A 144,179-nucleotide genomic window follows, 5' to 3' on the forward strand; every position below is an offset into this window, starting at 1 on the left:
TCACTTTTGAATCCCCTCTCCATCCCCCTTACTCCCTCAAATTGTTCCCCTCACACTGTGTATCACTTTTCTCACACAGCCAGCTCGCTGTTTGTACAAGTCTTTGCAGCGTACGCGGCCAAGCCTGGCCAGGAGGCCAGGGCTGCTGCAGCGTGGCCAAGCCCCAGGAGGATTGCCAAGGATCAGTCTTTTTCAGGATGTTACTCAGAGAAGCAGACATACCATGCGGGAGAGTTTGTTATCTAAATAAACAAGATGATACAGAAAGGTCAGCAGGAAAAGACCACTGTGTCATCACGCTTCAAAGTTTGCACAATTAGTAGCATTAATTTTTGGGGGTCATTATTGCAGTTGGGAGGGGTCTGAGTGGACAAGGAGACATTACAAAAAGGCAAAGGTAAATGCAGGAGGAGCACGTAGTAGACAGGCCATATGTGGAAGCTGCTGATACAAACCCTCAGAAGGAGCACTTTGAAGGAAAAAAAAATGAGTCAGTCCACTGACTGCTCCCTGCCCTGTAGCACCCTACTCATTGAGACAGCTTCTGCCATCAGTACCCAGCCACCACCACCGTACTGCCTGTCCCAAAGAGCCCAGGCAAGATGCTGCAGAAATACTTCTCTCTCTGCCCTCCGAGGGCAAGTGGGAAAAGTCTGGAGAAGACCGTGTTATTTTTTCAGTCCAAACATACTGCTTCAGCTACTTTGGAGTTCAGGCTGGAACAGGAGGCAAGTTGGTACCAGCCTCCATAATGAGGAGGAGGACAGCATCTGTTTCCCATCAAAGGTCGAGAAGAGCATGTTACCTTCTGGAATAAACGTACTTGCTGTCGGTGGGATAACAGCTCCCAGGGCTGTTTGCCTGAAGCTAAGCTGGGAAGTTGCACATGCTGTTCATGGTGGAAAATGGAGCACAAGAGGGAAAAAAAGGAAAAGAAAATGAGGCTATAACCCAAGCACGGTAGAAGAACAAACAATGACCTTCATAAATACAGGCTAAGCATTACATAAGAGAATTTTTCTTTTCAGGTGCTTCACTTTGCATACATTTGATAAAACAAAACAGATAGGAAAAACTACTCATCTCAAAGCACTTTGTTACTAAACACACACACTTGTACTATTAAAAGGGGGTGTGTGTGTGTACAATATACAGCCAAAGAGAAGAGCATGCTGATTCTAATACTACACATGAAGATTTAATTTTACAGCCTGCCAGGAAGAAACCAAAAAATTTGAAGAGAGTGAAATTACTCTGCAGAGGATCTGCAGCTCTCCTTAAGTACAGAGGAGAAGGGTGGCCAAGCACTAAGAAGCTCTTAGGACAACAACAGCCAAGCAAGGTTAGCCTAAACGAATTTGAACTGTACATATTTAGCCATCTTTGTAAACCTTACATACAAAATAACTACACAAAGCAGCTTGATAATTGTCATTAGCAGGAACTGCTCAGTATCTCACTGGGGTCAAACAAGCCTGCTGTTCCAAAAAAAATTTTGCTTTCACACTTGCTTAACTGGTGTCTTACCAACTTTAGTATTTAATTCATTAAATATCTATTTCCAGAGTCTTTCTTAAGATCCACCTCCTCCACAAGCCTTATATCCCTCAGCCTGTTACACCAGCGTCAGAGCTGCTAAACACCTGATGGCCTCCGCACTTCTTGAATTCTACTCTGTTCAAGCAACAGGTTTAAGTTATTTTTCTGAAATGTGGCAGCTCTTGAAAAAGGTGGCTTTTAAAACATTTCCTCACATTATGATTAATTCCAAATTGGCCTTAACTGTTGGAGATCAGTTCAGAACTATATAATTTATTTCATTATATTTACTTTATCTAAAAAGTATTCTGGTAACTTTTTTCTCCTCTTTCTGATATAGATCTGGTATTTTAACTCTACCATTACTTCACTATGATTTAACATCTGGAAAAAAACCAAAACACTTTAGAACTGTATGTACAATTGTTCATTAATGGACAATTAATTGCTGCCTAAAAATCTTGCAAATTAAGCAACGTGCAATGCAATACAGTAACACATTTCCTTTACAAATCCTCATGTTCTCCAAAACCAGTTTCCTGTTCCTAGGATAAACAATATTACTACTAATTTTATTCACCAGGACTTACGTCAATCTCAAAACACAATCCTTGTAAATGCAACTGGAGACTTTTCAAGTGGTGTCTAACTTTCTTGCCTGTTATTTTCTCTTCTTTCTCAAGAGGTTCCTTTTCATTGTGATCAAAGCTTTAATGTGTGAATGGGTTTTCCTAGTTTCCTCTCCCAAAACCTTTCAAACATACTATATAAGAATGAATTTTGGTCCCTGATATGTTCAGGGGCCTACAATTACTGTTGCTGTCTCTGTGATGAGCCTGTGAGTTTGGTGCAACCTCTGCAGCTGGAAAAGGAATGTGCCACTGACTGGACCTGCCAGTTATTTGTGCTCTGCTTTCTCCTAAGCCTGGACTGCACTGCATGACACAGGGGACTGCATCCCAGGTCGCTTTTGAGCTAATACTAGCCAAACTACAGTTGGACTACCACTGTGCTGAGGAAGTATTTCCCCTCTCCCAGACTTCTGTTCCTCTAAATCCTTGAAAGTTCCTTCTTCCTGATAACTATGCAAAAGCAAACTTCTGCCTTCTGAGTCTACCTTTGCTACAGCCCAGCACAAACACCCCTCATGTTGCCTCAACAGCCACTTTGACTCCAAGTTTCTGAAGAACAGCCCACTTTGTAATTCTGAAGTCTCCTAATTATGGTTTGGACATCATAAACATCACTTTAGCTGCAGTCAGCACCAAGAAAGTGGTCCCTCATCCTTTCTCCAGATTGGCTGCTTCCACAAGCATCTTCCACCTGTAGAGTCTATTCTGCTTCTCCAGTTTTACTGAAAAGTTGGAGGGATTTGATTTGTTTTGTAAATCACTTGAGCTGTGTTATGGGAATAGATGCACCTCATAAATTCAGGCCTTCTGATTTCGTTCTTGTTGATGAATGTTGCTGCCTTTGTTGAATGATGGAGCAGTTTTCTTCACACTTTTCATTTTGGAGCTCATGCTCAGCCACTAAGCAGCTGAGGCAAATATTGTCTGATGGACTCAGACATTCATTTAAGGAACATATTCCATGTTCTTTGGCAAGAAATAAGAATCATAGAGACATGCTGAAAGCTTTTCTTTTCAGGACTGACTTGAAGAGGAAAGCTGGAATATTTAGGATTTACCAAGGTCACGGCTGGTTGAGAATAATCTTTCATGTTCCTCTGGTTGAAGAGATTGAGCCATGTGTAAGGAGTGTAGTATATCCAGATAGGGACTAAATTTAAAGTCTTTTCACTGACATAGTGGCCTGTGGAATGGATGCAACCTTAGAAGCTTCCCTATAACTTCCGAGATACAATTTAAAGATATGGAAAGGGGTAATAGATGGGAGTATAGCACAGCATGGAGCAGCGTGGTCCATCATAGATAGCCCATGTAAAACCTCTCTGCTTAAGACACAGGAATGAAGAAAAAGGATTTTGCCCACTGAGAGTAGTTATTACAAGTCATGTATGAGGAGTGCTGTTTGTAGCATCACAGGAAGAACCTGAAGATACAGTGAAGCCCTGAACTCATGAAGAGAGTTTTGCCATGCTTCTGCATGGTCTATCACAATCCAAATAAGAAGCCAATGGAGAAGCTGATATGTTCACGTGCAAACTATTTTATGATTATGTGGTTTTCACCATTTGAGGGCAGGAACTGATATAGCCTAACAAGAGAGCTTAACAGTTACTACACAATGTAAGACTCAATTAGGAGATCTGCAAAATACTGTGTGAGTAAAGATGTGTGAAGATCACAGACTGTGTTGAACTGAAAGACAGACAAACAAAATGATAGCGGGTAGAAATAAACCAGGTAAAAGATGCAGATCGAAAGAGATAAGGACAGCAGCCTGAAAAGAAGGATAATGAGGGCATTGAAAGGCAATGCTAAATTTAGCAAGAGACCTAACTTTCAAACCATGAACAGATGATCAAAGTTACTTTGTCTTCTGCAGATTTTCACTCAAAGTACAACACAGAAGACTTTTGATTCTCACAGACAGCATACAGTCTTAAAATGTATCTCAAAACATGCTATAGCACACTGTGCCTAAGATCTTCCTGCACAGAAACACACTGCTAACTCTTGATCTAAATAAGGTCTGACGTTTCCAAGGGTATTTTCAATGTAGAACAAATCTGGCTTAGAAGCATGTCAGAATTTTTCTTCTTTTCTTATAGCTTTTTTTTAAAAAGAAAGATTTACTGTTATTACAAATCCTGATGTTGCAACTCCTGTGATCACTACAAAAAATGTTTTCCATCTGCGTTCCTCTTCACGAAATCCATGCCTGACCTCCTCACACAAGCTACCCCACTGCTGCTCACACCGCTTCAGTGCATAAAGGATCCTAACTGCTGAGACCCATTGCTCTGACCCGCAGCGCTTAGCAGCTGACTCACTCTGTTGAGAACCAACTGCAAGAGTAGCATCCCATTTTTCAGCACCAAAATTACTGCCAAAGGAAAAAAAAAAAAAAAAATCAACCTCTACAGAAATCATCGTTATTTGGTTCTATATTACTATCACAAAAGAAATTGAAGTTTTAATAAAACAGTGATTACCGAAAGACATGACACTTTGTAAATATATTGTACAGGAAATGATTACAGAAATAAGCTTCTAGTATTCTGTGTCAATAGAGATAATACACACATACAAACTAAGAGACAGAAAGACAATATGCAGTACAAAAATTTTATTGACATGAGTTTGGGATGACTGTTTTACATATAAAGGTGAAGCGTTAGGAAAGAGTTAGGTAATCCTTTTCTCTTCCAGGCTTGATTTGAGAAAAACGCTACTTTGGAAATTATAGGCATGACCATGTTACTGTCCATAGCTCCCCAAACCATCTCCTGGGAGCCCATCGGAAGGCATCTAAGTCTGATCTGAAGAAAACTCCACACTTTCCTCTGCCTACCAGGTGAGGTAGCGAGACAACGAGCATTTCCGCATTCTTACACTTCACAAGCATATAACTGTAGCTACTGTCAGGAAAGCCTAGGAAAATACTCCCTTTGTAGAAACTCTCCCTCATGGGAACATGATCTACCTCTGTAGTGAGGGGGAAATGATAAAGACTTAATTTTAACTGCAACTCAAGTATCATTTCACAGCAATTACATCTTAAAGCCACAACAGAAATTGATAATTACATAGTAACTCATGTTATCGCTACTACATTATCTCTGATAATACTGTAGTTAAGCTTGTGCTCAAATTCCTTTTCAGTAAAATCTGTTTCTGTAAAACACTATTATTTCTTGGATACTCTTAAAACACTAATGAAGTATATAAAAGTTTTTACAGTATACAAGAAAAAACTAAGTTAATAAATGATCACATTTTCTTCAATTCTATCAAAGAATAAGAGTCTGAGAAAAATAACTTTTATTGCATTTTAATTTCTCAATCTCTTTCCTTTTTTAAAAGGTAAAAGTTATAACGGAAATTCATGACATTTTAGATGAAGAGAAGCTTGGGAGAAACAAAATCACAATTCAGCAGGCAGATGATGGAGAAATCAAAGTATTTAATATGGCTTGTAGCTGAAAGTAATTGATCTGCATTTCCAATCATTGTAGTTATTGCCACATTCCATTAATTGTTCATTAAGTGAAGATAAAAACATGTCTTTAAAATGCATGTACAATAGCTTTAAGCCATTGCTGTACATATTGTGCAACTCATCTGAATGCAGTTTAACACGTGAACTTAATAGAATATATTTATGTACAGTATATACACAAACAGAATCCTGTGGTAATACCCCTGAAGATTATCATTTAAACGAGTAATTTTCATAATAAAAGAAGAAAAAAAAATCTATGAAGGTGGCAAAACTGCCCATTTCTGAAGTTCAAATCAATATAATTTCTAGCTGATTTACATAGAAATAAAACTGTGGTCCTGTACAAACTTTACATTACAGGGAAACAGTTTATTTTAAAAAAATATTTACATATTTGAGTACTTGGTTCTTTGCAATAGAGATTATATGAACACAGAAAATTGTATGGTAGGCAGGTTTATTTATTAGGTTTTTCTATTTGTTCTTTTTTGTGCAAATTCCAAATCTCTCTTTTTGTGTTATTATCTGCCTCTATTTGCCTTGTATTACTGCTGCTGCTTTTTTTAGTATTCTGAGAAGGCTGGGTGACTTTACTTCTAGGAACAGGAAGAAAAGATTTAACTCTTGAAACACCCAACTCTGTCTTTGATCTACTGTTGCTGCTTTCCACAGTTCGACTGCTGCTGAGAGGACGCATTCCATCCTATGAATAAAAAAAAGCATTTTCTGTATTAATAATTATTGCCGTTTGACCTGAAAAACAATCAACCAACCCTACTAGCCCCAGAGAACCTTTGTTATTTACAGTCTTTTGCAGTTTAATATGACAGCTTCTTACTGCTTGGTGAACAAACTATGGCATTTTTTTGCTTTTTGACTGAAAGGCAAGCAATATCATCAAGATCTTACAACACCAAAATAAGTCAACAGGGTTTTCGCATTACCATTGAAAAAAACTTAAATTTGATTCTCAGATGTCTCAATTTCAGGAGTACCCAAATAAAAAATACATGTTCTTTCTTTCATTATTGTGGAAAAATGCAGCTGGAGCCACAGCTAAAAGGGAAAAATGGAAAATTAGGTAGTTATGAGCAAAGAATCCAGCTTTACAGCTTCAATAAAGATACTCACTTTTTTGTACCATCAAGGCCATAAATAAAACAACATAATCATGATGAAAATAATACTTCAATAACAGAAGTTGAAATACTAGTTACATTTTTATCCATAATCTTATAGATTGCTTTCTTATAAATTAGAGTTTAGCATCTCAAATTATTTATGCTAAGAAGCTACATTCTTAAAAACTGGTCTATACTATATTCACCCACCCAAATTTAGATACCTAAACTGCCAAAGTCAGGTATGTTGTCACTTTTTGTTCCTTTATAGTCAAGGAGAAAGAGGTTAGTTAAGCCATTTTATGATGGTCACTAACATATATCTTTCATGAGAGATGCTTACTTTTCCACTGACAGGAAAGAGAATTAGGACCCTCTGAACAGCAATATTAAAAAGTTGATTTTCACCATCAGCTATGCTCTTCATATAAAGGTTGGTGGCATGAAAACAGATTATTCACCACTGTTATTTCTTATTAAAACTTTTAAATCAATTTGTTTGTATAGTGGATTGAAGATTTTGCATCTCTTATCAGGTTTCTCTTTCTCCTTCACATACTTGAAAACAGTTTTTCTTCCAGGCAATTAAATAAAATACAATGATGGGTTTGCTGCCCTTTTAAGTAATTTGTCTTATTACTGTTGGTAAGATCTCTTCTGCTTATTGAGTTTTGCTTTTGTTACCTAAAGAATTCTACTTACTTTCAGAAAAGGATGCTTTTCTAATCCCAAACTCTTTTTTAAACACCAGTTCTTGCAGCTGCATAGGTTTATTATTGTTACAATTGCCCCTAAAAGTTTGACTTCTGCTTCCAAACTAAGACTGTGCTCTTCTAGATTTTTGATAAATTTTCTGTAGTAATGACTAAATTTAGAAACAAAGCTTGTCATTCTATTAGATCTCTTTCCCCTCTAGCAAAAGGTTGGGTTTTGTTTCCTTCATTTTGGCCAACATTTGCCCACAAAGATATGGGAAATCCATTTTTTTTTATTCTGTATGAAATCTTTTGACTAAGTTCTTCAAAAAACTCAAAGATAGCTAAGCTCGTCTATCTCTGAAGTCAATATGCTTTACATTGTTAGAAGGAATTTTAAAAGGAAAAAGTTCACTAGGAAAAATTTACAGTAGGAATGGGTAGGTCAGCTTACCAAATTATACAGGCATCACTACTACGTGAAGCTCTGATTTGCAATGTCTGAAATGAATGTGTTTTAGAGAAATATTTAAAAGCAGTATATCTAAATGTGAATCTGCAATGTTAAAATTGTTTCCATTAGCAGAGACTGTTCTCTGGATTTTAAGTAAAATTACAGAAAATATTCTAACAGTTTGCATATTTCGATATGAAAAAATAGGAAGGTAAGGGTGGTAAGTCATCTCATGCAGCTTTAGCTTTTTTAATGCTTAGGTGTGCAAGTTAAACTATTTTCAGGGCTACTTCATTGTACCTGCAGAAAATAGACAGTGTCTCTAGAAAACAGTTTATCACAGTCAGGTAAAAGCATCTGGACTGGACTCTAGAGGACCCCTATCAAGGGAATATAGATGACATTCTGCCCTGGCTAAGCTTAATTGAGCCGTGTGCTCAGAAGCTCTCTTGATGTTCAAAAACACAAGGAGCAAGGCAGAAAAGGGAAAAAAGTGTAACAAGAGAGAAAGCAATAATTTTTACTTTATTATCCAAAGAATGAAAACTAAGCAGGATATAATTACATCTTCATATTTAGTGGGGATGTTAGCACTCACAAACAATTATTTGAATTTCTCAAAAGAAGAAGATAGTGGACCTATTATATCTTGCAGTCGTATTCAGTTTATCTTTCCACTCTGAAACTGCTCTGAAGTTAGTAAAGTTTGTTTACATTTAGACTATTTTTTCCCCAAATCACCAAACTTATAACAGAGGGTTTCTTTTGATTTCTCATAAATAATATGGCAAGACAAGTGTATATTACAATAAATAGCTAGGTAGAAAAAAGAAACTGAATGCCCCTTTGAAAAAAAATGCTATTCTTCACAAACTCCAGTAATATCATGTCTTCTCAAAATTTCTACCACTGAGACCTTTGACACCAGAGCAGCTCAATTCTACTTAGATAACAACACATAGGAAAACAGTGGTTTGAAATCATATATATGTGGGTAATCACTACCAAAAAAATGGTAGAAAAAATAAACCAGGAGCCACCAATTTTACATCAAGAATTTTAAAAAGTTTTGCGTTCTTGCAACCTTACTGAATAACATTAATTGGGGGGGGAAAAATTAACCCGGGGCTTTTATTTCTCTCAATATCTGATGCAAATGACTTATAATGTCAAAGTAATGTCAACAATACTTGCCCTAGGGAGATGGCTTTATGTAAACATGAAAACTGAAGCAAATACATCCATTGTTTAATAAATCTTTAGTTTCCATTAGGACACATGGAAGAAACTTGGCATGGTGTGTCTAGCAAGTTTCCTAAGAATCATGACAGTTTATTCTTGTAATAAACAGGGCACTGGAACACTAATTCTTTGGATCCAATCAGGAATTCAGATTCTGGAGAAACTCAAGATACCTTCCCTATCCTACAACAAAACTTGTTTCACCTACCTTTTGTGCTGTTGTGTTACTTGGGTTAGTACCACTTGCTGAAAATACAGGATTGTTCTGAGAGTTATTGAACATCAATAACTCATCCTTAGAATCTGCAATCTAAAAACGATAAGAAAATGGGGATTTTTTTAGTTATTCAAAGCAGAGATTTTGTTTCAATTTGCCAAATTTTGTAGTCTTGATTTTATTTTCATTTAGTTTCTGTGCAATGCAATGCAGAAATATCCAAAGAATGATTAAAATATCTTTCCTTGAGTGTGTTTGTAGGAGATGGGAGATAAAGAGAGAGATTTCACACTGACTATTATCAGAGGAAGATTAAACATATATTTCCAGAGCAATACTACTCAGTGGAGCCTAAGGGCAGTTTCCCATTACATTTTATCCAGCCCCAAGAATATCACAGAAAAGAATGATCCTTTTCTCTTCCTACTGCCATGTTTCTTCCCTGCTATTTTCCATCAAACCTTGTGACCCTGCAATAGCAGATAGAGTCTGATCAGCCTTCCGTCCTCACTGAAAACTAGGAATTTTATCCTGGGGCAAGCTGATCCAGTTCAGCTCCGCAACTGCAAAAGTACTCAATCCCAATGTAACAGAGGCAGCAGGAACATGTTTGAACGAAAGGGCCAATTTGAGAGTAGAAGTACTTATTCTGATGGCAGCCTGAAATTACATTACACAAAGAAAACATGCAATAGCACCCTTACTTCTGTAAGCTCTACCAGGCAGCTAGGACTTAACAACAGAAATTCCAGCCATAGATGGTTCCACCCATGGTGAGGAAACTGAACAAAAGACAGTGACATCTATCTTCTTCCTTATCTAACCCATATTTCCTTGAATTGTCAACAACAAGCAATTACATTTTACATGTTATTAAACACAATTTTAAGTTGGTTACCATTTCTTTAAGCACATCCCATTCTTTGAAGGATAGATATGGTAAATCTCTGCTGATTAGCTTGCCAGCTTGGTGCCTATGACTCATGCAAGCACTGTAAATACTTCAAAAAAAACCCCATCCAAAACAAAACACCATAATAAAGGATTTCATTAAATAGGCTGAAAATCTTCCCAAACACAGTATTTCTTTTTTTAATACAAACTTGGTTGACTTCTAAGAATAAACAGAATACTTAATAAAGCAAAACTAATAGAACTGCTGTTCAGGGAGATCCTAGAGGATGTAATGCAGAGCCTAACTGGACAACAGCCTAAGACTGACTCTAGCTGTGTTTCAAAAGATATGGAACAGCTGCTCCGGTGTGAACGCAGCCTGCTGTCACACCCACCTACTGCAGCTGTGCTAGGAGGAAAGAAGGAAACGAATAAATAGCTACAGCTAGAGAGAGAGCTGGATGCTTTTGGTGTAGAAGGAAAAATGAGAGAGATCCATGGCCCCACGCTCTGCTCCAACAGGCCTCCCATAACCACCCACAACCCATTCCAACATAGAACTTAGCCCCAAACCTATGAGACTCGCGAGCATCCTTTACCCTCTTCTGCCACTGTTAAAGAAGAATGAGGCCAATCCATTCTTTCTTGCTTGGGCAGCAAAACTGCATTTCGCCTACACAGCAGAGGAGCTTTGAGACTGTTCTGTGATAGCTAATGGGTTTACATTAAAGAAACCAAATGTGCAATGCATATTAGGAAAAATTTTCTATGTCTTTAAGACTGCAAAACAGTTTCCCAGTGGAAGCAATGATAGCATGAAAGATAACACGGGGAATAATAACGCAGAGAAAACTATTGTTGCTAGCATTTATGAACTTATAAATTTCAGTCTCAACTGCAAAAATCTCTACAAGAAAAAATAGTGAAGGTGTAATTTAAAATAATGTATATTAAACCAGAATACTTATCCTCAAATGTATAATTTATTAGTTGACTTTGGCTTATTCCCAAATAATTTAATTACTTTATTCAGTTCAAGCAGTCCTTGTAAATTAAAAATTTATTTTAAACTTGTAGCAAACAACTGCATATGGTAATGACATAAACTATTTAAAAACCTTGTGTTTACCTTGCTTATATCAGGCTCAGATTTGCTGGAACACATACTTTGAAGTTCCTGCACAAGATCTAGTTCATCATCAGAACCAAGGGACAGCCTTTGCTCCAGATTTAACGTTCTCAATTGATCCTTCTCTGAAGATCTGGTTAAAAAAACCCAACACATGGAGAGAACAATTACAATTAAGCTATGAAACAGAATTTTAAAATAAGTATTATACACACCTGAAAAATAGTAATTTCTTTCCAAATGACCTTTACTACCAGAAATAGAAAGAAAATAACATCTAATTAAGTAGCAGCAATAGTTGTCAATATTGTTATATAATAATAGATCTTCATTCTATTCAAATTATTTCCATTCTGAAATTTTAACAAAGGATTCTTCTGCCTACTATCTTCAAAGATTCTCCACTTTTTAAGATGGAGCAATCAATTTTATTCCACTCTGTTTTGGACTTAATTCCAAACACTTAAACCCTGGCATACTGGAAGCATAAATAATCTGTACTCTCCGTGCCTGTGAATATAGTAGAACCAAGGTTTCAAATTGAGGTAAAGTCTCAAATGCAGTTCTCTCTGGCTAATTCGTACGCTTTCTTGGAGAAATTTGTATCATTTTGACGAAAGTGCATGTACTATACCATTTTGAATTGCCATTCAGTAAGCTAAAAGAGCCAGAGGAGTTTTTACAATATAATGCCAGGTGAGAAAAGCGTATGTTTGGCTTTCCATGGCAGAGTAAGTGTTACATAATATTCTTAAGTCATAGACTATTCTGTTACATAAAAAGACATGTAGTGCTGCAAGGCTTGAATTACAGAAATAGATTCTAAAACTATATTGAAGTACATAAATTTTATTTTCTCTCGGAAATTAAAATTAAAAAGGATTCTTTTCTTCAAATGTAGAACCAAAACATTACCAAATACAAACTCTTCATCTATTCATTATAATGTGCTGGTTTACAACACAATTTTATCATCTTTATTGTTTGCTAAGTGTTACAAATACCAGAAATTAAAACTTACTTTGTGGCAAGAGAAGCTCTTTTCCTACAGTTTGGTTGCAACACAGTCTTAGACTTTATACCTGCACAAAAGAGAGATTGACTTATTAGTGTGTTACCATGTGCATTGATTTCTTTATTCTAAAATCTGTGATAAACAGGGAAAAAGTGTTCCCATTTACTGGCTAATTATATCAATAGATTCTGTGAAATATCAGAATACATCCCTTGAAATTGTTCAGAGTAGCATTAGGAACTGCTAAAATGAGAAATGGGGCATGAGTTGCCCAAGCTTTTGTGGAAGACAAAACATGAGGTTTCTGTGCAAGGCACTTGAACCACCCTTACTGGTTCTCTCAAAGAGAAATCACTTGTCAACATGGAAATATTTATGTTTGCTTCATTTAACTAAAATCAAACAACTTACTCTTACTTGGAATCAGTAACAATATTTGATTCTCATAGTCAGAAATGGAAGGCCACTAAAATTAAATTCACCATTCCATTTTTCACTTATATTCAGATATGAACTGGACTCCAAGAACATTCTCAGGTACAAGATACAGTAGCAACCACCCTACTTCAGGTTATATTCATCTGATTTCTTAAATCCTCTTAGCAGGATTAGATAAATTCACAATTCAGACGGAGAACTAGCAATCAAAATCAGGACAGAGTTGCAGTTCAGAAAATGCAGACTTCTTTATGAAAAAGATCCAAAGGGTCTTTTCCAACCTGAATGATTCTATGATTCTAAGAGCTGAAGATATGAATAGCTCAATTTAACATTACAAAGTATCAGGCATCAAGTGTTTCAGTCTTTTATATATGAATTAATTGAGGCTAGAATCTTACTGTTTCTAAAGTGCATGTAAGCCTCTCTCTCTCTAAATACCTTCTTAACTCTTCTCTCTGAAGGAGCTACCTTCATTTTCTGAGAGCAAAATGAGTAATTTGATTTTGTCCTCTAGTTGTTTTCCTGTGCAATATTGTATTCCATTACGGTATTCCTAAGTTTTCCTTTTCGACAGATGTATGCTTTTAGAAGAATGATATGTTGCTTCTGCACATATTCAGATGTTATCCCTGTGTAGTAAATGGCTTGTTAGATGGCTTTTGACCTTGAGGTGAAAAGACATTTCAAAAGTGTCAACTACTAATATAACTTTCAGATTTATACACGCACATAGACCCAGTCATATAAAGCCTTCTTTGTAAAACAGCATTCTGAAAATGATGTGGAAGCTTCTTGAAAACTTTACAGTATCTGTGACTACACAGAATTTTTTGCATTTATTTTTTGCAATTAAAGTGATAATCAAACAAAAATCTTCAATTTAAACCCAAAGATCTCTTCCTTCCACTACAGGGCTTCTAGATTATTCTAATCAATTTAACTAAAAAGACTGAACAAGAGATGCATGATCTGAGGAAGCATGTATTCATTTATTTTTACTTCGATTCAAACAATGGTAATTATTGTAGTGAAGCTATAAAGTATATGTAAAAAACCCCAAAAAGTAGGTATACTGTAAATTAAGTGCAGAACTAAGGAGTACCAATCAAGTATTTAAGCCTTCTCTCATCCGGTATTGAGGAAAAGAATGATAGAGCATCATTCCGTGCAACATGACGTGAAACCACTGCTTAATCTTCCACCATCTGAGCCAAAGTTTACCTCATTATCAGACATTAGGAATGGCATTAGAACAAACAAACAAAAAGCCAAAAATTAATTAGGATACCTCACAGTTCGAAGAAATAATTTTGGGGAAAAAAAGTAAACAATTTTTTACTGGTAAACATAAACATGAGTGTCATTTAATTGAGGATTTTTAGTTCATGACATAGAAGAAAAGTTAGATTCATATCTATGCAGCTTAAATCCCCACACCTTCTTTCAGAATTGAAAATAGAAAGATTTACCTTCAGTATTTGTCTCCTGCTTATTCCATGACTGGGAGGATAAATGGCCTGACTTTTTGCGAGGACTTGTGCTCACTTTTCTCCAAGAAGCATTCTCACCTCTTTTCTTACCACAATTTTTGTAGCTTGAAACCACGGATAAAGGAAAATTTCCTCCCTTAAAATCTGCTATATAATTATCTAGCTCTGAAACAAAAGTAGAACAATGTTAAGAAGTGACTGTTGCAAAAGGTTCTTCTTTGACTACCTTATACAACTACTTAGTTTAGTGACTGTAAATGCTTTTAACCACACAGGTCCCATCATAATTACAGTTATGTTTTATGGAAGTTTTAAAAAAGGAATCAAACAATTAAAAGCCACCTTGTGGCAATGTACAACTACTTGCCTTTCAGACTGTTCACAGTTACCTGTTCTGGGTAGAGGACAGCCATGCAGAACAGCTTTATTTAACAAGATACTCAGAGCAGCTTTAACAACAGCCTGTTGACCTTGGCTAGGATTTTTTTTGGCTATTGCTTGTCCTGGTACAGATGGTCTTTTCACAGAGGCTCTGGAGAGTATTGCTTCTTGAACTCTGGGAGCTATCACAGCATTCCATAACTTGGACATCCACCTGTAGGCAGACAAACAATCCCTTAACTTCAGAGACAATTATCAAACCCCAAGATTTTATACTTTGGGTAGCACATCAGATTTTGCATTTTCAGGAAGCACATATATTTTGGACTTCCTATTGTACCCCATTTCAGAGAGGAACTGATTTTATTTAAGGTAGGGTTTATTTGTTTGTTTTACAATAAACTATTGAACCTAACTTTCTTCAGGTTGCTTTGGCAAACTATTTGCCATTTGATGCTATTCCTCCTTCAGTTAAGGACTATAAAACATCCTTTTCATTTTAAGCCTAAAAGAAAGAACGTCTCAGAAAGATGTGTGTTCATGTATATACAAGAAAAGCCCCTTTCACGTTTGCTAGTGCATGGAGAAATTTCCATGCTTGCAGGTGCTCATTCATAGTCTATTTGATGCCAGCATGGGAAAAAGGAGGTATTCAGTTATGATTGCACCCTTTCGAGTATTCTTTCATTTCCAAACTTGTCCAGTTTACAAGACCTTTCTATTCGTACAGCTGCCTGGCTCTCACTCTCCTTTTGTTTATTTGATCTATGGTGAACTGTGTTTCCCGGATGCTGTGGATTTTCCAGATTGTCTGGTTTAGAGACTGGGTCTGATTACAAAAATTTGAATCAAAGGGACTCTAAGAGAGAAATATTACGTTGATTTAGCACAGAAGTGAAAAATTTGCATTAGGAAATAAATAAATGCTATTTCTTACAGTTTATAGTTCTCAAGGGATAAAGGCTAGGAGTTTCAGGCTTAGGGCTCAGCTCACATTTACAAGAGACATTGAGATAATATTTTTTAGATCAAATCCAACTCTTTTTTTTTCTTTACACTATCTTATGGGAGGAAGATTGTAAGATTTGAGAGTCAGAGGGTTTATATTAAAGGTCTATAAGAAATGATAGACTATAATGCTGTGTTTCAGCTTTGCAGAAATCCATTCAGAAAAAGTGAAGGCTAAAATGTCTGTTTGACTTACAAGAACCATTTTGTTGGATACACTGATACACAGAAGCCATCTTATTATAAAAAAAATATGACTTTTTGGCTTTTTTTTTTTTTAAAGTTAGAATGCATGAATCATTTGATAGATGTATTTTTGGTTAGTTATGAAGCATAAGATTGAGTTTTGATGATATATAACCATGCTACAAAGTGCTGGTATAAGCTTGATAAAAGTTACATTACTTAGAAAAATAATTAGTACAGTTGTTAAAATAAGATATAAAAAATGCATATTGGAGATGTTCCTTGAAGCTTCCTTAGCATAACGCTGTAGATACCATTCCTCATACAGACTGTTCTGCTAGCTGAGTTAAGCTACCAAAATAAACAATTCCTTCCTTTTTAGTAATAAAGAAGTCTATCTCTCCATTTCTGCTTATGTAAGCTTTTGACATTTTGCAATTCTGCTAGTATAAATGGTCAGAAATGAATGCCGCAAAGATAAAATTAATTGAGCCCATTCTAATCTAACAGTTAACAATTGATGAACTCTACAATGCCCTCCTCTCTAAATTCCAACCTGGTATTTAAATTCAGTCTTACATTTGCGCTCATTTTGATCAAGTCCCCAGTTCTTTGACATAGCTGATACTTAGGAAAGGTATAGCACCCCCACATCCCTGAAAAAGAGCTGTAAAGTGAAACTCTTTCCTGTTGGAACATCATTTTTAATTCCCTAGATCAAAACCAAGAAAAAAACGTAGCTAAAATTTTCCTCATTTATTCACTCTACTCTCCAAAACTTGTGAAGCTACATGAAACAGCACACAGCAGGAAACAATTTCCTGTCACGCCTTCTCTCTCCCTTCCCAGCTGCCTCCTTCTACCACTTGCCTCCTGCTAACACTTAGCCCAGAACAAACCCAGTCTGTAGATAGCTGTCTGTCTTAATGAACTGACTCAGTGAAACTTTAATAAATGTAAAAAGCAGCAGAATAGCACAGAAGTGGTTAATTAGATTGAAATAACAGCAACCAGTGAGCTGCTAATTAAAACTAGTTATTGCTAGTTATATGACCACACTGTTGGTCATCATGCTGCTAAACTAAAAGCGTCCAGTAAATGCTTACTGGAGCTGTGCTTTTTAACTCTTTATTAGTGGACAAAAACTACATTAAAATGAGGAGTCAGATGGCATATCACTACTGTAAAAGACATTTTGGGGTTGTGCTCAAGATAAAGCATTGTGAATCCAGCCAAAGTTACATGTGGGAGAAATCCAAACTCAGAAATGAAGGGATCTAAAGAACAGTTTTTCTGTCCTCTACTAATGCCACTGCAATAAATAAATGCTTAAGGTTTCAGAGGATATGATTCAAGATGGAGACAGGTTATAGATGCATGGTATACTTTATTCTTTTTTTTATTTCACAGCACCCATAACATTTCAAGTCAATGTTACATTCACATTTAGACTTTGATAATTACTCTGGATATTAGATAGTCTGCTCTTTTAGAAAAAAAAGGAAAATGATCAAGCAAAATGTATCAAGATCTGCAAACAGAACAAAATATGAGAAAGCCAATACACACATTAAGCAAAGGACCCTGGAAGAAGGATCAGTAGAAACTAGTACAAGAGAGAAAAGTCAGAGAGGGAACAGAAGTGGCAATTCAGGAAATGCTGTGAAGCAGGGTGAAAAAAGTAATGTTGCATTTCCAGAAACCAATGTTATTATTTGAATTCTGAATAAGTTTGAATCTTAATTAGGGGCTCATTACCCATCTAATATAGCCAAGCAATATCTTAGCATAAAATTAATATATTTTAAAATTCTGTAACTATTTCTTGTATCACTTGCTAGCATTTGCAGAGAAGTTGGAATGTGAGCAGATGTTCATGCAATTGTAGGCAAGAAGAGACAAAATTTTCATCATTCTTCTTTTATGTTGCTGGACATCTAACCATATGTATAGCTAAATGTATTTACCTGCCTTATTTACTAAGCTAATACATCTATGAAATTGTAGGTATGTTTAAAAATGATACCAGGTATTAAAAAGAGAGAAATAATTTTCCAAATTTCCCTCATATACAGCTTCAAAAGGAAACTTTACCAACTTCTCAAGACCAGAATTCTTGAATCTTATTTTGGTCTGTTCACTAATGAACAGCTTTCTTGACAGTGCTGTCTTGAAACCTTTAAAGGGTTGAGCAATATTAGCCATTCCAGTACAAGTAATATTTGTGTCAGAAAATAACAGAAAGATCACAGCAAGACTGACTTTCAGCCAATGTTAGAGATGCAGTTTCCACTTGTGTCCTTCAGAATTGCCCTTCTAGTAATTAAATATCAAACAAAAGTTTAAAACTTTCAATAACTTCCACTAAAATACTTTCAAGGTTGCAAAGTCATATTGATTTTGGGAGAAACAGGACTACTAAATTTGTAATAAGCATCTAGCTGGCACTGAACAGTGTCAAACAAGAAACAGAAATCTTACTTCACTGTCACTTGGCCATGCCCTGGCACCACAGGACAAGAGAAGAAATGTTTTGGTCCCATAAGTGCTTCAGGTGCTCCTAGGCGTGACAAGCAAGAATTCAGCTGGTGCCAAACAGCAAGAATCCAGTCTATGATCTTGCACACAGGATCACATGGAGGAGGTACTTTGCCTCTGAACTGAAGAGAGAAAAGATGTTTGACATGACATAAGACCTCTGCTGCAAACACCTTCATTGAAACCCCAAGAAGGCTTGTTTGTTTGTTTTGTTTTTTTTTCCCCAGTATATTGCTATTACAAAAATCAGGAACAGTCAAAAGCTGGTCAAACCTTTCTATGGAGTATATTGCAGACTTGTTGTATTAAAACTTATTTCCCCAACTACACTTTAAAAGACATCTCTTTATCAATTAATTGACATGCCTCTACTTTCTTGTGGGAAACTGAGACACAAATTTGGCAACAGTGCTTTTTCTATGGTGTCTGAGATTAGGTTTACAAGAGATACTTACCATATCCTATGCAATGTATAAGATATAAATAAGGCATATAAAAGAACATACAATCACACTGAAAAGGAATGTCTCATCCAGGCATGTTCTCAGTGGATTTCCATATTGATTTTAGATTTAGTAGTGATGAAGGAAAGATGCCTTTCTCTAAGACTTACATTTTTTAGTATGCCTTGTTAAAGGCAAATTATTTGGTGCCAGAAAAATCATCTGTTTCCATCTGACTCCAAATTACAGTCTTCATCATCCTAATCCTAACATTATCCTCTGGAGCAGTTTGAAGTAAAGGAGCATTAAAAGATGCACTAGGGATAGTATTTGCCAGCACTGAAGCCAGAGCTTCTTGACAAGAGTCTACAGATGAACAATATAAAGTAAATGTAGAAAAACATTTAAACTGTTCCCATATATCTTAATAGTCCAAAATAAGGGGAAAATAGCTTTTCATATGAAAACATGAATATTAAGGCACAAACAAGGTATCAGAATACAGAGCTAGGATCTTTGAAATAGTCTATATTTCAAACAATAAATGTGCTTTTACTTTCCCTTAGATTTTTATAACAGATTAATCTTTCTTCTATTTTTAATTTTGGAATCCACTATTTTAAGCCCCACACCAACTGGCATTTGAGTTTGTGTATGACACATGTATGTATTAAAACAAAAGAAGCACTAGCACACTGGGCATTTTTATTCATTATTTAATTAGCGAAGATACAGGAAAATATGTGGCCTTTGTCTCCATATATGCTTTAGACAAAATAAACTTAATGAGATTACTACTCAAATTCTTTTCAACTTCTGACAGAGGTAGAAACCTATTACATTGTTAAACTCTAACCTATAAGACTAAGGATTGCCTTCAAGCCTAAACAAAATAGCTTGAAAATGGTATCTGTTATATGATGCTGCACGTTCTGGTAGCCAAAGCAGTTTGGCAGAGTAAGTTTGATCCAGTCTTTTTGAACAAATCAGAATACCACTGCTTCTGCAATTGTCTGCATTACTATATTTCTTGGCCTTGTGCTCAACTGAAGACAGTCCTTCTCTTTGATCTTGAATGATCTACGATCAAAGTGTTTCTGTCCTTTTATAAAGGGGCTTAGATCACTAGATGTTGTCCAGTGTAGGCTTGAGTATACAATATTTTTCCTCAAGAGGATGGAGGAGAATTCTGCCACATACTTTTATTGTACTGTCCTCTGGCCTATACCTCATTCTAGCACTATAGCATATCTGCAAGATACCAGCTTCAAACAACCCACCTACTTGCCTACAGACAATTGCTACCCTCCCCCTCCCCCTTTGCAAGGATTCTGGAAACCATTCATACCCTCAACCAGACAACCACTCATAATGGTTCCAGTTTACTATATCTGTAGGGACTCAACGATTTAAAGCACATGGGGAAAAAACAAAACATTGTTTCATGCAGAAAAAAGTACTTATAAATAACTATGCACCTGAAAAAAGTAACCTACAAAAAGTAATCTATTAAGAGTTTCACTGATACATTTCACATGATTCTTTTTTTATATTCTGTATTCCTGTTCTTGCTATTAAAGAACACCTAGGAATGTTTCTAAATTTCATTATTATCATAACTGAAATGTTCATTTACCACACATTTCCTCTTTAGGGTCTCTTTGAATAAATAAGCTTTTATAGATGAGAACTGTGGCACAGGGTACAGGACATGACATCCCTAAGGATACCCAAGATACATACAGCTGAACACTCAGAACCGACAGTAGGTCTCTTGTCCCAGACCAGGACTCTACTACTGACAGTTTTTTCTATTAGTAGAACAATCTCCCTTTTTAAGTCTGTTCAAAACTCTGCTGCCAAGATTATTTTCCTTTGCAGCTGTTTCGATTAAACTCCCCCTCCCACGTCTAACACTGCCTGTCTGCAATAGCTGCTATCACACTGGAATGGTTTTCTTCCAAATAACTTCCGAAATTCCACAATTCTGTGTTTGCCCACATCTTTCTTTTCATTTTCCAACCTCCATTTATTTATTCATGTTAAAACAGTCTTCCCATCTTTATTCTCTTTTGGACTTTTACTCCAGCTTCAGCAGGCCTATTGGCTCAAAACAACTTCCCTATTGATATATATTCATCCCTCTTTCCTCTTGGATTTGAAAATCATGAAAACTCTTTTTGCTGCTTAAAACTTAGACAATACACACAGGACATATAACTATCTTATTTTAGATATATAGAACAAATTCCTTGAGAAAGGGATTCTGTGTTTGCTGTACAGATTCTTACTATCATGCTCACAAAGAAGATTAAAAATTACTGAGGGATGTTTTCATACAGTCGATAAGCAAGTATCCACAGTATCATTATTTGCAGCCAACCTGTGTGCTTATGCTAACCAGCCATAAGACAGTTAAAGCCATAACCTTTCTATACGAGGCCAAGCACAACATTTACAGATACACAGCCCATATCTTCCCAGGAATGTTTTTTTTCCTGAAACAACTTAGTTATCTGCTCAGCTTTTAACATTACCATTGTACATAGACCTAGTGATGAACAAAATTGCTGAAGCCGATTCAAGTTCTTACCTTGTTTATAACTTTTCTTCTTAAAAACCTTTGAAGCAAGCCATGCATTGGTTCCCCATCCCACCTAAGTTGAACCCAGCGGAAATGCTGCTGAACCAGCAGGTCAGAGCCATGAAGATGACACTTCACAATTGTCCCCAGTAAAAAGCAGTTCTCATGAAAGTAAAAGGCACCAGAAACTCCATTTGCTAAAAATGAACCATAAAACATTTTACCGAAATACTCAAAGCTTTGGCATGATTTCATATAAAAGCAAGAAACAGTGGCATAATTAGAAAGAAAAAAAAAAGCACCAAAAATTAGCCATAAAACATAAAATATAAAACCTGAACAAATTACATTTTTTGCCTGTTCTCTGTTTATCATGTATTAGAATACAACTGTACTGTAGTAAAAACATTTCTCTATCCTAAATTCTTTAAATACCTCTTTGAATAGTGCAAGGATTTTCCGAACTCCGATTCTCAAGAGGTGCCAGAAAATCTCCTAGTAATTCAGATAAAGAAGCTCTCTCCAGATTTTCTAAAATCACAATGGTTGTCTTGTTTACGGGAGGCTGTTTAACTGGGACCAGACAAGCTGAAATATAAAAATCCCATTAATGTCTACTTATGAAAATTTATTTTTATTTACGTATACAGCTTTTACTGCTAGTAATGCAACAAAGGAATTTTTAAAAATTTTTTGCCTTTTAACTTGTTCATAGAAGCAGACTGTATAATATGTTCAAAACTGGAAACATAAAATCAAACAATGGAAAGAATATGATAATGTACAATAAGAAAAAAATGGAAAACTATTATTAAAATAAATTCCTGAAATGGCTATAATGGGATCTTCATAGATAAGAAGGATTTCAGCAGACTGAAAATAAATACAACAGAGAAGATAGCAAAGAGCTCTGAAAGCATTTCTTTCATTTACTGTACTACATCTTAAACTTTTAGCACGTACTCTTCACACCATGTAGTGAGAAAAGGATTCAGAATATTCCATGTTTGTAAGAAACTTAATCATTCTGTGAGACTGTTTATTTGTTTGCTACTATCCTCTCTTCAAAACCTCCTGCAATATCTTTAAGAATCACCCAAATAATCAGAGCTAGTTTGAAGCACAAAAAGTAGCACCTGAACCTAATAGGCATTAAAATAATATATATCCTTTTTTCACATTTCAGATATTTTCCTTCATTTTTCCTGATTTTAATATCTTATTGCCTAAAAAAGATACAGCCTTTGCAAGTGCTCCTGTAACACTAAATCCCAGATGCTTCTGTAATACAAATATTAAACAAAACACTTGTCTTGAGCTTTTGTTCATGAGCGCAGATGCTGTCAGAGGAGACTGTGCCTTGCATTTTTTCACAACTTTTTGAAGGTAGTACTAAAGATGGTCATTAAGGAAAATGAGTAATAGAGCAAAACTACAGCAACTGGCTGTAGCTGATGATTGCTATTTATTTGCAGTTTCCTGAATACTACTGCCCTGTTTTACTAAGAGGATATAACTGGATAGAAGGCCAGGTACCTCTTCTGTGTCTGATGGAACCATTTAGAGAGAGGAGTGGAGTGCTCTCCTAGGAGAGGAGATGCAGCAGAACAGTGGGGCAAGAAGCAGGCAGAAAAATGGGAGACTCAACCAGCAGCCCAGTGCTGAAATGCAAACAGACTACTAAGAAGTCTGTTGCTGACACAGAGTAATGCAGCCCAAAATAGAAGCTTTCCTAAGAGACAGTGGCTAGTAAACAAACCAGACTATGAATGATTTTCTCGCCTGCAGGTCAAACACCAGAGTCTAGCTGACTTGTAACTAAATGGTCTCTTCTCTCCCAGCAATGGCAAAATATGTGGGAATAACCACTGGCACAAGCTATCCTCCAAACTGTGACCAGGATTTCCTGGGAGAAAAAACTGACGTAGACTGGAGTTACACCAGGAAGCATGCTAACAAACAGAATGTAGCCTTGCACACCACTGTACAAGCCTCTGCTTTCGTTCACAAGCAGAGATGCTGTCAGAGGGGACTGTGCATTTGTGGCAACCAAGAAAGCCAATGAAAGCTACAGGATGAAAGCGTACTTGAAGAATAGGCCCCACACTGCCAACGCACAGCAGCAGAAGACAGCATTCAGTCTCACTCACTGAACTGTAGTTTTTCTATTAAAAAGTTACTAATTCTAGTTTGTTTGAATAAAATGTTTGCTTATGAGATTCAAATTTCTCTTGTTGTTTCTGGTCTGCCCATACTGAGAAGGAAAAAGGTAGGGGCTGATTGTCTCAAAGCTCTGGCTGCCTCAAAGTTTCATCACAGTAACACATGAGAATGCATCCAGAGGTGTTGCGTTGGTACAATTGAAATTGATACAATTTCAAATGCCTAAAGCCCAGCCTCTTTCAATATAGAAAGTGAAATGTGAAAATCAGCTCCTGAAGCACAACCCTATTCCAAGCAGTAATGACATTTATAATATTTATTTTTAATGTGAATGACCATATTGAATGAGAGGTAAAATTAAGATCCTAGAGCTGTATAAGAGACCATAGTAATAAAAAAGCCCAACATTTTTGGAGGAAAATGAGGTCTTACTACCAAGGTTAGATTCAAACTACATTGCTAGTTTTTGTCAACAAAAAAACCCAAAACTAAACACTCATTAAACAGAAATGGAAAAAATTAGAAGAAAGGAGCAAAAGGTTGAAAGCAGCTAAATATCCGAGAACTACTTGCAAAACAGTAAAACTGTATTTGAGGCAAAATTAATTTGAACAGTACCAAAGAAGAGGAAGCATCATATCACCCTTCAGGCTCTTATATTATTACTATATGTGTAATATATATTATATTAGATATTATTGCTATATTATTTCATATATTATTATTATATACAATATTATTACTGTACGGTTAATACTATGGCAAAATAAAATAAAACAGAGTTTTAATGCATGAGTATGGCCAAAATGCAGCACAACTTACCCATGAAAAAGCCCTCCACAGAAAATACTGCTTTTTCCTTCACTTTTAGCAATATTCTATTCCTTTTTTTTAATGTTCTCATTCCTACTTCTGACTGAACCGTGTGTCCTCCCCCTTCTTCTACTTCCATACTTAATTTGCCCATTTTCAGTCATTCATCTTTGGCTACTTTGTCCTTTTTTCACTCTTACCAATTATTCATCAGGAATGTACACAGGTACAGCCACTGACCACTCTGAGAATGCTTCATTGTGGAGCACCCAAGTAATAGGACTTTAATCTATGTTCACATCCATTAAGAGAAAACTGTTCATTTTAACAGAAATTCAACTTTGTCCTGTAGTAATGGGTCAGAATACACACACACACTAACATTTGCCTGCCTGGGTGACAAAATTTGGCTCAGATTCACACTAAAGTATCTAGCAAACAAGCATATATCAAAAGCAAGTGGTCTAACTTTTTAAGAACTCTTTCACTGCTTCCTTCATTCCCCGAAAGTTAGTAATTATAGCTTCCCTTCTCATATACTTCTTTTTTTTTCATAAAAACCACTTGAATAGCTAGAGTAAGGCAACAATAGACCTTCATTTCTGATTCAGTAGATCCAAACCATAACAATCAACTTTTAAAGGCTCACAATCAAAGGGAAAAAGGAATGAGATAGAAAAAAATATTAAGAACTATTAATTTTACTTAAATGGCAAACTTTTGACAGAACTCTCTATTAGACTGTCACACTTAGTTCTACCTCAGTTTAGACTCTTATCATTATTCCCCAAGCACCTAAAGAACTGTGGTTCTGTTAAAACATGCAAAATGTTTTAATGTATTTCTTTACTTTGTACCATTAAAACTTTTCCTACAAATTACCAAAATCAGTCCTGCTGAAATAACCTTACCACTACTGATGAACAGTTCTGCAAGCTGCTCCTTGGAGAAACCAGCATCCACTTCAACTTTAACGATTTCACATGTGGATCCTGCAGCCACTTGCTTTTGCTGTGTTGAAAATTTATAAATTTGGTGAAATAGTGCAAGCTCTAATTTATGAACTAATTTACTTTCTACATTTGTGTTAATACCTTCATGCAGGCCGCTATCTGATATGCTATATAGTCTTGCAAACTTCCTTCTGGACCATGGAAAATGACATTACGGTATTGTTCAACCTACAGACAGACAATAAATTATTCTTGAAAGTTCATAGACTTGGATTATTTTTTTTACCTAGATGAGACAGCACTTAACAGACAAAATTATTTCTTTTTCACAACTGTACTTGATAACCCTTACTATAAGAGTTTTAAAATAGGCAATATTTGCATGCAATGTCTTGGAAATTATTGATAAATTTATATCCTAATTTGTAAAACTACATGAAAAGGTATTTTTGTCATTATAACAATCATTAAAACTTCAAAAATTCATGTAGGAAGAATGAGTTTAGGAGTCACAAATACTTTCTTGATTTTGAATTAAAACAGGTAAACCAGAATGATGTTAAATTAATCAAAGAGTAGTTTAAGTCATTGTTAACTTAAGAACTTGGACTAAGGACTTTATTTCCAGTTGAAATGGGATCATTTTATCAATATGGTAGAATAAAAATTATTTCATCCATCTTAACTGTAAAATTACTTTATCTCTAAAAAGTCAGTAAGGGAATACACTCATACCATTGTGCAATATTGTTGAACACAGCAAGAAAACTATGGCACGTAACTGATCTAACAACATACAATACTATTCAAGGACGCAACAGAAATTATGTAGATTTTAAACTAATTCTGATTTGATTAGCAATGTTAAAACAAATGATCTATGAAAGTTAATTCATATTATCCAATTATCCTTACATTTTGAGGTATTACATAAATTATAAGAGTTACAGGAGATATATAAACTATATATAACAGTAAAATTCAAGTCTCGAATAACTGCTTACATTAATGTTACTCTAATTTACTTTCCCCTCAAAAGGCAGAATGAAATAACTTTGGAAAGAAATAAGATATCACAGAGCTTTTAATATATTTTCTTAAGTGATTCAGTTAATCAGATGGAAGCTGTTTAAAGAAGAAAGTTAATGTCTGCATGTGACGAAAGTTATTGGGGTAAGATTTAAGAGGAATTTTATTTTAAAATAACAGTTTTCATCCCATTTAATGTTTCAGAAGTCTTGACATTCTTTCACAGAGTAGAAGATCATTTTTTTTTAGTCACCACTATTACAGAAGTATTTTCACGTATAAATAGCACGCTGAGAGAAGCCAGCTTAGTACGTACCAGGCGGAGGTAATTCTGAAGTGTCTGAAGATGGATCATAGATGCATAAGTCACACTATTTAGGCAGCCCTCTTGAGGTCCTTTAAAAAGAGATACACAAATAACTTTTCTAAATCTCTTATGTTTATAAGCATGTATGATGGATACATATGCTTTTCATGCAGTATTCTACAGTGATCTCCTAAAATTACAGGCTATGCAAATTAAAATGGTGAAGGCATTTATCTAGCAACATCGATTCACAGGTGTCCATGACATAAGGAAAATGGATACTGCTATATAACTGAAAAAGGTAGTAGGGCTTTTATGTGTCAGCATATTTTCTAAATGCTGTAGACCCCTTCAAATCTAGTTAAACAATTATTTGCACATGATATTTCTGAGGATCAAGCAACACGAGAACAAAACCAGTAGCAAATGATTCTCAAATTATGTATTTCATATGGAGTGTCCTAACATTCAAAACTGGAAATTATGAATTGAAAATTACCAAACAAAAACACTGTGATATCCTCAGCTCTGTTGCTCTTCAAAAAGTCCCATGGTGGCTGGGAAAATATCTGACCTGTTGACCATGAGATGTTTCCTGTTAAAAACAAAAAAATAAGAGAGATAGATATTCCCTGTATCTATATGAAGTGTCCTGTGCTCAAGCATATTCACTTGCTTACAGAGATTGTGTGCATACACTGACAAATTTGACAAACAAACCAGTCCCATGTACCAAAGCATACTATTATTTGAGACATGCCTGAGGATACTAGTGTTTTCTGCCAGCTGAGACACAAGTTTAATAGCTAGTCTGTCTTTACATGTAAAATAAAGTAGAATAAGATAATTTGCCCAGTCTAATATAAATAGGGTTTTTTTGGGGTGGTGGAGGGGTGTAGGGGGGAAGGGGATTTAAGATGAAGCACATGAATTTTCAGAATCCTATACAACTGTTACTGCTACTACCACATTTTGGCCAATTTCTCATAATTTTAAAGATTTTTCTGTTTTACCTTGATAAGTGAAGTTACATAAGCCAGAAGTAGTCCTGTTCTACCTATGCTGATGATTTACAGTCTGGATTTACTGTACATTCTGATGTACTGTAAAAGACATAAGGTGGGCTTTGCTTTGAGTTATTTTGTTTCACCTGTAATACAGATCTCTCCTCTGAAGTACTAAACTGAGTAAAGGACTAATTAACATAGGGCCTCATGGTCCCCAAGATATTAAAGTGCTTAATGAATTGTACCATACACATAGCTAGAAGTGCTTTCATGCCAGCACTATTCAAAGTTTCATAGCTAGCACTGGTCTTTCTTAGTCTAAGCTTTAAAAGATCCAGAAATCTAAAGACATTTTTATCTTACTTACAAAGTTTCACTAAATCAAGAAAACCCCCAATTTTTGCTTTTCTTATTACACAATATTGATACCTAGTTTGACAGATAATATACTGCTTGCACTGAGGCCAATGTTGGATTCTGCAGCACTATTAAATGACAGGTCTTCTACGCTCCTCCATCCATCAGAAGCGATTGCTTGGAAATGGTTTGTCACTGCCTGAATCACTGCTTTTGAAAAATCATCCCATGATGTCTGTTTGCGGATATTTAAAGCACATATTGTGTTTTCTGTATCAAATTCCTCTGTACCACAATGGGCTGGTTCAATGCCACGGACTGAAATCCTTACAGGTACATTAAGAGCATCTGTTGAAAAACAGAAAACCAAGAATGAGAAAAACTGTAAAACTCAATTAAAAAAAAAAATCCTATTATTAAACAGCATTAACATCTAATATTTCAAAGGAAAGCTACAAAATAACTACTGCTACAGAAAAGCAAATGTTAAAGAGCAGCACAGATCACCACCACCAAATCAGAGCAGTGATGAAAAACAAATATCAAGGTATCTATATTTTTTTTACATACAAAAAAAATAGTATTATTATGCTTAAATAACAGGAAAATTTACTTCATCTTTTATTTCCTCTTTGCAGACTAATTTCTTATAAATTAAGACAGATGGTAGGTAGTGTCTTAACATTTCAGTTTATTGCAGTTGTGTACATTTTTATTATCAATGCAGAAGGGAATTTCTGGCACTAGTGTACAAGTGGTAAACAAAGTTAGCTGAGCCAAATGTCTTTAAATAAAAAGCTCAGAGCTAAGACAGAAAATTCACTTGGAAGTGTGAATTTGATATGCTATAGAATAAATTCAGAAAATATTAAAAAAAGAAAGGAAATGTACATGCACACTCTAGAAACAAAATTAATTTAATGAAGTTATTTTAAATCTTGCTCTTTGAAAAATGGAATACAACTCAGCAGAAGCAGCGGTCTATATGGATCATTTAGATGGCTAAAAGTGCAAATGAAACTATCTTCTAACTTCAAAGCCAAAACAATACCTTTCAGAAATTATCCCTGAAATTAAAAATAAGTGCACCGCAAAAAAAAGATATCAGCTTATTATGAAATCTTGCAACATGATCTTAGTTTTGCTTTTGAGTTCAGAAGCCAAATCTTCAGCCAGTACAAACCAATGAAGCTTTTCTGATGTCAGAAAAGCTCTGATTTAAACTCATTAGCCTACCACAGGGAAAAGATTACTCAAAAGGCTTCCTTCAGATGTGGGATTGTGAGAAATGTATCAAAGGCTTACCCTTCTGATGGCTGGACCTCAGGGAAATGAGCAATGACTGTAAGAAATACAGAAGGATCTCTACAAGGAAACAGGCCCCTAAGACAGAGGTACAGTGTATGTCTAAATTTCAGTGCATGTGACCTCTACGGCATAGCTGGCAATCCTGGCCCCCAGTCTTTCAGATCTGTTGGAGCGCATCCTCCTGTCCTACATGCATATAATTCCTTACAGTGGAAACTTTACTGGACTGTGAAAAGGTAGAGGATGGTACCTACACCGCTTAGCCAAAATGCAGTCTTGGCTTGTTAAGGCATATACCCAGATGAGTGTGGTGTTTCCAAGCTTCCACAGATCAGTGGGAGCAAAAAGGCTAATTATGATTGCAGTGATGTTAACTACAGGCTTAACAAATGACAGAGAAGAGAAATGGAGTCCAAAGGTTCTGACCTGATAAAAGCAGTTGGATTCATGATAAGCCTGACCACAGAAACAGGGTACTAGGACTGAGGAAAATAATACAAGCATCAATTTAACAGTCTACAGATTCAGCCATCGGAAAGTGGCTTCAGTCTGATAAAGAAGTAGACCACAGAGGAGTTTCTAAGACAAAGTGAGTTGTGTTCCCCTCTGCACCTACAGTAAATGGTAAGAACCTAGATATTATAATAGCCGAAGAAAAAAAATCAGAAGCACTACACAGAAAGCTTCCCTATTTTGTTGATAATCAGTGAACTTTACTATCCACAGCCCTACATCCCACAACACAAACACCAAAAAAGTGAATAAATACGAAGCATACAAATCTACAAAGTCAATACTTCTGACTATACAGACAAATAGAAAACACAGAACTTGTGAGTGGGTGGACTAAGTTCTAACTCAAGAAATACATAGGTCAGCCTGCTCTACTGAATTTTGAGAAAACTTACAGAGAAGGAAGAAGATGACAGGTTCCATCAGAAGAACAATCTTCTGACAGAAGTTATTTATGTTGGCAAAAAGAAGTTGTTTGATGTTGTCTCTAAGACTTCTTTTGAAGAACAAATAAACAATCCCCTCAACAATAAATAAGTGGCAAATAAAACTATGCTCTAAAGAGAGATTCAGGTGTGACCAGATAATTGTCTTAGCCTGAGGAAATTTGACAGCTATCCACCATATGATTTTCCTGTAAGAATTTGAAGAAAAGATAAGAAGAGGGTAATAGCTTTGGAAAAAGTAATTACTAATATTACATTCAGAAATTTTAAGAGAATGTGGATGTTTGCACATGTACAAGATATACCATATTTTCAAATGGTTTAAAAACAAAGACATAAGTCACTTAATAACCTCCAACAAAATTTTATCATATGCTTTTGCAAAATTTGGAGAATAGAAGCTTGCTAGGTTAAGAAAACTTCATTTAGCGGTGCCAAAAAAGTGACAACAACCCTTTTAATATTTCTCATTTTTGTCGCACAAGCTCCTTACTAAAAACATTTTTATATAGTGCTGATAGCATTTACTTACTTAAGTTTTCTAGGAGGTGTTTGCAATCATCAGTAGCAACATCATGCAATGTTCGATTACACTTATCTTTTCTCTCAGCCTCTAGGCCACCATGGCTACAAAGGATTTCTAGACAGTTCTGCAAAGGTAAGAACTGTATTATTTACTTGTCCATTTGCTGTATTAAAGAGTTCTACCAATATGCAATGAAATTCTTACACATGCATTTCCAAAGATAATCAGCTATGGAGTTTCTATATACAAGCATACAAATGATAGTCCTCACAGGGTTGAAAACCATGAGTAAAAATATTTTATACCAGAACTCAAAGTCTCAAATCAAGATTTTGAAAAAGCAGAACATATGCATCCAGGCTTCCACAGTCTCCAAGTATCAACCGCTGATCAGTTGAGTTGAGAAATTCTTAACATCTGACCACCAGTTTAGGTATTTACATAAGGAAATAGAAGCCCCACTATGCATCCTGTTTTGAACATCTTGGCCTCAATGTTCAAGCAACACTAAACAAGCAATTCTAAAGCTTAATACAGACTAATTAATGAATCTATTCAGATAGCAATCCATAAGACCAGTTTTCACTTTGCAATTCACAAAGTAGGAGTTTCAAAAACAATCATTTTAAAATCACCTTGCAAGCCTCTTTTTTGGCAGGTAAACCTGAATTTCTGCAAGCATAGTAACAATGCAGCAAAATAAAAATGCATTTCTATTAAAGACAGAGCACAAACATTTTGTGGATGCCAACATGATGTCCTCTTAAAATTCAAAGACTTAAAAAAAAGTCATACGCTCAACAAAAGCAAAAATTCATTACGATTCATTAGAAACAAGCCACTAGCAGATAAATTTGGAATGGTACACTAATACTGTAACATGAAAAAATACTAATTATATAGATCCTCCCAAACTATTGGGGGGGAAAAAAAGCCCCCACAAAACTACAATCAAATGTTGATCAGCGGTCAGAAGACTACGCCTTGATTTCTAATGATCATCCATTCAGCAACAATACAGGTGGCACTCATGAAAGCTCTGTAATCATCAGACATGCCTTTCAAGGACAGATATCCATATTAAAAAAAGACACCATCAGAAATTATACTAGTTAATACTGTACTGATAACCCCTGGGGTTAATCATAGCAGAGAAACCAAACCTTGAAAACACAGAGAAGCAGCTATTAAGTATTTCAATTCAGAAGAGTGGCTTGTTGCAGGTTTGGCTACTGTTACCTATTTTGTAGCTGTTCTAACAGAATTCTGTCAGTATATCTGATACTCTGACACCTTTCATAACATAATGGTCATGCAAGCTATATTTCCCTGTGAGATGAAATTTTACCAGACTGTGCTTCCAGCACTTGTAATAACTTCTAAAAATTCATTTAGCTCACTAACTTTGCCAGAAGAAAATTATCCAGGAAAAAAAAAGCATATTTTCTTGACAGGTAAGTTAACTCTGTCTCTCAAGCGGGTGCAACAAATGGCAAAGACAGCAGAAGGCAAAGGAATGAACTGTGAGACTGAAAGTGGGAAGTAAAGAGGGAAGAAATAAGTGGGAGAGAACAAAGAAATGAGGCTTATTTCCTTAGTAAATGAGAAGTTTTGTTGGCTCTGTTGCCTACGAAATAGCAGCTAAAATGCTCTAGCATAATTAATCTGTAAAGAATGGCACCTACCAATCTTGAAAGAAAAGGGTACAAGTGCCAGCACTGTTTATATGCAATTATCATGTAGTGTCATGAATGACACGTAGCACAGATAAAGGATTAGAGAATGAAGTCGAAGTGTTAACAATACTGAAAGATGGCTATTATGCTTTCCTTAGCTTAATATTCCAAACATCTCTTGAGTCAATAAATGCATATAATCAAATACAATTATATAAAGTCTGCAACATCAAAACCAGGACTCTGCCAGCTATATATTATCTTCATTACCTAAGAGAATACCCTCAACCCTCAATGGAGATCTCATTAAACAGTTGATGTGGAATGTGCTCAGAAACTCAAAACCATGAGTTATTCATGAAAGGTATATGTGAAGACTTCCAGTGTCAAAGCCTTCAGAGAGAACACCTAGCCAAAGCCTCTTTAGACAATAAATAAAACCTAGCTTCTAAAGTCCTGAGGATTATATTATTGTAGAAAGAAACGACATACTGCACACTATTTAGGTATTTTCAGACTATAACAAATACCTTAAACTCCATCTAAATTCAGATGAGTGGAAACTGAAATAAGAGTCTGTACCTGCCTAACAGACACTGGTAATAGAACACTGCTCTGTTTGTAATGCAAAATGCTGAGTAAGCAGTGGCTGGTCCCTAAAACTCCATAATTTAGTAAACTGAATCTTAAATCTGTGCCTATTTTGAATTTATCATAGTAAATTTATCAGGAAAAAAGCAACCATAATGATAGATATTGAATTAGGCATGTAATCACAAGCTGATTTTCCAAGTCTTGGACCATATTTTCCTAAAATTCACTCTCTTCTATGCTTAGCATCCTCTATTTTCTCGCTGCGTAAAAGTTTCACAGTAAGATTTGACTGACAGCTGTCATAAAAAAAAAAATCCTTTAAACAGTCAGTGTTAGAATTGTAAAGCTTCTGGTGTCAAATCATTCAAGTAATGTTCAATTTCCAGAAATCTTCCTGTTTATCATCAGTAAGACCTGTCAGGTCATTCTCCATGTCACCAGTTATCCCAACCCCCAAAAAACTTATTCATTGTCTATTAAAAAGGCTGCACAAAGTAACAAATTAAACAACATATTACTGCACAAATATGATTCTTAATAAATTTCTTTTCCTCCCCTCCTTCCCACAGGAAAAATTGTTCATAGTTAAATCACCCCTAACTGTAACTGGAAGCTATGTCCATCTAATATCTATAAGTACATGACACCCAATGTATTGGCATTTAGGGTGGGATTCACCTCACCTTAACTTTGAAAATCTGAATCTCAAGTAATCATTTTTTCTCTTTTTATTGTTGTCCCAAAACAGGCATTTATATATGACAATTCACCCCATTTGACACCTAGCTTTTGGGGTAAATTGTCCACTGGAAGTATCTCTGTCTCTGTTAAATCAACTGTGTCAATAAAATAGATAACAAACTTAGATTTGACATCTAAGTTTTAGTTCTTCAAAGATAAAAAAGGAGGATTTATCTTGCCTAAATTCTAGCAGGTTACTGTAACTTGTTCACATTGACTCACCTTAAAGCCTTTTGATGCTGCTATGTGGGCAGCAGTCCAACCCTCTTTGTCAGCATGGTTGATGAGATCTGCAGTAATAACAGGCTTTACTCTACTGTTGTAGTTGTCTTCTCTCTTCTCCAAATCAAAGTAGTCTAAATCAGGCTCTGCATCAGTCAAAGAGTTCCCATTGTTTGGCTCTTCATAGTACATAAGGAGCTTGAGACTGTCAACATTACCAGAATCCACTGCTGCATGAATTGGTGACCAGCCATCCTAAAAAAGCAAAAGCAAAAAGCACACTCACACCAAACACATAGCAAAATGTTTGCAGAACTTATATCAGCAATGAATCTGAATGGAAGGCTCTGTTTGGAAATTAAAAAGATAAGCATGAGTGACATAATAATCCTTTGGGAAGACTTTGATTGTATGTGTTTAGGGTGGAAGAAAGAGGGAAGAAAATGTAGCAGAAAGAAAATTTTACAGCTTTCTCCAAGGACAGTCCAACAGACAGAGAATTCAAAATTTTTAGAAGAGTGTAAGTGACATATGACTTACATGCTTTTAATAAACTGTTTCCTTATCAAACTAACACGATTCTAATGATCAATAATTTGTTTCATATTGCATTAGTCAATTTATCAGTCAGATATTTTAATGGTTTTGACATCATAACTTTCTGTCATTTCAAGTCAAATAAATTTACTTTCCAAATCCAAAATAAATGAATCAAAAAAATTCAGTGTAATAGAGGAGCAGAATGTACTGTGAAGCTAATACTCTTTGTGCTGTGTTTCTGGACAGCCTGCATCCCACATTTATTGTCATGCTTATGACAAAGTCTTAAGAAAAACTTCAAGAAAGCATCTGAAAAGGGCAATGCCTAGACATTAATTTTGAGACAGTTCTCCCTTTCTCCTGTAGATAGAAATTGTTTTTGCCATATTCTCCCATTTGTGATATACGAGACTGTACAATACTGGCTAACAAATGTGGGTGTGAGGGTCCCCTCAAGGACAGTAATAAAGCACTCTAACATAAAAGGTGGGAGCAAAATCCCTATCTCCCTTTCTCCACCTTAAAAACAAGTCAAAACAGAAAAGTTCTGTTTCACACATCCAGTGCTGAAGAAAAGTCTGCAGCATACTGCAAGGAGAATCTGAAATATGTAAAATGATATGAAAGTCACATAATTTAGGAGATTTTAGACAATACATGGCTTAAAAAAACCCAGAAAGTATGATGAAAAGAACAAAACATTAATTTCAAATTACATGGTTTATTCCAGCTTTAAAGAAATCTTTAAATAAATATTTTAATGTAAATGTTTCCTAACTGTTTGCAGTTATTCAGTACTATACAAGGTACTTTAACTTTATAAACTGGTTTAACTTACACTGGTTTTTACTGTTCGATCTGCTCCACCTTCCAACAATAGCTTAATACAATCGTTATTTCCATTTTTACAGGCCAGGTACAAAGGTGTCTGTCCTCTGTCAGCAGCATGGTTAATATCAGCCTGATACATAATTAATAATTCTGCACACCTACAGCAAACAATAAGGTAGTAAAATTATCATATATTTGACATCCAAAACCTCTTTATAACTTAGAACATTTAAATATTTTTTTATAAAGTACTGATTTTATAGATACAGATCTACCTATGATTTTATCCATCAGATATACACAAGTATAAGGTATAATTTTATACATAGGTATAAAGACATAAAATCAGGTTACTTTAAACCTGCAAATCTTAAACAACTGTAGCTTCATTTAAAAACTGTGAATGTAAAATGTTTAATTTCACAAGGCTAATAAAAACTTGATGACAGCTGCTTAAGAAAAACCTTCAGCTAAGCAAAAAAGTAACATTTCTGACTACTGATATTTAAAATAGGTTTTGAGACTAGCTATACCAGTATTCTTCCCGGTTCTTGTGCCAGGGTTGGCTCCCTTTCCCTTCCCAAATCCAGCTTTTCAATAACACTCAAGACTTTAGAAAAATCTCAATGCCAGTCTATTTCCTCTGCAGTTCAAACAAGGGCTGTAAACAAAGATAATTCCCCATCTCTCTGTCTCAATATTTATCAATCCATAGAAGGACACCAACAATAAAGCCTCAAAGCAATTAATGCAATGCCAAATAACTACTGGTTAGGAGACCATACTATAACAAAGAGAATGACAAAATATTTAAAACAATGTAAGGTATATATAAGAATATAAGAAATTACAGATTATAAAAATCACAAGTATTTTAAGAAAAAAATCTCTTTTTGGTTGTTTTTATTTAGTCAGAAAAATCAAGTTCAAGATAAAATGAACAATTTTAGAAAAGGGTAAAACAGATAACGAATTACTTAGCTGAGCTTTCTGAAAATGCTCAAAGGAACAGAAAAAATACAAATAAAAGTACTGCTCTACCTTATTAAATGTTGAACATGTATTCTAACTATAGTCATAAAAGTCATCTTAAGATGAGCTTGTAACAAGACACCTCCATAAAGTAACTCAGATGGAGTTTTAAGTCTGCTATGTTAAAAATACCTGGTTTGTTATCTTGCATTGTATTTGGTGATTCTGAAAATGCTACATTGACTTTCCACCTCAAGGTCAGGTAAGGTCAGCCTGGCCTGGACCACATAGCAAATGATTTTGAAAGTTTCTCCTAAAAGCATTTTCTGAATTGGTGGTATTACTGAACAGCCTCAAATATCGGGTTTTTTTTCTGAGTATGTAACTAAGGCTGGAACAACAGTATTGTTTCATTTCAGGAATAAGGTTAATGAATATGTCACAGTGGACTGGCTAGCAAATCTATCATAGACAAGTACTGTGTAATTGATAGTAGTTTAGTGCTGTCATTAACCCTAGATTCTTAGTGCTGCAGTACAACTAACACAGCCTACACAACATAACACTTGAAAGGGGACAGACTGTATTATTGCCCCAAATTCTTTCTATTACAGAATTTTTCTGAGCCAGAACTTTGAAGCAATCAACAAATCCAACAGCCTGAAGCACTCATAGTCTGTCAGATATTTTTGGCTGGCCTCATTATTATTCCATGCTCACTTCTACAGTTTGGTTCATGTTTAGTATCTAAAAAAAGTGAAAGCAAAAAAAGTCTTTGGAGATAACACACTACATAAGTAACTCTAAGGGAAAAAGAATATAAAGTCTGCAATATCATAACACAGCAGACAAGATATAGCAAAGTGTTGTGAGGGTAAGTCAGAGAAATAAATAACTTCCTATTTAAACAAAGTCTAAGATATTTATTTTAGTGAGAGAATATGAAGAGTGTATTTTTTGTTTGTCTTGTCAAGGCACATGTAATTTTTACAGATTTTACATAAAACACTGAAACATTTAACTAGATATGTATTTCTGCACTCAAAACACCTAGTGGAAATCTTCTGCCTCTGGATTAAGACTTCCAGTAAAAGATGCCCATTAGTTGATAAGCTTGAAATCCTCTAAGAAGTGGCAAGAATCTCTGATAATCCTTATATACTCATGAAAGACCATGAGAAGAACAGAAATCCCACTCTTCCTCATTGTTGGGTCAGGGCCTATCACAGTATAATAACACTCAAAGACTCTGACCCTTATATGTTACTGTAAAATCTGTAAAAATAGTAAAAAGGAATATTAAAAGAATCAAAAACTGAAAGATAAGCAAAACCAAAGATACATAAAACAAAGGTAAAGTCTGTAGTAAAGATTCCTCATCATGTTGTTTAAGTCTTTTTGCATTTGTAAAATAATTTTATCTGGATAAGGATGCTCTGGAAGAGGTTATCTAATGGTTCCTTCAATCTTTCAGTTCTATTTCCTATGATTCTGTGATACACAGTAAAGCTGCAGAGCAGAATTACAACCTCAGCCTTCAGCTCCTCTGATGAAGGGAGGAAAAAAACCCCAATCATCTGGATGAATTGTTGTGTACCGGTTCTCAGCATAAAAAGATGACAGAATTTTCCAATCATGCTGTCATAAACCACCAATCTTTATAAAATTAGGAGCTTCAAAAAATAATAGGAAATTATTGTAACTACAATTTGAAGAATGTTCTTAGAAATATTCTTTGACTCATACATAATTTTCTGTTTTTCAAAGTTACTCATACAAAAAAACCCTTAAACCTTAAAAACCCCTTGTTGTTTAAAGTATTTGATTCTATATGACTCAGGAGAATACTCTGATAAATGTTCTTTTGTCTCTGAATATGAAATTCATAGTTCTCTGCTTCAAAAAAATCAGTGCAAAAATAATTTATTTTCTCCTTCCGCTGTTCATCCTGTATTATGGCGGATAACTTGAAGAAAATTAAGAAATTGAAAGGTATGATGCCCATGTGGTTGCTAAGAATACATGTTCAGCAACCTTAAGAGCTGCAATTGGAAACAAAACAAATGGAAAATATTAAAACCAGAATGACACATGAATATGAGTTTCAGTAGATGCTTTCAATAAATGATAGTTAAATGCAACTATACCTAAGAATGCAACAGTAATGTAATGAAAAAACTATATAATATAGCATAAAGAGAATATAAAATTGAGTAATACCTGATGGGCAAAAATCTTAAGACTTCACTTACTTGACATGTCCCTGAGCAACTGCTGAACACAAAGGTGTAAAGCCATTTTTGTCAGCAGCATCAACTTGTGCTTCTGCAGTCAGCAGCAATCTCACACAATCTATAAATTGAGCAAAAACATAGACTGATGCAACAAAAACAAGTGGTTAAAACTACCAGAAGTTAAAACCTGCTCAAGGGGCAATGGCAGCCAGTCTTTCTGACTATACATCACACACCTTAGCAAACTGAAGTAGAAGCTCAGGAAGCAGTCTGCAGGAAAGAGTTGAGAATTGACTCCCTGGGGGCACCACCACTATTTTGCAAAAGGCGCTTGGCTTGTGTTCTACTGGGATCCAAACAGGGGCCCACTGCTGGCAACTCCCACAGTGTTAGGTAATTTACCTCCAAAGTGGGGAATCTGAATTATCCAGCAGCCCCTAAAGGCAGCACAGTCCCACTGGCAGTCATGTGACACATCCCAAATATGACAGCCACAGAGGAGATGCTCACAAGCCATATGTAACTCAAACAACACGCTGGCCAATCTTGTTTTAGGGCACTTTGACTTGGGATTGCAATGACAAATAAAATAAACTGACAAACTCAAACATCTCCAAACCGTTTCCATTCATATATTTCCAAAATTACATGCTAAAAATAGTATCAGCCTGATTCCACCATCCTACAGCTAAATTAAGATAATTAATTACATAGCAATTAGACTGCTTTTCATCCACAAATTGGATGCAATTAAGTTTGAAGAAAATACTTAATCTGCTTTATATTCTTGAAATTGGTTCTAGACCAAAATAAAACAAGTCTTTTGTAGTTGAAACTACTACTTTGAAAATAAGCTCAGCTAGAACACCAATTATAAACTTCTGACCTGATTTCTGAGCAAGCTTAATGTACTCTGTTCCAGCCCTGGGTAAGACCCTGAAGCCAAGCTTTGCTAGTGAAGCTTATCTCTAGATATCAGAAACATATTTTTAGAATGACTTAGAAATCTGACTAATCTAAACCATTCCTGAATGTATTTACTCCTGTTACAATTCTTTCAAATATTAATATAGATGTTGTGGAGTTGATTGAATAAATAATTTACCATAAAGAAAGAAGATATTAAACCACTGTAAATTATTATATTGTAACTTAAGATTCTCAAATTTTTAAGTAAGTAATCTGATCTGAAATGACTTTTCTTTTTTTAAAGTTGGTTCTCAGGATAAACTACTAGGACTTCATCTATAATAATTTTTTTAAGTCATAAAGAAGCTCTCAGTTAACTAACTTACCTAGTATTTCCATTTGTAAGATAATACCAATTAAAATCAAATTATATTTTCAATCACTTCGTAACAGAAAAAATACTCTGCTAACAACATTTTTTTTTACCCTTTTTCCATTGTCAATCCCAGTCTTATATTAAACAATTAACTTGAAAATACAGATTCCTGCTTGACATCCAAAAATACTTTAAAAGTTTATGAAGGATGTTGAAAAAATTTTCTTCTAGCAATTTCAAGTATTTGGCTAGAATACTCCTATGTTTCTTCATAAAGCATATGGTAGCCATGCAAAAGCCATGAAGAATGCACAGAACAAGACTACCTTTCTAGAAAGGTATGGTTAACTCACAATTATTGATTGGCAGATCATTCAGGTGGTAGTTTATCTATGGGAAAATACTGTTTCTGATGAAGATCACTGAAAAGAGCTGCTTATTCTCAGGGATAGGTGCAAGCATGAGGAAACACAGCTACTTTCATAAGGCATAACAAGTGAGCTCGTAAGCTCTACATGACCTGTTCTGGTGGCATATCAAGTAAAACAGGAATAATCCTCAAGAAGCCTAGGTCCTCTGGATGGACTTTTGATTGGGATTTGGAGAAGTGTAATTTGGGTCAGTCCAGGCTCATTAACTCCAGTTCACCGCTGTATGCCACAGAAGTAATCAGCAGTGGAGAGGACTGGGTGGAAGGGCAGGCACAAGACAGACATTGATGTTGTCACTCAGTTAAAGGATTTGGTCAAAGCAAAAGCAAAACATGGAAGTGTATTAGCACAAACACCTGGAGACTTTACTGCTCTCCACCACAGCTGGGTAGTTAGTTCTTCCAGAGTGTTGGCAAACACCATGCAGATACATCCAGTGGCTTGGCAGAGCTGACTCCACGTAGCTGTACGTCTCTGCACCTCACTCCTTTCTACTTCCCACATCATTCCAGTTTTTCCTATCAATCAGGGTGCCACAGCCTCCAAATACTCAGGATAGAAGAGAATCAATTATACCATAAATGCATATAATTAGCACATAGCTGAGTCCAAAGGATATTATTGTTATTCTCTTCACATCTCTCAGCTTCAGGAACTCTTGTTATTCCATTCTCTCTTTCTTAACCACCTCGTGTGTGGCAGAAAATGGCCAGGATTGGCAACACAATACAGATATACAGATATGCAGATATATTAGCTAAGTGAACTACTGTACATGTTATTAAGTGCATAATAGACTGAAGCAGCTCCTTCTTTGTTAATGGATCAAACCAAGACAGCCTGACAAAACAGGCTGTCTCAATCTAGTGGTTAGATCATAAAATTAACAGTTCCTCGTGTTCATTCAAACACAAAGAAAGTATTTAATGTATATTTTTAGGGTGAAGTTCTCTCTCTCAGACCTACAGAATTGGGGACGGGGTGTGCAGGAAACAAACAAGCCGCTATGAGCTTCACATGCTGGAAAAACCCTCAGCTGCAGCTCTCAAAAGGCAACTGTTTACGAACAGGAAGTCTACACATAGGACAGATTAGGAAAGAATATTTGAGTCCTCTCTTTTCTTGTGTAACTCAATTGTCTCTACAGAGTGGGCTGAGAGCATATTATAGCTGCTGCCACCATGCTGGTTACAATGTGCTCTACCATTCGCTGGTTATCTGCACATCTCAAATACTGTATTTCTTCACTGAAAATATGTGGAGGTTATACACTGTCCGCTCTTCCCAGACTCTCTGCAACATGGTGTTGTTTCTCAAGGGAAGTACTCACTATGCTCTTAACAAGTCTAGAGCTACTCTTTTCTTCTGACCAACTGTTTCCAAGGAGAAATCAGACAATCTGATTAGTTGACTTAAGAAGAAACAAGGGCTCCTGGATGTTTTTGAATCTATTTAGTCACTAACTCCAGGTTGAAAGTATTCTCAATAAATTAAATCATGGTGTGGTCTCAAGGGTCTTGTCCAACCTAAATAATTCTATGATTCTAAGGAAAAAAACCAGCCAAAAGACAGCAACTTACCATTGACAATCCTACTCAATGCAATGAAGAAATTTATACAATAAATTATTTTATCCTTCCTAAAATTACATCAGTGTCATTTCTTTCTACCTGGTTAGTTAAAAAAAAGCTATTAAAATGCACTTTTTAAAATAAGAGATTTATTTCTGTACTTCCTTTCCTAAGCCTATATATTTTTACATAAATTTATTTTTAAATCTCCACTTTGAAGAGCTGCAACTATCCATGCACTTGGGAACAAACTGCAAGTAACAAAGAAAGAATTATATATTAAAGTTTAGCACAAAAACCTTTCTGCAAAAATATTATAAACCTACTACTCTCAATTTGCATATCATGTATTAAGGGGACATCAATACTGCTGCTGTGTGATTCTCTCATTCAGAATTCATACAATCCATTTAGTTGCTAAAATACAATGATTTGTACAACGTAGTGATTTTCACATCCTGTCAACTATACATAGAAGAGCAACACTAAAACCTTTGTAATATATTTTTTATCTTAAAAAGAGGAGATACTACACAATTACAGGATGCATATGCATGTGTGTGTTTTTATTATTGTCTTCTGTCAAGGGCCTCTCTTATTTGAAATGTTGACAATATAACAAGAAACCAAACTGCCTTTGCTGTCAGTAAGAGCTGCTCAGTAATTGTAACTGAAAATCAGGACATTTGCTTTGAAACATTTTAGGAATACAAGATGAATAAAGAAGAATTGGGTCAATTATGGTCTCCCACAAACACCAGCAATGATAAATGGATGTAAGCCTAGAATAACCCACAGAACATCCATTCAGTGAGGGGGGGGAATAAATCCACACAATATAATAAACTTGGACTCAATACTGAAGATAAAAAGTTGCAAAAAAAAAAAAAAAGTGCCAAAGGCAGAAAATAAAACAAAGGACTTTTCTCATATTTTAAGGGTCTTGGCAACCACAAAGAATCTGTCAGATGAAAAGGCCCAGATGTTCCTACGAAGTAAACCATAGCACCTAGCAAGCAAAGATAAAATATACCATTCCAAACAAAGGGAAAATTCCCCCTATCCCTATGCCTAGTAGCAAAATTAACCCTGAACATGTCAGAAAAATGTATACTATCTGCCTAGCTATGGATGCTGGATCCAAACTTTACTTTGATATTTAAAATACCTGAGAAAAATAATGGCAAAGTCTCTCTAAACACTATTTTGAACACGAGAGTGGGGTTTTCTAATTGTGTCACTAACAAATACGTTGTTAAATAAAATCACAAAGTACTCTTGAAAGCAGTGGCTTTATAGGCACCATGTTTCACCTTCTACTGTGAAATAAAATCTTGACTTTACTAAAGTTTAATGGAATTTTTGTCATTGGTATTGGTGGATTTCATCTTTAGTGTCCAAAACAGCATAATGATATTATTTGCAATATATAAATCTAGGAGATTTTTACATAAGTAGAAAAAACTACAGTAATGTGTACTGGAATTTTAAAAAAAGCTGCTGTTTGAGACCCTTAATGTTAACAGTCTGAAAATTATCACTTTGAGTTTGTATCCATGAAATTCATAACTGTTACTAAGATATTTGCCTCATTTCATAAATATATTCATAAAATATGAAGACTGACTGTTGAAGGGTTCAGAAATGTTACCTCCTCAAGACTGAGGGTTGGGGTAGTGGGAAAAAGAAAAATATTAACTATCTCAGTAGAGCCTAGAGAACAAACTAGAGTTCAAAAATAAAGACAGTTCATTTTATTTCCCAAGTAACACACTACTCTGAAACCATCTTCCATCATTTTCATCATTGCTGCAGAAGATCAAAACACTGGGGATGACCTGTTCTTTTCTGCTTATTCCCTGTAGAGGAAAAGTTTGTTCTTTCAAGTTGCCTTTGCTACAAAAGATATTTAATTTGTCACGGAACATGGGGTGACGATATCTGGTGGCTTTTTAAAGGAAGGGAGTGGAGAATTAGAATGGATGTTCCTGCAGAATTACCACAAGCAAGAATGTTTTCTGTGTTCCAAAATTCTGCCTCCAGAAGCATTGCTTATATATATGCTATACTATGATTTTTGTTATATAATTTATACATCTCAGTTTCAATTTCACATTTTTAAAAAACATGCATTTGACCTAATTTATTACTAAAACTTATGTAATAAGCTTTCACTATTGCACATGAATACCATACAACACTTCGTATCACTTACCTGTATGTCCGTTCGTAGCAGCAGAATACAAGGCAGAATAGCCATCTTCACAAGAGTAATTAATGTCCAGTCCTTCTTCATTAAGCAGCATTGATAATAAAGTGACATTTCCCTGGGCAGCAGCTTGGTGAAGAAGGGTGGGCCTGCCACCCAGGGGGACAGGACCACCACTTGTTAACAAAGAGGTTAGGGAGGAAGACCAGCCTGTGAGTTAAAGCAACAGACGTTAGATGGAAGACACATAAATAAAGCTCTGCATTTTCTGTGCTCTTTTAAAAATTAAAAAGGATCTTCAAAATGACAGGAATTTTTAGTTTAGCACAGGATTTGTGAATCTTTGTCTATACATCAGAAGATATTCTGAAGAATAAAAACTGTACAGGGGTGACAGCTGTTAATGCAAATGAACAGGATTTCATTACAAAAGGTTAACATGAAACTTGTTATGAACTGTAGTAGCAGCTGGATGTCTCAAAAAAATTTATATTATTAAAATTCAGAACCTACCAAAAGTTTTATACAAATTTTAATTTAATTGCTGATATGCTGGGAAGGTTTTTTTAAAGTATGTAAACAAAGGCTTCCAAAACAAAATACTTATTTTCATAAGAAATTTCATCCTCCTTTACAGTCTTAGTGTAAATTTTGGTATTTATATCTCACCTGCAGTTACACAGATAAATCGCACAGAGAGCCCTTAATAACTGTAAGCGCTTTTTAATAAGTTTGCAAAAAAATGCAGAAATCATTTACACAAATAATACAGAAATAAAAATACTGAACTGTACCTTAAGGTAATGTTCCTTTTACTGAGCAATACTTAATATATTATAAAATGCTCCAGTGTCAATGAATTACCGGTTATATAAAATTTATGAGTGAAAGGTTTCAAGTCACCCCATTAAAAATTAGTATTCAATTCAAAGCTTTGAAAGCTTAGGAGTTATCTTGGTTAAATGTTCTGTTCATTACTTATCAGCTTTAGTAGGGAGTTTGTTAAGGATATGAAGTTTGCTGCACAAGGCATAGAAAACTTTGTGCATTCTTCCTTGATCAAGGACTGCAAGAGAAAATAGGAGAAAGATTTTTTTATCTTATTTTCACTATTACCTTTAGAAAATCCACTTTATATTTGTCTCTTGAATAAATAACTTCGTATTCTGTGGCCACACACAAGCTATTATAAGAGGTTGAAATCTGACAATACAAAGCAAGTTTACTGTGGTTCTGCAACACCCAAGACTGAAGAGGAGCTGCAGGGCATTACCTCCAGCTCCATCGAGCTGATCAAGTGCTGATCTGACATGCAACACCTAGAACTAGAAAAGGCATGTGGCAGTAGCTCTACCATGTTGGGATGATCTGCTCTGCATTTTGGAAAAACAAAATTAAATATGGAAGTTCACAATAGAATTCTACAGAAGCAACAGATTTGGAAACCTTGCAAGATCTAGGTAAAATTTTAACTAAGGTCCAGACTTACACAAGAATCCACCATCTGAAGAACACATAATTTGATCCCAGTCCAAAACAACAAAAATAAATGCTTGGAGTTTTTTCATATTTGTTTCTAAAGTAAGATAAATTTGTAACTTCAAATCAAGTTTACTAGTTTAGTATGCAAAAGAATCTTATTTGAAGTATTTTCACAATGTTAGCTTATTATTCACTATATTCACTATTATTGACTATAAGCAGCCATCACTACAGCTATGAAGTTACCTTATAAATCCAACTTTAAACCGATGATAAACTGTAAAGTTAATTCCATCCATCTTCATATAACTTCAATTCTGAAGCTACCTTCTCACTATTAATACTCTTACTAATATTTGTTTCTCCAGTATTTTTAATCAGAGGATTTTGAGGGTTTTCTGAAGTTTGCAAAAAAAAAAAAAAAGCAATATACAAAGTAAACTGCATCCTTTAAGTGGTTTAAAAATACATTTATTTCCACTTCCAATATTTGAGAACAGTTAACTCTTATAAAATCCCCAAAGGTCTAAAGAATAACTTTTGTTCTTCATTACCATTGTAGAAGTGTTTTTATTTTTCCAACCTTTTGTTATTCTTTGAAACTAACTGTGCTGAAGCTGTTCCTATATATATATTAATGTTTTTAAAATGGTACTTGTGCAGTTTTAGTGTCTTGCCATGGTAGTTAACTGGTAGTGTACATTGCTTGGGTGTCACTCCAGATGCTAACATTCTTCATCCAAGTTATACTGGAATTAATTGGGGGAGTCTGGGGAGCCTGACACTAAACTTTAAGTATGAAGTTCACTTTGCCAAGCAGTTTTGTAATATGAATAGTATTTCTGGGTTCCCTTCCTTATTGAAAATAGTGCACTTTTTTTTTTTAAAGCATCATTAACAGAAATGCCAAAATAAAAGGATTTCTTTGTGTGCCATATGTGGTATCTTAACTTTAATTTCAACTCCTTAAAATGAAAGATATGTTGTTGCAATTCAGTGATGCAATTTATTATACTAGGTTAACATTAGATGAAAACCTTATACTGAAAAAGATATAAAACCCAGGTAATAACATAAACTCCATGTTAACTTTAGCTTCTATTATCAATGTAAAGCAATATAATAAAGCTGAATTCATCCAACAAAATACATCAACATTAGAAAATACCAATAAATAAGGTACACTATTACTGATGCAAAAAGCTAGGAAATGTAAAGCATCTGTGAAAGCTTGTAGGGCATGCAGTGATGAAGGGCAGAGGGATAGACAAAAACAGCTTCTGGCATCAGCTTCAGAATGTGAGATGGTTAATTTCAGAGCCCAGATCAGTCCCTCACCCCCCCCCTTTTATCTTCCAAGCCAATTGTATAGAGAGAATAAATCAATCATTACAGAAATGAGCAAAATAAAAAACATACTTCACTGAAGAGTGACATAGAAAGCGCAAAACCAAGAAGAAAGTGAAAGCAGAAATCCCAGGGGTATGAAAATCCAACTGCCTACATTGGTTTCCATTTTGAAGTCTTACAGCCATTGAAATGTAGAAATCCAAACAGAGCAGAAGCATTTTGGCACCAGTTCAAAGGCTGCTGAAGTTAATGAAAACACTGTCACAGATTTTGAATCAGGCCATAAATGTTCACTGTAATTTCTCTATGTGCAGTCTGTTCAACATTAATGACAAAAGCTGGTGTCTTTTTCTACCAGGGATGAAAAGAGAAACATGCAGTACAATGCCCAATCTCTAAAAGAAGGTATTGTCACATTAATTTAGCAGAACACATAACTGAAATAATCGGTGCTCTGATTTTAAGTTTGCTCTTAATAGTTGCTCCTTCTAGAACCAAGACACTCCCTTACTGAAGATTGGAAGGCTGTTGATATGTTGAAGCAATCTGAGTTAACTCAGAAACTGTTTTAAAACTAGTAAATAGAATACTTTAGTGGTTAGGGTATTATCAATCCTTCTGACTCCACAGTAAGAAGAAAAACACATGAATTTACTGACAAACAAAAAATATAAAAATGAAAGATTCTTTCAGTGTCTTTTTTGATATGTTAAATTTTTTGCACTGTTTAAAAATATTAACAAATTCTGATTGAAGCTCACTACTTACTACAAAATAAAATTAGTAACATTTCACCATGCTGTGCTTTAACTGAAAGTAAAATTGAAATTCTAAACATTTTCTGAAGAAAGTAAATGAAACAGATTAAAATCAACCAGAGCATTAATAAAGCTAACTGAATCTGTGCCTACATGGTGTGAAAATGCAGATATGGGAAGGAGGTTTCAGTACTATTTGTAGTTTGTGAAATGTTCACCTCAAGAAAAGTCATACTGAAAAAAGAAACTGAAAAAACAAAGTGATTAAGTTACATGAATCCAGGCATAACTGACCACATTATCTTAATGAAAACTGTGTTATTGAATTTGGTTTATCTTTTCTAAGACAAAGTCTATTTCCATATATATTTATAAAATCTTTTTTTTTCTTTTCTCAGCATAAAATTTTGAAGGAAATATCTTTCCATACTTGCATAACATCTGTTGCTCAAAGTTTATTTAGTTCTGCAGATTGCCAGAACACTTGGCCAAAATAGATTAAGTTCCCTTAAAAAACATAAATAAAATGGGATTGGAGAATAAGTGCAATAAACTACAAGCATTAGTTTGGGAAAAAGACAAAGGAGCTCCTGAATATTTACCTGAATATTGCAGATAAAGTTATTAAAGTTCTTTGACCCTGTTTGTAGTCAGTAAAGGAGGGATATTAAGACAACATCTCTATATTAATAAAATAAAACAGCAGACCACTACCTAGAGTTTAAGCAATCTTCCTTTGTAAACTTCAGATTATGGGATATGTTTCCCATTCACAATTGTAAAAATTCACAAAAATCAGTGCCACTTACAAAATACTAACAGCATCAAATGTTCAGAGCAAGGATTATAAGGAAATTAATGAATCCAAATGTTTCCATTCCTTCTAAACATAAGTGAATGGAGTGTAAATGAAGAAGTGCAATCTGAACACATAAACCAGAACAATTTAAAAAACCTAACAGTTTTTGACAAAAACCCTATTTTTGAGAATTGCTTTTGAGAACTGTCACAAATGTCATAAAAAACACAGCTTGACTATTTTGTGGAGGAGTCCTATTTAAAAGGCTAATTGTTCTCCTAAGAAAAAAGTTTATACTTCGAAGCACAAACAAAAGTAATAACAATACATAGAGTTATGAAGTCAAGTTGTGGTAATATCATTTTAAAGACAGGAGATTTTTTTTTTAAAGAATAATCAAAAACAGCTTCCCCAAGACTGATGAGCGAGTTCAACTGCCTTATCGGACAGTGGGGCAGCTACCAACAGAAAGTGGCTGGTTGTGTGATGGAAGCAGACTAGCTGTGCAGGTGTTCTGTACCCTACAGATGATGATACAGAGGGACTGGAGTTATGAGGGACTAAAGTACCATAACTGAACTGAAAATAACTGTTGAAAGTTTGAGGCCATTCAAACATTATTCGATGCTGATGAAGGTCTAAATTGTTCCATAACCGTGTGTCCATCTTCCTCACTGCAGTGCAAGTCAGGCTAAAGTGGGACTTCTACCTAATGTTCCAGTGCTATTGATCGCAGCAGGGAAATATGTTGACAAAAAGATTTATAGGAGATCTACAATTAACTGAAAGGTAGATGAGGGCCGCCTTTGTCCATTTAACTGCCATCAAGAAGATACCCTGCAGTTGGCAGCACATAAGCACACAAATAAGTCCCCCCCACAATGCAAAATGAATAACAAATACACACACTGACTCCAGACTATCAACGTAACGTTTCAATTTTAAGTCTCCAACAATAAACCTTTGCGGATATCTGTTGAAGTAAACCTGTGAGATGCCACATACAAGTATTAACAAAGCCTACAAGTATAACCAGATGAACTACAGAAAAATGAAAATAAAAATGAAACATATTCTGTAGGTATGAAGTTATATATTTGAAACTGCACTGTTATCCAGGCAATTATAAACCTTAATGTGCAACTACCTAATGCCATAGGAGAATACACTAGCCCCGGCTATCCCCTATTTCCTAAAAGATTCACAAAGCACTGAAATACACATTCCATGGAAGATCACCAGCAGAGGTAATTTTCAAAACATTATTTCAGACTGAGAAAGCCTTTAAGTCCAAAATAACATCATTCACAAAAAAAACCCAATCAACCATCCAATCCCCCAAAAAAACCCAAACAAAAGAAAAAGGAGTTTCTTTAACATATCATAATCTGCAGCCCATTTACTTTAAACATTAGTCCTCTTTACCTTTAAAAAAAGCTTTCAATTCAGAGACCTTCTTGAGGAAGCAAACTGATTTATAACATTACTAAATCAGCAAAAGAATTCCCATACCCCTGGAATGTGGAAAAAATATAAATGAAAATGTCAGCTTTTAGAAAGTAAAAAAGAGAAATGTATAAAAAGATAAATAAAGCAAACAAGAGACGTATAGGAAAACCAAAACATTATTTTAGAGGGAGACAGTTTGTAGCGTATCAATCCCTTTACCTGATGCTGTTACCAGGAGGCTGTCTGAATCACATGGTCTACAGGATGAAGCACTAACAGGGTTTATGGAGGAGCTACAGGCAATGGTGGTGGGAATGACAAAGGAATTTTCTGAACATGCAGGTTGGTTCAGTCCAGGGAAGTGGGAAGGCCAGGCACCCACCTGAGATGAGGCTATGGCTGGTATGGCACAGCCTGCAGGTGCCACAGATAAATCTATAGCAGGTTTTGGTGGCAGCTGAGGTGAGGACTTAGAAATAATTTCCTCATTTATTACCCTGATTCCTTGTGGTGAACTTGAAAGAGGTGAAGTCACGGTTTTGGTGTCAGTTTTTGCACTTGTATTTGGGGATCGACTACTATCCATTAAAACTTTAAGCTGTGGGTGTGGTGGAGAAGGAGTTTGAGAAAGCCCTGGTTTTTTAGGAGGAATAGGTGGAGGATTTCCTCTGTCAATTCTTGATACACTGGGAGTCTTTAAACTCATTCTACCGACTGGGGGGTAAGTGCCAACTTCCATTGAATGTGATGTCCCTGGCCGTGATGGAGCACTGCTCTGAGGGCTTGTAAATCTTGAAAGGACTTGGGTAACGGTATTCCGAGCTACCTGTTTGGCAACTAGGTTGTCACGACTAGTAGGGGATACATCCCTTGAGGGAGGGCTTTGGGTAGTGTTTCCATTTTGGTCTTGATCATTTGCATTCGCTTGAAATCTAAATCTAGCTGCTTGGATTCGTGGATTTAGGCCTGGATGCCCAGTAGCGTTGGCAGATGGTGAATGCAAACTGTGCATAGACGAAGTGAGCGAGGAATTCTGAGCTGCGGCAGTTGGTGCTGCAGGGGTGCAGAGGGAAGTACTATTTGAAAAAGGGGAAGTGCTACTTGGTAAATCAGGTGATGAGCCTGTACTTGGTCCATTTTCCTCAATTCTGTTTTGATTCTGTGTAAGAACAGGAGTTGCAGGAGGGACAAGTTCACTAGATGAAGATTGCCTATCAATGACAGGCTTCACAGATGCTGCATTGGTGCACACATTCATTTTTGTATTGCCAGACACGAGTGGGTTCACTGTAGAAGGCTTTACAGATACAGTCAAAGGCAACTTCTTAACATTTTCTGTGCTACTGTCCATCACTACAGTATCTGTTTGGCAGGCAACAGTTCTTGAACTTGGCTCTTCTGTTTCAACAGAAACAGAAACAAGACTCCTATCTTTGTTTTTATCTTTAAGAGAAAGATTAGCTTTACTTTCATTCTCCTTTTTTAATTGCTCAATCATTTTGATCATTTTATCTCTCTCTTCTCTGAGGTCACTGGTGTGCACTTCCTCTCTATGAAGTTTGGCACGCAACTGCTCTCTCTCTGTGTCAAACTCAGACAGCTGCTTTTCCATTTGAGCTTCCATTTGTGTACTCCTTTGTTTCTCAGCTGCAAGAGACTCCTCCAGTTCAGCAGCCTTTTTCTTTTCCTCTTCAAATTTTGACATCACTTCTTCCAGTTTCTGGGCTTCCTCTACAATTCGGCCAGACAATTGCTTACACTCTTTCACTAGCATCAATACTACATGCTTATTCTTTCCACGTTCTTCTTCAAGACGAGCCGATAGCTTTTTGTGCTCCAGCTCAAGATTCTGTAACTGAGATTTTTCCATTTCCAACTGTAAGAAAGCATAGAGAAAAATTCCATTAACAAGATGGAAACTTTCAATGTAACCTAATATTAAACTGACATTGATATTTTAACCTTTGAAAGTATGCCTAAAATGAGCCTGTCTACCCCAGGAACGTAATCTGTGATATCTAAAACAAGTGCCTATAATTTTATACAAGCAAAAGAAAGAGATAGGCATCTGAAGAGCAATTCAGAAACTAAGTAAGCCCATCTACTTTCCTCCATTGACACACAAAGACTTCTCAAAGCGATTAAATGCTTGTGATTTGTGAGTGAGGAGCTACCTGTTCTCCAGAAATTAGACATAACACATCACAGAAAGTCCTCTTCTCAGTAAAGGAACCAAACACAAGCAAGAGATGAGCTTTGCAAAAAAACTTTGAGCCCAGAAATGAAAGGTTTAGGTTTTAGGTCTTCCACAGACTGAAGGGTTGAAATACACAGTCCATTATGCCCATAATAGGTGTCTTATATATTGTTTTAACATTTAGAAATAAGACATTCATTTCTGAGACCAACTTTTTGGCACAGGCACAAGTATCTTCCTGTACTTACTAACAGTGGAAGGTCTCAATGACATCAGTGATGTATAAACTATGTTATAAGCTAGAATCAGAAAACTACCTACTACCATGCAGGTAATGGATAAGAATAATTCTTCCCCTCATTCATATGGTCATTGCCTCCAATTCATCTTGCCTTCTGATTATGCTTCTATTCAAAGCCCCTGTTCTAGAAAAGCACTGGAAAAATCTGTTAATGCACCATTTTATAAAATACCAACTAGTAATAATGCAACCCAAATTGCTTCATATTTTCCCAACTAAACTTTTACACTAGTCAAACAACAACAAAAGAAAAACTGATTTCTTTCTTCCTGCTCCTCCCTTCACATACTGATGCAGTAGCTTCCTATATGACTTATCTGAACGACTGATAAAAAAACAAACAAAACCCCCAAAAACTGCTGAGCATTCCTTCTCCTGTAGTCTCTTTATTGGTATAGTCTTGTCAGTTCTACTTCATATTTATGTACAGATTGATACAGAAATAACAATTCAGAACTGTACCACTAAAGTGCATTTTCTAAGTGGGCATTTTTTCTGGAAAAATACTTTCAGGTACCTATGAAAAAAAAATAATCAATTGCTCACAACATGAACAGTTAATTTTGACTGCAACAGGAAATTGTTTCATGCTTCTACAACACAAGAACATTTCAGAGTGCTCAAAAAAATAATCTAAGAAAAGCTGTGGCAAATAGCAGTACATTTAAATCTTACTTGGAATAAATGTTTCACTTCAATAGATGAAGGAAGAACCATAGATTATAGATTCAGATTATAGTGTCATGGTAAAATAATACTAATTTCAGAGTTTAAGGCAATACAGTGTCATGAACATATTTACTGTAGACTGTTACGTGGGAAACAAGATGGCCCCCAATAGGGGATTGGTAATAGCTATGGAACATCTCATCTTTCAGTCAATGATTAAAATATTGCTTTGGTTGTTAGATGAAAACAAACAAACAAGCAAAAAAAACCCCAGGCATTATAGTATAATAGCTTTTCAGAAGCTTGTTGCCACAGCACGCTATTCCCTGTCCTCTCCAATAGGAGATGAAATTTTTTAGCTCTGGAAGCTTTTTCCACATCACCCTAGATGTGTCTACAATTAATTTTTAACTAAACGCCATTTAAACAAAAGCTAATGCAAATACCATTTTTAAATAATGGTTTTGTTACTCTCCAGTTATACCACAGAGATGAAACTCATGCCATCAAGAGATGAGTACAAGAAGGAGAGAGTCTGCAGTTGTAATAGAAATAAATCCCACCTGCTGCAGCTCATTGTCCCCAGGATAATTTTTTCCCACATGGTAAGTAGAATTCAAACACAAGAAAATGCTTAAAAAGGGAAGTGAAATGACATAGAGAGAATAAACAATAAATCCTGCATGAATTTACACTTATAGATGAACGTAGGTCTCAGCCTCCCAACATTTCTAATCACATTACCTGACCGTAAATTTCTCTTCCGTTTTCTTCAGAAGAATGGAAAAAGCATCAAGAGGTGATGGCAATACTGATGTGATATATATTATAGTAATAGTAAAATTTCTTCCTGAAATCATACCATTATCATAAGAAACAGTGAACTAAGAGGAAGAAATCACTATGGGAAATTATACCTACATTATATATGTCATCTTAGTTTCAAATACCTCAAAACCTGTTTAGCAGTGGAGGGGATCCATTGGGGTTTTAGAACTTCATCCCAGGTTAACCAATACACTGTACAATGCATTTCAGAAAACTGAGTCCACCCTTTCTTAAGAACAGTTTTAAACATATAAAAAATAAGGTATGGCATTATCAGTCATTGCTAAACAAACAGTATCAGCAACGACACCTCTTCAGTTATGTTAATGACAGTACAGCTGCAAATTAAATTAACAAGCTGTTATGATGACATTGTACTTAGGAATGGTCCCATTCACAGTTCTTCACATGCAGAAAAATCATTATTTTTTCTCAAGCATTTCATTGGTTTTTTCAAAGCATCCAACAGCATTTGGATGCTTCACAAGCATTTCAAAGCAAGTGGAACATCCAACAGTAACAGCGGAGCATCCAACAGTTTCTTTTTTATTAAAACAGATACAAAAATAATGAGAAATGTATACAATTTTTAAGGCTTGGAAATGCAATAAGATTATAGTGAAAATGTTTTTATGATGATTTTCTATACTTTATTATTCCTCCTATTTTGCTTTCAGATTAGTGACTGGTTCTATAATTTAACTGTTGTGAAATTACATTACTTTCAAATAACTACAAGCAGATTTTAACATATAGCTGGGATGAAATCAGTTTACCATACTATTATAGTGTATAGTGTCTTACATGCAAGCATTGCATATAAATAAAGAATCCCTAATATTTATAAGTACTCTATTTGATTTCAAATTGACAAGAGCTGCATTAGTTTCTCATTTTACGTTGTCTCCTATGTCTATCTCTTACCCCTGCCCTTGTTTTGGCTGCATCATCTTGAATAGAAAAAACCTCTGAATATTTACATTTTTTCCTTTAGAAGACAGATTTGGGACTAGCTGTATTTATTTACGAGTTTATGAACTAGCAACGATCTGATTTTTGCGAAGTGTACTATATGCATACTCTAAAACATATCAGTAATGTAAACATTTGTAAATATGTCCAAGAAGGATTTGAAAATGGGTAAAAAAGGATACTGAGAAAAATGATAGTGTCCCACAAAGAACTAACTAGCAAAGACCATTTAAAGGTGAGAGACAGAGTACATGCCTTGTGAGAAAAGGTCAAGGGAGATTGGCTTGATTAGTCTAGTGACAAAAGACTGAGAGATGATCTAATAGAAATATACTGCTCCTTTTGAAGGGTCTTACAATGATGACAGAGTCAAATTCTTCTCAGTAGTGGCAGGTGGGGCCCCACAACAGAAGGTTAACATGAAAAATTGCCCTTTAAGTGGCTCAGTCTTGGAAAAAAGTTCTTCACAAGGATAGTAGTGCAGAAAGGCTGCAGTATTGCAATTCCTGGAGGGTTTCAGTCCTCAGACAGACAAATTCACAGATGACCAGATGTACTGCTGGTGATACTCTGCTTTAAGCACAAGGTTAGACTAAATCACATCAACGGGCCTCTTCCAACCAATGTGTCTATCTTTCTTTGAGCAATACTAACTCCTCTGCAAACATCTGACAAATCAAGAACTGTAATTCTGATTATCTGGTTTTGAATTCCCAGGAAACCTCAAAATTAATTTTGATAGCAGCTCCAGGAAAAGCATTCAAAGAGATGGAAGAGGATAGAGACCTAACACATAGCAGATGACATCTGGGGATTAGGTGTTTGGTAAATGACTGACAGTCATTTGTGCACCTCTTTCATTTTTCTACATTCTGGCACATTGTTATGACTTGCTTTTTATGATCAAATACAAATTTTATTCAAAGAATGCTTTTAAGGTCACTATATTCACAGATAGTGACCAAGTCCCCAAGAATAAGAGTTCAGTCTGAGCCTGCTTAAAGTCCAGTAATATCCAGAGAAAATAAACACAGTGGTACATAGACTTCACTACTTAGTGTAAGAGTGAGACAATGAGGCAATTCCAAAAGTGAAGATACAGGCATCACACATTTAGAGGAGGAGGAACCACTCTTGGAGGGAGAAGGTGTGGCTGTCTCTGTATTTAGGTCACATTTTTCTAAACTTTTTTTTTTTTTGTTACATTGGGTCACCCTACTTTGTTGAACATTTCTAGAAATCCCTCAAAACACCTTCATTACCCTCTTCCACAGAGGGATTTGAGAGATGGAGAACAGATAGAAAAATGTAGAACTACGGGAAGGTAAAACACTGAATGAATGGTTTGTGAACGGAGATGGTTGAGAGATGTGTCATCTGTTGCCACAAACCCAAGAAGTTTTAAGAGGGTGCCCTGTCCAAATAGGATTTCTAATTGGCTTTAAAAGAAGAAGGTGTAAGTTCTGTAGAGTCATGCACACAGCTGCTCAATACCACGTAGTTTGTTTTTAAATCCTGTGTTATTTAAATTTCCTATTTGTTACAAGGAGTAAAACCAGTAGAATCATAATGACACACTTTCAAAGCAACATACGTTTTTTAAGTGTGGTGCTTTAAAGTTTAGCTTAAAAATTACAGACTTCAGAATTGAGTGTAGTAAAGGTTCAGGTACTTCTCAAGGTAAGAATCAAGCTGCAAAATAAATTAAGATCAAACTACTTAAAATTAAGATTTAAAGAAAAAACCTCATGTATTCTTCTCTGAAACAAAAGACAAGAGCATCCTTTCCTGTACATGCAGACTTACAGATACAGACTTTGGTAACAAACCTGGGACAAAAGAAGGACAGAAATGGAATTTACATACCAATATCCTGACTTTGAGACATATTCTCAATATGTAAACCCATCTTACATGCATCTATCTGTTAATATAATAAAAAACAGAGATAAATGAAGAAGAGACTTGTGGCCATGCACTGAAACAAGAAATAATCCAAGTGTCCAGGCAGATGTGTCAGGGTGTCTCCCAGTGTCATTCTTCAGTCAGAATAAGCAAACTTACTCACTGTATGCTATGCTGAGACAATCCCTTCCCCAAAATCTCAACTTACTTACAAAGCATACGAAAAATAAAATTAACGTTTAAGAGTCCTCAAAAAGAAGTGCTAGGTAAGTACAAGTAACAGTTCACCACACAGGCCATTACACTGTTTTAAGACTTACATATCATACATACAGTCTAGTATTATTCAATTTTGTTAATGTGGTATCTGAAGTCTTAACAGAGCAGGGATGCTTAAACTAAACTAAACAACAGCTAAGATAAAAAAAGGTTTGTTGATTTAAGTATGTATTTCCAGCATACTTCCAGTACTTCAGTGTGCATATTATTTCCCAAAGAGCAATTACTACCAAAACCAATTTTATGTCAATTGTCTTAGCATTGTCTGTTTTCTTTTTTAAACATCAATATAAAATTGTCACCAAAAAGCTATTTCGCAGCTGCTGAAGACATTCTATCCATCTCATACCCAGTGAGGATGATTCAATGCCTAGCAAGCATTTCTTCTCTAATTATTCAAAAATACCTGGCCTAGATTAGTCTATTATATTACCACTCCTCTCTTTCCTCTCAAAAACCCCTCCCCAACATATTCATATTTAGATATGCTTTAAGAATATATGGTTTACATATTAGTGAAATATGTGCAACCAACAAACCATTCACCTTCAAAATAACATTGTTTTACCTTCAAATGAGACTTTTTTTGCAACATACTTGTTCCAAAATAATTTTCTCTTTACAGCAAATGTTCTAAATATGCAAAAAGGTATTTTTTAGAGTTATAATTTATTTTTACTGATTTATGAAACAGAGCCATCTAATATAAAATGCATATAAATTATTTATTTTATGCTATTTAGGTTAGAATAAAAATAACAGTAGCTTCTCTAGGCTTCAATGGTGTTGGTTTAAAAATATAACGTGATGATGCTTTCTCAGCTCACACTGAGCTATCCACTTATATACTGCATTGACTTGTACCAGTTATAGTTCATTTATTGAATAATAATGAGCTAAATTAATGGAATGAATGAGGTGTGCACACAAACTATCACCAGAAAATCAGCACCTCACTATGTATGACAATTAAGTGATAATATTTTAACACTCCTAATGAGTACCAAGTTAGATAAAGATGCAAATTTAAAAAGTAGCATGAAAGAACAAATCAGGAGAGGGAAAAAGAAAAAAAGTTGGTATCAGTATACCTTCTTTTGTCTGTTTTCAGCAGCAGCCAACTGAGCTGACATTCTTTCTTGCATTTTCCTGCAGTGAGCCATAACAGCTTCTAAAATGGACAGGGGGTTCATGCATATTGGCTTCTTTTCTTTATCACCAGCACCAGCCTCAAAGTCTCTCTGAAGAGCCAGAAATGGGTCACTCAGATTAAATCTTCCATATCGCTCCTGGATAAAAACCTCTTTGCGCCGGGCCTAACAAAAAAAAACAGACAAAGAAATAAAACTAAATGCATTCTTTGGAGTACATCCACACATAGAAGAGACCTAAACCACAGGGAAAGTTATGTTACTTATTTACGTTTTTAAAATATTTTCTTCAGGTATTTGTTTACAATCTCTAGAAGAAATAGTCAGATATATTGCACACAGATTTGATTATAGTCAATATGATTCACCACATAAAAAGACCCCCTTCCCTTCTCAATTCAATACAGAAATACCAATTTGGAGCATTTCAGAAGTATCACAAAAGTAACATCTCGTAAATTGGCTGATACACAGAGAGGAAAGGGAAGAAAAACATTCTAAAATAGTTTTCTATTTCTGTGTATTAAAATAATGTTAGTAAAATATATGAAAACATGCTTTGTGTGTTTACTGCAGTACCAAAATAAGTATTTTGCAAATAAAAAAATTGACGGTATGCTTACACATACAGAGATTTTCATATGTAATATCAGACAAGCAGAGAGCAAAAATACCATCAAGGTTTTTGTGAAATTAAGACACTACTAATGTCTCTCTTCAGGAAGAACTTGATGTCATATATTTCTCCATACAATTATTTTAAAACACAATTATATTTCCAACTACAGTATAGCACTTTATTGTCATAACAAAAAATATTAATAAAGATCAGAGGTAGTTTTGCTTGACAAATTTTTGGTTCTTCAGCCCAACATAGAAACAGACCAGTTTCAGAGAAGGTATTTTTATATATTTAATACACAGTACACAGGAAGATCACAGATAAACACTGACTTCTAACAGTCTTCATAGAAAATATTGTTCCAAAATCTAAGGCTTAAGACCCATCTAATTTGTGAGGGGAAAAGAAAACCAAATCAAACCAAGTAAGCAAGCAAAAAAAAAAAAAAACACCCCACCAAAAAAACCCACCAGAAAGATCCAATGATTTCTAAAATTTTGTTGTGGTGTTTTTGTGCATATAACAGAAAGCAGAAGGAAGAAAGCCAAACCATTAAAGCACAAATTTTGGAAGAAAATGAAGGCTTGTTACCTTAAAAATTAAAACACTCACTAGAGCAACTCTTTAAAGAAGTATGTCAGAAAAAATTTTAAAAAAACCCCAACAAACCCCAAACCACAGTGCAGAGAAACACCATCAAAAAGAGGAATCCCTCCGAAAATGGACAAAACATTTATCTGTGACTTGATTCAAATTTGGTTTTGAAGAATAAGCAAAAAAGAGAACGACTAAGCCAATTCTGAGGTACAAAAGGGGAGGAACAAGCCTAATAATTACCAAATGGGTTAGTAGATCATTTAGAAAGCTTGAAGTTAAAATTGTAACATATGAAAAGATCATAAAAGGTAATACACATTTCAGGGCATGAGAAATCAAAGAACCCAAGACTATGTTAGAAAAACTCCCCAGAGAATAACTACAAATAATACACCTTAGTGAATGCCCAACTTTTTCCTATATATTGTCTACAATATTGAAAAGTTGTGGGAGATTAAAAGGTAAAAGAGAAGTTACTTACAACAGAAGTAAGTGTGCCTGCATATTCTGATGCTTGAAATACTTTTAGTCTATTTTTCAATTTGATAGTATAAATAGAACTTGAAAATATTTATAAAAAACCCGGGTCTTTGGGGAATAACTTCAGAAAAAACTTAGAGAGTTCATTCAGACCTAAAGTCTGGCTAGGCTTACAAAGTCAGGTAGTGATTGGTTGAAGAGACAAAAATAAGCTGATAGAACCTAGCTATTTTTTATATATTGCCTTGAAAATAACCCCTAATTAGTCTAATATTTTAATCCCTTAATTCTTAACTTCAATATTTTAAACTAAAATAAAATAGTTCCACAGGTAGTATTAGAAAGCCAGGTGGGGAATGGCTATATTTGTAGCTCCTGGTTCTATATACTGAAGTTACAGGACAGTATGCAGCTTAGGAATTCAACCTTCATGTAAAGGAAACAATCAAAACCAAAAACCTGACCCTAAATGGATTGAAGTACTAAGCAGCCAAACAAAATTAAAAATCCAAGCAGGTTAAGAATTTAAAAGGAAATGGAGGCACAATCCATACATAAATTATCAGCAATGTAAAATCCACTTAGTTTATATAAACAAAGTGAGCCATCAAAGTAAAGGAAAAAACACTGATGTAGCAGCTCATCTGTAAATAAAAAATAGGACCACCAGGGCTTCCATCCTTAAATCCAGAGACCAACAGCAAAAAGAGAAGCCAAGTAGATTAATTGATCAGAGGCAAAGGCAACCATTCATGCCTTTAAGGAAACACAGGTAGACAACCAGTGAAATAACGTGCATTTTCTAGTTTTTTTCTATGACCCAGGACTAGCTGTCCTCTCAGCATATACCGTATGTATGCAATGTGAATGTTCTCTAACATGCATAGCAATTAACAAAGCAAGCAAGGCAAACGCTCAGTGTGCACCTGCCAAAATAATAATGGGACTGGGTGTTCAGACTCATTAACTAAGGAAAATATGAAACTATATAGAAGAGATGATCTCCATCTGAATGAAAATCAAAACAATCTGCTGGCATTAAGAAGTAAAGTAGTAGAAGAAAATATGAAAGCTAAAGACCATGGAAATACTAACAGGTCTCGAACAGCACGTGGTTTGGGATGACAGACCCTTTAGGGATGAAGCCGTAACTGTATACCCTCAAGCACAGTCTAAAACAGACTGGTGACTCTCAAACCATAAACAGCAAAGTCATCTCAGGATGCTTCCAACTCACAAATGCAAAGTATTAAAACAAATGTTTCCATGTTTCTATACAAGGACTAAAAATATAAAACAAAATGATGGGATGAGGAGACATGATTTCAAATGAAGATACCAGAATAAAAGATAAAGCAGAAGCTTAGCAGAAGGGAAGCAATGAGTAGTTCTCTAAAACTTAGGCACCACGTGGCAGAAAGACAAGCTAGGCTTGAGTTTTTTTACATGATTCCTCCAGCCTCTAAACAATATTTCCGTCCCTTTGCACTTCACTAAAGTACATCAGATGGGAGAAATACAACTACTAGAATCAGAACATTTTCTCATATCATCTTTCAGCACTGAATTTCAAGTCATAAGAGGTAGTAGCAATATCAAGATACCTGTTTTTTATGGCACTTATCTGTGGAATGTACAGTCTAATGTCATATAAGTAATTAATCCTTTAAAATAATCTCTGCATAATTTGGTGGCTGTGCTAAAACAGCTTTAGCACGGGCTCATATATTAACTTCAATTGCACAGCAATATATACAGAAAATAACATTTAAAATGTTGATTTGTGAGTAATTAACCAAATGTATTTTCAAACAGAAAATTTTCAAAAAAACCCAGAATATGCACCCACTATAGGAGGTAATCTGGATTGCTGCATTGCGAAAGGTGTTATATGAATTTATAAACTGTCAGCTTTATTTTTCCGTACATACCCATTTGCATAGCAACTAGCCTTTTAATGGAATGCCTGAGATTGAAAGTATTTAAAGGTATGAAAAGATGTCCATGGGAAACAATACTTTTTGCAGCCTATGCCAGTGGTACACAAAATTATGATTTAAGACTTAAGCTAAATCCTTCAACAGGTAACTGCTAATGAAAACTGACAGTAAGCATAAATCACACATAAATCAAGAAAAAATATCTAAAAACAAAGACAAAAACCCCCTTTAAATAGTTCATTCATGACATTCACTACTGTAGTACAGTAAAAGCTTAAACTTCTTTACAACAGCTTTTGAACTCAGCCCAGTAAGAACATCACATTTATACAGAGCTTTTAAATCCTTATACAGGATCTGAAACATTAAACAAGGAGACTTAAACCTAGTGCAACTACTCCTTAGAATGAAAACCTAAAGTTTTTTTACAGACAGGCTGGTCTACAGCACTGTTAGGTCAAGGATGAACTACAAATTTATATTAAAATAAAGTACAGTAGAACTGAAAAACATCTTCAGAGAGGGGTGAAAGATGATCAAAAGGTACAACATGGCTTCTCTTCAAGGAAGAGCCAAGTAGAAATAGGACTTTTCAGTGTGAAACAGAGACAACCAGGGAGACACATTCTAGAGGTCTGCACACTGACAGGACAAGTAGCAATTGTCCCATGATCTAATAAGGGAAATTTGAGTTGGACACAAATTCTTCTCACTGAGAGCAGATAAGCATTGGAACGTGTTGCCCAGGGAAAATATATAAACCCTCTCACTGGGAGATTTCCAAAAGATAAGGCCATCAGCAACCCGATCCATGTTTGACGTTAGTCCTGCTTTAAGACTGGACTGAATGATCTCTCGAGGTGCCTTCCAACCTAAATTACTCTATGATTAGTGATTTCTTCTAGGACTGTTATTTTTTTATCTTGTAGGTGCTAGCAATCTTCTCAAGTTACAAATGACAGAAAATGAGCTCTCAGAGGAAGGAAAAACAACCAAACACTTATTGGTGGAACAAGTCTTATGTCTTGCTTCGGATCATGAAAATACTTTTTATGACTTAGAAAACAGAACTTTCAGTCTGTGATGTTTTAAAAAACAAAAAATCAGTACTGAACAATCCTAGGGATTACCCAGCTGTGTGAAAAAAGGGGAAGGTTTACTCTCAAGTTTTCTCTCCTAGAAAGATAAACTGCTTCTTTTATTACTCTCTCAGGGAGCCTGTCTCCTACCACATATACCTCATTCACCCCTAGACGAATTTTTTTTCGCACTATTCAAGTCATCTCTATGCATCTATCTGCCAACTCCCTCCTGGACACTTCCATCTCTCAAGCTGATCCTTTGCAGTCACTGACCCAATTATCTACTGGCAGATGAAGACTGGCAGCAGGGTGTGCAGGGAGAGGAACAAAAGGAGTGGAGGTATCTGGATGATGGGTTGTAGGAAAATCTGCAAATCCAGTACAAGAACTGGCCTGCAGTTACTTGTTTCTTATGTTCTATTTCATAAGAAAAAAAAAAAAATCTGTTTTCAGTGACCACACTGAGAATTATGAAGTTTAATTAGATTTTTTTCCCTCTGTTATTGAAAAAGAATGTAAGGGGGCCGGGAGGCCTTCAAATAGTATCCATCTTACTGTGGACTTAAAGCTAAAAGCATTAGAAAAGCAAGGAAAAACAAATATGACCAATTAATAGATAAGTAAGAAATAAGCCCAATAATGAAACACAAAAAATTAATCACATAAGTTACATTGTTAGTTTTCTTTCAGTAATAATCTACATTTATATTAGTTGCACACATTTGCTGAAGTGAGTTTTCATAATCAGCTTACATATATCAGAATATATAAGCAACTGTATTTTTAAGGTTAATACTGCATTTTTTCCCCAACATAGCTCAGAGTTCCCTCTTCGTTTACCTGCCAAGTTAAGAGTTCAGCAAGTCCAAGTCTTCCATGCAGCAATTGATGATAAACATCAAAAATAGGACTGCATGTCCTACACCATTGTGGAACAATGGAACTGAATTAAAGCTGCCTCAGAACCCTTAAACAAAATTTCCTTCCTTTCAAGAGCGTTTGTTCCTCTGATTAATTTCCTCTTCCACATATAATTGTTTCAACAGATGTTGATAGGTTCATATTAATATTTATTCTTGACATATGTATTAGGGAGTGGTAAAAAGTCTTCTAAAACTAACCAGCATCGAAGAGGAGGCAGTAAAAGCTTATTTTATGTGTTATTTTAAAGACAAGGGTGAGCCCTTCATTCTAAATAAAACTGGAAGGGTAATAGATTTTTGAAATGAGAAAGATGGCTGAAAGAGAACATGTTCACAAATATTATTCAGTGGCATTATACAGTGTCTTGAAATTATTTTTCTGGAGATATTAAGTTAAACAAAAGAGAATTATCAATGAGTATATATGCATAACAAAAGCAGTACTTTCCGAGATACCTGCAAAATACTGGAGTCAGGGACAGGATGTCTTACTATGATTAATTGAGAATGACTCTTTAAAGAATGCCAGCAATTTTGTTACACAATAGGGCTTGGGGGCTTTGTTGGCTTTTTGGGGGGTTTTTTGGTTGGTTTTTTTTGTTCTTTTTTTTTTTTTTTTTGTTAATGCAGATGTAAATGAATGTTTTCAAAGTATCATATGAAATGTTACTTCCATATAAAGTTTTACATAACAAACTAAAAATGGAAATGTTAACTGCTGAAGAAATGTTATCCTGCAGCATGATTTCTGTCAATGAACACGTGATGCTCAATTTCTCCTTACAATCTTAACTACAGTCTAACTACCTTTCTTCAGCACTGTGTAAGTGCATACTTATTGCAAAGTCTACAAGTGAGTTACATTTTAATGAACTCAATATTATATGAAAAATATTTGACCAATATATTGAAATTATTTCCATGATAAGTATCAAGTATCATAAGACAAAAAATTGTGTGTACACTTAAGGATGAAAAAAACAGATATTCCCTGAAGAAGACTGATGATTGTAACAGGCTGCTAGTTCAGAAAGAGTGAAAACAGTAGAAAGAATTGAGAAATAGGAGGATACAATCAGCAAGTTAAACAAAACCAACATAAAAGTTGATTATGCTCTGACAGACCTATATAATTGTTTCATACTACAAAAAATGCTCTTCACAGATGACTGATCAGGATCATGAAAGAATTCAAGTCTTTTGGTAGAGGTACTAATAAAGAAAAGAAAATACTACCCATTTAGTAATTTTTAATGTAAGGCACACATACTCAGAAAAAGCCATGCAAATATATCAATGAAGCTCATTACAGTGAAGTAGGCTGCATGAAAGTGGAGATATAATCATTTTTTCTAGAAAAGTTATCCCAGGCATGAACCATTAAAATAAGAGTAAAAACAAAAAGTTGCATTATTCTCTCATTCACAACAACCCATAAAACTTCTCCAAAAATCTGTAATTTGCAAAGCGTCCCCTTCTCTCAGAATCACATAGCTTCAAATCCAAGCTTTTAAAAAGCATTTTTCAAGGTAAAAAGAAAGCTCTGAATATAAGATTGCATGTTGCTTTACAAGGCTATCCTTAGTAACCTCCATTTAAGAAGATATAAAATCCCATCATTTTAAGGCATTGCATTATTTTCAGCATTACAAAGCTAAGATCAGTACCAACCGAAAACCTAGTACAGTCAATATAAAATATTCTTCACTTCTTTCAGATGTAAAAGGTGAGACTTGGGTCTTGCACTAAGTTTCTAAATGAGGAAGGAAAAAAGCTCAAGTTGTGAAACAACATGTGCTTTCAACTAAGAGCCATCCAGATGTTCTATATAAAGAAAATAGACATATTTTATGACAGCTTTGTTGTCTGATGCTGAAACATTTGAAAATTATAGGGCAATATTTTATAAGAAAGTATCACTGTTTGATGCTCTGATTATCTAACCACCCAGGCATTTATTTCTGATAATAATACAGATTTCCATAGTGATAATGACTCTCAACAGATAGAAGAGACTTGAGCTTTCTGGTTGCTTTAAATAACCATTTGTCATCTAGACTTTTTCTGCATGTTCAGACTTATAGTTCAAATTCATGCAAATCAGTTCATAATTCCTTGCATGGAAATCTGTCAGCCATTCTTCTGAAGTACTGAAGGAAATCTGACTTCACCTCTAACCAAAAAAAGAGCACTTTAACCTCCATGCTTAGCAGTTAAAAAGCTTCTTTAACTCAGTAACAGACAAAACATACCAAAGACATAACAGAAAAACTTTAACTAAATCTGTGTTTCTTTTTCATTTACAGCATTTAGATTTTCATATTCCCAAGCTATCAAAATCTCAGTTAAAATATCATCCCATATTACTGCATGGCAAATACATGATTATGAAACTTTAATTATTTTAATGAAAAGGTATGCAAATTATGAGTTTACAGTGCAATCATCAGGCACAATCAACATGGGTTCACAAAGGGAAAGCCCTGTTTAACTAATTGGATATCCTTCTATGATAAGGTCACCCACCCAGTGGATGAAGGCAAGGCAGGGATGTAGTTTTTCTGGATTTTACTAAGGCTTTGGATACTGTCCCTCATGGCATCCTTCTGGACAAGTTGTCCAACTCTGGGATGAGCAGGTTCACCGTGCGCTGGGTGAAGGACCGGCTGAAGGGCAGAGATCAAAGGCTTGTAGTGAATGGGACGACCGCTGGCTGGCGGCCGGTCATCAGCGGTGTTCCTCAGGGCTCAATTCTAGGGCCAGTTCTGTTCAATATATCCATCAACAGTCTGGATGCAAGAGCTGAATGCACCATTAGCCAGTTTGCTGATGATACCAAACTGGGAGGTGCTGTTCATGCCCTTGAAGGACAAGAGGCCTTGCAGAGGGACCTAGATAGATTGGAGCATTGGGCAATGATTAATGGGTTGAAATTTCACCAGCTGAAATGCCGGATTCTGCACCTAGGATGGAGTAATGCTGGGCACAGGTATAGATTGGGAGGAGTGGCCGGAGAGCAGCCCTGCAGCAAGGGATCTGGGGGTGCTGGTTGTCAGCAGGCTCAACAGGAGTCCACAGTGTGCCCTGGCAGCCAAGAGGGAAAACTGCATCCTGGGTGCATCAAGCACAGCATAATCAGCCAGTAAAAAGAGGTGATCATCCCGCTGCATTCAGCGTTGGTGCAGCCTCACCTTGAGTACTGTGTGCAGTTCTGGGCCCCACAATTTAAGAAGGATGTGAAGGTCCTTGAATGGATCCAGAGGAGGGCAACAGAGCTGGTGAAAGGGTTGAAAGGAACAGGCTTTCTAGAGAGGTGGTCAATGCCCCAGGCCTATCAGTGTTTAAGAGACATTTGGACAATGCCCTTAACATGCTTTAACTTGGTCATCCCTGAATTGGTCATTCAGTTGGACTAGATGATCGTTATAGGTCCCTTCCAACAGAAATAGTCTATTCTAGTCCATTAACAACACAGATTTATTTGAGGTATAGTAAGAGAATTCAATGTTTTCAAATGATTTCTGTATTCACTGGAAAGTAAATTGTGAGAGTAATATGTATTACCTCCAAGAAGAATTTTATTCTTGCTACTACCCCTAGTGAAGAAGCTGAATGAACAAATAGATTTAACTAAATACATTTGATTTCTAGAACAGAACATTTTAAAGTAAACAGAATACACATCTACATTGTATATTTTGGGTTTTATGCCCTTTATTAAAACTTTAAAGTAATTTTCCAGCTAGTACTCTTTACAGTTACCATTACTTAAAAGTTACTAATTTTAAAATTGTCACATAAAAGCTTATATTTCCACAATATCTAGCTAAAATTTTGTGCTGCCATTTCAGAGAGAACTGAACACCATTGCTCTATTTTCTCAAATTTCCCATTTATTTCTCCAAATGGAATGCTGGCTTTTATAAGAGACCTAGTGCTAAGTATTTTTAGTACACTGCTAGAGCTTCTAAGACAGAAGCCTCTCTCTGGAAGAACTGCAGAACCTGGAAGACCTATCCACCAGTCAGAACAGCATCAAAACAGAGTGGGAGGAACAAAAGCATACACCCAAGCATAACAAAAGTAACTGCTGCTATGTTAGTATTTTCACAAGTGTCGAATTTGAAAAGGACCCCAATCAAATCTCTTATTAATAATTATCTTTTATAAATTACTATCATAATTTATTTAGGGGAATCAAGAACAAACATTATACATTTTTTCTTCAGCAACAATAACATGAAGAGACACACAAACAAAAGAAAGAACTATTATGCTATCAGTTGCACTTTCGTGTTACCATCAACAAAATTAACTGTACCATTTATTGGCATAAAGGAAATATCCTGTGTATGTTCTGTTAACTAAAAATGGAAAATTTCAGTTAACATAATACAGATAGGATGACCCAGTTACATTTCTCAATGTCATCAACGTGAGTAATGATGGGAAACAGATAAAACATTTTAAATAATTCATTCTAACAATCAAGTTCACAGCTGTATTATGCAAAGCTCACAGAAACCGAGAAACAGTTACATCAACATGATATTGGAATTTTTTATTATTGTTTTTACAAAGTGTGTGTATCTCTACTCATTAATTTATGTTGGATTATGCAGAAAGATCAATCGAGGGTAGGAAGAATCAAGTGGGAAAGGCAAAATAATTATCCAAGTAAGAAACCAGCAGAATACTTTCAGCTAAATTAGAAGTTACATGCCTGGCAACAATAAAGACATTCAGATCTTATGTGTAAAACAAAAAAAGTGACTATTATCAATGTAACAGTCATTGCTGGAAAGGACAGAGTGAAAAGGATGCTTGCAATGCAAGGCCATAGAGTTTTCATACTAGAAAACTAGCCTCACAGTTTCATACTTGTAGTCTCCAACTTTAGGAGAACCTGGTAGAAGGATATTTACCTGAGCAGTGAAGCTTAAGCTTAGTAAAATAACACATATACAGGACTGTTTTAATATGTTTTACCAAAAGTTTTGCTTTGCTCAGTGCTTAATAACTCCCTTTGGCAAATAGCAAGTAACTACCACAAGAAGTGATGTAACACTACTGAAAACTTATTTTGTCAGTAGCTTCTAGAAGAGGCCTTTGTATGTGTCAAAATACCAGGATCCCTCAGATCAACAAAGTTTATCAGTCCAGGGACTGCTGCTTCTACCTCCACAGCATCTGGTGGAAAAGGTGCAATCTGGTTCCATTCATAAAGAAGTGCAAGAAATAAAGCTGTTACTTGATGGAAAACCCAAATACAGTTCACTTGATACCTTGTATCATGCAAAGAAAAGTATTCATTGTTAGTTATCCATGCTTACAGAACTATTATTACAAAAAACCACTGAATATAAGAAAAGTAAATACTCTCATAGGCATCTGAAATGATCTTTTAAATAAGATACTATACATAAAGCCAACTCACCAATAATATACACAGTATTTCCAAATTATTACAACATGGACTCTGGCAGTATCAAGGATAAGGTATAAGACTGTCCTTTAATTTCACAACATTTCCTGAAGTACGGTGTTAGGTTTTGCTGTCTTAAGCAGGCTTGGTCATTTTGTTGTCATGCAACAAAAACTATTGTCTTACATTGTAACCAGCCATGAAATTCTCAAAAATTGAGGTCCACACAGATATTTACTGGAATAGTGCTAGTTTCTTGAATTGTTTGGCAATAAAGCAGTGTGTCAAAACATGTCAAGTAATTTCATAAAAATAAATTTAGCTGACAAACTAAAAAAAAGCCACAATACATAAACCATGATCAAGATAGGGAAAAAAAAAAATTTAACAATCTTTAAGGTTGTGTCTAACAACACTTTTTCAATTAGGTGAACAAAGAGAGTGCTGCATTACTTTAAATAAACCACAGATAAAGATATCATTCCATACTAAGCACTGAAAAATCATTTTATCTACTAACTCATCTGAGGTTTATTCATATTTCATAGTTTCTTTGCAATCAATTTTAAATAGCTTGCAATAGTGAAATAATAGTTTTTGACAACCATGTTCAGAAAATTACAATAAACTAATATTAAGAAAGTAAAAGCTTTAAACATAACCAGAATCATTGGACAGGTAAAGACAAACTATATTTAAGAGCAGAGGAAATGCATATGCAACCATAATCAAATTTAATAAATGAAAGGTAGTGATCAGATGAGCAAGTACACGAACTGCAAACCATTGCCTCCCCCAAATTCAGTAAAAATTAAATTTTTGCAAAGAAATTGCAACATACAAAAATGACAACTGCAAACAAGGCATTATCTGACTTCTATTTCATGGTTCACTTCTGCCACCAAGGCCAACAACTGCCATCATACTGCCTACAACAATAACCTTCTGTTACATACACTTTAACATCTTCTGCTCCTCCTTCTACCTAATCATCATTTTTCCAAGACACCTGCTACAAAACAGGCTGTCTTACTGGCTGCCAGAAACCCCTAAAGCTGCCTTCTGTGTGCTCTTAGCTCCATTCTTCGGTACGAAAGCACCATGGGATCCATACATATAGAAGTTCAGATTTGCATTTTAAATTCACAACAACTTAGCACAATTACTGCAGGTAAGGGTCTTCATAATTTATAGGCAGTGTAGCTTCATTTGACAGATTATACTTAATATACATGTAATTTTTCTACCTATCAGTCAATTTGAGAACAACTAAACTATATGGATTCATTCTGTTTTTCTGATAGCTCCCATGTTTCTTTCCCTCTCAACCCCGAAATTCAATCTAGAAGTACTAAATCTTATATTACAATTCTTCTTAACTTTGTGAAGTATTTTGGGATAAAAACTTTATCCATACACAATTGACAATTATTGTGTTGGCAATAATTCTTTTAACATATAACTTGCAGAATACAGGCAAAACCAAAGATCACCCCATCACAAGATGCAGAAGAAAATAAATAACAAAAAGGACACGAAAACTCTAACAGATAATCAAATTTTCTTAATTAAAACCTCAACCTGCATTAGGCAAAAGTGTGCCTTGACAAGTGAAAGAAGCTCTTTTGCTAGACACAACTCACTGGGAAGCAGACAGGTCAAATTAGGCAAGTACAGTTTGTGAGTATGTACAGCTCCCCTTCCAAATATTTTACTTAATATCTACCTTAGTTTTTTTTCAAGGAATAGCTATTTCACTACTGAAAATGCAAAGTCCGGCATGAAAAGCTCCACATTTTGCATAGTTATTCCAGTATTTTTGGTTACCCACCAAAAACCTGATGTTGTTACATAGTATATTGTTATGATAAACTATGATACACTCAGTTGTTTTTTTTAAATTTTGTTTGATCTTCACACGCACTTAAAGAATTGCAAAAGTGTTACACAAATTGACAGTTATCATCAAAATAGTTCATGTTTTCAATGAGATTAAAATAAAACTATATTGTTCAGTGCTTAATCATTGTTGGCTGAAATTGGAAGACAAGTTTACTAATAATAGCCTTCCAGAACGCACAGCTCAGGATTTGAAATCAAACTAGCTTGAGCAGAAAATGTATTCTGCCCTTCAGGGAGAAAGACTCTAGAAGAGCATTTTACAGTGATCCATCTGCCAATTTCACAAGCAAGGTCCATCTGTCTTAAATTCAAGAATGATCGTAATGGTAGAAAACATTGGGGAATTTCTGGGTTTAGAAAATGCACACGAGGATCTAGAGTTTGGGGTTTTTTTTAAATCTAGAGCAAATCAACCCATATTTCCTGCTATATTTACACAAACAACCCTGGAAAAGGGCATTTATAGGTATACAGTGACTATGTCAACATAGTGCAGCACAACAGGAACAAGCGCGTAGAACACCACAATCAGTACTAGGAATGTGACTATGGCGCTGCCACTTGGTGTTACTTTGGACTAGCTCTGCTCTCAGTTCAGTTTACACAGCCCGAGAGCTGTCTGTGAGGCAAATCAAAGTTAGGTGGGGACAATGGGGAGTTTCTTCAAAAGTGTGGTCTTGGTCTAAATGTTAAGGTAGGTTCACTCAAGTAGTTCCTTCACACACACATATTATATAGATATGTAAAAAATGGCCTTCATCATAATGAACCCCAACATCTCATAAGCTACTCAGATGACCAGAACTTTCTGACAGAATGTTAGTACAAAGAAACATTTTTTTCTGTTGTTCGAAAATGCAATACTTTGCAAAACAACATTCAATTTGATTATATATACTTTTAGAAAAAAATGGAGCAGAGTTTTGAAGTAATGTTGGATTACACCATTATAGCCTTAGAAATGGAGTGTCTTTTAATTGCAGCTAGTTATTGAAGAAATTTCTGAAACAATCCGATCATTTCAAAACAAATGATCCTCCTAAAATGTATTAAAACTTTTTTTTAAGACTTGCTTTAAACTACTGAATTTCTCATGGAATTGAATATTGATATCCTAGTAGTTCTAAAATGATTAACAGGAGAGCTGGAACCTGAAAACTGGCATTCAACATACTATGTATTGTCTATTTTAAAGAAACATTGTGTAATCTACACAGTAATCACTATACTTTCTAAAAGCTGTTTATCCTTATGTTAAAATCTTGTCATTTTAGACTGGAAGCTTTTTATGGTAACACTAATAGAATGGGTTATTAAACTTAAATGCGGCTATGAGGTATTATTACGTGATGTATTAATTTCTGTCTTTTGACCTACCTATTTCATTACATTAATATCCACACCTTCAATACAAAATTCAACCACTACTCTTCAAGAACTCACATGTCTTGCTAGGGGAAGTCAGAAATTATCTTATATGGATTTTCTACTCAGACATCATACAGAAAGTATGATTCATTTCCAGCTCTATTGATTAGCCTGCAGGCCTGTCAAAATGCTTAGATTCAGAGAGATAGTTACAATTCGAGCAGAACTACCACAGCAGAGATCTTTTTCTTCTTATCTTTTTATAAATTTAGATAGTCTAACTTAAATTCTCTGAGCAGCTAAATTAACGAACTCTGACTTTCCCTAACTCTGTACTCCACAGTTCATATACAGTGCTTAATAACAGACCACAAATCTCCACCTTTCCTTCAACAAAGGCCCTAACAGTATGACTTTTCTTACCCAGCTGCCTGGTTTTATTGACTATCTACTTCTGAAATGCTTGCAGAAACTGGTTAAAAGATTCAACAGAAATTGGTACAAACACATACACATAAGAGCCTTAGGAAGTTATAGTGAAAATTAAATACAATAGGGCTTTACAACACTTAAGAAACACCTACAAACAAATTTACCTTGCCATTCTCATACTGTCCTCCTGACTCAGTCATCACACACACAGAATCTGTTGATTTGGAGCTCACTTAAGCTCTGAGAAAAAACATTGCTCCACAGCAATGTAATTGATACTGTAGTCAATTTTAATTTAAAAAAAAATATATATATCCATTGTTGGTATTGGCAATTCTTTTAGCCATTTTTTTTATTTCATTTGTGATCTTTCCCAAAAATCCAAAGAAGTTGTTCCAAATCTATGCAGTGTTATTAAAGGATCTAGTATGATAAGAATGTGAACAAAAAAATGCAAATTAATTAATGCATATCATAGAAGCAAGTATAATATAAATTTTCATTTCATCATTCACCACCTAATTAAATTTACATATGCAAATATAATTAATAAAAAATAAACAAAAATCCCAACTAAATTGCGCTTTCAAATTTTAGATGAATAATAACCTACTAAAGATTTAACTTTATGAGATAATCACCACTAAAAGCAGCATTTAGTATTTGTAATTCCATGCTTGACAGCTAACACTAGTACTTCAGTCCATCACATGAGGGTCAATGCACTTTAAAAAATCCTCTAGAAAGCAGGCAGATACAGCAACCACTTTACAGCTGGAGAAAATAAAACAACAAATGAATGCTGTATTTAAGATCACAGTTGTGGGAGGCCAGACCTGTGCTTTGATTATGTGGCCACATTATCTCTACATTAGGAATATATTATCCCCTTATTAAAAGCAGACATTATTTGGATAATTGAGAAAGATGGAGGCAGCAGCTATAGTTAAGTCTCCCTCCTTTTTTAACTATATGCATTCCCAATAGCAATTAAACAGCATGTTATTTGTCATTAATGAAACACCTTTAATGATTTAAGTGTTAATCTGAATTTAATTTTAATTGCAGTGCAACCCTGATCATGGAGTACTAAAAAAAATAAACTACAGATTCAAAAAGAACCATCATAAGTCATGTGGTATAACAGTTATATAAAATCAGAGTGCTAATAAGAAAGAGTTCCACAAAGATCACCTCCTTTGAGGTGAATCCTGATGCTGCTCTCCACAGCAAATTAACTGTTCAGTTAGAGAATAAATCTGAAAATTTGACCCTTTGCATGACAAAGGTCTGCTCTTCCAAGGCTGTTGGTCCTCACAGGGCTGAACTTGTCCAGCAACCTGAAATTGCTCTGGCTGATAATTACTGTAACTTTTTCAAATCCGAATTTCTCTGACTTCCAAATTCCAGACAGCCAGTGTTCCCCAAAAAATAGTGTTCAGGTAGAGATTAATTCAGCAAAATACTGTGAGTTCTGTATTGTACAAATCAGAGTATATTATAACAAATTTAGATATGCTAAGGGAAAAAAAATCCCTCAGCTTTCTCTGTTTATATCAAAGCACCAAACTACTTTTATAGCAATAGTAGGAGATGTTGACCCAGTTAGATAAAGTTTCAATCACTGAAGCAGGAAGCAACAGCCCTTTTTTAGAAATAGGAATGTTATGTGTCCTTACGTATCTGCAGTTGTGCATATTATAAAGGAACAACAGCATATTGTGAAAATGTGGAAGTATACAGATGTCATCTGCATATTTCTTACGAATGCAGTTTGGATTTGAAGTTTTGTTTTTGTTTCAAGGTATCTTGTTTTTGACTTCAAGGTATCAAAACTTTCATAAAATACAATGGGAAATATATGATACATTATGCACAAAGATGCAATAAAAAGAGTTAATCTTTATGTGTGACACCTTGGGTTTGATTCTCTGTAATTTATCATGTGACACAAATTCAAGTGCCTTAATAAAATCTATTACATCAACACTATTAACTATACTAACTAAACTTATCTCCCCTTCCCCTCCAACGGGATGACTACTTAATTTAACAAGATTTTTCCCCATAATCACAAACTACTGGCCTTTCTCACTTTCTTTTTTTTATTTTTTTTCACTTACACAGAATAGACAGAATGGACACTCTGCACTGGAACGACACCCAGTAGACAGATTTAAAAAATTCCCTAGTTCAATATTTCCAAAGCAGAGCAACAAACTCTGAAGCTTTTCTACTTTATTCTCACTGGACTGCACCTTTTTGAAACTAGGCTTTAAATAAACAGGAAAAGTTACACAACATTTTAAAATGCTGAATGAGGAGTTTGTTGCCATCTTCTCTGATGGCTCCTAGCACCAAGAGAAATTAAACTGAAAGTCATAAAGTACAAATTAATTTTGACAATATTCATATTGATATACATATTCATGATACAATGAATACACTGTAAATAAACACCCAGAAGACAAGCATCTGAATACAATACAATTCTGAAATACAAGGGCATTGCCTCCCTGTCAGAAAAGCAGTATTACAGCAGTACTAACTGATACAGGGTATCGTTCTGGAGTTTAATTTCTTTCACTGACACCTCAAACTGTGCATAATTTTACAGCTATTTTTTAAATAAAAGAACAAAAAAACACAGAAGTCACAAAACCACAACACATTCAGATTATTATTTTAGATTTCTATGAGCTATTAAGTAGCAAAGTTTGCCCCATATATAGGACTGAGGCTCAATCCACAAAAACAAAGACGTGTTTTCTGCTTAATCCATCAGAACCCACACAGACAAATTACACTTTTAAAACATATCAAGAAGCATTAAACTGTAATACTGAAAAGCAAGTTTCTGAAATAAACAAAAAGAATTCATTTAAAACTAGATTTTAAAAGTAATTTAATTGAGAACTCCATAATACACATACATATATATACACACGTCTGTATATGGCATAGAAAAAACCAAACCAAAACCAGCAAGGCACCAGTTCCAACTCCATATCTTATCTAGAAATACTGTTCCTGCTCCCTAGTTCTTACACCTTAACTCTGTCAGAAATCTCTGTTCCATTCCACCAGGGAATACTGTGGATAAGGTGTGGATTGTGATGATATGACATAACATACCAAGGGAAAAAAACATTTGGCACTGTGAGAACCATGCTCCTGTAAAAGTCAGCCTGAAAATAAATCCTACCTATGGATGTTGAAGGTAGGTGTGTTTTTTTTACATAACTGGCTTTATAGACAGAGAAAATACAACCAGATCTGTCTCAGATCTTCAGTAAAGCATATGATGTGGCTTCACACAAAATTAGTGAAGTGGCAAACAAGTGAGGTCAGTCTAAAAATTTATACAATGGCAAAAGGCAGACTAACGGATGCATCAAACATGTCTTGTTAAAATGAGAAACTTAATGCTAGGTGCAGATTAAGAGTAGTACCATGTGAGTCAGTCTTTAATTATATTCAGTATTATCAGTTCTTTTATGATCAACCAAGGCTGATTCACTTTGATGTCAGAACTTTCCAGGAGAGGTATTTACAATAGATACATAAGTACTATTTATTGTACAAATTTCATAAATGCTCAGTGAAACCTTGCAAAATGAGTATGGATAAGGGCACACACATTTAGGAATGATGTAGTTAAACTTGAGTGATTATAGAGAAAAATCTGAGATGACAACCACAAGAATGAACAGTTACTTTCTAAGAGAAAATTAAAAGATTCAGTTATATAGTCTTAAAAAAAAAGACCAAGAACATATAAAAGTGCTTAATAAATGTGTATACCACAGTAACTGAAAACTGACAGGAATATCACTTACGAGGAAAAGACAACACATGTATTATCTAGTATAGGGCTGGAAATTATCAGGTTTCGACCTATCAGAGAAACTGGGCTTTGAAACAGCCCTGCAGTTCTAGTAGGATTAAAAAAACCACCAAACAAACACAAATTCTGCAAACACACAAACACCACTCTCAAACTTTCCTTGTTTTGAAACAGAGCTTGATCAGCTTTTGTAATAATAACTTAAGAAGTCTTTTCCCTTATATGATAAACATCTCCTTCTCACTTTAAGGATACGCAAAGTATGTATGCCAATTTGTTGAAACAATCAAAGTACCAAATTTGACACAATTTCAATGGAATTCTCTTGTTATTCACTTTTATAAAAGACCTACACTTGACTATTATAGTAGCTTGCTTTGTGTGCTGCTTGGAGACTCCAGCTGCTAATACTGCTGACTTGTGGCTTCCCAAGAAGCCAGGAGATTCAAAAGTATTGGATTCCAAGGGTACAGTTCTTCAGCAGGTATTACTTCCAAGTTTTCCAGTACTAGTACAGCTAACCAGGCAAGCTGCCTGGAAGATTTGAGTTCCACATGGATTTTGTTTAGAGGATTTTACTACAAAATACAGGAACTGGAAATTAAGATGCCAGAGAAGAAAAAAAAAAAACAAAAATAACCCCAAACCAATTTTAAGCATTTAAATACCTTATGTGAAATTGAGCTATTTTTTATATTGATCTATATTAGTTATCAAAAAATACTGTGTACATGCTACCCATTTCAGCAGGTGCATGGGAATCTGATGTAGAATTTTTCTTTCCTGGGACTGCACTATCCTGAATGTTTAATGTTTACTATCATTAAAAGTGTAATGCAGTCTTTTTTAATTTTTTTAATCCCTCCTTTTATTCAATTTCAATACATCCATTATTTGGTATGTAGTGTAGTAGCTTGTTTGTGAATATGTATTAGAAAAAAATTGTCTGAGTATTCTCTTTGCATTCCTCCAAAGTTAGAAGAGTTTAAAAAAGGGATTCTGGATGTGGTGTGCACATTGTTTCCCCTTTTACAAAACCTTAATTGGCAGTCTGGGAAAATAAAAAGTCCTAGTCCAGGCAAACAAGACGTGAAATTGTAAAACAGCTAGATGAAAAGGCAGTACATTTCAACAGATGCATATACCTGAAGGCCAAATACCAAATAACTTCAAAGTGCAGTAATCCTCCAGAAACATATTGCTTCCAGTGTCTTATTGTCATTACAAATTGAAAATCGTATTTTATAAGAGAGGTTTATACCTATAAAGTCTTTAGTTATTAATGCAGGTACATCAATGACAGCTACTTTAAAGCTCCATTTGCATCAAGTGATCTGAAGCCAACACTAAACAAACAAAAATTGCATTTACAATTGTCACTGTGACATTACAAGTGGAAAATGTTCCCACACTACTTGACAACCATTACACATACTATTAAAAACTACTGTTAGATACATTTTATTACATTGAGGTTTTGCTTTAAGAGGCCTTAAAGGGCATAATTTCCCTCTATCCAACTATGAAGCTATAAATATTTTCAAACCATGTTCTCCCCCCCCAAACCTGAAGTCTATTTGGCAGCTCTGTTAAATTTAAAATTGATCCAGAACAGAATAAAAGTCATTACAGTCATAAAAATTTATCATCTTTTGATTAAAATACAGTTTTGTTTGGACATTTCCAGTCAACTTTCTAAGCTGCCTTTCAGACTGCAACCTTCTGAAGCAGAAAGCCAACCTTCACATGTGTCCAGTACAGCAAAAATCTAATCAAGTACTAGTGAGTGCTGTTAAGAGTATATATCCCATATTTTACCTTTTCTTAAAAAAAAAAAAAAAAAAAAAAAAAAAAAAAAGGCAAAACAAGAAAAACACGACAGAAACTTTTCCCTGAATGGATATGACCATCCAATTTTCCCTCCTTCCATCTCACAGAAAATGAATGCATAGACTGGATGCACAAATACATAGACCATTAGAACAAATGATGAATGGACTGAATTTTCCTTTGAAATTATTTCTTCCTTTCACAAATAACAGACTCTACAATATAAAAGAATTTAAAGAGGAAGTAATTTTGCAGTTTTCGCACTTATTTCTCTGAAATTTTATTGGTATTTTATACCAAAATTACATAGAATTACTGAATGGCAACAATTAAACAAGAACATATTTTGTGATTACTGAGTTTCAGTCAACCTAAAACTTTAAAAATCACAACTTATCTTTCCACTAATAATATTCTATGCACAGTATAAAGGAAGTGGCAAATGAAAATTTAAAAAAAAAGCAAACCACAACAACCCAGTAACTTACCCGCAAGGCTTCAATTACAAGGTCTCGTGCTTCTAGTTCTCCTTCCATTATACTCAAAAGCATTCGCAATTCTGGCTTGCTCAAGTTATCCACATCAAACTCTCTTTTCTGTAAGAAACAAAACACTCATGAAGACACTAACTGACTGCAATAGTTACTGTAGATCTGAAACACAGACATATCAGCATCTTAATTATGGATTCCTCAAACATCTATAACTGTCAAAAGTTGCGATGACTTTATTTGTAGTATATAAAGTCAAATTTAATAGCAAATAGTCTGATTCTTTTTTAGTTAAAGTGCAGAAATTAAAAACCCTCCAGTATGACACTTTCAAATCCTATACGGTTGCAAGGAATCGATCCTGCAAAGCCTTGTGAATGATAAGGGTGAAATGGTAAAGAAACTAACTTTGTGACTAACAGTTCCTATATGCAGCCTCACAGAGACCAAAACAATTCAGCAGACCTGAAGTAGCACATCAGGGATGAAGACAGGAGAAGGTGAAAGAATCTAAATCACAGTGCACCTAATCCAGTGTAACCTGTGCCTCACTTGCAAACAACTACCAAGTCTTCACAGTATATTGGGCTGAATAGGAATTTCTGAAGTACAGCTTGTGAAAAGACATGAAATCTTATCTGTATACTTTATTTCCAGTCCCAATGTTTGGCTGGAGGGTACAGTTCAGGTTTCAGAGGCACTGACAAGTAGCAACAATATCTTCTCACTCCACAGTTACCAAGATCAGTAAGTCTGACTGCCACCCCTAGTAAGGCAGGAGAACGGGTTTAAACTGACAAATAAGATCATTGAGCATGTGCATAAACACTGTCTGCTGGGAATATCAGTATGGCTTCTGTAAAACCAAATCCACCTCAAAAACTGCTACAGTTCCGTAACAATGTCAGTAGACACATGGGTAAAGAGGATCCACTGGACATGAATATATTTGGATTTTCAAAACATTTTGGACAAGGTTCTATATCAAATATTATTACAGAAACTCCTATCCAACAGTACTGGATGAAAAGATACTTCATGAATAGAAAGCAAATGCTATGGGTAGATGGAGACAGGTAAGCAGTGGGGCATCTCTGTGACCAGCTTTATTCAACTACTTCATCAATAATCTGGAAAAAGGATAGAGAAGTGGCAGGAACATCTATCTCATGTGGAAGCTGGCACATAATTCCTCACTTACAAGGTTTACATCCTCATTTTGCCACTATATAAAACCCTGGTAAACCCACATCTCTGCATGAAGTCCTCATCTAAAGGTATAGAATCGGTCAACTAAAAGGATAAAGAGAGAAGGAAAAACTGCTATATGATGAAAGACTACAAGTCTGGAAGTCTTGATTTTGGAGGTGGGGCAGGGGGAATGCTACCAGTATTTACAAAATCATGAAGGTAGTAGATAAGATTAATAGAAATCTCTTGTTCACCAATATCCACATTCCTAACGCAAGCAGACAGTGAAATTAGAAGAGGATCATTTTAAGGGAGATAACAATGTTTATTTCGTGTGCTAGATTCAGCTGACCAGCTTGATTTCCAATACACTATTTACTTCAAGGGAAATGCTAGAGTTCTTGCTATGATATAGATGTGTCTCCTAGCAAAGCCCTGAGATGCAGATGCTCAGCTGTCTTCAGTATGACGTAATCAGTTGCCAAATTAGCTGGACTGTGTATCTAGATATGGTGTTTACTTTCCCTGAAGGACATAAAATCTAAGAGTTCAGCGACCCAGCAGCTTAACTTTATCACAGGAAAATCCAATAAAAATTAAAGCAAGTACCATTTCTGCTTTCTCAAGGCAAGAGGAGGGCAAAACAGTTGTTCTTCCCTCAGGCTAGAAGGCCATAGATCAAAACTATGCAAGAGCTATAACTGTATTAGACTTACTCTGTGTTCCATTTCTACTTTGTAATTAAAACACACAGAGATGCACAAATGGCTAGTGGGAACTGTATGCCAGAACTTTAGCTATTTGCATTCCATGTACATTGAATTGAGCTTCTTCATTTATGTCAACAACATGGATCAACAAGAGGAGCAATGTTTTCTATTAAGAGTAACTGTTTTGGGTACAGGGCCATCCACTCTAAGCAGTATTTCTAGACTGAACAATAGTTATCCTCTATTTTTGTTGTCTGGGTCAGCTATTCCTCTAATCCAAAAGATACCTCTTACCCTCCATGCCAATGGATCAAGAAAAACAACAGGTTTCTCTGAAGGCTGTTTCCCAACATACGCTGCAGCAGCCTCTCACAGTGCTCCTCGCAATTCTATACAGTGCTCACCAATCTATGGACATGTATAAAGTAAAAAGTTACTAAACATATGCAGTTCCTCATGTAATCTAATGTCAGTAGACTAGATTTTACTTTATAGGCTGCAGCAGATTTCACTCTCAGCAGTTCTAACTACTAAATTTAATTCAGTCAGATAGCAGGACCCACTTACCAGCCTTCCTTCTATGAACCACTTCATAATATCTAATTGCTCAAGTACAGCAATTGATTTATTCGTATAACTTTCTTTATAACAGAGAAAAACTATCTCCATTTTTCAGGTGGAAAACTGATGCAGAAAGATTTTTTTTCAAACAACACAGAAAGTAGTATAAAACACAATTTTCAGCAAGTCTTTTAAGTCTCCATTCAGTGGTTTAACCACTACATTTTCTTCCCTATCAAAAATATGCTTGCCTCCTCTGACAAAAAAGGCAGACAAGGTTTCTGATATACAGGGACAAAGTTAAGAGGGGCATCCACAAAAGTGCAGTACAAGAAATGTGATCCTACTCTTTTCTCCAAGTCAGTTAATTCAGCTTGTCAGGAGGTATAACACAGGGCAGCTCTTCATCAAAAGACTGATTGCACATCACAGGTGAAACTTTCCATTTCTGCAGTCTTCCACAAGACATAAATGAAAACACTCTTACATTCTTAACAAACGAGAGGCATTCTTCAACATACGTGATGCAGTGATGAGCTTTTTAAACTAGGCATCTGATCAAGCAATTAAAGTAAATTTTGCTCAAGTACACACCCTGAACTAGAACATATGAAAAGACAGCAATAACAAGCAATTAAAAGTGCTCGCTGGTAATTTATAGTTAGATATAGATAAACACGAAAAAGTGTTTATAGAAAGACATACCAATTAGTTTTTATATTTTTCATTTAATAAACTTGAAATAAGAACTAACAAAACCACTTCATATATGAACAATTCTAGCATATCAGACTAAAAACCCACTTAGCCAAGCATCCTGTCTCCAAAAGCAGCCAATAAGGGATGCCTTGAAATCAGTACCAGAGCAAGAAAAGCACATAATGATACTTCCCAGAAATATTTTCCCAGCCTCCAGCAATTTTCAGCTTATGCATCTTCTGAGCCAGAAATTGTGATTTTGCATGTAGTAGCCCTTGGCTGACATACCTGTTGTGAATTTGCCCTATTGCTCTTTGAATCTCTATGTAATTTTAGCCTTCACAACATTCCACAGCACAACTACAAATTTTATGAAGAATCACACCTTTGCTGTCAGTCTGCCATCAGCTACTTTAGTTTGATGCCTTCTGATTTATTAAGCACAGAAAACCTAGTCTATTATTACCCACACTCTATGCTACACACTCTATCAGACAAGTCTTCACATAGGTACAAAGAACAAACAAAATTTCACAAAACTGTCCAAAGTCAACCAGAAAAGACACACAAACAAAAAAGGTGAAATAAATTTAAGAGCTTTTAAGGATGAAAGGCGATCATTTTTCAAATCTTGTTTATGAATAATTTTATGCCCACTGAGGCTTTCTTATCATAACTTTACCTGTCAAATTCTGAAACTGGAATGACCACTTTTTCCCAGTACTTTAAGGACATCTTATATTTGTTCACTATTCAACTTTGAATCCCCTCACACAGGGTAACAGCGTGCATGGCAGTTGCTGAAGAAGCTACCACACCTTCTCCCCCATGTACATCTCTGAATCAGCACTTACAGAGCTACAACATAGCTTACCCTAACTGGACCAAAATACATAGTTTAAAGATTTAATATATTCTCAAGCATAATTGTAAAAATATTTTTAAGATTTGAGTAGATAAAGCACATGATGAAATAAAACTATCCTTCCTCTTAAACACTCCCTGCCATCTTCTGGTTATCAAGATGTCAGTCATGGCAGGCTTGCCTGAAGTTCTTATTGAGATGGAGCACTGTTTTCCTAAGTCATAGAGAAAACTGTTGTTTAGATCTAGAAAAGTAATCTTCCTAACATCTTCCAGTGGAACAATAAGTCTTAGATCTCCAGAAAACGAAGACTGCATTAGTAGCTCATGGCTTATGTGTCATCTGGGGTTTAGCTTCAATACCTCTGGTAGAGTGCCAAGTTGTAACAATTTAACCAACAATTTAACAACTATGTAACCAAGCAAGCCATTATATTGGTTTTATAACAGACATACATGAATATGTTACCCCAGGGTGATATTTGGCATACACAACCAAAACACAAGAGAATTTTTTTTTTTCCTCTGCCTCTTTCAGATTTTAAAATGTCTGGTTTATTTGATTTATAAGAATAAAGTACCTGAAAAAGACTACAACTTCAGTCCTCTCTAAGACTCCACGTTATTTTTCAGATCAGTTTTGTAAGGGGTGTGTGTTGCCTGGCAGCAAGTGCACTGACAATACAGCGAATGGTTAATTAGCTAAAACTCATTCAACTACCTGTGCATGCAGCACAAAAAAGAGTTGAGGTAAAATGACAACCTGCATTGCCAAAGATGAAAAGAAGCTCTACCATGAGCCAAAAAGAAGACAAAAGTATCTCTTCTGAACAAGAGAAGAACAGTTTAGGACATCAGTGATCAATCTGGACAGGCATTTTCCCACCTCCATCATCTTTGGAAAAGACAGAAAGAGGATTAAATTGGAAGGCCACCAAGAGGCACAGGAACAGAAGTGACTCTATGCCACATGCATAGCTATTTAGAGCAAAGATGGTAAAAGTCTTTAGGGTTAAATTTATCCCACCACTCTTCCTCAAAAAAACCCCAAAATTCTTGTGAGGGATCAGCAGTGCCAATAGTTTGGCTCTGCTGACCTAGCCCAGTTGATAGTACTGGCAACTTTAGGAGCTAAAAGCGCTGTTTAGCATCCTCCTGGTGTGCCCGGCGCGCGTGCCATGGCGGCTCCCTGCGGCTGGTTCCTGCACATGGGCTGAGGGGGACGCCGGCGGCGCCCGTCAGCGCAGGGGCCACGAACGAGGCGGCAGTGGTGGGGAGTGGAGCAGGGGCGGCGGCGGCGGGACCAATTTTTTAGATTTTGACATAGCGCTGAGGGAGATGGTGTAGTTGGGAACTGTCAGTGCTCGGTCAACGGTTGGACTAGATGATCTTCAAGGTCCTTTCCAACCTAGATGATTCTGTGATTCTGTTCATTGTGCTACCACAGCAGCTGTTACAAACTCTGCTGCCTTCAGCAGAAGTCTGAATAGGTAAAGTATAAAAACCACAGCTTTGTACTTTCTCTAAGCAGAACAGAGGCAAAAAACAAGTTAGCTGTGAATTAATCACAAATAATCATGGAAAACAAACTCCTTTCTGAGCAGAAAGCAGCTACATAGCCTTTTTAAAGATAAAGCTGGGTAATAACCCAGGACTTGGGAAAGAAACCTGTGAAGCATAATTGAGTGCTGAATTGGAAAGACGGGGTAGGGAGAAGTATAAAAATGCTGTATAAGAAAACACATAGGGAAAAGCTGTCAAAAAAAAAAAAAAAAAGAGGGTCCTTTCAGAAGGGAATGAAAAGGTACATATCTACATTTGTTACATATTTTATATTGAGTTCTATTAAATACACACAAGAATCCTCCTGAGTTTTCACAAAGATGAGGTTCTAAAAATAAAAACGTTATTATTTATTAGGCTATACAAAGTAAACTTTTAATATCATGATGGCCTCACATCTGTCAGACCCATGAAACAACTACATCAGGGAAACACAACCGATTCATACTTTATAACACCAAGTATGTCCCCCAGGTACAACTCATCTGACCAAGTATAAAGATCTGTTTTGACTAATTCTATTTAGTTGCCTGCATAGAAGTATCTAGTGCTATTTGAAATGCCCGGGGGATCAGAGATATCTTTCTGGGACAGGCAGATACAACTCAGGATTTAGGAGAATAATCCATACCCTCTGAACTGGTAGCAGAAGGACAGCTGGGATGCCCTGGAGTATCACATAAGGACCACTAAAGGAAGCCCTCAAGATAGAACTAAGACACCTAAAGGTAGGTATGAGCTATGTAAGCTAGGTACATAATGTCTCTTTATTTTCAATGGAGAACTGATTAGTCTAGTCAAAACAGCCAAGAAATCAATTCAGCTAACCAGCCACCAGAACTATTTGATCATGACTCCACTGACTGTATTGGTCAGATTTCCACAGACTGTAATAGGATATTAAACACTGTGCATACATGTATACACTTAAATTTAAGTGTCTTGAACCCCATCCGTACCTCCAAGAGTCAGCTGCCCAAGTCACTTCACTCAAAACCAGAGAATCTCGCAAACCTGTTTCTAAAGCAAGCTATTCCTTCTAACCACTTACTTCACCAACTATAAAAGGAAGTTTCAAGACCTAGCTCAACATAAACATGGGTATGTGGTCAAATGAATCCTAACACTTTTCTAGTAAAGAAAACTCTGCAAACAGCGTATTAAAAGAAGTGTTTATAATATCCATAAGTATTCATGAATACTTCAGGGAAAACCACAATTCATTGCTTTAGCTGTGGAAGGCTTGTTCTTTAGTCTGAAACTAGGGTAAGATGCTTCTTCAAAAATTATCTGATGCAAAAATACACGTCCATTTCCCACCCTATCCAAAATGAACTTAAGTAAAATGTGACCTATAGGAATGTTCCTGGCAACAGAAACAAAGACAGAGGCAGAGAAATGTCTTCCAAGGAAAAGCAGTGCTGTGGAACTTGCTCCACAACTAGGACCAAGTTTCTTGCTGAAGAGTTTATCATCTGATGTTAACGTCCAGGACTTACATAAAATTCCATACAATCATATCTGAGGGATCATGAGGGGTCTGTATGCACATTTAATTATGCCCATCCATTAGCTCAGTGACTTTTATTGGATTATTCACCAACGTGAAGTTACCTGCTTATTCTGCCTTCCTCTTCCCCAAGCACAGCTCCCTTACTTTCTAGGTTTGTCAAAGGTTTTCTTTAAAAGGTATGGGGGAGGTTTTGTTTAGTTGCTGTGGGGTTTTTTTGGCTTGAGCTAACTGCAAAACTTTTAACAGCTTCAACATTAACCATAAATACACCTCAAAACTGGGAAATTTATTTTGGAAACAAAAAAGACAGCCCCCGACCCCTCCAAAATTAGTAAGACACTGACCTTTACACATACCCAGATATTGTCATAGCTGTGAAAACATGTTTGCAATCTATTAACAGCCATAAAGGTACTTAGTCATTTTTTATTTCAGCGCAAGTTAGGCAACTAAGTCTTTTTTTATGGATCTAGGCCCACAACCCTTCAATAACCATGTTTAAACTCTTACTTAAATTTAACAGGTAATTTCCATTCAGAAAGTAGCTTTCAGATAAGTCCCTTCTAAGGCAAGTAGTATATAATTAGATCCAGATACAGGTACACATTGTTGAAGCTATTTTTAGAAGTTTTCCACAGGCTATCTTGAAATCTTCCAGAATTTTACACCTTACCTTGCGCTACAATATAACCAAAAAAATCAATGCCCAAGAAAGCTTTAATTTACCTATCACAGAGGCAGTACCTCTTCCCTAAGTCTGCTTGACACCTTCCATTTACATATTCAAGGACTACACAGGTATTGTAAATCACCTGATCCCTTTCTCTGGTAGGGGTGGAAATGGGTGTGGAGGTAGAACTCAAACTGTTGTCTTCCTGAGATCTTTCCTTCCTGTCCCAATTTCCATCTCTATTCCTATCTTGCTATATCACCTCTGAGGCCAAAGCAACGCTTACACAAGTGAAGTCAAAGCAGTTTGGAAAACAACAGGACATACTGCATCCTACAGATTTGCACCTCCATGCCACTTTCACACATCCATCTCACAGCATTGCCCCTCTGCACTTCACCTTTAATGACAGACAGTGTGAAAAATCCACATTTGGAAGAGAAAGGAACATTTACAAAGGGGACTACATTCAGTGGCGTTCTTTTCTCATCCCCCAGGACCTTCACAAGGGAAGAAAGGCTGTGCTACAGGTCATGGAGTAGAAGACACAGGAAAGGCAACACTGTAGTTTGGAGTAGGGGGAGGAGAGACAGAGGTTTGAAGTATGTCACTGCAAGATGGATCATCACAGAGGAGCAGCAGGACTAAGACAGAACTGTGCTGTCCTTGCATCTCACCTACAGGTTGGAACACCACAACAGCTTCGCATATCTGACTAGATGAAAATAACTTCTCTGAACAGTAACACTACACTGAGAACTTGTATTCAGATGAGGACAGTTGTAGTTAATCAAAGTCCTTTTGCAAGTGACCATTTTCCAGGATATAATCCCTAATAAGAGATATAGTCTTTGCTTTTCAAAGGGTTATGGTCTCATTTTTTGCTACTTGAAATATTTTCCAGATAAGAATCATTCCAACTGATCTAAATCAGCCTGTATAATTGATCTGATCAAACCATTATTTAGCATTCCACTATACTGACCAGACAGCAGGTCTACGACGAGCATTCATGCAGATCAATAGATAGTGAATATACCAAGCTAAGCATAAAATCCTACACAATGTCACCACAAAGTGTCATGGAATTTCTCTCTATTTATCTTTTTTTTTTTTTAAATACTGACAGGTTTTTTTCTGTAGTGCAACTTTTTTGTACTGTTATGTGAACCACAACAACCCAGACTGATCCTTCTGGGTATTCACAGATCACTCTCAATGAAATTTCGACCAACGAAGATGGCAGCAAAATCCCTACTCACTTTAGAGGAGCCAAGATTCCACACTACCAATATCCTCTATATGTACAGCTTTACAGAAAAATAACATTTATGCTTTTGATCACTGGTCAAGCAAAAAAATCAAACACAGAAATTTTACTGAATAATTTTAACAAACTTCACGTTTGATATAACAGGCTTTTCATAGGCTTTGTTAAAGCTACACTGAAGCTATAACATATGACAAGCCAGACCTCTATGCACAGCAGGCTGATGTTCAATGAAAAGACTGTCAAATTGGATTATTTCTTGCTATTATATAATCATTATTGGTAGACATTATGCAGATGGAAGTCATTCAGCAATGTTTTAAAATACACACATATGTTTTCTCTCAATTCTAGTCCAAATTGCACCAACACAATTTCACTGCCTTCAGTGCAATCAAGCTGTGCAGGTATGAAAAAGGACCAGAACCACTCCCCTGTCGTTTTTCCTTGTCATCCTTACCACAATAAAAATACCAATATTTTGTGGGAAAGAAGTGGTGGGCTTACCAAATGCTGTGCTCTATCCAAGGAAGCTCAGAATGATAAGATTATCGGCTTTGCTCCTAAACATAACACACCATAGAACAGTCTAGGCTTTTTCAGTCAAATTCCCTGGTGAATGTAAAAAAAGGAGGGAGGGGGGGCACTTTTAATCGTTCTCTACAGTGCTTCTAAAAGCAGCAAAAAAAGTCTTTTTTTTTCCAGTGATATTACTGATAGTGTACCAAGATGCAATAGCAAAAACCCTACTGTACCATCCTGTCATACATCTCCTGCTTACACCATTAAATTTACACATTAACATATTACTATCACAAATACTGTTAGCTTTTTACTGCACCATTTGTGCAACCAGGATTCTGAGAACTGAAAAAAAAAAATCTGAAACTGTACTGAAAACAATATTTCTTTATAAGTTGAAGTTTAGCATGACTTACAAGCTAGTCATCTGGATGCTTACTGTCATCCTAAAGGTAAGCAAGATGATCCAATTCATAATTCTGTATCTTGAGTTTAAAGACAGAAAACAAGCTACTCATATTAACCCTTCAAAAGGAATATTGGAGCAGTGTATAAATATATTTTTTAAATCTTTTAATTGCCCAGAGGAGTTCTTTTTACTTTCTTGTACAAAAGATAAAATGAAATCAACAGTGCAACAGCTGTATTTGCAAGGAAAAAAATATGAAAAGGAATATTAAATATTTAATGAATGAAGGCAAACAAAAACTAATAATTTATTTTTTTTTTTTATTGTTTAAGTATAGTTATTACTTTTGTTAGGGAGCAACACACAGGTTACTTCCTAGCATCTCTTCAGTTTTAAAAAAATATTTTAAAAGCATCATGCAGCGTAGAGCTGTTGCTCCTACCTTCCACAATGAGAACACCAAATTGCATGACTGGCTTACACTGCACTGCCTAACAGGACACTATTGGAGTGCTTTTTGATTACAGCTACTCATTGAATTTTTAAAATTGAAACTTAAGGCAGCAATAATATGAGCATACTAAAGAATTTAGTATGGAATTTTTTTGCTCAAAATTAGGGCTTTAAAGTATTTAATAGTCTGCTTTTATGAATTCTTACCTTAATATTAATTTATATCATGGTTATGTCATTGTTTTAAAAGTCAGTGATGTTACAAATATTCAATGTGTAAGGTTTACTTTTTTTTAAGTAAAACTCAACTTCCACAACACTGCAGAAGTTAAAACATGTAAGAAAGATTAAATGCACAGTTGGAACAGGGTTTCAGATAAGAATTAATGCCTGTTTGAAAGAAAACAAAATTATAAAAAAAACCTGCCAGCAATCGCCTCAATTTCACAGAAACTCGTGCTGCTCCCTCGCCCCCGCCTTCGGGGGTCATCACCTTCAGAAACGATCCCACGCAAAACGTGCACCACAGCGGTTTTACTGCCCTAAACTCTGCATGTCGCTTCGAGGCCGAGCACTTAGAGCCCCATTTTGGACCTGGCCACCCCGCTCTCACAAGGGCTGTCAACCAGGCGATTAACACGGGCTGATCAGCCCCGGTGGGTCCCCAAGCAGGTCTGACCGCGCCAGGTCTGGGATGCGCCGGGCGAGGGAGAGCTGCCGGGCTGAGAGGGGTCTGCCACTGCGCGGGTGGGGAGCCGGGGGCCCCCCAAAGGAGCGGCCGCCCCAGGGGATGAACCCCCCGCTCCCCTGGCAGGGCGTCGGGCCGGTGAGCAGGAGAGAGGAGCCCGCCGCTCGCCCAGGGGCGCGCAGCCTCCACCCGACACTGTTTTAACCGGCGCCGAAAAGGCCACACGACGGGAGGAAGGAGAAAGGGAGCTCCTTGCGGGCCCGGCAAAGGGTTAAAGATCAACATTTCCCCCCGGCCCTGGTGTGACAGGTCCCACCGCCCCGGCCGCTGTCACCACCTCAGCCCGCCCGGAGAGATGGGGCGCAACCGCCCTCACTGTGGCAAGCGGCGGGAAAAGGGGGGTGGGTACGAGAGAGGAGAGGAACGGGGAGCGGACACGGACACACACACACACACCCCCGCCCCAGCTCCGTGCCCCCCTCACGGGCGCCACACGCCGAGCCCGCAGCGGGGCAGCGGGAGGGAAGGAACAATGGGGGAGAGAACCCGCCGCCCCCGTTGAAGGCAAGAGGGAGGCCGGCAGGGAGGAAGACCCCGAGCCCGTCTCTCTTCTCCCTCGGGGCGGGACGGGGCTCGGCTGCGGCGGGTCTCCGCAGCCGAGCCCCGTCCCGCCCCGGGGGAGAAGGAGGGCGGAGGGACGGAGCTGGGGAGGCAGGTCTCCGCGCGCCGCTGCGTCCCGTCCCCACGGGGAGCCCTCCTCGGCCCGGCTGGGTCGAACCCCCCTCTCTCGCCAAGCCGGTTACCGCTGCCGTGGCCGCCGAGTCCTCCCGCCCGCCAGAGCCCGGCTCGCCGCTCGCGCCCTCCGTCGCCATCTTCCCGCTGTAACGGCTCCGGCGCGGAGAGCGGCGCGGAGCCGAGTGGCGGCAGCCGCCACCGCCAGGCGCTTAACCCCCTCCCCGCCGGCAGCGAGCCCACCGGGAGCGGGGGCGCTTAACCCCTCCGGCGCCGCGCAGGCGGGGCTGACGAAGCCGAGCCGCCCCCTTCGCCGGCCGAGGCGAGCGACTCCCGCCGGCGGGCGCTCGGGTTTCCCCACCCACCCTCTCCCCGACCGCCATAAGGCGGCCCAGAGCCAGGCGGAGGAGGGGGAGTGGGACCCCGCCGCGGGCTGCCGGCGCGCAGTGGTGGCTGAGGGGAGTGCCACCGCGCTGCCCGGGCTCCACGCAGGCACCGCTCTCCTCCCTTCCCTCCCCCGTGGCTTGACGCAGGAGAATGAAAGGAAAGGTTATGGATGAGGAGAAAAAAAAAAAGGGCTTGTACAGCAGGCTTGGCTCACCTGATCGGTGAGATCCTTAAACCAGCTGAAGCCTTTGAGGGAAGGGTCTCTTTCCTTCTGGGGGTGCTAACAGAGGGGGTCACCTCGCCGTCCCTGTGCCTCCTGGAGGGGCTGGGGGAGGACATTTCTGCTGCCAGCCCGTGCTTAGGGCCTTATTTTCAAGGCAGGATGGCCTCAGAGCCTGTGTAAGGGTAGACCTTCATCCAGGCCCAGTGTGTCGGGCCCAACACTTCCGTGCCTCTCAGCCCCAGCCCTGAAGCCCACCCTGGCCTGTGGCCACCCTTTGCTGTTCCAGGCCCGTCCTGAAGCCACAGCCTGTTATATAACTCCTTCAGAGGAAGGTTTGGGTTGCTGAGCTGAGCCTACTACCACACAGGCTAAACGTTGCCCCCCAGGAGCACCCCTTCATCTGTGCTGCACTGTCTGTCTCCAGGGATGTTCCTCAAGGTCTTGCCCCGCTGCTTTCCCTAGCAATGGGAACCTACCTGGTGAGCTATACACCAACACCAGATCGAAATGTACCCTCCTCTGGAACCAACTTACATCTTTTACAAGCTGAATTTCCAACACACTTTACTCTGCAGACACATGCAACTTTCACCAACAGCAGGCTCCTCTGAGCCTTGCCAGTTTCCTCCTTTCACAGGGCTGCTTCAGGTCTAGGTTTATGCCGAATTCCCCTGGCACCACAATCAGACAGAAATGGACCAATGTCTTCCCTTGATCAAAGGCAACAAGTGTTCTTAAGCATGCTCTACCTAAGGATGTAAGTAAAAACATGCGTGAACTTTTCCCCCTTTACGTTACCAGAAGAGGAACCGATGAGCTCTTAGTAGAATAAACTCCAACTGTAATGTAAATGTACACTGAACAGAGTGAGCAGAAGGCAGTGTATAGGATCCATTACAGGGCACATGAAATCCAGTCTCAAACAGATGCTTTCTGGGTTCAAGGTTTGATTTTCCTTAAAAATCATCTAGCTTTCCTCCTACTCAAGCTTTACACTTTTTATAACTCTAGTGAATGCTCGCATCCTTTCCACTGTCGAAGCTGAGAAACTCCATTGATGACATGGAGCCTAAAACAACTTGTTTTTCTCAGTTCCCAGAACTCTTAATACCATTTAATTGGTTTTAGGATATATTGTTGCTTGCTTACTTTATTGACAGCAAAATACTATACATTACTCATAATTATTTTATGTATAAATTTTGACTAGTATATGGCACTTTGCCATCAAGAAACTCAATGAAAAGTCATTTGTTTCCTATGGATTTTGTCATACTTACTCCTCTTCAAAATAGTTTTAAACACAGAAGTTTTTAAACTGGTTTGAGAATATCTTTTATTGATTCCTGTCTGCCATTATCATTGCCAGTATTTCCCTGTTGCATTAGAATCATCTGCTGACCATCACAGTTACTTACGTGTTTTCCTGAGTTGGTACAAAGCAAGCATACAGCATCCTATGTAAGTACTAATTTTTTAACCCCATCCATATCACATCAATGATGTAGCAAAGGCTGCACCATTTATCTCTCGCTCTGATGAGATCATAAACTCTGGTTTAGCTGATGTTTTATCAATTACCAAGTGTACATTTATCAAAATACCAATGAATATTAGATTAGTCATAGCTTTTAATCTCAGACTTGAGAACTGATCTCTCTTTCCTCATCTGAAGATAAATTTAGAATGATTTCTGAGAGAGATGGGGGTGCTCAGATCTCAGCCAGCAAAAAATTAATAAGATAGATGGACCAGCAACATTTCAGTTAAAAGCCTGCCCCAGACAACTAATATCCAGTACATCATCCAAGAATTGGAAGCAGTTTGACCTGCTGTTGTGGTCAAAAAGATGACAGGCATGCTTTTGAAGGAGAAATGATCTATATTTCTTCTTTATGCCATGAAATGAATTGTCACAACATTTTGAAAATATTATTGATTTTTGTAATTGTATGAGCCTATATTGCATGTTTGTGTTTCTTCACTCTTTCCCCTAATGACAGCAACAAGGCTTACTGTTGGCATGAGAGCACTAAAATCCATAGTAGATATTACCAGTCACCATTGGGAGTAGATTCTCATGCTGCATAGCAATGGTTGCTGTGTCAGGGATGGTGGTAGGGCACAAATGTCTTTGAGGTTTTGCTGCATAAAGAACACCTTTGGACTTGGGATCATCTTCAAAGTAAGAAATGTTTTTTTCTTGATTGTTAGTACTGCATCACTGGACAAGGTCTTTCTTATTCTCTGGTTACTCTGTTTATGCTACTGACATCTCTCAGAACTGGCCTCAGAACTTACTCACATCTTCTCTCAGAACTTACCCTCAGTAACAGAACATCTACACACGTAGTAAATGTGTTCAGAGAGAGGGACAAAGCGTGACTTTGTAACTGCTCCCATAGTGCACTGTCTGTGGTCTATGCCTGTATTATACAGGGAAAAACACCTCTTCAATGCATGGCTAACCCAGAGCCTTTCTAGAATAAATTGCCTATGCTTTTACAGATAATTTTATCACTACAGTAAGGCAAAGGAGTTGCTTTTCTCAGAGGAAGGTGCTCATTGTTTTACTACTAGCACATAGCTGGCAAACTGAATGAAATTAACTCTTTTTCTGCGTTCCAGTTTTATTTGGCTTGAGTGACATAAAAGAAAGGCCAAGCCTAGGAGTAGGCCTTACAATCAAGCTTTAAATGTATTTCTTTCCTATGATTAGAGAGCTGGCATGCAGCAGCAGAATGTCCACACCTTACAGGATGCAGCTGCTGGACTGAACGATACTCATTCCCTCCATCAGCACACAACTGCTGAGATTGATAGAAAATGCATGCCATGGCTTTACATTGGCAGGGAAGCAAACTGCTATGTATCTAAATCATACAGTGTATTGAGGCTTTACTGCCTTGCTACTAACTGTTTGCATGAAACAAAAAAAAAAGTAAAATGATATTTTATTCATCCTTTTCTAAAAAATAAGCCTGTCTGAATTTAAAGCAAGCAGGAGATGCTGAAGTCCCAAAATAAATTTTTAGAGAATATTGGATATCTGAGAAAAAGTAATTAATCATTTGATCATAACAATCTTTTCAAAGGTCACCCAAGTGCTAACTTAAGGCATTTCTGCCATCACCCTCATCTAGGACTCGCCAAGCCAAGCCAAACGGCATAATTCAAATACTGCACTGATTACCTCTTCAGGGAACTTTGGTCTTGGGGAGCTATAAACGATACAGAGCACTCTGATAACTGAACCATTAGCTTTGGTTTTGTGAAGAAGGGGTTGCTTTCTCTGGAAGATGGCACACCACTGTCTGGGTGAAATTCAGTAGAAAAAGAATCAATATTCTAGAAGGCATGTTGGCTGTTTCCGAGGATGTTAAACTAACATCAGAAAGAAAGGTGAAAAGGAGATAAAAATCAAAGTGTTGAGAACAAAATGGAATCTCCAGTAGTCATCAACAGAAGAGATGCTTTAATTGACTGTGCACAAGGAGCATAGCTAATAAATAGAAAGTGTTGGAATTGTTGATTTATGAGCATAAATTCAACAGTGCTGCATATTGCTATAAGCTAGTGATGTGATTCACATGACTGGAATGTTGAAAACTGGGCTATAATTTGCTTAGAAAGGCACAAGTGGACAAAAAGAAGGGAAAACACTATCAAAATAGAGTGTTCTGTGTGTCAGCAATACTGACATCTCAGGAAAAGTTATTTGAATGTTTATGAATTGTGTTTTAATGTTTAAAACATAAAATGAAATATTAGATAATGCTTACTGCAAACCTCATCACTCTAAAGAACAAAATGACAAGATCCTTAAGTACCTTCTACATAGAAAGAGAAAACTGCTATCACTGAGGCTTCACCTTGAATGACATCATTTTCCCAATACTGTAACATCCTGGAAATGTCTAAAAATTATAGGTGACAATTCAAAAAGTTAACCTTGAGCAGGAGGGTTCTAAATGAAACCTCATTTTAACACATGAAGAGGGAAAGCAAGCTCCAACTGGAATTTAAAATTTGAGTGTTTGCTGTGCCTAACTTTTAGAAATCTGAGCCCAGAATGGAATCCAGAAACTAAAAATGAGTACAGCCTATGAATTTGGAACGTTTATTTGAGAGAAGTCTTGCAGTCTGTGTTATGCAAAAATAAAAGATCACACACTGATGTCCCTGGAGTTGAAATTCATAAGCTTCTACTAGAGTATCAATATATTTCAAGTCTATGCTGTAATGTCTGAAAAAGTTGGATATTTGTTTGTTTTGCATGTGTTTCCCTGTGAGGAAGAAAATGATAACTCATCTGCTGTCAAGACAAAAAAGAGTGTATCGGTTTTTAAATACCAGAAAGGTATAGTACAGTTAAAATTATCAGACTGAAAATGTATGAAAATATTCAGAAAAGCTAAAGGTCCTATCTTATTTCTCTCATTCACTCATCTTCTCATGGGTTTCAGTAAGGAATGTGAACTAGATCCACAAGAGATTGCTAACTGAAGCAATAAAGGTGCAGGAATCAAGAATTCTCAGAACCAGTTTCCCTGAGCAGGCATGATGACTAATGTACTTTTACAGGCATCAGCACTTCCAAGCAAAAAACCACATTTTTTTTTCTGGACTTGGGAGAAATGCATGCTGCTATGATCATATTGGCTGTAGTGGCAGGAGGCAGGGGAATTCATGCTGCAACTGCCAGACGTGGAAGAGTTTGTTCCTTCACTGGCAGGAGTTATGCAGTGATCTGCAGTGCTGGGAAGTACACTACCTCATTTTGGAATTTAACTCTTAGCCCACAAATCACCACACCGTGAAATTAATTTTTTTCAGTGATTGTTAAATCACTTTATTGCAGAATGTCTTCCTTTTTTTTTTTTTTCTTTTTGAGAAACAATAAATTGACTGCTATCCCTACTGTTCTGGTATTTCTCCCTTTTCATTAAGCAAAAGGTTAATTTTGAAATTTTCTTATGCCGCTGACATCCTATGAACAAAATTGGATCACTAAATGCCCCCCTGTAGGGATGAAGCTGTACCACTGCCAAAATGGACCGCTGTATCTTAGAAGAAACTTGGCTGGAATTGAAATGATAGTGCTCACAGTGGCATCTGTCCTCTCTGCCAAAGCTCAACTATTGCCCTGAGAGCCCACTGTGCAGCACTGTATGCAGGCATTCAGCACGTGAAACAGCTTTAAGAGGACCTTTATTCTGTAATTGTAGAAATTAAAAACTCAAGGGAGGTTAATCAATTTATTGCCAGGAAGGATCAGTCTCAGTAAGGTGGTAACTACCTTAGCACTTGGATTGAACTTCTATGTGGGGACTTGGTAATGAAATGTTTTTTGTACTGAAATGCTCCACTAGTGAGAAATTCCCTTGCTAATGAAACAAAACTGCTTCATTAGGTTGTTAGCTCCACCACTGACACTGCAGAACCACAGCCCAGGAGAATTAGCTCCCGTGTTGCTGACACAGAACAGAAATCATTGTGCTGAGGAGTTAACTCCCTCCCAGAAAAATTGCATTTGCTAGAGTAAAGGAACACATTTTATTGCCTGTAGGAAAGTGATGCACTTACTGCTGCAATTCAGCTTTTGCAATGCAACTTTATTTATACTCTCAAAGTTGAAAAATAATTCTATGAAAAGAGATCTGAGAGTATGTGTGTTCCATAAACTGATGTGATCATATTGCCAAGACTCATAGTGACCTGAACTAAAGATAGGCTACTCATGTGTAAGTCTGTGGTTCAAGTTTATGGGTAACACAAGTGCTGATGAATGTTTTAATCAGAAAAAAAAAGCGGTAAGACAGACTTCCTTGTGAAATCACAAGTAAAAAAGGTGAAATTATAATTCATATGGCATTCAGTATGTGTGCAAAATTCACTTATTTACAAGTAAATGAGGCAGACAGAGGAAAAGCAATGAGCAGAAGAGAGATAACCCTGTCTAGTCTTTCCTGTCAAGCACAAGCATCTTTCAATGTACAACTGCACAGAAATCTTTCAGTCAGGGATTAGGGATTCTGCCTTTGCTGTACCATTTAAATTCTGGATATCCAGAAGATTATCTTTCATTAGAATTTTTCTCAGCATGTCCCTCAAGATTAAGATGTTTTACACCATCACTTAGACCATATGGGACTTTGCTTCCCCATGTGTCATTTGCCTACCTTACTGGGAATTAAGTAGAAATCAAATTCAAAAAATTGAGTGTTAACTGGCTGCATTGCAAAAATTAAGAGTGTTTAGGCTCCTGAGTCTCACCAGCTCTCAGTGGATGCTGGGGACTCTCCTGCCTTCTTTGTCTTGAAGTTGCCTCTGAGATTTCAAGACCAGGCATGAATATAAAGCCAAAGCTCTAGAGAAGATCTGCTGCAGCCAAAAATCTGTATGAATATAATGATTTCACAGAATTATGTCAAAAGACTGAATAATCTCGCTGCAGGACAAAGGCAGAAAAAAAGGAAAGTCAATGGATTTGGAATGAGGAATACTTATGTAATATTTAATCTTTGTTATTTTAAGACAACTACAAAATATCATTCATAGAAATACAGGACTGGACTACCAGTCAGTTAGTCTAACCTCTTCCAGATCCTAGCAAACATATTACACAGTCCTGTCAATAAAATGATTGCTTTAAAATCAGAATTTTTGCTGTATCATTTCTATTCAAATGTGTTAACTTAGAACTACATAAATTCTGCATTATTTATGACAAAATTAAATATGTCCTGATCATGGTGACTTTTCCTTAAGGGCTATCAAATAACATAGTAGCTACTAATTAAGCACCACAATATATTTATGAGTCTGAAGATATTTGAGCAGTTATTTAGATATAAAAACAAAGATAAAGGAAAGCTCAGTGACTTGCTAAGGATCACAGAACAGTTCATAAACTGTAACTGAGAAAGGAAACCCTGGAATACCGGTTTCCAACTTTTTGTTCTTATTGAAGTGACCATCTTAGTAAATATATACATGTAATGAAATGAGATTTAGATGTCCCTGTGTCAACATAAAGGGATTGCACTGGAAATGAACTGGTACTTGAAAAAATGGCACTATCAAAAAGGAATGCTTTCACAGCTGGGAAAGACTGCATTTCAGTGAAGTTTGTTCTACTCTGCACTGTATATACCACTGAGATACAATAGTATTTGTATAAAAACACTTCACTGCGCAAGTCCTCTTTTAAATTTAATGCATGGTTTGTCCAAAAAAACAGTTGATTGTAAAAAATTTCAACCCTGTGACAGAGGGTAAACTGTTACAATTAGAAGTAGAAATGAACCCACAGTAACGCTTCCTTTGGAAACAAGGCTCTGTTACTGGAGGATAAGAAGAGGATAGTGGCTATATTTCTGATTGTAAAAGGTATCCCAGAGTATAAAAAAATCAGCATGTGCAGCATTTGGCTTCTGTTTAGCCTTTGAAAAGGCTTTTCAGATATGCAGCCTCTTAAGGGAGATTTATTTTGCAGAGATCGCTCTAGAAACAACCAGAACAGAGCAGCAGCCTAGAACAAAGCTGCTTCTCACTCATGGCGTTACGAAAGCATCCCTCTCCTGCCTTTATTTGAGGCCCCTGAGGAAGCCTACAGGATGCTGGTTGCTAGGCAACACCCAAAGCAATGGTGTTTATAGCATTAGGTATTAATTATTGTTATGGGCCTTTTCCATGGAAGATCCTGAAAATATGCAATTAGATACCTCACAGAATAAGTAATTTTGCATTCTGATGGACAAGCATTATTCTGCAGAAAATTCAGAATTTGACAAGTTATTCAAAGGTGACTGACTATGCCAAGCCAATATTTTTTTTTGTCATGCTGGTTTTTTGTAATTGCAGCCAGGGGATTTGAGCAACAAAATGGTTACAGTAAGCTGTTTAAAGGTTCTGAACTATAATATAATATTGCTTCATTTGTTTCCCTGATTAAAGTGTCTAACCCTAAACCGATCTTTACCAGCACTTTGTTTTGAGTAGTTTAGGTCAGCAGTTACGTAAAAAAAAAAAAAAGAAGCCTTAGTATATGAATATGAAAGCTATAAAATAAAATATTTAATAACAGCTGCATGTTGCAACACAAAAGTAGAACAAACAGCTCAACAAATTAAATCTTGTGAAAGAGGCAAAGTTTACTCTGGTAGTGTTGTCCTTGAGATAAATTTCTTCATATCATTCATGACACTGACTTGTATTTATGAGAAAGGAGAGCTGCTCTTCCTTCTCTAGCATTGCCTACCTAGCTAATCATCACTAGCGTAAGGGGACATATATGTGGTACATTCCACTTTTGATGGGATGTTTATCCATTGTATAAGACAGGTTATATCCCCTGAAATGAATCGGGGCAGCCAAGAAGAGACTCCAGTTAGTGCAAAGAAAAATGGAATTCATGCTAAAGCAGGTCATTACCAAAGGTGAAAACATAACCAGCAGCATACTGGAAACTCCTGTGAAGTGACAGTGACAAAATGTAACCAACACCAAAGCAAATAAATTACTGTCTCAGCACATGAACTGAGTAATAAGACAATTAGAGAAATAAATGGTTAGACTTTTACCAATTACTGCAAGAGAAAAAGTACTAATTATTTTCCGATTGAAGAAAGAAGTTGAGACTGTGGATGGGAGAGGCTCAAGCAGACACTAATAAGAGGATGTTTGGCTGAAAATCTTTGTACATACAAAGATGCCTTCTCCCACATCTTGAATACACTAATATTTGTACAGAGGGAGAGTGAAATGCAGCAAAGGGGCATAGGAAGCACTTTGGTCATTTGCCTGTAGATGAGGCACATGATAGAGTGTAAAGCTCCCATTCTGTTTCCTGAGTCACGTCTCTTTAGGTGGATATGTGGCAGAAAACTGTCATGAATATTGATGTCTGATAATTTGCCTCGGGATGCTTCAGAAATCAGAACACTAGTCAGACTGGTACTGTGCTGCTTCAAATGTCCATAGAGGATTCTAGCAAGGAAAATTATCAGGCAGGCAATAAAAATGATAAAATCAGAAAGTCTGAACCTGTCCAGTAGGCAGTGGAGAGTCTGGACACTCAATTTTAAATAAATGGGGGCAGAAGACATGAGAATTTTACAGCTGTCTCCATAGCAGTTCTCAGCTCCAAAACATGACTGCCCAGTTGTTGAGGCTGCTGGCTGTTTTTCTTTTGACTGTTTCCAACTGGAAAGGTATGAGGAGCAGTCATTTCATTCACCGTTTTGATGGACACACAAATGTGACAAAATTACTATCCTTTGGCCATTCATAGTGACAAATGTTGGCTAGAAGAACATTATTTTGAACCCTGTTTTTTCAAGCATAGCATCTTATGAAAAGTATGTACACTTTTTAATGAAGTGGTATGTTAGGGAAATCGGTTATTTAAAAAAAAAAATTAAAGATTGTTCCACAAAGACATGCTACAGGCAGAGAAATATAGAAATTAAATTAGTCTTTTTGGAAAAGAAAACTAACATACTGTAATTTTATAATGAATGTGAATGCATATGTTGATAACATCATATTGCTCAAACATTTGTCATATGGAATATCTTTCTATCAGCTAGCAGAGATTTTCCTCTGGTAGTGCTTCCAAAGCAGGTGGATTTGCTGTCACTGCCTAGTTCTGAGGAGCCCAGAGGTACTGCATAATGGCAACCACAAATTTCAGGATGGCTCAGGATGTGTGTCTGTACTAGAGCCTGACCAATACAATTTGGTTATGTGACAGAACTCACACAACAACCTACAAAAATTATGACTCACATGCTGCCTTATTTGTAATAGTGATTTTTGACTACCTGCTGCAATCTTATGAATCTTCATAAAAACCTCCTCCTCTTTTCCCGATACTTGTTTGATCAATGTGTTTTTCTCTCACTTGTCTGATTTGCAAACATTAGATAAAAATGGAAACAAACTGTGTATTGATGTTCTCTATTTTTCTTATATTTCGGAGTATAGCTGTATTACTTTTAATTACTCTGCAGCATTTCTAGTAATTTCACATAGGAACCATAGGCATCAAGTTATTTATTTACTATTGTATATCTTCTTTACTTCCTTTATTTTTGTCATTTGAAATAGCTTAGATTTGTTTTATGACTCTTTGATCAGAAGTTTTCCTGAGTCAGCTATTGTATTTAGTTACAGACTCTTAACTAAAACCTTCATCTAATTTCGACTGCACTGCAGTGTCTGTCTGTGATACTGTTATGTTTAGTCAAGTTGTTTTCAGCAATGTTTTCTCTTGGGCCCAGATCCACAAGGAGACCTGGGGCCTCATTGTCCAGCAAGCTAGAAGCTAGCTCTGAAGGTGCCTCAATCCAACAGCAAAATCACCTTGGGTTAGGAATTTACACCTATGAAACTGGCTATTTCGGTGAAGAGGCAGCAGCAGCAGAGCTTTTTAAGATTCTGAACTTTATGGATATGGAGTTTAGAGAATCTGAACATGAGCTGTTCTAGGTGTAGAGTGATTTCACCTTCTTTTGTATCCTTGAACTTTGTCAGATATAATGTAATAAGAATTCCATATTTATAGGAGACCGGACTGTTGGCTGTTGTATGAAATGAACAGCTAAAAGAACAAAACAATGCCAGTGCCCATCAGCTGCGGACCTGTCCCCAACCTGCAATTTGTTTAATCCTGGTACAGTATTTTTCAGTGACCTATTTAAAAAAAAAAAAAAAAAAAAGTCTATCAAAAATTTCAATTCAGAGTTCCACAGTACTGGGGAATAAGAGCTTAAACAACTTGTCCCCTCTAGTTCACTTTTTCATACAGCTTTGCTGAAGGTTTTACTATTATTTAACAAAAAGAACTGTTCTTGCACAGTTTGTCCAACTAGATTACAATAGGAAAGAAATCACTTCTTCCAAGAGCTGAGAGAAACACAAATGCAAATAACTGGTCCCTGCCCTGAATATCCTGAAATAAACCTTTTTCATCTCATCAGAGGTGTTGCTTTGGGGAGAGGCTTTAACAAAAGAACTAGAAACTTTTGTGCAAGGCTAGAGGTGGACTCAGGTTCAAAGTCAAATAACCTCTGGGGTTTCAAGTTGATTTCACAGGTTTGTATTAACTGAAGTAATATAAACATGACATTCAGTAGTTGTACCTCGATTTCTATCCCTGCAAACTCATTCTCATTAGACTTTTTTTTCCCTTTGCATATTACTGAAAAGTGGAGCACAGTGATCAAAGAATCACAGAATCATCTAGGTTGGAAAAGACCTTGAAGATCATCTCGTCCAACCATTAACCTAACACTGACCATTGTCAACTACACCATATCCCTCAGCGCTATGTCAACCTGACTCTTAAACACCTCCAGGGATGGGGACTCCACCACTGCCCTGGGCAGCCCATTCCAACGCCTAACAACCCCTTCTGTAAAGAAATACTTCCTGACATCTAGTCTAAACCTTCCCTGGTACAACTTGAGGCCATTACCTCTTGTCCTATCACTTGTTACTTGGTTAAAGAGGCTCATCCCCAGCTCTCTGCAACCTCCTTTCAGGTAGTTGTAGAGGGCGATGAGGTCTCCCCTCAGCCTCCTCTTCTCCAGACTAAACAACCCCAGTTCCCTCAGCCGCTCCTCATACGACATGTGCTCCAGACCCTTCACCAGCTTCGTTGCCCTTCTTTGGACACGCTCGAGTAATTCAATGTCCTTTTTGTAGTGAGGGGCCCAAAACTGAACACAGTAATCGAGGTGCGGCCTCACCAGTGCTGAGTACAGGGGTAAGATCCCTTCCCTGTCATCCCTGCTGGCCACGCTATTTCTGATGCAAGCCAGGATGCCATTGGCCTTCTTGGCCACCTGGGCACACTGCTGGCTCATGTTCAACCAGCTGTCAGTCAACACCCCCAGGTCCCTCTCTGACTGGCAGCTCTCCAGCCACTCCTCCCCAAGCCTGTAGCGCTGCTGGGGGTTGTTGTGGCCAAAGTGCAGCACCCGGCATTTGGCCTTATTGAAACTCCTACAGTTGGCCTTAGCCCATCGCTCCAGCCTGTCCAGATCTCTCTGCAGAGCCTCCCTACCCTCGAGCAGATCAACACTCACACCCAACTTGGTGTCATCTGCAAACTTACTGAGGGTGCACTCGATCCCCTCGTCTAGATCATCAATAAAGCTGTTAAACAGGAGTGGCCCCAAAACCGAGCCCTGGGGGACACCACTCGTGACCGGCTGCCAACTGGATTTAACTCCATTCACCACAACTCTTTGGGCCCGGCCATCCAGCCAGTTTTTTACCCAGTGAAGCGTGTGCCCATCCAAGCCACGAGCAGGCAGTTTTGCCAGAAGAATGCTGTGGGAAATGGTGTCAAAGGCCTTACTGAAGTCAAGGTAAACAACATCCACAGCCTTTCCCTCATCCAATAAGCAGGTCGCCCTGTTGTAGAAGGAGGTCAGGTTTGTCAAGCAGGACCTGCCTTTCATAAACCCATGCTGACTGGGCCTGATCATCTGGTTGTCCCACATGTGTTGTGTGATGGTACTCAGGGTGATCTGCTCCATCAGCTTCCCGGGCACCGAAGTCAAGCTGACAGGCCTGTAATTTCCCGGATCATCCTTCCAACCCTTCTTATATATGGGCATCACACTAGCCAATTTCCAATGTGTCGGGACCTCCCCGGTCAGCCAGGACTGCTGGTAAATGATGGAAAGTGGCTTGGCGAGCACCCCAGCCAGCTCCTTCAGCACCCTCGGGTGTATCCCATCCGGTCCCATAGACTTGTGTATGTCTATGTGATGCAGTAGGTCACTGAGTATCTCCTCCTGGATTGTGGGGGGGTCGTTCTCCCATTCTGTCTTGTGGCTGATGAGGCTGAGTTCCCTCAGTACAACTAGTCTTGTTATTAAAGACTGAGGCAAAGAAGGTATTAAGCACCTCAGCCTTCTCCTCATCATTCGTTGCCATGTTTCCTCCTGTGTCTAGCAGGGGATGGAGGCTCTCCCTTGTCTTTCTTTTGCTGTTGACGTACTTATAGAAACATTTCTTGTTTTCCTTGACTAGTGAAGCCAGATTAATTTCTAGCTGGGCTTTAGACCTCCTGATTTCCGCCCTGCATAGCATCTTTGTAATCACTGTGAGTCGCTAGCCACTTCTTCCAAAGGCCATAAACTCTCCTTTCCTCCCTGCATTGCAGCCAAAGCTCCCTGTTCAGCCAGGGTGGTCTGTGCTGCCGGCTTCTCTTACAGCACCTGGGGACAGGCTGCTTCTGTGCCATTAAGACTTCCTTCTTAAAGAGTGTCCAGCCTTTCTGGACCCCTCTACCCTTCAGGACCATCTCCCAAGGGATTCTGTCAAGCAGGTACCTAAACAAGTCAAAGTTAGCCCTTTGAACATCCAGGATGGTAGTTCTGCTCCTCCCTTTCCTGGCCTCTCTAAGAATAGAGAATTCTATTATTTCATGATTGCTGTGCCCAAGTCGGCCTCCAACCGCCACATCATCCACCATCATTAAGGAATATACTTGCATTCATATCTATCCATCCTCACTACAAAACTTTACATTTTTCTAGTTATCTTCCATTGAAATGGAAACATTTGCTACTTGTTTTATTTTCCTTTGCAAAGGTTTACCTCAATATAATCTAGAATTCCAATACTTTTGTTGAAAATATGATTTGTCAGAGAAAGTAAAACATACTTAAATAACCTGTCTGAACATCTCTGTTTTCATACTCAGTCATAGCTAAGCTCCATCAGTACATTTTGTATTACTTGTGCTGGAAGAACAATAAATCATTTCTAGGGAAATTTTTGTCTTTACCTACTAGCCGTCCCATTCAGTGACAAATTCTTCTTGAATTCCTCCCTTGTTTGGAAACAGAGGTGTCCTTCATCATACACATTCATAATCCAAGAGAAAATAAAAAATCATTACAGTGGCTACTGAAAGCTAAAAAGATGGATTATCGTAGACAATTGTGAAGCGTTTTCAGTACATAGAATTAGAAAAGCTCATTTATCTGATTTACAGCTGCCTTCTTAAAATGTAGATCAGAACATGAGATCTGCCCTGTGCTATATCCATGTTATGGTAAATAAAGCCAGAACGTCAGCTAAGCAGAAACAACAATAATGGACTTTCTTAGCCTTCTTTTTTTGTTCTTGCTAATCATGTGGTGGAGATTTTAGGACTCAATACTTTTGTCTCTGCAAAACTACCATGGTCTGACTTTTTAACTTCCATATCTTTTAGATTTTTGTTTCTGAGTGTTGTAATGAAATTGTTTGGGGTTTTTTTTTACCTATTTTCCTAATTACTGTTTACTTATTCTCTGTTTTCCCAACATAATGGCACATTAATAGGCGGGAGCATACTACAGTTTGTCAGACTGTTCTAAATATTCTGGCAATTTTAGAAACTTGTTCATCTCATTGGGTGCATATAAATATAATGACCTACATGATGCAGGAATGAAAGAAACGCAGTTGAAAATAATGTGCTCATTGACGTAAGTAAACCATGACTGATAGGAAACGAGCCTACACTAGTGGTGCCAAGATCACTATAGAAACGGAATGATCTTGTGGCAAAATTGTAAATGCTAATCAACTGAAGAGAGGCACAAAGTCTGAGAGTGCAACAGAGGAGAAGGAAAGCAGCTACCAACGCCTCTACTGATAAGGCAGTAAGGATTCCTGCCACTTAAAATGCCGTACCTTTGTGGTTCCTATTGCTCCACATGGGTGGAACCAAAGGAGATAAAACTTTTCATGTTGGATTTACAGTCATCTTTCTATATTTGTTCCAGCTCTACTGCCACAAAGCAGGTATTGTAAACCTCATGTGATCATCTGCAAAAGTTTTTGTGGTTCCTTTGTGTACATCTGTGTTAAGCCATACGTTCCACTTTGAACATGGAACTTCTCAGCCTCCTGTGCTTCTCTGTCACATGAGATAATGGGAAAAATCCTGTATCCTGTATGGAGATGAAAAGATGTGGTCTCTGAACTTCTGAAATGATCCATTCAAATGGGATACCCTTGAGTGAAAGAAACGGTCGCTACTCAAAACAGACTTTTCAAATCAATGGATTTTTCCCCGAGAGCTTTGATCATTTCATCTGCCCAATCATAAAATCACCTGAAATAGAGGTTTAGCAAATATACAAGGTAGTTTTTGAACAGGTTGCTTCAGAGAAAGCTTAATCAGGGCAACATAGAGGGAAGTGGATGGACTGACTAGAGGTGAAGCCATATATTGGAAACAGAAAAAGAATCTGATCTAAACTTAGAGAATGCTTACTCTGAGGAAGAAACTGAGGAACAGAAATACATCCTAGTATTTGGTTGTTTTATTTTAAGTGCCAAGTAAAGGTTAATTGTAAACCAGGGTCCCAATCAGAAGAAACTTTTAGAAAGGGAAAGCAACTGGGTAGTCAGTGATAGCCACCAGTAGTTTTGGAACCCTAGGACATGTGGACCAAAATGTCTTTATAAGGTTTAGCACACAGAAAGGAATTGTTTCAGAAAGGCTAAAGAAAGACACAGTGCTGGACCATACTTGCTCAGAGGTGACCTAGACATTTTTCACTTAAATTTCCATTGTAAACACCTTGACTTCTTAAGTAAAGGAATACTAGAAAATTAATAATTAATGCTAGAAAACCATCATTCTTTTCCATTGAAATGAAATCTTTTGAGACACTCTAGTCTTCACCATCTTCTAATAATAGCTTTCAATAACTGATAAAATTGTATATTCAAATACAAAGCAAGAACCTCCTTCAGCAAAGACCTTTTCTTGGTTAGATGCATCGGAGATAGTGAAGGGACCATCATTAGTTGCTATGCAAACAGTCTTGTTGGTACACAGACAGGTATATGAGATAGAACCATATTTCTGCTTTCATCTTATTCTTTCCTCCCCTTCTATGCTCATCTGGGCTCCAGACTTAATGAGAGTTAGGCCTTTTCAACGGGAGAGTACACTGATGCACCTGTAGCATTCATATGTGGCTGGAGCTTTCTAGATGATCAGCAGAGGTTCACAGAGGTTTGAGCAAACAATTGGAGATTCAACTGCTGTGCTCTTCCTTCACCATGCAATAAAGGTGGATCTCAGTCAAGTTCTGGCTAAATGTGAAGTGAATACTGGTAGAGAAAAAAGAATCCCTTTATATCATCTAATTTGATGTAACAACAATATCACAAAATTGCTAAGGCGCTGAAAAGAATATTGTCATTTTGGAGATAAAGTGTGATTATTTCATTAAAGCCTGAGTTCTCTTCCAAGGGAGACAGGGTAATCTTTAATATAGGTAGTCTGTACAATTAGCTTTCTTATTATTCCTTGTGTAGAAAAGTCATACCTATATATTTGCCTGACGACCACTACCAAGGAATAGGAAGTCAGCAATGGCCACTCAGCTGCTTTGTTGCTTTATTGATCTATTTACTTTTCAAGTGAGCAGGTGAATAAGGAGTGCTTGTTGAAAGGCAGATAGCACAAATGCTTCCCAGCACTGAGATATCATGTATGCACAGTGCCGAGAGCAAAATATTTCAATGTGGAAAAAAAAAAAAAGACAAATAGCAATATGACTTGACTTCAAATTACCCAGCATGAAGCCCATCACTTGAACTGCATCAGGAAAGATGCTGGCTGCCCACAGCAGCCTGTGATACTATTAAATCTAGTAAGAATAATTGCAAGTCTAGGAATGCCTCCAAGTAAATTTGCTTAATGATCTTAAACTCTAAGGAAGAGATGTCCACCCATTCCTTAATTATTTAATCTATTAAAGGACATGTGCATAATGCAGCAGCTTGTCTGCCCATCAGTACAACTCAGCAGGAGTATAACTTTCTCTAATTGTTCTGTGCTGCTTTCCCTTTTGGCTGATGAATCCAACCAAGGGCCATTACAGCCTGCTAGGACATTGGACCTGCTCAGAGATACAACTGTCATCTCATCCTGTAATTTAGCTACCCTGATATGTTACCTTCTCTGACAGAATCAAATAGTTCACAAACAGTAAAGCATCTTAACTGCATGGGGCTAGACTTGCCCCAGTCCTGTGGTTTCACTGATGGCTGAGGTGAACAGATGTCCAACCTCACTGCACTGGGAGTTGCATGCAAAAGCACTCATTTTGACTTAGCTGTTCCATAATCATAGTTGGCAGCATGAAAACATTTTCAGATCTTTGTATATACACATATTAGTATTTATATATGTACAGACACACACACACAGAATCACAGAATCATCTAGGTTGGAAAAGACCTTGAAGATCATCTCGTCCAACCATTAACCTAACACTGACCATTGTCAACTACACCATATCCCTCAGCGCTATGTCAACCCGACTCTTAAACCCCTCCAGGGATGGGGACTCCACCACTTCCCTGGGCAATCCATTCCAATGCCTAACAACCCGTTCTGTAAAGAAATACTTCCTAATATCCAGTCTAAACCTTCCCTGGCGCAACTTGAGGCCATTCCCTCTTGTCCTATCACTTGTTGCTTGGTTAAAGAGACTCATCCCCAGTTCTCTGCAACCTCCTTTCAGGTAGTTGTAGAGGGCAATGAGGTCTCCCCTCAGCCTCCTCTTCTCCAGACTAAACAACCCCAGTTCCCTCAGCCGCTCCTCGTACGACATGTGCTCCAGACCCTTCACCAGCTTCGTTGCCCTTCTCTGGACACGCTCGAGTAATTCAATGTCCTTTTTGTAGTGAGGGGCCCAAAACTGAACACAGTAATCGAGGTGCGGCCTCACCAGTGCCGAGTACAGGGGTAAGATCCCTTCCCTGTCATCCCTGCTGGCCACGCTATTTCTGATGCAAGCCAGGATGCCATTGGCCTTCTTGGCCACCTGGGCACACTGCTGGCTCATGTTCAACCAGCTGTCAGTCAACACCCCCAGGTCCCTCTCTGACTGGCAGCTCTCCAGCCACTCCTCCCCAAGCCTGTAGTGCTGCTGGGGGTTGTTGTGGCCGAAGTGCAGCACCCGGCATTTGGCCTTATTGAAACTCCTACAGTTGGCCTTAGCCCATCGCTCCAGCCTGTCCAGGTCTCTCTGCAGAGCCTCCCTACCCTTGAGCAGATCAACACTCCCACCCAACTTGGTGTCATCTGCAAACTTACTGAGGGTGCACTCAATCCCCTCATCTAGATCATCAGTAAAGATGTTAAACAGGAGTGGCCCCAAAACCGAGCCCTGGGGGACACCACTCGTGACCGGCTGCCAACTGGATTTAACTCCATTCACCACAACTCTTTGGGCCCGGCCATCCAGCCAGTTTTTTACCCAGCAAAGCATGTGGCCATCCAAGCCTCGAGCAGGCAGTTTTGCCAGGAGAATGCTGTGGGAAACGGTGTCAAAGGCCTTACTAAAGTCAAGGTAGACAACATCCACAGCTTTTCCCTCATCCAATAAGCAGGTCACCCTGTTGTAGAAGGAGATCAGGTTTGTCAAGCAGGACCTGCCTTTCATAAACCCATGCTGACTGGGCCTGATCATCTGGTTGTCCCGCACTGTTGTGTGATGGTACTCAGGGTGATCTGCTCCATCAGCTTCTCAGGCACCGAAGTCAAGCTGACAGGCCTGTAATTTCCCGGATCATCCTTCCGACCCTTCTTATATATGGGCATCACACTGGCCAATTTCCAATGTGTTGGGACCTCTCCGGTCAGCCAGGACTGCTGGTAAATGATGGAAAGCGGCTTGGCAAGCACCCCACAATGAGCAACCCACACAAGCATATAATACATGTATACATAAAAATATGAAAATTTAAAAAGCTTGCTTTTGATGGCAGGGCTGGGAAGACATTTTCAGATTTTTCTGTACCACACATCATGCAGATAAATTATCCATAGATATGTGTCTTTGAATTTTATGTTTATATGCACACACCATATATTCAAGATCAGGCATTCATAAACTGCTATAAGCTTGGATCTGAGTCCCCCTAAAGTAACCACTTTGGATGTTCTGGTGGTAATGGAGATCCTGTGTGAATGCTCACATCATGGGGCTATTCCAGCATGAAGTTATAGATTTTGTCTTGTTTCCTCTGATGTTTTTGAAAAACTTCAGTTTTGGTCAGATAAGGTGTGGGGAAAGACTGAGGTTCCTGCAAGACTGGAAAATAGTTTCCTGTTCTCCTGTTCTGTGTTCTCAATTGAGATCCATGGAAATTAAGAAGCAACATAGTTACACAAATTAAGATAGAAGAGAATCAAGCTATTAAATCGAAATGGAAAAGCAATGAGCCAGGTAAAATTTAGTCACACAACATAAAAGGTACACAATCTAGTCCCAGATTGACCTGTCTGAACAGGGAAAATAAAAAGTGATTGTTTTATTTGAGGTTTCTGAGATCCCTTTGAATCAGAATGGTTCAAGCTTCTCCTGAAGTTGTTAGTGGGCTTTCTGTGTCCTTTCTGCTTAACAGGAGGGCCCATAATGCAATCTCAATTGCCTGGGTTCTGTCAGGATCTCCAAACCATGGACTCTTTTTCACTCCTGAAGTCCTGGTGAGGTAACTATGCCAAAGTAGTTAATCCACAGCCAGTGAAACTGGTGAAGCTGGGTTTCTCATGGGTCTGTGTTGTACATCCTTTAAAACACTCTCACACACAATACACTCAGCTCACCCTTACGTCATTTTGCCTTGCTGCAGTAATACCTATTGTTGTCTTGGCTTTCCCTGCAGTACACACAGCCCCCTCCCAAAGCCCCATCCCTCTCTTCACACTGCAGTAGTCCTCCAGCCTGCTGGTGTTAACATAGCTCTCCCCTCCCTTGGACTTCTTATAAGTCCAAGCTATTTTTTCAAGACTTAGCTGTGTAACCTGGTAAAATGTGCATGCTAACTGGCCAGTCAGGGCATGCTTGCCGATGGACCAGCTAGATACTGCTAAAGAGCTCACGCTGAATTCTCTCTGCCTTTACTTCAGAGGAAGCACCAGTAGGGTCTCTCTTCTTTAATCAACATATAGATTTCAGTGTAAACATTTGGGTTTTTTGACATCTCCAACCATCTACTATACAGGGCTGAAATTGGTCAAGGAGTGTCAAAAATGATGAGGAGAAGGGAGAGGGGGGGAACTGCCTGCCAGCCAGCTAAAAGAAGAAATAAAGGATGTAATTTTGTAAACTTCATGTCCTTGGAAAGACAGGCTAGAAGATAAAGTGAGGATGCCTCAAAACAGACAAAACTAAGTCTACTGTATGTTCGGAGTTGGTTAGGAATAATTATTTGGCTTTGCTCCAGGAACCTTGCAGTAGAAAACACAAATCTAGGGAGCCAATAGCTTATTCCTGAATGACAGAACAGAGCCCCTCTATATCTTTTATATTTATGGAAGGACAGTGAAGTGGTAGCCTGCTGCCAAGAGACCTGTTCACCAGCACATGATATTATTTGAAGTCTCTCATTAAAGCAACTGATTTTTTCTGTAAGTTTGAAAAGAGAAAGCCAAACTGCCACAGGAGCCAAAAATCCAAAAGCTAGGCTGTGTCTTCAGTGGTAGCTCTGGGCAAAGTGTGCTGGGTAACCTACTCCTTCCAGGAGCAGCCCTTGGAGGTGGTATGTCTCTGACACACTGTGCTCTCCTTTTTACCCTTGAATATGGGACAGAGAAAATTTTCATGAACATCTATATCTAGTCACTGCTCTGGACTCTCCCATGCAGGAAGGGAATGAGGTAAGATCTTACTCTTGCGCAGCAGCTAGAGCCCAAGCTGAGAAGTGCTTCTAAGGTCAGAAAGCAGTCTTTTCCCATTAGTGTGGACAAGAGCTGGGACAAATTGGGTCAAAACAGTATAATATATGACAATAAAGATGTTCTACATCATCTCGAATTACATTCATATTTTCATCTGAAACTAAAGAATCCAATTTTCCATTTTAAGTGACCCTTGAGAATTATTTCACTATTTTTACTGCTGAATAACTGCATCCCCTTTTTCCTTTTGTTTTGCTTTTCCTTCTTTGTCTATTTTGCTTCCTGCTGTCTATTCATGATCTGAGCAGAATGCTGCCGTGTGGATTTAAGCTGTGATTTTTCTGTTCCTTGTTCTTATATGTTCTTCTAGAGCTGAGATACTATATTAAATCATTTGCATTTAGAAACTAGATCTTGCCTTTGACTGTGAATGCATAGCATAAACCTGGCACTCCTGACAATAATTGCTTTCATTTTTGCTGTGACCAAAGAAAATTTTTGCACTTACTGTGAACCTCATGGGTGTTAAGAAAACTCTTTAGTGCTCCTTTTTTTAAATGTCTTCTGTAACAAGTGGAAATAGTCAATCGGTCAGCAAAATATAATCCTAAGATTTATTGCAATATACAAAAAGAACACATTTCAAAAATAAAAATGATCACTTGACTTGCAGAGAAACAGATGGGCATGAATTACACAACTAGCTAGAATGAAAAATAGACCCGAAGTGAATTAAATGCTGGTGGGATGAAAATTAGGCATTTTTTTTTTTTCTGCTGAAGTGAGAAAACAGTTCTACTTATAATGGAAAATTATTCACTCTGTACTGTAGTGTAAGACAAAATCTATCACACTGGAAGAAGATATTACTAGACTGTAGAAATACATGGTCTCACCAGTAGAATGGATTGTCTCACTGAAGACAGAACTACAAATATAATTTAAAATTCAGCAGTTCTGGACAAAAAAATGAATGCTTTCAGTACTTACATATTTAAAACTTTTGCTGAACATGTAGAACAAACAAAACAAATGCTTTTTAAATGTGCTAACGTTGCAAATCTTTCTTTTTAAATTGTAAACTTGCTATAAGATTTCATCACATTTTTGTCTCAATAGATCTTTCTGTTATCATTAATTACAGTTCTGTTTCCACAAGCATTGAATGTTCCTATAGAATGTATGACTTCATCTTCGGCTTTCAAAGGGCAAGTGCTGTAATAAACCTGAAACTGCTAAATATCAGTTAATTCCCACAGTAATTATTTAAGTATTATTTATATCACTGTAACTCAGAGAGATCTCAGCTGAGACTGAGGGCCATTGTGCTAGATATTATCCAAGAGTAAGTTTAATATTCTTTTCCACATTAATCTAACTCAATTGAGAATGGCCACTTTACAAAGTATCAGCTGTGCTGCAATGATCAGACTTTTGTGAGAATAGTTTATAAAGAATGATCTAATTGTTCTGCATGCTTGGGGCTGCTGAGCTGCTCTAAATTCCCAGTGAACTGCAGGAAAACATCTTTATTCTTTCTGGGCACCTGGTGTAGTGCTGACTGTGAAGGTGGAGGAAAAGCACTGGAGGGCTAACTGTAGAACAGGACCCCTTGCATGCCACAGCATGATCATGTAAGCCTCTGACGAATTGTTAGCTGTATTTTCTGCCCATTGGTGAGCACACCTGATTTTCAGAAACCTATGGTACTGATGGGCTGTCACATGCTGATGTTACTTGACTTGAGGATCACACAGGTTATTACTGACATTAATTTTACAGAAGAGCCAAAATTAGCAAATCTTTGTCCAAAGGGATTATAGTCTAAATAAAGAAACATTAGACAGATGTACTAGGAGAAATGAAATATCTTCTTTATTTACCAGATGATGAACATGAAGATTAAGAATTAAAATCTCTCTCTGTGCAGATCAGTGGGAATTTTGCCAGTGGCAGCAACTGGATTAGGCCTTTACCCACAAGGATGATGCTGCAGTGGTCAGGCAGTATATAGTAGAGACAGGAACTGAATGAAGGTTTTTTGAATTCTGGACCAGAAAAGGGACTGTAGGAACACTTGTCTTGATTGGAGTTTGGTAGGCATGTGACCTCTGTACTGAACTGTACACCACAAATATAATTACATTTATACAGCAGTATGGTCAACTACAACCATTTCCACCCCAATACCAACATCTGGAACTTGGCCCACACCGGAAAGTGCCTTAGGGACCATGTGTATGCTTCAGGAGGACCAGTCTACCATTTTAATAACCACTCTAGCAAACTCATCAGGGCGCCAGTCGCAATGCATTTTTTACCATCTGGTTCTAATCAATCTTTGTGTGGCACCATGCCTACCATACCAATCTTTGTGTGGCACCATGCCTACCATACGCAGGTTCCCTGCTGTAAAATGACATGTTACTGCACCGTGGCTACTCATTATTTCAGTCACTGTGTCCTCACAATGTCATGCAGTGCCTGGGGGGTCTCATAAACGTATGTGCTACAGTGAGGCGCGAGAGAAAAATGTCTGTAATGGACTTAACTTCATTACAGCTGTTTGCAGTGGTTTTATACATGTTCCCCACATTTTAATGACATTTGAGCATTACAGAGGACTTTTCTTAGCAGAAAAATGATCACCACCCTGCAGCACATGGTTAAGGATGTGGAATGAAGAGCAGCAGGATGCAATACTGATCGAGGGAGGGATGATACTAGTGGAGTTACACAATTCACTTTTCCTGTGAAGATTGTTTTAACAGGGAACTATGTTGCTAATGCAAAAAGTTTAAGGAAAAGAAGTTCCCTTATAAAGATGCACTCTGTTTGTCCATGAATGCTACAAGCTAAGCATGACAGAGGTTTAAATTTCATCTTGGAGTCCGTTCATTAAGATTCTGATAAAATCATTCACCCACACTGAAATATGCAAAAATGAATCTTAGTCAAATGTCAAATACTGTGGACTGAGAAATTAAAAGAGAAAATCTCAAAACTATAGATTAGAATCATAGAATCATAGAATAACTCAGGTTGGAAAAGACCCTTGGGATCATCAAGTCCAACCATCAGCCCTACTCTACAAAGTTCTCCCCTACACCATATCCCCCAACATCACATCCAAATGACCCTTAAGCACATCCAGGGATGGTGACTCCACCACCTCCCTGGGCAGCCTATTCCACTGTCTGACCACTCTTTCTGTGAAAAATTTTTTCCTAATGTCCAGTCTGAACCTCCCCTGTTGCAGTTTAAAGCCATTCCCTCTTGTTCTATTGCTAATTACCTGTGAGAAGAGACCAGCACCCACCTCTCTAGAATGTCCTTTCAGGTAGTTGTAGAGAGTGATGAGGTCTCCCCTCAGCCTTCTCCTCCTCAAACTAAACAGTCCCAGCTCCTTCAATCGCTCCTCATAGGATTTATTCTCCAGGCCCTTCACCAGCTTCGTTACCCTCCTCTGCACTCGCTCCAGCACCTCGATATCTCTCTCGTATTGAGGTGCCCAAAACTGGACACAATACTCCAGGTGTGGCCTCACCAGTGCAGAGTACAGGGGGACTATCACCTCCCTACTTCTGCTGGTCACACTATTTCTAATACAAGCCAGGATGCTGTTGGCTTTCTTGGCCACCCAGGCACACTGCTGGCTCATGTTCAGCTGCTTGTCAATTAGAACCCCCAGATCCTTCTCTTACACACAGCTCTCCAGCCACACCTCCCCAAGCCTGTAGCGATGCATGGGGTTGTTGTGGCCCAAGTGCAGGACCTGGCACTTGGCCTTGTTGAAGGCCATCCCATTAATGTTGTCACACCAATCCAATCTATCCAAGTCTCTCTGTAGAGCCTCCCTATCTTCATGCAGATTGACACTCCCGCTTAACTTGGTGTCATCTGCAAACTTACTGATGATACACTCTATGGCCTTATCAAGATCATCAATAAAGATGTTGAACAGAAATGGTCCCACCACAGAGCCCTGAGGAACACCACTTGTGACTGGCCACCAGCTGGATTTAACTCCACTGACCACCACTCTCTGGGACCGTCCATCCAGCCAGTGCTTGATCCAGCAGACCGTTCGCTCATCCAGGCCATGGGCAGCCAGTTTTTCTATGAGAATCCTATGGGGAACTGCATCAAATGCTTTTCGAAAATCCAGGTAGACAATATCCACAGCCTCTCCCTCATCCAATAGTTGGGTCATTTTGTCATAGAAGGAGATCAGGTCTGTCAGGCAGGACCTGCCTTTCATAAACCCATGCTGACTAGACCTGATCCCCTGGTTGTCCATTATATGACTTTCAATGGCACTTGAGATGACCTGCTCCATGACCTTCCCTGGCACCGAGGTCAGACTGACAGGTCTATAGTTTCCTGGATCCTCCTTTCTGCCTCTCTTGTAGGTGGGTGTCACATTTGCCACCCTCCAGTCCAATGGGACCTCCCCAGTTAGCCATGACTTCAGGTAAATCATGGAAAGCGGCTTGGCGAGCACATCTGCCAACTCTTTCAGCTCTCTTGGGTGTAACCCATCCGGTCCCACAGACTTGTGTGCATCCAAGTCTTAGATTGTAGATTATTCACCTACACATTAAACAAAAGACGTAATGCATGCTTTCTGAGAAGGAGTATGCATTAACAGGAAATCCAGGTAATCTGCAGAGAACAATCCTTTTTGCTAGTGGAATTGTACATCTAATGACTCTCTGAATGGTGAATCTCACAAATATTTGAAATTTTTGGCATAGTGATTGCAAACTTTCATGTCCACAGAGGCTGTTTATGGCCCCTTATACACATGTAAAATGTGTACCAAAACTGTGGTCTGAATACTCCCAGTAAAAATTTTTATCTCAGAAAATGAAAGTTCCCCTCCAAGATCACAATACTTGAAGTCTGTTGTAAGGGACCCACTCTGGCCTCAAATGTCTGCTGAAATAACTGGGATTACAATAGTATAAAACAGGTAGGTGAAATAATTTGTAAAGCAGTACTGGAGGTTTTGTTCATGCAAGTGAGTTTCAGATGCAGTAGATGTTCATGGATTTTTGTCTCTTCCCAGATAAAATTATTTTAAGAAGATAAATTAACTGAGCACTCATTATACATAGGGCTTTCAGGTCCATGCACAAAGCTGCTTATTGTATTCAGAGAGGGGCAGGACATCTTGGTACACCGGACACGTTTGCTTTATTCCTTGCAGTGCTCTTTTCTCTGGAGCTCTCTTCCTGCTGGTCTCACTGCCCTCTGTGCTCCTCTCAGCTGCCAGATGCTTCTTCCAGAGTCTGCCCTGGACCTACGGAGCACCCTGAGGTGGTGGCCCTCACATCTGTCACCATCTGGTGCCTCTCTTGCCCCACGGTGGACATGACTCTGATTGTAGCACACATCATATGTGCTTGTAGCTGACAATTCATGTGGATATGGGTGTTCTGGACAAAAAATATCCTGTCTCCAAATCATGTTTGTCTTAACCTTTTAGGATCCTTTGATTTATCAAGAGTTTCACAGTGAGGATCAGGTTTAATCCTGGGGAAATAATACATAGAAAAGATTTTACAAAATCAGTTCTTGCTTATGCCCCTACTGAGGAGATGATTTTGCAGTAATCATGCCTGTGTCTGAGATTAGTATCAGACCCTGAGTGCCATTAAGACATCACTATGGGATGCATTTTCTATTTTATTCTCAGCAAAGCGGTCAGCTGCAAGGGTGATATTATCCTTTGTCTTCTGGCTTACTTTTCCAGTAATGAAAAACCTTCCTCAGAAGAAGGAGAAGCCTCTTGTTTCAATATTTTAAATATCTTCTGTAGTTACAATAATAATCTAAGCAAAAATCTTTAATTTGTCCCCCAAATGTCATGTACTCAGATGTAAATCAAGGACTTCTGGGGTAAGTATCAAATGCCAGGAACAACCACCCTCATCCTGGAGTATTTAGGTCATTTGCGCAACATGATTCTGATGCTGTTACTGCATTGGGTGGCACTTTATTCTGCAAAAAAAAAACCCCTTTGATTTATACAGGGCTTCTTGCAGAAGAAAGTGCCTAGAAATATACGTTTGTCTGAATACATTTCTTAAGATTATGGAAGTAGTTTGCAGATGTCAAACACTGTGTAAATATTGCGACAAAAAATATGAATCCTCAAAAAGATTTTGCATGTATAGAGGTAGGCAGTGACAGTTCATGGTGGGAGCAGTAAAATCCTTCCCATTTAGAAAGTAGAGCCATTGGGAACATCTGATCAGGGAATCTGTGCAGTCACTGAAACACAGCCCGTCTGGTCTATCGTTTGAAATACACTGTTCTGTAATCTTGTGAAAATGAAACTCCAGGGAAACTAAGTGCACAGCACCTACTTCACAGGCTTCCTAAGCATTTTCACATTATACAACAAAGCCACTTTGGTTCTGCTGGGTTCTTGACTTACTGCAACCTTTCTCTTGGCCACCGAGGTGCATTTGAAATATTGTTGAAAGAGCAGAACTTAGGCAGAGATCATCTCCAACTGATGGGAAGTGTTGTTATGGAGGTACCTCTCAGACTCTAGTCAAGGGCCTGAAATTCAAATTTCCAGTTAACATTCCAGCAGAATCTGTATATGAAAGATAGCTATATATCAGCTGAGAAAATGACATTTCCATCCTTATTGCTTCCCAATGTTAAATCTCATGTAGCCAGATTAATTTAAATAAATCTGCTAACAGCAGTTCAATAATTCTTGTAGAAAATGTAGTTAAATTTTCTGTTCACAGTATATATGCATGCACAAATGTATTATTTCCCACAGTTTATGTGTTCAGTTCATTGATATACTTTGCTTTTTCGTTGTATAATTAGGTCACAAAATATTCCAAACATGTTAGTTTGTAAATGTAAAGAAAATGTACTTGCCTATTATATTTCCAGTTTGTATAGAAAGTTAAATTTCAAAGCACCAGCCAGGAGAAAAACCCTTAACACCCACTGATAGCCACAGGAGTTGTGCAAATGCATGAAGGCTACATTTCAAAGGTAAAAAGCTTTCACTTTCCTCATAAAGTGTCCTAGGTAAAGATCTAGTTGCAATGTTCTGCTTGTGTACCCTTTCCAGGCATTTGACCAGGTAACTGCACTGGATTTGGGTCTCAGGGTGACAGGCAAAACCCTCTGTCTGCTTGCAGAACCAGGCAGCTGACATCTGCAATTGAGGGTACCCCACCAGTACTCACCATTCTCATACTGGCTTCATATCCGCTATGAATGTCAAGCTTTCAGGAGGCTGAGCTGTGGCAACTTCAGAGCAGACTTCGTCACCCACAGTTCATATGGGAGGGCACCAAAAAGCTGCACAAGTGAAGCCCTTGAGAATGCAAATGGTGCTGTTGTTGTTGGGCATCCTCAGAGAGCTGATGAAGAGGCTAGCACTCTTTGAAAGCTGGACCTCCTGTCTGTCATCAGCGCCAGTGCAGAAGTGGCTCTGGTCAGGGTTCACCAGTAATATTTTCAAGGGAAAGAAACTCAAGATTCCTGTTCTGCTTTCTCTTATTCAGTGAGGTAAAAAACCCCTCCAAACTACCAGCAAATGTTAGAAATAGAAACAATAGCAGTTCTTTAAATCAGACTACCATCTATGTTAATTAGGAATTTTGCACAGAAACGGCACTAATTAAGTACATACATTCTGACTTCTTTCTCTTCTGAGCACAGAGCAGACAACCCCAAATATATTCTCTGCTGACAGTTACAAATGCATAAGAAGGCTTCCACCATACCCTCTTCTGTCTTACAGAACCTAGTGCAGAAATACGGAATTAATTAAAAAATACAAAGTACAATAAGATGCCATCCTCTCCCACTTGTCCTCAGCAGTTAGCAGATGGTGTGTCGCATGCTCAGCACTGCGGTGCAAAGGTGGATAAACCCAAAACTGGTCCCCAGACCGTAGGGTGCTGCAGCAACATTTCTTGGGTGTGCTTGTGCAAATCAAGAGTTACACAAGCAAGACCCCTGACTTATGGCTGTCTGAGTCCAGAGCAAGCAAAGAAGTTACAGTCTGTTAAAGGAATTTCAGATCAATTTCTATGAGGATAAGATTTGCCAGCATTCACAGGGCTTGGGACCCCTTCCTTGCTGCCGGTGCCCAGGACAGCTTGTGGTCTGCATTCTGTAGCAGGGCAAGAGCACCTGTATCATCCCACATACACTCAGCCCACGGCAGCTGCATCCCTGCCTGTGCAGAGTCATCATTTGCCTTTTCTTGGTACTCATTTGTGGTGAATGTTGTTCATATTCTATTCAGGTTCGTATAACTTGTCCATTACATTGATTTCTGTGAGTCCATTACAGCAAAGCTTATTTTACAGTCTGTGTCAGATGCTGGGTTTTTTGCACATTATGGAAATATATTTTTTGGTTTGCTCAGTATGTGTGTGAATGATTCCATGTGCAATAAAAGGTTCCTGTTGCATGCTCTACTTGTAACCACATTAATAAGCCACATGTGTCTGCAGCAGTCAGGATGTGTGTTGTGGTTATTCTCTCTTCTGAGGTTTTGTGGTTTGGGTTTCAGTGAATTTCTCAAGGTTTTGCTCTGAGGGTTTTTTTTGTTGTTTGTTGCCCATTTTTCATATGAAGGGATTTTTGATTATTGAAACCTTTTGTTCATACGGTCTTTCTGTAGAATAGAATTGTATTGCGCTGACCCAAAATTTCCTTGCTGAATGCAAGAAGATGGATTAGATGGATTCTTGAGACCCTCGCAGCATTTCATTTCTGTAGCTCTGTGTTTTTACTGCTGTTGGGGTGTGGGAGCCATACAGGAGGTGTTGATGTGTGTTGAATGCTCGCCTGTGGATTATAGTTTGTATTTTGCCATCTGGCTGCCTGATAATTAGTCCATCTTTTTATCAAATGAATGGCACATGTCTTCCTTTCCTCAATACATATGCAAAACTATATATTTTGGAAAGGATTGTTTTCAACTTCAGAAAATAGCCAGAAAGCAGTGTCTTTCTGCAGTCACGTGCATGTCCTCAGACAAACCTCACCCACGTTTGGACCTAGATTAGCCCCTGCATCATACCGTGGTATTTTGCACTCCAAGGATTGGATTACTGATTACATGATGTTTTGAATTTGCTACATACATATATAAGCTGAAGTTTGGATGATATATTATTGTACTATATAGCTCCAATATGTAGTTATATTTTCCCACGTTCAATAAATAAAAGAACTACTGAGTTTGACGGCATCTTCATTCTGCTATATCCCCGTCACTGCTCCAAGTATATTTCTGTGAGATCCATTCCTGATGGGACTCAATAGGTAGGGACCCTCAGGAGAAGCAACCTGAGCAGCAGGATACCATAAAGAGGACAAGGGGAGCATGAAGTACCTGACCTCAGCTCCTGTGGTACTACTGCTAGAGAAATCTGTGGTTCATTATGCATGTGAAATCAGGAAATAATGAATTCAGTGAAAATTGACCTCCAACCCCTGGGAAAAAAAAACATTTTCTGAAACCTTTTTCTTCTTATTTATCAGGAAGCCCTTGGAAAAGGTTCTCCAGAAGGAGATGGAAGACATTTTCTCACTCTGTGGCTTGCCTCTATTTTGGGATATTGGCTATCCAAGTCCATGCTTAAGAGCTATAATTCATGAATCACTAGCTATGTATCAAATGCACAGAGAAAATCTCTTTTATTGATATATATATTTGGAGAAAGATATTTTTGATTCATAAAATTGAAGAAGCTGTCTATTTCTGAGAAGTTAAAAGTTTATTTTTTTTAAATTTTTCAAGAACGCAATGCATTCAAAATTAAAGGTGTGTGTTAGCTTGTGAATTATGGGAAATTATTTTTTCCTACCTAGAAAGAATTTTTACCACAAAATATATTCATTTATGAAACTTTCAGCAGGTTGGCATCTGCCAAACTGTCTGAGAAGACAACATAATGGACCACTTCTGCTCAGTCATTGTGATTTTTGTAGTGTGAAAATAATCTGCTAGAAATTGGTTTGAGGCAACAATATCTGCCATCAAAAAGAAGTGAATAAAAATGTACCATAAAGTCAACATTTCTCACACATCTCAGGCACTGAATGGGACTTTTAGCTATAAGCAGTCTAAGCTGTATTCAAGTATGTATTAAATATGTATAAAGAAAATTACCATTTTCCTGAACTATCTAGTCCTATCTAGTGGAAATGAACATATATTGATTTTCTAGCAAATATGACTGTACATCCCCTTTCTTTTGGCTTTACTACTGCCATTCACATTACCATCTTTTGAAATCTAAAATATTTTTTATACAGGAAGACTCCATTTTTTTTTTTATAATTATCATGATCTTGTGGATCAGGGTAAATTCTTCTGTTTGTAATAAATAGTCTTAGTTCTTCTTTTTGTCATTGATATCGCTGACAACAAATGATGGCCAGAAAGGAGAATGACCTTTCTGAAGGGATTTCCTTCTACACAGTGCAAAACAGGGCTGTATGACGGTAACAGAACCCTTTGCCTTGAGTAAGCCCTGCAAGATCAGTCTTTGGCTCATTGCAGGTTGATACTTATCGTGCTGATTAAACTGCATCTCCATTTCTTCATTCTGCTCCAGCCTATTGTATCCACTGTTGTCTCCCGTTAAATGTGCAGATGGTAAGGTTTTGGGATAGGGCATCTTTTTGTTAGAGATGTGTACAGCGCATGCCAAGTAGGGGCCCTCATCTCCAGTTGGAATTGTAGACACTACTGCAACACAAACAATATTCTTTGAAACAAATATTAACTCCAATAAAAAATAATGGATATTTTCTTCCCAAGTTAGAAGAAATAAAAACAATTTGTTCTTTTTTTTTTTTTTTTCTGCCCACAAATGCACATACATACACAAATAAATAAGTTGAGATGAGGGTAATATCTTCATCTTCCATAGGTTCTATATTTGATTAACTTATGTAATCAGATAAGAAAGGATAACCTTAATAAACCATAAAAGCAAAGTCAATACATCAGAAAAAAAGTGCCCAGGATGCTACAGAAATCAAATAACACTCTCATGTCCCCACATACATATAGATCACATTTTGCTATGATCCCCACTACCACCACCACAATTTTATCTCTTTCTGCTGATGTAAAATGCCTCTCGTGACAGAATTTAAATGCAGTGCCTAGAACATGAAACGGGACTTCCTAGAAAGCCAGTCTACTGGCATAAACCCAATGCCACTCATACATCTTGTGTCCTGGTCTTCTGAGTAATAGCATGTCAAGGCGATGATGTGTGATACGGAGACAGAAGGGCACAGATCTTTTGTGGAAGGCTTTTACAGAGCATTGTGCACACTGCTGTGAAGCCTTCGCTCCCAATTCCTTTGCCTGCATCTCTGCTCTCCTACTCCATTTCCCAGCTGACCAACCACCAGCAGGTTCTGGGCACAGGGTACATATTTTACTGACTTCAGGTTTTGAAATGTCTCTTTAGATCAGTATTTAGTTCTGCAGAGATAAAAGCTTCTATTTTTTTCCAGAGCAAGTACTTATACTTGCAGAAAACTGTTTCGAAAGCTATGCCTTCCAATACCCAATGCAGCCTTGGACAGACATGAATCTTTGGGTCCAAGTCTCCAAGCAGTTTTGAAAGGAAATCGGATCACTTCTTGCTCGTGACATATATCATATTATATTAATCCTGTGCTTCAGGGCACTCACTGGCTGCCTTTGGGCCAAGAAGGATTATTTTTTTCCTTTTCTCTCTTGATGTATAAATTGGCTCCTAGCTTTTTTTGGTTTGACTTTTGTTCTGTTTCTCTAATGACCAGCCAACTGGAAATAGTCCACGTGTCTAGACAGGATGCAAAAGCAGAGTGCCGCACTGCTCCTGGTGCCACTTGAAGCAAGCTTTTAGTTAAACTGGTAGCCAGATTTAGGATCAGGAAGAATTTTTCTCCTAATCCAAATGGAATGGTTTGGGGTTTTTTTTCTCATTTTGTTGCGTTCTTCTACATTGAAGGGCACAGTCTTTGTCCTAGATCCTCTGTGAATATGCCAAAAAAAAAAAAAATCCTGTTATGCCAGAGCCTACAATATTAGCAATGTCTTTTTTTTCATCCTGCTTCCTTTCTGTAGGTCATTATAGATTTTTTTTTTAGTTGTAGATGTTGTTTGTTCCCAGTAAAAACTTGGTCAGTATTATAGCAGGAAGCAGATTTTTTTTTTGCTCATTCAGGACTCTGCAGCTTCCTGCTAGTATAGGGAAATGGATTTGTTGAACTAGGTTGCCATTTCACACTGGTGTTCCTGTAGAAGCTGAATCCTACTTGCAGCATCATCATCACAATTTGTCTTAGATCCATTTATTGCAAAAGTGTGCGGCAGAGCAGAATTCAGGCTCTCCATACATAGATGCAAAATGACAATCAGTTTTTCAAGGTATGAGAATGTAACTCCAAATAGCCAAGCTGATCACCTTTCTATCAGCTTTTTACTTAGGGTGATTGAAGGATGTTTCTCTAAAGGAATGATCATGAGCCCTATGTCAGACAAGACACCCAAGCAGTTAAGAAAGACACATTTGAAGGCATGTTTAGGTTTATTGAGACCTTACATTTAATCCAGATGATTCTTCTAAAGTATGTTTTCTGAATTGTATAAGATGTGTCTAGCAAATAGAGTGGACTTTTATAATTTGCTAAGGAAAAAAAACCCAGTATGTGAAATGTGAGATTTTTGTCCTGTTCAAAGTAAGCTTATCTGGTTTGTAATCTTCTTGTGCATAAACTTACATCTCTGTATTATGTTTTTTCAGCTTAAGGAAGATTTCCCCCTTGGATATTAAGTACAATATAGCTGCTCAAAGATATTTAGTATGTGTGGATTTTGATATGAGAACGCCTCAGTTTTGAATACATAAGGTAACAGCTAGAATCAGACTGAAAATAAGATCTTTCTGTTATATTTTTGCATCATAAACATGTCTAGTTTTCATACACAATCTTATTCCAAATTTCTGTCCAGTCTGGAAATATTTCAAGTAAATTCAGCTAAACAAAGAACTTTTATTTCAAATAAACAGAGATTTCTGCTAATATCAATCCCATGCAGTCTCTGGCTAGGACACCACTCATGTCCATTTTCTGCAGCTAATGCCCATACAAACTCCTGGCAACTGGATAAAGGTTTTGTACTTTAAGAAGTCTTCTGAGAGAAGATTAGAGTAATTAAGGTCAGGCACTTCAAAATATATGTTTCCTGTTATGTCATTGGAGTTGCAGATGATCTCAAATGAAAATGAGCACATTAAGTAGTCAGATGTGTTTAGTAAAAGCTAGAAGTCCATGGCACTTTTGAATGTCATCAAGGTATGAATTTTGTACCATCTAGATTTTAACTGCTTTTATTCTTATTTTTTATGAATGTTGTAAAAATATGAGGCTTCTTTTAATTTCATAAAGAAAGGTGCTGATCTCTTATTGTGAAAAAAATGGATACTTATGCATGCTACCAACAGCACTACCTTAGTTTTTCTTCAGCCATGATATGGGATATAAAAGCAGTCTCACTTAGTCACTTACTACTACAGTGCAGAAAGGCATGTTAGAACAGGGATCTGAACCTTTGACACCAACGTGACATCAACAGAAATGGTTGATGATTACAGCAATGAGCCATAAGCTTTTAGATATATGCTTTAAATTAGAAACCCCAAAAGATTTCCCTTGGAGGCTGTCATTTACGGCAAGAATCTGCAGGCTGGCCTGGCAGGGAATGGGAACCTCTTCCGCCTTTCTCATGAGGTCAAAGAAGTGTGAGACCTGAAGACATTTTTTCCTCCTTTATGTGCTGTGACATTCCCATCACCAGCTTTGCCACAGCAGAAGTCTGCCTTTCAGAATACTATTTGCCACAACTCGTCATCTTCCAGTAAACCATCACTACTGCAATGCATCTCCTTTTTTGGTTCCTGAGTTTTCTGAAATGGATGCTAAGCCCCGCACTGCCTCTTCTGCAGCATGTAACAGAGTTTGTGGTGCATCTCGCTGTGCTAATATGGGGCTACAAATCTCCACTTGCCCAGTAAATCCATGCCTGGTTGATGGTTGATATTATCCACAATATTTTGGATGCCTATTATCATGACTAGTTTCTGGCCTTGTAATGGCTTCTGGGAATACTCTTTATGGAAATATGTCATTAGCCCTAAAAGTGTTTATCAGAAGTGATTAATAGGAATAATTGCCTGTTAGGTAAACAAGAAGTTACAGCGGCTTATGAACTGATTTCTAATAATTCACAGCTCCTGCACATTCAAATACAAAGCTAGAAATCAGACTCATTTGGTGCTAATGACAATCTTTACATGTTTTGTGATGTTCTAATTTAATATTAAAAAAAAAAAAAGTGCAGTAGGTGCATCCCTCCTTATTTCCCTGCTCCTTCCTGAACCAGGTCACAGAGCTCCAGAGGCAGCACAGTGAGACTGAGCGTTGAATATCACTGTCCATGACCCGCTTCAGACTGTGAACCAAAGTATCGCTTTCAGCATATACAGTCTCAGGATGACCTGCTTTGCTCCCAGGCCAGGATCATTCAGAAACTGGAGACCCATGAGCCTAGGTAGCCCAGATACAAACTCTGGCCTGATGCCCCCCACCATCATTGCTGAATCCTTTCACAGTTCCTCTTCCAAACTTGGCTGCATCAAACTGCTCCCTGTTTGGAGACCATCCTAGTGACCTTCATATTGGAGTTCAGCCTTCAAATGGCCAAACTGCAGGTGCCTAACCCTGGCCTTCCCCTGTAAGCACTACCCAGTACATAGCTAATTTGTATTTAGTACCAGAGGGCATCCAGGATTCACATAAATAAAATACTTAGTTTACCCTAAAAAATTACCTAATATCCAGAATCGTGACAAGGATAAATAAGGGTCAATATAATGTCCCACTTTTTGTTATGTCTTTGCCTTTGTTTAAACTTAAAATATCTGATGTTGGATCCTCAGGTTACAGAATTTTAGTCATATAAAGTTCTGAAATCTAGCTAAAGGAAATTAAAAATGTCATCTTAAATTCTTTATTTCTCTCCACTCTCTCTAAGCTGCCATTTCAAAACTGTCTAGGGCAAACCCCTTAGGAAAAGCAGACTGGCAAATGACCAGGGTTTCTTTTTGTTCTGATTAAAGTAAAGTTTGAAAAAAGTGTTGCATTCTACTTTGTTAACAGCTAGGGTGTATATTCATCGGGAACATCTATTTGTCTTAATTGCCGCTCAGCCCCTTTAAAGGATATCTATTCTAATCCCTGTGATGCAACATGAGTTTTCCTGACATTCCGTATTTATGATGAGCACATTATTCATCACATGAAGCAAGGAAAACAAAGAGTCAGATTCTGATTTCCCTTGCAGTGACATAAATCCACAAAGGCTAATGGAATTATTGTAGATTTATGCTCTGGTGAGTGCGGGATTTGGCCTAGCAGTTCTATAAATTCTCTAGTTTTCAGCATAGCAGGACAGCTATACGCATCACGTAAGTCCTGAACCATCTGGTTTCTCTGAGAGCGCAGGAGCTTTTTAGGGAGTTCTTTCTGGCTCTAATTGAATATGGTTAGTTATTTCTTTCCCCATTCCTGCCATTGACTACAATGATCCCTTTCTTACAAATTTTAATTACTTCATGAGCTGTACAGCACTTGACTGGATGTTACTTCATTAAATTGAAAAGACTATATAAAATGTTGAACTGATTGCAGCTCATGTGAAGAGAAGGAAGCAAAGTCACAAGTTCTTCATTCAGCAAAATGGGTTAAAGATTTGTGGCAACCAGGGACTGCTAGCAAAGGAAGGTGAAACAAGCTGAGATTGAAATTCTTGATTGTAAACCATCAGGGGAGTGATAGAGTATAGCAATAACAATTGCTGATAATAGGCACTCCCTTTTTGGAAAAACATAGCTGTATAGATCACATATAGCCTAAAATACAAATGCTATTCCCTTTTGTTCAAACATATAACCAAGACTGCAAAACTGGCAGGAGAAAGTAAAAAAAAATAAAGAGGACTTTCTACAACAGATGTTATTTCACAGGCACATCAAGACTGCATGACTTTCTAGAGGTTCTTTGTGAAAGCAAAGAGACTTTTCTCCAAGTAGTTTACTTGTCTTAGAAAGTTTTCTGTCAGCTTGAGGAAGTGTTAAGGTTTAAAGGGCACTGAGAAGTATTTCAGAAATAGTTGCCTTGTTTGTAGTTAGAACTGTAACAGAGCTCCTGATGTATGTCGTTCTTTCCTGGTTACAGTAATGCAGGGAAGGCTGAAGGGATCAACAAGTTCTGGAAAGTCAATAGAGTGCTATAGCGTGTTAGCCAATGTTCAGTCAACCAAACTCTTCAGTATTTTTTTTCCAGGCTAAATTGTTTGATGTCTCTGAACAGCTTTGACCTTACTTTACCTTTAGGATAACTTTACCCTTTCATTGCTTATCTTCTAAAACGGAAATGCTCTTTTCAGAAGGGAGACTTACTTTTTAGAGTAATAGTCATGGAGTATCTGACACAACCTTTCTCAGCACATTTAGGAATGTATATCATGTTTTACAAGAAACTGATGTGGATGACAAAACTAACACAACAAACTCATCATTTGTAGATGATGTAGATTAAGGAAAATCCTTTGTGTCAAAGGCAGTATTCATATGATCACTGTGATATTTGTAACATATGAAATAAACCCTTTCTAGCATGAGCATTTCACACAGCATGATTCAAAGAAACTATATATTGATCTTGGTTACCCTTGTGAAACACTACAAACTTTGGAAGTATGATATAAAAATAGGGGCAGTGATTAGCCCAAAATCTTTGGCATATCTTATATAACAGTTTATGAAATTAGTAGTTTTCCTTTATATAGCAACTTTTATCAGTCTTTCATGGCATCTGTACAATAGTTGAGTTATTTGGAGAATTTGAGTTATTTTTTGGAGAGAGAGAGAATGGCAAACTTAAAGCATTCATAAGAACCCACCTTATTGAGTAGCATAAAGCAGAGCTCAGAGCTTTTGTTTCTTCCTTTAATCTTTTGTCACTACAACATTATTCTAAATCTCCCAAATACAAGTCTTTATTTTGAAAGTATATTTCAGTGAACTGCAGCAGTGCTGCCTGTCCCAATCAGTGCTGGACCTTCCTTTCAGGTCAGCCATACCATTTGAGAGCCCAGCTGTTGAGACAACTGGAAGTCAGCAGCCTGAGCATGAGACTCCCTCGCTTCCTCCCTGCTGTGTGTCCTTCCCACACCCCCCCTTCAGACCACAAGATGGACATAATCCAACTGTCTTTGGCTTTGTCCCCTCTGTTTTGCAACAGAACTGTGTTGGTAGCAAGTCACTGCTGATTTTGTATATTTTCTTAACTGAATGTGCATTAGAGTTTGAAAGAAGTCCACTGTTCCAGTATACTGAACTAGGCCAGAGTCTATGAATGTTTTTCACAGTGGTATGCATTGGTAGACTAGAAACATTCAGCAGAGGTTGCGCTGGATAATATTAGGAAATATGTTGATTAGATGGCAGTGTAACTTTGTCTTTGAAGTGAAACATATAGCCTTATCTTTTTAAAAACATCACGTGGCAACCAACATACATATATCCAGTTCTCAATTACTTGTGGGCAGGTTGCACAGTTGGTAATTGAATGCCTTGTGACTTTTCTCAGTCACCCTCTTTCTCTCCTCCAGAAGAAGGACAATACCACACCTTCCTCTTTTTGACAAAAATGAAGGGTACATGCTGGTCACACAAAGCCACAGTCTGCCTACTACTGCTTAAAGCTTCATCTCTCATCTTCAGAGACCTATATACACGTTTTACAAAAGTAAATACACTACATCTGCTGTTATAGCTTAATTTGTATTTCTTCTAGATTATCCATGCCTTTGCTGAATATAAATTTTCTCCTCTGCTGCTCCTTTACACTGGACAATTGATATGTGACCACTGCTCACTTGTAATATATGTTGGTGTCTCAGTGAACAGTAGTCTCTCGGGGAGCGAATGGGACTGTACAGAATCAGCATAAAGAGGGAGGCCACAGGGCCCTGTTATGTTCCTTCATCTGCAGGCTCTCGCCCAGGGCCCCATCTCTCTCTCATCTCTGGAAAGCCATAGCACAGATTAGCCATGACATGTGGGAGATTTCAGCCCCTAGTTTCATGATGGTACATTTTTATCTAGTTGCATTTGTGTAAATGTTATAGGTTGAGCAATGTTAAAAAGGAGTGTTTGAAATCACTCCAAAAAGGTGCTGGCAAATGATGAGCTATGCTCTCTACTGCTTGGTCGTTTTGAAAACATCCAGAGCTTCTTGTTTCTCATTTTGGAAATGTAATATTGCTTTATGTTTGTTATCTTGGCTCTTCCAAAACACTTTCCTTCTTCATCTTACTTTTGCTAGGATTTAAACTTTCATAGCTTTATTTATATTTTGTGTTTCTGCTGTTGAATGTAAATCTTATTCTGGCCCTCCCAAGACACTTCCAGATCAGATTTTATGCAAAAGAGTTTGTATCTTTTGATTTACTTTGCAGATATGATGAGCCCAGAAAAGTTAGAAATATTTTGAAAACAGAACAGAAACATTTTCCTTTGCTAGAACCTTTGCTTTGGTACGATGTGTTGAACTGACTGCAGCTGATCAGGGTATCATCTCTCCCCTCACTCACCAATGCTGAGCTCTGATCTGTTTGCGTATCACAGACAGTTGCACCCTAACCTGGTTTTGTCAGTATGACTTGGGTTAGGGGAAACACTGTATTTAAGCACTTTTTTTTTTTTTTTAACCTGCATCATCCAGATAGACTGCATCAAAGAGCAAGGGAGCAACTACTTGCATAATCATATCATTAACAGTTTAATCCAAGCTTGTTACAGAAGGAATCATTCAAGCAACTGGGCTTATTGAGCCAGTGTGAGTTGCTCTAACCCCTGCAATAGGAAATCTGTTGGAGGCAAGGAGAAGATAAAAAAGCAGAGAAAGCTGAACTGCTCAGCTCTGATGTCGACTAGATCATAAATAGTGTTACTCCACAGGAAAGTAGCAAGAGCACATCTGATCTTATAATGCTAAACCTGCTTTTTGCAGTTTCTTTTTTATCCAAATTTCAGTATTGAATAATAATCAAATTACCTTCACAGAAACTGATGTAGAGAAATCTGAGGAGCGGTTATGCCCCTCCTCCCCCAACAATCCTGTATTGTAACAGAATTTAGTGACAGCTTTGAATATGGAACAATTACTCCTGTTTCTTAAGAGGTAGAGCTTGAAATGCTGTTATCTGCATCAACACATTTATTCAAATCAAGAAGATTTTGTGACTTGAGGGGGTTTTATGGCTATGCTAATGTGCTTTCCACCTGGAGAAGGTGGTCTCAAACAACAAAAGAACAAACTAATAGAAAACACATTTTGAAGATCCTAGTATCCTGAAACTTATTGTTCTGCTAATTAAATGTTTAGTCTGTACTCTGTGTTTTTGTTAAATCTCTCTTTATTTAATCTCTTTCTATATTAATCCTCGTCATACGAAGAAATTACAAATAGTGCAGTTGGCTAGTCTCTAATTAGGAGAGGAAAACACTCAGTGATGCATGAACTACAGGTTAATGTAGAGCAGTCTGTAAATCACTCTGCCTAGGGCTCAGCAGACTGTATTAGAGGGTGGCTTTAGAAAGCCTGTGTAACATAACGAAATCAAACCAGTGTATCATTATGTGTATACTCTTAATTAATAAGAACAAAACAACCATTCACTGAGCAAATCAGTGAAGAGCGTGCTGTTAAAACACCGCATGCCTGAGGTTAGAAGTTTTTTACAATATTGAATATTTAGTGTGTACAATGAATGTGCAAAGAAGCTGAAAACAGCAAAGAAACAAAAGATTTCTAACTTTACTATCTGTCATCGTATTAAGACAAGATAATGTAAGTTACATAATAATTCCTGGGGAATAGCTACTTTATTATCTCACCAATGAATTGAATCTTATAAAGGAAGAAATAATTGCATGTTAAAAGAAACCAGCAAAGCCTGCACATTAATATTACATCTTAAATGAGTGAAATGCGTCATTTCACTTCTCCCCTCTAAAGGGCTAAACCCACAACCTGAAGATGTGGCCATAATTTGGCATGGAAATGAATAAAAAATATTTGTGTTTCATTACTGGGATCATGCTCGCAGGAATGCCCAAGACAAGTTCACATAGGAGTGGATTTTGTGCACCAACCTGGCAGCAGTTGAACCAGCTAGCAGGCTGTAGGCTTTGTTTCTTCTTTCAGGATTGTGATTTTGTTTTGCTTTTGTTTAATTCTAGGCTACTTGATGGGTACCATGCCTCCATATGTTTTTTTGCTAAGATTCCTCCCCTTTACAAATCGAGGAATTACTTCAGTGCTTCTGTCTCCCTTTCTGTAATAATTGTCTTCATTTTGAGATTTACAGCCAGAGCTAGGTATTGTTACCAAGACCTCAATTCCTATGCCTGGTTTACAAAGATGGGGCTTGTCCAGACAGCTGGTGAGACATCCAGTGAACTGAAAGCAGCTGGGGCAAAATTTTTATGACCTTTGAAAAGAATGTTTGTTGGCCCTGACAATTCCTTACTTGGTTTTCTCCTTTGTCAGAGTTGTAATGATGCTTTGTTTGCTCTAACTGCTGATGTTTTCATCATTCATTTACCATGAGATTAATACCTTTTTTTTTTTTGTATTGATTTTAATGACAACTAGTGGTGATGAGTTCCACTAGTGTTTGTGGTGTCACTGACCCAGATTTCAACCCTTCTTCTTCCTGTTTATATCTCTGCTGAGGCAAGCTGAGCAGAACTGAACACAGCATTCCAGGAAAGATTGATTTACACAATATTAGATTACTTTCAGTTGTATTTTCTACTCTGTTCCTTCAATATTCTAACTTTGCTTTTAGGACCTCATATTGGATAGCAATGATTCCACTGACCTGTCCTCCATGGTGCCAAATGCTTTTTTCAGTGCTGATAGAATTCATTTAATATTCAGCCACGCTGTATGAATAGTTAAGTACCTTTCTTGAAATGTATATTGCATTTCACTGCTTAGCTTTTTTAAAATATTATGGCTCCAAACTTTTTTTTAAATATTAATTAATTTTCAAACACAAATTTTGCTATCTCATTTTGCTATCAGAAAAAGAGAATTTGTTAACTGTTTCATCTTATGTGTCTTATCTGATTTCTGATTCAGGATAATACTTTTCCTCTTGCTTCAAACCATAGCGTAATGACCATATGGCTTATTTAACAGGGGTTTCATTAGAGAATATGCGAATCCCCATGCTGATTATAAACAACAGGGTTTCTAGCTGGTACTTCAGAGTCTGTATACAGGGAATTTTACTGTTTTAGAAAGGTATGGGTTTTGTATGCACCAGCTTTTTCTCTATAGGGCAGTTATAATGCCAGTACTGAAACATATTATAGACATTCAATATTTCACAGCTTGAAATATTTTATTCAGCTCACCTGGCACTGAATCAAAGCTTATCCCCAGATAATCTATTATGCTTTCTTTCAAATGTTTCCTACACCCCAACCCTCCATATCATTGATGTACCACAGTAGCTGATTCTACTGTAAGTTCAACATTCATTTTAAATTCCTGGCAGTACTCCCAGTGGAGCTATGTTAATTTACAGCAGCTAAAAATATGGCCCAATAGTGCTGTTTTGTTGCATATCCCTCCTCCCCACACAAAACAAAGCATTTCAATGCTTAGAGAACACATTTGTCATATATACAATGCTATTTAATAACACATTGACAGAGAATAGTATGATGTTTAGAATGCTGTGATGAGTGCCTTTAATCTGTTTCAATAACAGTTTACAGTGCACGGAAATACCTGCTTGATTTTATATAAAAGATATTAATAACACTTCCCGAACTAAATTTAATAGTGTTCCATTACTCCTGGCTTTTTTTCTCCTGCTTTGGAGGGAATAGTAGAAAGCATCAGGTACACCACTCAGCATATCCTAATTATCAGTTTTCCAAAGTCATAGTAATGTTAATAAACTGGAAAGTTTCCCCTACTGGAAATCACCTTGTTAGGAATGGTTCATCATTGTGGTAGGAGCAAAGCATCATCTTAGCGTATTACAAAGAAAGTAAACCTGGGTCAGGAAGCCAAAGAAGACCTTGGTTGCCCATACACAGATCAGCACTCAGAACAGATGCTGCCTGTGTGTGGGGCCTTGCTAGTCAGAGGATACATATTTAAGCACCTTTGAATCTGTAGACAAGTATAAAATTCACAAGTAGAAATAAAAAATATTGATGAGGACCAGGAAGATAATTAAGACAACTTCACAATTAAAAGAAGAATATACACTTTTGTTTTTAAAAATAGACAGCAACAAGAAGAATAATCTAATTGTTTTGGAGAGTAACTTATTCCCAGTTTGGTCCATTCCTATTCATTAGTTAAACCTTTGCAGGTTCTTCCCTTTGATGGTCTTGTGATTGAAACAGATGCCCGAGTTCTCTCCTGAACAGGACAGTCTTCTTGAACTGGGACTGAGTTCATGTTGTCATGTGTCATGTTGATATGAAATGAGATCTTTCATGGACAAGATTAAGCAATATTTAGTTTAAATGTATTGAATTTTGAAATAGGATGACTCTATTAAATATCAGAAGATGCACTATTAAGGAAAAAACCCACAAATATAAAAAAATATGTTCTGTGTGCATTGCTGACACTTGACTCAAAATCATCCTGCAGTTCATTCTACCTAGGTCTTTGTGGTGAGCACAGGAAATTCCCAAAGCTGAGTAAAAAGCAGAAGACCTGAATGCCTTTATGTAACAGTTTTGCAGTTGGAGACAGCATCAGAGAACAAAGTGAGTCATTCATCTTACATGGAGAAAGAAGCAGAGGTAAATTCAGGTTTTCAGGCTAAGAACTTTAGGCATCTGTGTCATTAGAGGTAGAGGAGGAAAATGCCTCACAGGTTTCTGTGTTGTGCTAAATCTATATTAAAGGGGAGGAGAAGCTAATTCCTGCATTTCTGGCTCCAAAATCACTGCCTCAAGGACAACATCATGTCTAGATCCTGCCCTTTGGTCAATCTGTGAAGCATAATGTAATAGAAAGAGAGGTAGGTTTTAGCCTACGTAGTGCATGTGAAGAATAGCCTAAATCACACATTGCTAAAACAGACTGGAGAGGTACTCCAGCAAACATTCAAATTAGGTTAGATACTTGCTCACATTTTCTTTCTCACACCCCATCTTGCACCTATTTCCTTTGTCTGGTAAGTCAGTGCACTTTCTCACAGCAGTACTCTGCAGTCTTCATCTGATGAAGGATTTTTCCTGATTACTGGTAAGACCTGCAACATGGAGAACTGACATGCTAGAGAAAACATCAATACTCTAAATCTGATCAATCGTTGCAGGACAGCGCACAGCTATTTGTAAAACATTCATCCTGATTTAGTAAGGGTCTGAAGTTCAACAGTAGTGTGCTCCATGCACAGTAAATTGCAACGCTCCTCGTATCTCTTGGACTCTCCCACAGCATCATGGGATGACTACTGTGCTTACTGGGCACTCTCTCCGTGCTTTGCTCACCGTCACAGAAGTTGGTTCTGCTGTTTGTATTCAGTCACTCTCCTTACCCCACTTACCAAACAGTAGTTCATCTTTTCCTGCAGACTTTTACAAAACTCTCCCCAGCAAATTGAATTCTCTGTCCTTCAGGAGCCTGTTTTCAGCTGTTCTTATGGTTTCACCCTCTTCCTCTACCCTTGTACATGATGGCATGTGAAAGTGTCTTGCCTGATTCTTATGCTTCTTTATAGTACCACAGACAAGCTAAACCCATCTATATTTTGATCACATCGCTTGACCACTAACTGGCTTCTCCGTGTTTTGGAGAAGTTTAACCGCTACTGCTTTTAAAGGGTCCACCTTTTATTGTTCTTTCTTCTGCATTTCATCTTCACCAATATTTTTTTCTTTTGTCCTAAACTAATTTCCTTAAGTCAGCCTAGTACAACTGCCCGACCCCAAGAGTGTACAACAAAGCTCATAGGTTTCTTCTTAACTCTTCTACAGCCCTCACAGTATATAAGGTCCTAACAGACTTTTAAAAAATCCTTGTAAATATGTAAATACAGTGTGAAAGTGTTCAGTTGTGTCTCTGATAGTATTTGGAGATTATTTGAATGATATAAAGGTAGTTGGGATACAGTGCCATTCACTGGATTTTTGCTCACATGTTTTTCCCCAGGTACAATAGTTATATTGCTGAAACTTGCATTCAAGTAAGGATTTAAACAATTAAGCCTTATGTAGTATATATTATTACCTGAAAATATCTAAGCTACTTGTTAAGGTAGGCTCAAAGATTCAACCCATCTGTCACCTTTATGCAGATAAGTCAAAAGGAAGCCAAAATTTGTTTCAAAACATCTACAAATGCTGACAGAAGCAAAGACTCCTCAAAGTGCAATGAGAGCTGAAGGAGAGGTAAAAAACTTATCTCCATTCAGGACTGCATATTAAGATGTTAACGAAATAGTTTCACCTCATACTGAGTCCTAGATCCAGCACCCACAGTGTCTCCTAAAACCTCCTAGAAGAATTTGTTCCAATGTTATTTGATGTTTTTATCAACAAACCATAGAATATATGGTTCATATCCGTAGAATTAAAAATGCCACCAAGATGGGTGAGGCAGTAAATAATGAGATTAGGGACAAATTACTGAACACAGTCTAGCAAAATGTACTCTAATACAAGCAAGGGCAGTGTGGTGTATTTGGGTACAAAAAACACCAGCTGTGCTTATAGGGCAGGAGACTCATAGAAGTAGTCACTAGAAAAACCCAAGTGCCTCTTCACTGACCTATTTCAATGTTGTGGCCATGACATTTAATAAGATGCTTGAATATGCACCAAACGTTATACTAGAATAAACTGTGAATTCACTTTGCCTCTGAACACAGCATTGTTAGGACCATTGCTAGAATTCTGAGTCTTCACAGTCCCATTTGAGTAACAATGTGGAAAGTGCAGAGTGTACAAAGGGGCCCAGAAATAATTCGGGTCATGAAAGACACAATTTACCATGTGGAGACTGAGGAGTACTACTGGATTTTTTAAGATCTGATCCATGAACAAAGCTTTTGTTCACATAGCAGTGGGTTTTCCAATCTTGCAGGCAAAGTCATTGAAACATCCAATATCTGGAACTGAAGATGAAGGGGGAAAACTCAACTTTGAACCCTAAAATGAGGTGTAATTTCTTAGCTGTGAAGGTAGTTAAACATTGGATCAGCTTATCAGGAAGCTGTAAGCTCATCACAACCTTAGGCCTTCAAGAAATGATTGTGTGTCTTCCTATAAAATGTGCTTTAATCCAACTTCTGAGCAAAAGTCTGCAGACAGAGAAGGTGAGACCAACTGATCATACTGGTCCCTACTGGCCATCACCTCCATGAAAGACATCTGTGAAGAGCTGAATTTAATTAATTTTTAAACTAAAAACTTTTTATTCATGTTGAGTTTTGCTTCTTCTTTTTGTTCATGAGAGCAATTACCAATTCCTTAGAGTTTACAGTAAATATGAATAAGAGCTTAGCAATAATAGTTTAAAGCTGAAGTATCATTTTACCATAAATACTTAGTGTGGAGCCTGTGGTGGAATTATGTCATTTGGAACAAGTAATGCCTATAATCCACTTACTCCCTTCATTTTTTGTTCCTTTTAGTATTAATTCAAATTTTAATAGTATTGGAAAAACACAGCTGCTTCTTGCTGGAAAGATAGTTATTTTCTCTATATTTACAGGAATAATTGATTCAGTGAGATGTAATCTATAAATCCGGGTTTTAAAAATGAAATTATATAGTGAACCATATTTGTCCAAGCTGTTTCCAGGGAAGATGTGTCATTAACCCTTTTTCTCATCCTGTGGATGGTTTTGTTCCAAATGTGATTAAAAGGCTACTGTCAAGATTTAGACATGAGTATTAATCTTCATATAAATTGCTCAATTCCATTGCGGAAGTTTCCCACATTGTGTTCTGTGTGACCTGGAGCAGAACTTTTACTGATAGATGTTCATGCAGTGACTATCAAGGGACATTTGTGAACAAAATTAAGGCCTAAAACAAGAGAGGAAATGCATGCATGTATATTTATACATCATAGTTATTTTTTTCAGAGAAGTTATTAAGGACTTTGTAGTTCAATATAAAATTATCTGATGACACATAGAAGTAATATCAGCAGGATTTTGGATCATTATCTACATGTAGGTGGCAAACCATGAATCAGTTACATAATTCATACAAAACTTATGTATGCAAAATTCTCACACACCCTGCAGAACATATGATGTTGGGAGATGTCACATACATTATGGGGAAGGGGTGTGGGGGGAGCACAATATTTAAGGAGATTTTAGCAGTGCCACTGGAGCTACTTTTCATATCCTGCTCCTTATAAATTGAGATGATTTATCTGTAACAGTAGTGCATAAAATATCTGAAAACACCTACCTTATGCCTTCCAAGTGCATTATCTTGAGACCTAGGCAGGCAACTAGCTGTGGGTTCCATTGGTAGGCTGCAAATTTTTTGTACTCAAAAGGACAGAGCTTCTATTTCTGGACCTGTAATGTCACGAGATATTACACTTTATTCATGGAAAAACTGTTATAATTTTATGTACAGAAATCTGCTACTAAGATTATGATGTTTGCTGAGTATCTTTTTTACATGGGTTTGTAGGGAAAAGCATTGGCTCTGGAAAGATTTGTTGTTAGCTAATACCACAAACAAACTAAAATATGTGTGGCTATATGTTTGATTCTCGTATTTACTAAGGCTACAATGTAAGCAGATATGACTTACATTTACAGGTATGCATCTTTGGAATGACACCATGAAAGACTCAAAATTATTTATACATATATAAACAGAACAAACTCAAAGAAGACGAATCTGTTTTGTGGCATCTACTGGGGTTTTATAGTTTCACTACACAGTAGAATGAAGCTAAAACCTTTCCAAGAGATTCATTAAAGCATAATGGAGTGAAAATATTGACAATTCCAGCAAGAAGGTGGATGTCCAAATGGTTAGGACATGGCCCAGGATATGGGACAAAGCTTCAAATCTAGATCTACATGCAGTGAGAGAAAGTTCTTTAACACAGATAATCTTGAAGAAATTAAAAAGCCTTGGCTGGGCACCTCCCACTTCCTAGGGCCAGTACTTTAGTGACCATACTGCTAACATCTTTGTCTTTCTTTCTCTCTTTTCTGTTTAAAATTGTGTTGATACATCTTTGTGAAACATTTCCTTTTAATAAATTGTCATTTATTCAGAAGCATCTCACACTATTAGACACACAATGTGTCTAATACAAATTTGCTGCATAGACTCTATCAAAAATAAAAAAGAAATTCCTCTACACTGCATTAAACATCTCCCATCCACACTTAACTTACATACATGCCCTGTTGCAAAACCTGCACTAACATCAGTGATACCTGCCCAGAAACATGAAGATTTTGCAGTGCCCACCCTCTTTGAAGACTGAACAGTCGTTTCACATCTTGTTGCTAAATGCAGGGAACTAAATTAATAGATGATTGTCAGAGAAAAAAGGAGATGTTCAGAGAAGGAAAATAAAACTTTCATTTCTATGATTTTTGTTAAATTACATCACAGCAATATTTTACAAGCATCTCATATATAAGATATCCAAATAATAATTGAAAACTATTTATATCCCAGCTTCCTTATCACAATGGAATGTTAAATGAAAACACAGTGATCAATATTAATTATTACAATCCCACTGTGCACAAAAACATACGAAGCACGATACTGTTACAAAAAATTCATACAAAAAGCCTGTAGAGGCACTCCAAAGGCAAAATGAAAACCTGTAAAATCCAAGCAAGCTTCGCCAATCTAATTCAATAGGTGACTTAGCAACTTTGCACAGGTCTTGGAGGAATGCTCCAGAATGTGGGCTCTTCTGGTGAGGGCAGCTTCCCCTCCATGTGTCCCACATGTCTCCCTGTGCTCTTTGCAATCACAGCAGGAATGCTGGGGATTTGGGAAACTGGTACAATCAAGAGCAGCCCTGAGGCTACTGTGTTGAAACTGGAAAGTAGATCACCGTACAGCTGGTCTAGGACCAAGCAGCACTGACATGGCTCACAGCCACCACTGCAAACTGTTCCTGAATTGTACTTTTGCCCTTCAGGTACCAGAAGAGGATTTGAGCCATTAGCTCCTATTCTGAGATAATCAAGCTGGTTAATAGATAAACTTCGCAGTCTCAAACATCAGAACTCTTAAAGATATTGTTTTACAATTAAAGAGACATTTGAAAGCAACAGTTTCTACACAAACTACATGCATGATCCCCTTTCCCTTAGACATTAAAAATGTTATTTTAAAGTACTTTTGCATATCCTTTAAAGCTATCAAAACTATCTGTTAATAATATTAAATACTATCCATAGAGCTAAACTGCAATAAATACAACTATTCCTAATATGGTAAGATCCCTCTGCTTTAAGCAGCCTTCTTTGCATCTTTACAGTAGTGTAAATCCCAGTGTTTGTCTAATAGCAAGTGTATTAGATCTGGTTAAATGCCACAAGTAAGGCTTCAGTGGAAAAGACAGCATAATCTCACAGTGCCTAAAGATAACAGTTTATACAAGCGGGGTATCATTTTGCCCTTGAGTAAATCATTACATCCTTCCAATGTTTGACATATGTATACATGCATAGTTATGTCTGGGGAGTGTTGCAGAATACCCCCTTTTAAACTTAAATTAAAATAGGAGTTACAAAAAAAAAAGCTACAACCACATCATTTCTCCTTTGGGAGAGTCTGTCCATTGTGCCATGTGTGCTAATGTGTAGATCCTGCACCAGCATTTCCTCCGTTTCCTTTCAACTCCCATCTAACTTGAATATGAACATGCTAGCAGGGCTGGATGGATATATTATCCAATATATGGCATCAGTTATGTGTATATGTATATGGAATCAGTTCTGATGGATTTTGAACTGAAAGTTCCTCAGAAAAATTGGCAGCTGTGCACTGTCAATCTGGTAGATGGCAGGCACTGAATACTGTCCACTGTGGGTCATGGACTTCAACAGACCATATTCTGATGGAGTACAGTAGAAAAGAATGATTTCCTTCTCAGCTTAACCCACCTAAAAGTGGAGATCCAGTCTGAATTAATGATGCAATCTCCTGAAGAAATCACTGCAGAGAGACAGGCAGTTGCAGAGGCAGATTCAGATCACGCTAAAACAGGTATCTGAGATAGATGAGAGGAACTGATCCCTGGAGGTACCTATATGCCATTACTGCACACAGAGACAGCTGAAATGATTAGTCAGGACCAAGCATCTATCTTCCAGATGGTCTAACGTGGGTGAGATGAAGCCAACCCTCGCCTTCCAATTCAGATGTTGAAATGATTAAAAGACAAACACTTCAGTGCAACAAACAGAGAGGTACCTCAAATGGCATCTTTAGCTCCTTCTCCTAACTCTGTAGGGTGCTGATGAACTGCATGATGGAATGATCGTGAATGTTGTGCAGGGAAATGCCAAGGACTAACCCACAGGAAACCCCAGGCACAGGCTGTGTCTGAACAGGCTCTTCTCTGATCTCTTGGGGGAATAGGTGCCAAGCTAGGAAGAAATTAGAGGATAGGAGGCAGCAATCACTCAGCCTGGTAAGATAAATATTTGGTCTGGAGGGAGCTCTATTCTAAGCATTCCTCAACCTAAATAGTTTCCAATCCACCTCCTGACTGTGGGTAGTAGCTCTAATGATACAATTATGGTGGGGTTATTTTCCAGCTCCATTCTTAAGATGGACCACTGTGCAGATAGGAATGCAAGATGTGAAGGGGTAAAAAGAGCCTAAATAAGAGGAGTGCTGACTTAACCATGCTTAAGTCTCAGTCCCGTTGGTTAAGATCCAATCCCATCCCTGCTCCCAGGAGTCCTCATGCATTTCCTGTTTAAGTCACTGGATGAAATACAGAACTGGGAGCTTGGGTCAGAACTGGTAGTCCTGGTGTCTAAGATCAGAAACACAACAAAAGCCCTCTCAGACCATCTTTACACAGCTGGGAGGTATCAAAGAAACCAATTCTACAACAATTATCACAGACTTGGTAAAAATTCAAATAGAATTGATATAAATATTTTTTCTTGTCATTCTTTTGTGTTAAGGACTCATTTTGGGTCCAGTAGCTGGGTTAACGATAACTCTAATAATGACAAGTTTATGAAACAGGTATATCAGGTACTTCCTGACCCTGTCAGACATGTATGTTTTTTGCATACAATTCCCTTCAATAATCTGGGAAGCACCCAGATTACTGGGTAGGAAATCTTTCCTGGCTGCATTTGCCTGAGTCTTCTCCCACCCCACCACTTTTCATCCCATCTTTCCTCCAGGCCTGGCCCTGGAAGCACACAGCACTGTAACATCTGTTTCCACAGAGAGAGCCAATAACGCCGCTGACGTAAGAGCCATGATGGTCTTCTCATCCTGTGCCATGGCCTTGTATGCATGGCAAAGCAGAAATTTTCAAAAAGACTTTTTTGGATAACAGAGGAACCAGAAAAGGATTTTGCTTGAAACAATGTCCTGGAACCTTTCAGAAAATAACTCACTCCAGAAGCACATTATACATGACAGTCTGTCAGATAAGTAAAATGATCCAGAAGATACTAATATAACAAAAGACAATGGAATAAAACCAGAATCCCAAGAAAATCAACAACTGGAGCTTAGAACGCAAGCCCTCTGGTGCCTTTGAACATCTCATACAACCCCTATTTGGCAGTGAGAGGAGTTCAAGCAGCAACCCTAAGCGTCTTCACCAGATTCCCCAAGAGAGCACTGTGGAGCACTAATGACAGTAAGATGGTGCTTTCAGTGACACACTGTGAAGCTTGTGCTTTAGGGTGTTTGTCTTAATGCCCGTAACTTTACATTAAGGGACTTAAAACAGACAAGGTCTTCAGGGCAAGATGGTATCTGGATGTGTGTTTTATCACACCCATTGGTCTAAGGCCTTAAAGATGATATAAGTTTTTAAAAACTACTGCACCATAAATCATCTTTACCATTTTCTTCCCACTGTGATCCTCACCTCCCCCTTGTAACAGATTATTATCAGTCTGTTATAAAGTAGCTGACCATTTCAAGCATTTGTCTTCCTCTGTTGATGAATTGCAGAGCTTGTCCCCAGAACAGGGCCCCACTGTGGACAGCTCACCCAAACATGACCCGTTTGAACCCATCTTACTAAATATTACAGATCCAGCCGAAAAACCAGCTCAGATGGAATTATATTCTCAAGACCTAAATACTACTCATTTTACTCCTTGCCAGCAGAACCAACAGAGACTTGCTCTGATTTTGTAGCCCTTTGAAAAGCTAATCTGTGGAGTAAGCTCAGGTGACAACAATATTTCTTTCAGACCTCATATCACCTCAGTCAAAATAAGAAGTACATTTTGGTCCGAAGGATAGAGAAGGTTTCCAGGCACAGGGAGGAAACAACT

The 144,179-nt window shown here is 37.4% G+C and overlaps 1 protein-coding gene across 1 annotated transcript; it reads right to left on the bottom strand.

The window, feature by feature from the left end:
• Positions 1 to 4,779: 4,779 nt before the first annotated feature.
• CTTNBP2 (cortactin binding protein 2) lies at positions 4,780 to 91,485 on the bottom strand. Its single transcript, XM_074827554.1, has 23 exons — positions 91,232 to 91,485; positions 79,313 to 79,420; positions 58,317 to 58,541; positions 50,294 to 51,950; positions 44,243 to 44,446; positions 38,759 to 38,858; positions 35,542 to 35,692; positions 34,164 to 34,418; positions 30,937 to 31,054; positions 28,210 to 28,485; positions 27,273 to 27,368; positions 26,783 to 26,862; positions 25,579 to 25,665; positions 25,396 to 25,495; positions 21,944 to 22,096; positions 21,518 to 21,705; positions 18,425 to 18,603; positions 14,758 to 14,963; positions 14,348 to 14,533; positions 12,444 to 12,504; positions 11,423 to 11,555; positions 9,391 to 9,492; positions 4,780 to 6,373 (listed from the first exon to the last, which is right to left on the bottom strand). Exons 1-23 carry the CDS (start codon positions 91,298 to 91,300, stop codon positions 6,128 to 6,130), a joined length of 4,980 nt encoding a protein of 1,659 aa, XP_074683655.1. The 5' UTR covers positions 91,301 to 91,485; the 3' UTR covers positions 4,780 to 6,127.
• Between the last annotated feature and the right edge of the window lie 52,694 nt (positions 91,486 to 144,179).

Source organism: Strix aluco, chromosome 5, assembly GCF_031877795.1.
Source record: "Strix aluco isolate bStrAlu1 chromosome 5, bStrAlu1.hap1, whole genome shotgun sequence".
Lineage (NCBI taxonomy): Eukaryota > Metazoa > Chordata > Aves > Strigiformes > Strigidae > Strix > Strix aluco.

Excerpts from the sequence above, each read along its gene's own strand:
- CTTNBP2 (XM_074827554.1), bottom strand. The coding sequence starts at position 91,300 with ATGGCGACGGAGGGCGCGAGCGGCGAGCCGGGCTCTGGCGGGCGGGAG. Across the intron at positions 28,486-30,936 it reads ACACCTCCTAGAAAACTTAA|ATGCTCTTAATGTACCTGTA; the intron begins GTAAGTAAATGC and ends GTTTTTCAACAG. Across the intron at positions 11,556-12,443 it reads AGAGCTTCTCTTGCCACAAA|ATCTTCAGAGAAGGATCAAT; the intron begins GTAAGTTTTAAT and ends TTTTTTAACCAG.